This window comes from Phyllostomus discolor, chromosome 14 (assembly GCF_004126475.2).
Source record: "Phyllostomus discolor isolate MPI-MPIP mPhyDis1 chromosome 14, mPhyDis1.pri.v3, whole genome shotgun sequence".
Classification (NCBI taxonomy): domain Eukaryota; kingdom Metazoa; phylum Chordata; class Mammalia; order Chiroptera; family Phyllostomidae; genus Phyllostomus; species Phyllostomus discolor.
Genome location: NC_040916.2, coordinates 2,043,220 through 2,158,474, shown reverse-complemented (window position 1 = coordinate 2,158,474; position 115,255 = coordinate 2,043,220). Strand labels below are relative to the sequence as shown.

Sequence of the window (115,255 nt, the reverse complement as noted above, 5' to 3'; positions counted from 1 at the left end):
GAAAAACCTTGGTTTCCTCATTTATAAAACATGGTGGAGTGGTGAGAATACATTTGTTGTATGAATTGTCCCACTGGAGGCATAGTACACAGTTACTAAACACATTTACTTTGTTTTTGGTGACAGTCTATGACTTCCCCCCAACTTTCCTTAGCATTTCTCTCTTGTTCAGTATGCTTTAGGGCACAGATAATCCTTTCCTCCAAAAGAAGCCTGAAAATGAACTGACCCACAGGCCAAAGTGGACCAACTCACAAAGCAGAGCCAGTGAATGGGTGAAGAGGAAGGAAGAGCCAGGCAGGAGAGAAAGGCTCCCTGGAGACTCCTCGCTTACCAGAAAGACAGCAAAGTTTGTGGCCCCAGGCTCAGAGACCAGGATTTTAGGAATGTCCATCACTCTTTGTGGAGCCAGGAGAATGAGGGGGCAGGGTGCTTGGCCTACAGTAAAGTCTATAGGGATCCAGAAACTGTTGTTTCAGCCTCTATTTCAAGACAACAGCAGAGAAAATGAGGTGGAGGAGAGGGATTACCAATGTCTTCCTCAGAGGACGGATGGAAGCCCCACATTCACCATTCACCATGTGACCCTGCTCAAGTCATTTAACCTCCCTGGACCTCAGGTTCTTCATTGATGAAGTAAGGTCTCTTCTAGCACTAAAACTCTGGTTCTATAAGCTGATATAAGAAAGTGAAGTGGGAGCTAGTTGAATCCACCTGCCAGTACTGAATGTGTGTGCTGTGGTCACCTCGTAAGGTGTGGCTCTGCTATTCTTTTCTCCCCCTCTCCCATTTCTCTGATTCCAGCTGGACTTGTCTTTGCTTTCCTTTGGGTTGGGGAGTTACTTTAACATTGGGATTGTCCTCAAGGGATGATGATGCTTGATTCTGATCTGCTCCCAGCCTCAACTGGGTCCCTGACTTTTCCTATCCAGCTGCCATGAAGATCTAGAATAAGCATCACAGAAATCTCCCTTCTCCCAAAAATCAGATGCAACATATCCAGCCAGATGAGAGATGTTTGAACATTTACTCTCTAATCTGGCTACTGATTCAATAGGACAAGGCCCCTCTTGGCTAGGCTCCAATCAGACACAAACAGGACTTCATTACCCTCACTCAATTCACTCTAATTCCTACCCATGGTGCCCCTCAATCCAGACCCAGGATTGTCTGTCTCTTTTATCCAAGGTGATTCATCCCAGCATCTCTCTGTCCCAACTCAGATGTTGTGCCAAACTCATAATCCCTAATCCCCCCCTGCAGGCTCTCAGGACACTCCCATGTCATGTGAAGCTCTTCCTCTGCTGAGTTTAATAGTAGGTCTCACTTTCCAGCCAGCCTGTGGAAAAGAAGACACCAGAGTGAATTTGGGAAGGCAATGGGGAAGCAGAAAGGAGAGAGGAGCAGAAAGGTAAGTAAAGACCAGGTGAAAGGCCTGAGAGTGGAACTCGGGACAGAGGATTGGAAAGAGCAAGATGGGGGAATCAAGGACTGAAGAACCAGGGTCTATGCACAGCCCAGGCAGTAAAGGGGAAAGAGGGCAATTGTACTGGAGGAACAAGGTGGGATGGGATAGCTAGTTAGGAGGATGGAGACCACTCAGTCAGAGTGGGGTGCAGGGAGCCTCACCGCCAGGATGACGCCGAATGGTGAATTTTCTTATTTCATCATAGATAAAGATAAGAAGGCTGTAGGGAGTGGCACAGAGCCACCAAAATATCCTGTAGAAAGCAAGAGTTGTTTATGTGGCAGGAGACAGAGGCGTCAGAGAAAGGCAGATGCAGAGAACAGAGTACAAACATTGAGTATAGGGTCTGAGGAGGTCAGAGTCTGGTGATGAGGGAGAAGAGGTTAAATGCCACATCAGCAGTACAGATAGTGTTCATGGAGATTATCTACCAACTTTATAGAGTTGCTAAGGGAGGCCCCCTTCACTTACTAGGTACTCAAGGACATGTACCCATCAAGGGGAGGTTATCCAAGCAGAAGAGGTCTATCTGAGACTAGACATGTGGGTATGTTTTTCCAGGGAATATACAATTCCATGTTGCAACGATGGAGAAATTTTTCTTTCTGAACCTCTTTTATAATTAGAGACCAGGAAGATGGACTGTGAAGAAGGGTTGAAGCAGGACCACATTTGTTCTCTTGGTTGACAGAGGTGGCCTAGACCAGTGCTGTCTGAATGAAATGTGTTATGGGACACATATGAAATTTAATATTCTTTAGTAGCCACATTAAAATAAGTAAAAAGAAGCAATTAATTTTAATAATATATTTTTACTTAACTGAATGTATCCAAAATATTATCATTTCAAATGTAATTAATATCAATTATTAATAAGATATTTTATTCTCCTTTTAATCCTAAATCTTCAAAATCTAGTTGAGTCTTTTATACTCACAGTACTTCGCAAATCAGACACTAAATTTTCAATGGTTAAAGGAAAATGTAGTCCAACCAAAACAGTAAAGTTTTTTTTTTAAAGATTTTATTTATTTTATTTTTAGAGAGGGAAGGGAGGGAGAGAGAGAGAGAGAGAGAGAGAGAGAGAGAAACATCAATGTGCGGTTGCTGGTGGTTCTGGCCTGCAACCCAGGAATGTACCCTGGCTGGGAATCGAACCTGGGACACTTTGGTTCCCAGCCCACGCTCAATCCACTGAGCTATGCCAGCCAGGGCCCAAAATAGTAAAGTTTTATGTAATAGGAAATATTTGATACTGCTTTAGTTTTTAACTTTAAATTTACTAAAACTAAATAAAATTATGAATTCAGGGCCTTGGCTGGTGTAGCTCAGTGGATTGAGCACAGTCTCTGAACCAAGGGGTAGCTGGTTGGATTCTCAGTCAGGGCACATGCCTGGGTTGCAGGCCAGGTCCCCAGTAGGGGGCGTGATAGAGGGACCACACATTAATGTTTCTCTCCCTCTTTCTCTTTCCCTCCCCCTCTCTCTAAAAATAAGTAAATAACATCTTTTTAAAAAATTACAAATTTCATTTCTCCATCTCACTAGCCATGTTTCAAGAGTTCAATAGTCTTATAAGAATAGTTGCTACTGTATTGGACAGCACAGGCCTGGGTCAAGTTTCCTCCCTCACACACACATAAACGCATACACACAAATACAGTTATACACATACCCATTCATTCAACAATAATTGTCACATTTCTATTTTGTGTTCATATTAGGTCCTGGGGAAATGAAAAGTATGACATAATGGTCTTTGATCTCAAGGAGTTCAACAATTAAGCAAAAGAGGATAGAGAAGCACACAATAAAAATCTCAATAAGTTTTATGGTCAAGGTATATACAGAGTGTTTGGGAGCACAGGTAATGCTCAACTGCACTTATTATTACTTATATATTAGCATTAATAGCAACAATAACAGAGTTACTTTTAACAAAGCACCCACCATGACCTAAGCCCCAGGCTTGGTGCATTATATGCATTTCTACATGTTAATTCTCACAACAGTCTGCATGGTTTGTATTACTGATACTTTGCAGATGAAGCTTGGGCTCATAAGGGTTAAGAAGTTGTCCACAGTCCCCAGAATAAAACACCATAGAGTTGAAATTCAAACCTGGATAACTATGTACAGTGACAGATGACTACTAGACTGACTATAATAATTGCTTTGTAAGGTATATAAATGTTGAATCACTATGTTGTACACCTAAACTAATAATATGATATGCCAACTTTAATTAGAAAATTTTAAAAAAAGAGATTCAAACCCAGGATTGTCAGTATTAAAGGCAATGACAATCTCTTTTATTAAATATTAATTGAGCAACTACAGTATACAAAGCATTGTGTATAACACTGCAAGGGACAGAAAAGTGAGCAAACTATGTAAATGCATAAAAATAAGTTGTAAAATATACACTAATAATTAACAGAGGTTACCTGTGCAAGTGGGGAGGTGAGTGCGAGTGGAGTGGAATGGGAGTTTTGCTTTTTTATCTCTGTAAGCATTTTAAATAGAATTTTTTTTCACAAGCATATGCTAATGTGAAAAACAAAACACGGGACTCGAAGGAACAAAACAAGCTAACAATCAATTAGACTTTTAGTATATCCATTCATGTAGATGTACATTAAAACATATTTGCATAAGTATAACAGAATTAGCCCCACATATTGGGCTAATTTTATAATTACCTCAGCTCTGAGCATATGTATCCTTGGACAGCCAACCACACATCATCATAAAAAGAAAAAGATGCAACTCTGGAAATCATGGTAAATATGTGAATTTGCATGTCTAGTGGGTTATGATCACTTGGCATAGTCTCTAATCCCTCCCTAAATAAGAAGCATTTGTCTGAGCACAGACAGTTCTCATACCACTGAGTATACCTTGCTTATGGAGGTGACCCTCAGCTGGACCTTCCCTGTTCAAGCACATATTCCCCGGCTCCTGAGTTTCCCCTACTTGCACCCCTCCCTTACTCACTTGAGTGGGTACATTCGCAGGGCCACGTCCATGCCTGGAGTGTAGGACAGAAAAGCAGCCAGTAATGTCTCTTCCAGGAGGCCAAATATTAGGATTTTGTTTCTAGGAAAAAAGTGTTTATGTTTCAGAGTGTGTTGGAGACAGGGAGGGAGAGGTAGGCACCATGGTGCAGCCCTTTACTGCAGGTTTGGGAGAGGACTAGGGCTCTTTGGGGGGGCTCACTTCATGCCCTGCTGGAAGACTGAGTTGCGGCGGGTCTTGCAGATAATGAGGTCAGACCACTGCACGACCACGATGCTGACAAAGAAGGCCGTTTGGCAGGTGAACTCTACCACCTTCCGTTGCTCAAAAGTCTGCGGAGAAGACTGACAGTGTCAGAAGGGATTCAGACACATGTCTCTTGCCTTCCCAGACTCTAAGGCTGAGTTAGGTCTTTTGACTCCCACTGCACTTTGCTTGTATCTCTCTTAGCACTTTTCATGTCACATTATTATGAGTTGTTTATATGTTTTCCTTACCTGACTGAATTAGTTATAAGACATGTCTTATCTTTGTGTCCCCCTCCCATGCTCAGTTTGGTGAATGGCACATAGTTTGACTCATTAATTACTAAGTTAGTAAGAAGGGTGGTTTAAGAGAAGAAGGTGAACTTCAAGAGAAAAGCAGAATCAGAGGAAATAGTTCAGAAAGGAATGTTGGGCCAGAGGAGAATCTGAATGCAGAGGAGAGAGGAATGCCTGAAGAGTTGTACCAAATAGGAGACAGCATTCTTCCATTCATTCATTCTTTTTAAAAAAATCCTCACCCAAGGCCCTGGCTGGTGTGGTTCCGTGGATTGAGTGCCGGCCTGCGAACCAAAGGGTCACCAGTTTGATTCCCAGTCAGGACACATGCCTGGGTTCTAGGCCAGGCCCCAGGTAGGGGCATGTAAGAGGCAACCACACACTGATGTTTCTCTCCTTCTCTTTCTCTTTCCCTCTCTCTCAAAAAAAGGAATAAAACCTATGGTCATTGATATCTGGAGAAAGAGGAAGGGAGAAAGAGGAAGGGAAAAAGGGAGGGAGGAAGGGGAGAGAGGGAGAGAGTGAGTGAGTGAGTAACATCAGGGAGAAACATTGATAGGTTGCTTTCTTATGTGTCCCAACCCAGGATGGAACCCACAGCCTAAGTATGTTCCCTGACCTGGAATTGACCTGCAACCTTTTGGTGTATGGTACAATACTCCAACCAACTGAGCCACCCAGCCAGGGTTCATTCATTCTTTTTTATTCACACTCTACATGTAAGAAACTTAGGGTCTAGTGGGAAAGATAAATATGTTATGTGAGAAAATAGGTAGGTTGTAAGAGAGAAATCACAGAGAGTTGTGGGAACACAAAAGAGGTGCATCTAAATTAGACTGGAGAAAAAGCCTGTGTTTTAAAAAAATAAAACATGTTTATAAATAACTTTTACATTAAAGAATTTGAAAATACATAGGGCTAGGACTGAATAATAATTAGATACTACATATCATGGAATGTGGTCAGTTATACATGGAGGAAAATATAGAAACTTAAATAAATTAGAAAACAAAGGCTGAAAATCAATGAGCCAACTATTGAACTAAGAAAGACCAATCAGCTCCTTAGTGTGTATTAGATCTTATCACCATTGTCCTTCACTGCATTCAGCTACTGACACCCGAGTCACTCCCTTCATCACTTGATTTTAGCTACTGACTCACTGTCACTCAACAATGCTACTGTCCTCCTTTTCAGAGATTTAAATATCTATGTTGATGATCCTTCCAATACGCAGTTCTCATGGTTCCTTGGTTTCCTTTTCATCTAGCGGTGTTGCTGTCCTTCACTTCCCATCTGGACTGCCTGCTCCCATGGTTAAACTCCAGATAGTGTCTTTCCAATATCTTTGTAATTTCAATTTCAATCATTCCTTTTTCTCTGACCATTATTTTTACCTTCCCATCACACTGACTCTCAGATCTCAATTCCAACACCACCTGACCCAATATATTCTATATTTGGTTATTATCTGTTTCCCCCTCCTACCACCCGTCTTTAACTAGAATTTGAACTCCACAAGAGCAGTAATTTGGGCATTTTTGTTCACTACTATATCCCCATAGCCAAAATAGTTCCTGGTACACAGAATATGCTCAAGAAATACTTGCTAAATGAGTGAATAAGTGGTGATCAATGGAATTATTGGTGAGAAATATTTAGAAGGTAAGGATCTATCTTTGCTGCTAATAGTATGTAGAGTCCTTCCAGGGTGGGTAGCTCTATACTCAGTTATCTGAATGTCACAGCTGTGGAAGAGACACAGACCCTGCCTTTCTGGAGTTTATGATCAGAACAATTATTCTGAACCTGTTTTGCAATACCTCATGATATCTTTGATGTAATTTGATATTACTTCAAATTAATTTTAATTACCTTTAATTCATTATAAATGAATATATGTCAAACTGCATCTTGGCAGCAGGGAGATGGTATCAAGATATAAAACTAACAAGGCCACCCTTGCCAGTGGCTCAGTTGGTTGGAACAGTGTCCTGTATACCTAAAGGTTGTGGATTCAATTCCTGGTTAGGGCACATCTCTTGGTTGTGGGTTTGATCCCTAGTTGGGGTGTGTATGGGAGGCAACAAATCAATGTTTCTCTTACATCAATACTTTCCTCTCTCCTTTCTTCTCTATAAAATCAATAAACATATCCTTGGGTGGGGATTGAAAAAAAACCACTAACAAGAGAGAGTATTGAGGTGATATGGACAATGAGGTCTCAGGGTGTCACTGGACCCTGGAGCAGTGTTGGCAGCTGGGAACATTGACATCTGATGGCCTCATGAGGCCCAGCTAGAAGTCAAATGTGTATGAGGAGCATCTTTCCAACACTCTAGATTTTAACATGCTTTTGAGAAACCTTTAATTCACTTGGTTGGAAGCACTATGGTGAAGTGGTGAAGTGCTGGGCATGAATCAGCCCAAAATTCTAGTCTAGTTCTTCTAGGATTCACAGTGGAACTTTGAGCAAGTCACTAAATCTTTCCAGACTTACTTTCCTCATTTACAGAATGATGACAGTAGCCTTTGTGTTCTTTATGGTATTAAGATTCTAGCAATAACTTGTGTTACATCTCTCACTGTCTTAGAACTTGGGATAGGTATTCACAGACACAAAAAAAGCATACTTACTAAAATTCTTTTTTTTATTTTTTAAGATTTTATTTATTTATTTTTAAAGAGAGGGGAGGGAGGGGGGAAGAGAGAGAGAGAAACATCAACTGGTTACCTCTTGCATGTCCACAACTGGAGACCTGGCCTGCAACCCAGGCATGTGCCCTGACAGAGAATTGAGCCAGAAAACTTCTGGTTCATAGGCTGATGCTCAATCCACTGAGTCACATCAACTAGGACTACTTACTAAAATTCTTAAATACACAATGTTGGCTAGAGGCCTCCGGTTTGGTTATCATTCTTCTTGAGTGTTAGAAAAGACTACTACAGAGAAGCATCCTATAGGTTTAAAAAGTTCAGAATGATCCATGGCCAGGTAGCTCAGTTGGTTAGAGTGCCATCCCAATACATCAAGGTTGTGGGTTAAATCCCTAGGTGGAGCACATACCAATGTCAACTAATGAATGCATAAATGAGGGGAACAACAAATCCATGTCTCTCTCTTTAAAATTAAAAAAAAAAACTTTTGGAAAAGCAAGGAAGGAATATACAAAGAAAATAGGTTTTGGGATTTAAAATATTATTTGAACTCCCATTGAGGGAGAGAGCATAACAGGAGAGAGGGGACCCAGCACCCATTTCTAGGCAATGATGGTAGAAAAACAGAAATCAGACCCCAGAAGTTGACATGACAAAGAAGACTTCCAGGTTCAAGGAAGCCAAAAGATACAGAAAGGTAAGGACAGATAACAGACAGTAGGAATGAAAACAAAGGAAATCATTGTATACAAAGAGAAGAAAAATTGCTGACATGATTGGAGATTGAGGTGAAATGTTAGAATGCTCATATAGGACCGGAGATAAGGCATCAACTCTGTCTGCTTCCTCTTTTCTCCCACTCCTCAAAAATTTGCTGAACCCACTCTTCCTTGTCACTTCTTTACTAGGCACTGTCTACTACCCTACCCTTTATACTCACCCACTGCTGTCCATAGCTGTCCTCCAGATCATTGAGGTACCTGTTTTCCCAGTTGAGGCGGATGCCCAGCAGATCAAGAGGCTTAAAACCATTTTCAGCAAGGATTACAAAGTAGGTAAAGAATCCAGCCAAAGCTTGAATCACCCCTATGAGTGGTAGAGTCACAGAACAGAGGAACATGGTTCAGAGAAAGACTTCAAAAGACAGATCTTGGAAGAGGCGGTCATTGGCGCCTGCTTCTAGCTGGGTTGGTGTATTTTTGGCTGTAATGCTGAAAACTCTTTTAGCAATGATCTGATCCCATCATTTCTGTAGTACTGGCCTCCAAGTTCTGATGTTTATTCCTAAGCTCTAACTCAGAGTCATCTTTCAATTATGTTATCTTAACATCTGAAAAGACCTAAGAGGGAATTTCTTCCTTCTCCCCAGTGAGTGAGTACTGGACTCTGTTTCCATTTCTTCTGACAGAAGGATACTCATCAAGTCCTCTCCTCTCCTTACCTCTTTTCCATCTGACTCTTGCCTCTCCCTCAGTCAAAACCTCTGTTTCCCAAGCTTGCTCCACAGCAATAGCCTACTAACTACAGAGCTGTGCATTGTGTAGATACCCACGGACATTTGTACTCATGACAAGTCTAAACTATGTTATTCACATCTGGTAAGTGGGAAAACTGAAGCACATAAAAAAGATTTCGTCATTGTCCAGGGTCATGCAGGTAGTAAGCGGTGAAATTGGGATTCAGACAAAGGCCTGCTCCTAAATATGTGCTTTTCCTATGTATTTCCTCCTCTGGATATTGGGATAGTTTCCCCTGTCCTCAATCTCACCCCTGTCCATCCTTCATTCTATTCCCTCAAACACCCTAACTACACCTGGCAACTCAAGAACAAAGATATCTAATGACTCTCAAATGTATTTAAAAAATGGCCCAGTTGTCTATAGCCTTATTTTCCACTATTTCTTTATGAAGATTAAACTGGTTTACTCACTCTTCAACAACCAGACCATGTGAATTTCTCCTCTCTTCTTGGCCCCTACAGTTAACCATACATTGGATAGTCTAAGCCCTATCTTTCAATATCAGGTTTAAGTCCTGTTTCCTCCACAAGGGCTTCTGAAAATCCTCATGATTGGTGAGCCTGCCTGCTTTTGTACTCCTATCTATACTCATTATTTAGCATTTGGAAAGATGTTATCATTTTATGTATGTTTGTTCCTTCCTGACTGGACTTTATGTCAAGGGCACATCACAGATCAATGGTTCATTATGTTCCCAGGGCCTAACACAGTTTGTTGTTAATGAAATATCTCCCTGACTTCCAATCCAAGGTTGCTCCAATGACTAGACAGGTGCAACCACTCCCCACTCCCTTCACCAGCCCCCGCATTCCTCTGACCGCACCAATTTGTCCATAGGCCATGCCAATGAGACGGTGGTTCACAAGATTATCAGTCTTTGGATTTCGTGGAGCCCTCTTCATTATGTCACTTTCAGCTGACTCATAAGCCAAGGAGATAGCGGGTACCTGAAGAATAGAGGGAGAACTCAAAGTAACTCAAGCTCTGTCTCTGTTCTTAGACACAGATCCTTCTTACTACTCAGTCCATCTCACAGGAGTAACACGAGCTGGGTCCCAGTTTGGCCCTTACCATATCAGTGCCCAGGTCAATGCAGAGGATGGTTATGGTGCCTAGAGGCAGGGGGATGCTGAGGATGATGAAGAGCAGGAAGGGGGTAATCTCTGGGATGTTACTGGTCAGGGTGTATGCAATAGATTTCTTCAGGTTGTCAAAGATGAGGCGGCCTGGGAAGAATGGTTAAACTTCCGTGAGAAGCATAGAGAGGATGCAACTCCCACAAACCAGCTCCCAGACAGAGACAACACTAACAAGGCAGTATCATGATCCGTGAAATGGTCTGGAGGTCCTAGGCCTCTGGGGTCCCAGTGTTGTGTCTAAATTGTGTGACTCTTAATTAGAGCCAGGATTTATTAGCATGCCATATCTGTTCTTATATTCAACATGGCTAATGTCATCTGATCTCTGAAAATTAAATAGGGTTGGGCCCAGTTAATACTTAGAGATGTTTATAAATGCCAACAAAGAAGCCAAGATTAAGGCTAAAATGGAAGGAACTTGGGCTTGGATTCTAATCCCATTTTCAGCCATAACTGGCTGTGATCTTCATTCTTCCTGCCTTGCATGATGGCTCGATTCCTTCCCTGATGACTCTTTCAGGAAATGTAATCTCTCCCTGCACTCCCTGCTTTATTTTTTCCATTGCACTTATCCTCTTCTAAATATCCTATGCAATTTACTTTATTGGCTGTCTTGTTCCACTAGCAATTAAACAACATGTTGTTTTATTTCCCACTCTTGCATCCCCAACATATAGAATAGTACCTGGTACATAGTTGGTGCTCAAAAAATGCATTGAATTGAGTGGATACAAAATACTGAGCAGTGTCTGGATCATATGAGGTCACAATGAGATGATATACTATTACTATTATGTGAATTGTATAGGTTTTAATAAAATAGCTATAGGCAGAAAGCAGGGAGCTTGGGATGCAGAATTCAGGAATTCTCCTGTTTACCAATGGGTGTTGTATTCAGAATTCTCTGCAAAAGGGTGTAATAATTTTGGCTCATTCATGCAATCAATTTATAAATCAGGCTCTAGCTGATCTTGATATGTCAACATCATTTTCAGGGAACAAATTCCTGGGGGGCCCTTCTTAGATTATGGAGTATGAAGTAGCACCAGGGGTAATGTTATGTCTTAGAACTTACTGCAGACCTGCTTGAATTTCCATGAGAGAAGAAAAAAGATACAATTTAGGGAGTCCCAGTTACCCCAAATAATCTGGACTTTAATCTATTAAAAAAGTGCTCCGGATAGTGATGTTCTAAGTACCAGCTGAATCTCAATTTGCAAATTTTTGTCTTACAGTGATTTCCCCCAGTCTTCACGGGATCATCAAGGCATGAGAGTACTGCACACCATTTCCCACCTGAGTCTGGGATTCAAGTCCCAGCTCTGCTTCCTCACCCTCTTCCACGCCTGTGACAATAGAGGCAAAGTTGTCATCCAGCAGGATCATGTCAGCTGCCTCCTTAGAGACATCAGAACCAGCAATGCCCATGGCAATGCCGATGTCCGCCTTCTTCAGTGCTGGGGAGTCATTCACGCCATCACCTGTCACTGCCACGATGGCTCCCTAGGAGAAGCACAGAGGGACTGAAATAATTACCGTTAGATTCAAGACCAGTCCCAAAAGTAAGTTTGATTTCATCATCCCTTGTTTTTTGGCCTACTTAGGCCTATTTGCCCTTCCTTCTTCTGCTCCTCCTGAGATATTAAAACTCTCAGAGATCCTCCAAACTGGTACCCATCTCTGGGGCTCATGATGAGATGCTCTCTGGAGTCTTCTCTAGCCCAGCATACATTCCTCTGCTTGGTTTAGGCCAGGGCTACACTGTGATTTCTGACAGATTTTCCAAGGCTCTTTGATCTCCCTTACCAGCCTCTGACATCCTTCTACAATGATGAGCTTCTGCTGAGGGGAGGTCCGAGCAAATACAATCTCTCTGTGGCTTTGAAGGATATTATCCAGCTGTTCTGAGCTTAGATCCTTCAGTTCTGAGCCATGCACTACAATGGCTTTGACTTCCCTGAGTAAAAGGAATTTGAAAAGGTTAGTTCAGTGTGTTGAGAATTCACCAGGTGCCCCCTAACCAACCATTACTATAAGCTCCCTGTTTTTCCTTTCAACCCAATTTCTTCACTTGTCCCCAATCATTCACAGTCCCCAGACTGACACATTCCATCCCTTCCTCGACTTTTCCAATGACTCCTCCCTTTTCTCTGCCTTTCTTTGTTCCATGTCTCTGAAAACCTACTTGGCCATTTTCCTATTACATTTTATTTTATGCTATGTAAACCTTGCACATCTTAACTATCAAAGGATGCTTCAAGAACTTTAGTAAGTGGAATCTGAGTGTGGCAGGCTGATGATAGAGGAAAAATGGCAGACCTGAGTTCTTTTTGGGTCTCACCTGTTATTGATCTGGCTGTTAGGGACTTTGAGCTGGGCAGTAATGTCCTCTTCTATCTTAGCACCTTCTGAGATGATGCCCACACCCCTGGCAATGGCCTTGGCTGTAATAGGATGATCCCCTGTTACCATAATCACCTAGGTCGGGAAGGGAGGGCAGAGGAGTAGAATTTTCTTCAGAGAGTTCTTGAGTCACATACTTTTCTCTCTGAGAACTATTGGATTATTGCTTTCATTGAACAGAGCTTTTAGTAGCTCATTCCCAAGACCTTGTACTTCAACCCTTGGAGGTGGGTCAGGGCCATCAGAATGTAAAACAGGGCAATCTGGGTTCTAAGTTTTCCAGGAACAAATCTGAGATTTAGGTTTATTGTTATATTCAGAATTTCATTTAATTGTTTTAGAAGTTATTCTGCTTCTTTAAGCTTAAAGATAAAAACACCAACATATGGTGTTTTTATGAACAAGTGGCAATAAAGGAATGTCTGGAACAATCTATCTGCTGAGCAAAATTTCACCTAGGTCCAGGTCCATTTTGATCCTTGCTTTTCCCCTCTTTTTCCCCACTGCTTCCTCATACCCCTAAATCCCAACCCATTTTTGCATACATGTTACCAGCCCTAGTCCCATTCCTTTCCAAAGATCAGGTGTCCATGCTGTGTTCTTCCACAGCATTCTCTACTTTCTGTATTATGATTGCTTATACTTCTTTCTTTCCCACTGGTGAGAGCTCTGTGAGAGTGGGGCCACATCTATGACTTCTGGTTAAGTTTACTGCCTTAGAACAATGCCTAACATATAGTAATCCATCAACAAACAAATGTGAAATAAAGGAATGATGGAATGATTGCTTCCTGGGAACCACTGCCCATGGTTCCCAAGTACCCAATTTTTCAGGGAATTGGGTACTGAAGGGAATGAGAAGGAAACTATCAGACTGCTGAAACTATCCAACTGCTTTTGGGAACAGAGATCCTGGAAAGGTTAGTCTATTTACTTTCAGAGCATAGAATAAGCCTTGGAGGAGTTTTTGTATGAGCCTTCATCATTCCGGAGTGACACCCCTGGCTGGCTGGGAGAAGATAGCAAAGTGTGACTATGCTGAGATTCCAGAGACTGAGGAAGTTGCACTACAAGCTGTTACCCACACCGCTGATTTCAAGTACTCTGGTTCATTTGTGGAGCATGCTTGGCCTGTGGGATGTGAGGTAACTGCTGAGGATCTGGGAGGGAACTACACAGAAGATTAGGAGATTCCAGATGTGGGTCAGACTGAGCCCTCAGTGATGCCTTTCAGGCTTACAGCACCCTGAGCTTCCCAGTAGCTCATCAATAGTAATCTGGGACCTATAGGACAAACATGGTATTGTCTGGTTACATCCCTAGTACCTAGCCCAGTTTGACCACTCAAATGGATTGTTCTTTAGTAGTTCCTGGCAGTACCACCTCCATGCCAGGCTGGAAAAATAGAAACACAAAATTAGTCACCCCAAGAGTGAGTTCCTAGGACACAGTTTCACAGAGGGTTGAGAGGCACTCAGACAATAGGAGCACAGTTCTACAGAGAATGGCTCCCTTTGAGGTAAAGGGCATCTAGCAGTTTCTGGAATTTGTTGAGTACTAAAGGAATTTCATTTCTAACTTCTTTGTGCTGACTATACCTCTGATGTTCCCACACAGTCCTGTAAGCTGCCTTCTTGTTCCTTTGTACCCTCTTCCCCAAGACTGGATCTACCTGAATCATTCCAGTGTTGACAATGTGACTATAAGCCCTCACTGCTTGACTGCAGTTCTTAGAGGAGGCCAAGTTCATAGCACGAGTCAAGTAGTTTCATACTACTGAGAGGCTCAGGTAATGGCAAATACAACGAGAAAATATTAGTTTAGTTTTTTAAAAACCACATTTATTCCAAAGACCTGAGCACATGGCTTGAGAAACACCAGTACCACAATCATTTCTTGTAAAAACTTTGCTGCCATGCAGATGTTATCAGCCCTCTTCCAGCAGCCTTGTCATGTTCATCAGTTGTGCATCCACAAACACATCATGAAGTGCACCCTGACATGGACCCTCCAAACATAGTATGGAGTGAGCCTTGTGACTCGTGGGACAACCTCCATGTGTCCATTACATTTTGTCATGGTAAGTCTTTCACTTCCCGATCAGGAAAAGAATGATTCAAAGTTCCTCACCAAGTCTGCCAAATTTCAGTCAGCTTAGGGTCCAGAAGAAATAATAAATTATGCCCAGATTAAGGACAGGTCCAGAAAGCAGGAGACTTTCTGCTTTGGCTGCCAACTGGAGGCTTCCCTGCAGCTCTCCTCAGACTATTACAGGCTCCTTCTATCTCAGGCTGTGATGACATCCAGGCTAAAATCATCCCTTCACCTCCTGTTTGGGCCTCCCTACTAGTGCGTACAGTTGTTACTTCTTATTCCTTGCAAAAGAAATCCACAAATTCGCAGAGGAGATCAATTTTAGACCACATCCATAATATTATTCCTCATTCTAAACACCCACTTCAAAGCTTGAAAATTCAAATTAAGTCCTTCCCTTCTCCACTTATTTGATTATGATATGCTAGCTTATAGAACCATAGGAGAATATCAGGATAACTTAGTTGTCCTTTAGATGTGTTATTGTAGATGTGTTATTATAATGCCATCTTTGCAAAGAGCTAAAATCACCCCAAACATCTTGTAGTAATTACAGAATCCACTCAAAATAATTCCCTACATCCATTCCTTGGTTCCCACTCTGGTGACCAATTATTGAGCTTAACATGGCCCAGGCTGCCCGCAGACAAACTGCCAACAGTTAAAGATCTAAGATAAAGCCAGCTCTAGCAAATAGCATCTAGCTCTCCTTAAATACCTCTAATGCCCTCCCCCCATTATAACCTGCCTTCCCCCAAATCTAGGATCCAGCATAGCAGGTAGGAGCAGAGAAGGTGTCAATATCACATGCACATTAGTTTGAGAGGCACTGCCCTAGGACACTGGTTCTCAAACTTCTCTGCACATTGGAACCTCTAGAAAAGTTTGCAGATGCCTGTGTCTCATCCTGAGAGTTTCTAATGTAATAGATCTGGGATGTGGCTCAGGCAGAAGATTTTTAAAGTTCCCTTGATAATTCTAATGTGACAGGAGTTTGACTATAGAGGACACTTACTATTAGTCTCTTAGGACTAAAAACAGAAAATGATGGGGGCAACTCAAGAGTTAAACATTTTTATTTTTAAGTTATAGTTAATAGGCTTGGTGATGTAGGTAAATAAGCTTTGTTTCCTCACAAAACCAGAAGGACAACCAACTGAAAATAAAAACAACTGGAACTGCCAGAAGATTGAGCTGCATGGAAGTCTGACAACCAAGGAGTTAAAGAAGAAACATTCATCCAGACTGGTAGCAGGGGCAGAGATAAGCAGCTGGGGCAGAGAAGATGCTTGGCAAGGTGGTGGCTGGTGAACCAGGTAGGCGAGGTAGCAGGTGGTGGACCAGGCAGTCCCATATTCATGTGCATATATAGGGGGAGGAACAACTTGGGAGTGAGACAGATCATGTAAACCATGGTTCCAGCACGGGAAAATAAAGTCTCAAAACCTCTGGCTATAAAAACCTGTAGGGGTTGCAGTGGTGGGAGAAACTCCTTTCCACAGGAGAGTCCATTGGAGGGACCCATGGGGTCCTAGAACATATGCAAACCCACGTAAGAATCACCACTAGAAGGGCCCAGTTTGCTTGTGGGTTGTGGGGGAAGTGACTTGAAAGCTGAGTGAGAGCTGAGAAAGCATCATTGTTATCTCTCGGTCCCCTCCCCCACATGCGCCAAAACATTGTGAAATGGGTTGTCCCACCCTGGAGAATGCCTAAGGCTCTGCCCTTTACAACACAACAGGTGCCCCACAAGTGTGCCAAGACAAAGAAAGGTCCAAATGAAAGAACAGATGAGAACTCCAGAAAAAGAACCAAGTAACAAGGAGGTAGCCAACCTATCAGTTGCAGAATTCAAAACACTGGTAATCAGGATGCTCACAGAAATGGTTGAGAATGGCTGCAAAACAGAGGAAAAAGTGAAAGCTGTACAACATGAAATAAAGAAAAATATACAGGGAACCAACAATGAAGGGAAGGAAACTAGGACTGAAATCAATGATTTAGAACAGAAGGAAGAAATAAACATTCAACCAGGACAGAATGAAGAAACAAGAATTCAAAAAAAATAGGAGAGGATTAGGAACCCCTGGGACAACTTTAAATGTTCCAAAATCCAAAATCATAGGAATGCCAGAAGGAGAAGAGGAAGAGCAAGAAATTGAAAACTTATTTGAAAAAATAATGAAGGAGAACTTCCCCAATCTGGTGAAGGATATAGACTTCCAGAAAGTCCAGGAAGCTCAGAGAAGTTGGACCCAAGGAAGCACACACCAAGGCACATCATAATTCTATTACCTAAGATTAAGGATAAGGAGAAAATCTTAAAAGCAGCAAGAGAAAAGGAGACAGTTACCTACAAAGGAGTTCCCATAAGATTATCAGCTGATTTCTCAAAAGAAACCTTGCAAACAAGAAGGGGCTGGAAAGAAGTATTCAAAGTCATGAAAGGCGAGGACCTACATCCAAGATTACTCTATCCAGCAAAGCTATCATTTAGAATGGAAGGGCAGATAAAATTCTTTCCAGATAAAGTCAAGTTAATGGAATTCATCATCACCAAGCCCTTATTATATGAAATGTTAAAAGGACTTACCTAAGAAAAAGAAAAAGATCAAAACTATGAGCAGTAAAATGATAACAAATTCACAACTATCAACAACTGAACTAAAAGACAAAAAAGCAAACTAAGCAAAGGCCTAGAAGAGGAACAAAATCACAGAAATGGAGATCACATGGAGGGCTATAACTGGGGAAGAGGAGGAGGGAGAATGGGGGAAAAGTTATGGGGAATAAGAAGCATAATTGGTAGGTACAAAATAGATGAGGGGAGGTTAAAAAAGTATAGGAAACAGAAAAGTAAAAAACTTATATGTATGACCCATGGACATGTACTGAGTGGAGGGAATGCTGGAGGGATGGGGGTGCAGGGTAGAGGGGGATAAAGGGGAAAATATAATGGGAAAACTATAATAGCATAATCAATAAAATATACTTTTAAAAAAAGGCTTGGTGATTAATGCATTTAGAAAGCTATTAATCCAGGAACTGGAATTATGACCCGACCTACTCTGACTCCAGAAGACCCACAGGCAATTTGGTCTTTGTGCCCCAGGAGAATGCAAGCAATTAAGATGGTATCTGAGCCATTGTGCTTCAGGGAAAGAATGTCCACCAACCAGGATGCAGATTAAGAGTCTCCAGCCATCAGGTGAAGGCATGCTAGGGAAATATCCAGACTGCAGCTTTTATCTGATTAATTTTTTCCCTGAATTCCAAACCCTTTACCTATCCCTTCTTATAAAAAAGGTCAGCTTGAGATGTAAGATGATCCTTCAAGATACAGAACCTGCCATCTTTCTCAGATTGCTGGTCTTCTGAATAAGGCGCTATAAACATTCAATCCTTGTCTCTACTTATTGGTTCTGGTAGTCACAGGCCGCACAAACACTGACCATTCAGCAGTTTCAAAATCAATTAAACCAAGATTATTAAGAACTAACTGTACACAAGGTTTTCTATTGTTCCAATTTGTGACAGGTGGGGCTTCTGGGGTGGTGAAGGATTTACCTTAATCCCTGCATTGCGACACTTGCCCACAGCATCAGGCACTGCAGCTCGGGGAGGGTCAATCATGGATATGAGCCCCACAAAACAAAGGTTATTCATAGGGAAATTGATTTTATCTGTATTAAACTTGAATCCCTTGGAGAAAGTTTTAGGAAGATTCAAGAAACAGAACCCTGGAGAGAGACAGAACAGAAGGGACCAATAGTCACTTCATTATCTATATCCCTATCCCACTCACCCCAACATCCTAGATTTTTCACCCCATAAATCAGAACCACTTTGATGTCATTCTTGCAAAGGCTTCTCCAGCAGCTCCCTTACCTAGCACGCGTTCCCCCAGACCTCCCAGCTCTAAGTAGGCATTTTGGAAGGCTTCTTTCATTTCGTCATCAATTGGGTATTCATGCCCATTCAGCATGTAACTAGAGCAAAACTCCAAGATCCTCTCAGGAGCCCCCTTCATCATCAGCACGTGGTCCTGCGAGCTGTCTTCCCGAAGGTGGATGGACATCTAGGGAGAAGAAAGAAAGCACTAGTGGAACAAGAGAGAGAGTAGGGTCAGGGTAAAAAAGCAAGGGAAAGGTTTTTGAGGATAAAACAGACAGGCAATCTGTTTCATACCCCTCCATTTCCTTTGTGCCAGAACCCCAAGGCAGCCCCCTCCCTCCAGTCAAATTGGACTCATGGTCAGTCCCCTTTCTTTTCCAAGAGCCTCAGGCTGGCACTATTTGCACATAAATCCCCATCTTCTCAGCCCCACTAGAAGCTGAGGGCAGAAGCAGGTGCACTCACTTTTTCTGCTTTCTCTCTGCCTGGATGGCTATAGAGCAGAAAGGGTGAGGCTGATAAACCTTGCAGAGTGGGCAGGAGAGAAAGCTTAGAACCCAAAGACCTGTGTCTAGAGACAGCTGGAATGCTTCATGGCCTCAGGTCAATCCATTTGACTTCTCAGAACCTTAGTGCCTTTGATGAAATGTAAAAGGATATGCATTGCCTACTTCATTGAGTTTTTATGATAGTTAATATTTGAAAAAAAAAGTTAAAAACTCCAAAGTACATTTCAGAAATTGGTTAGCCTTTCTAGCCCCCTCTCTACTCTCTCCTAAATTCATGAGAAGTCCCTTGTTTCAGAGAGTCTGGATGGCGCAGGTAGGGGGTCTGGGTTGAATGTGAGTCAGGGCTAACTGGTGGCCCGGGTGAGAGGGAAGGGCATTTTCATAAAGGAAACCTGAGGAGACAACACACGAGGAGGAAAGAGAAATAAGGTCAACTTAGGTTTTGCATTTTTCTTTGATCTCTGATCTGTGAAGAGGAACTATCTGTGGAGCTCCTTTTATGATCCACAGGAAATTTCTGCTGCATGGCCTGTTGGGTAACAAAATTAGCACATTGAAAGGAAATGAGCTGGATTGTTGGGGGTGGGGAGTGGAGAGTGGATAGAGGCAGAAAAGGATATGGTGGGGATAAATGGTAATGGAAAAAATACAACAAAAATAATGTATAATAAATTTTTTTAATAAAAATAAATAAAGAAAGGAAATAAGCTGGTACAGTAAAGCCCAGACCACACTGCTTGAAGGATAAGCAAGATGGGCAACCTGTGTGTGTAAAGTGGTCAAAACCATTTCATTAGAAACTTTCAAAAAGTGTTCAGTTATATTCAGAATATGCTTAAGCAGTTAAGAAGAAAAACCTTAACTTTTTAAAGCAGAAGCTTGTAAAGTTTTGTAAAGCTTAATTTCTGAGTGCCTAATACGTATTTGTAGACAATTGATTGGAGATTGTTAGAGATGAGAGAAAGGCGTACATAAACTATTAACTTGGTCACAGAAAAATCACATCTTGATAGAAAATTACAGGAAAAAAATGGGAAAAATCTGGAAATACCAGAAGAGAGAAACTTCTTTCTTTCATTTTCATCTCAGAGGGGAAAAAGGACCAAATTTTGCAAAAGACCAGAAGGCTAAGAGATCTCTTGCAGACTAGAGCTTCTAACTACCCTAAGAGCAAGCTGGCAAGAGGGGTTTTCTGGAGCCTCCTCTAAGCAAGCCCAAGCAAGGGTAGCTGAGCACACTGGAGGCACCACAGAAGAGGATCTTGCTGTTTGAACTTAATATTCCATAGTTCAGAAAAAGTAATAACTTTTAAAGTAATAACAACTTTGGGTAAATTTGCTATTTTGTTGGACATCCCAACAAATGTAATAACTATACTTTGCTCTTATTTTTAATCATTTAGAGGGAGAGGTACCTAATTCTTTCTGGTCAAAGGCTTTAATTGGGCCCTGTCTAGCACAAAATTCCTGTCTGGTTAGTGAGACCACTAAATATCAGAAAAAAGTAGAAATACCTTTGTGGTTTGGGCCTAGGTGACCTATCTTATTACACAAACTAAAAGCCAATTGAAACAAAAAAATCTATGGATCTATTTCTTTAACTCTTACTTATTCAGTGTTCAATGTGAAAATATAGGTGATTGGGCTTTTAAAAATCTATAAAGCTTTTGTTATTTTATTATTTTCAGTTACAAATTTTTTAGTGATGAAAACTCTTAAGCAACTTTCAAACATAAAAATATGGAACAATTATGCATGTTATCCAGGGGCCATGCTATCTTCTCCATATTGTTCTAATTTTAGTATATGTGCTGTGGACATGAGCACTATGTGTTTTTTTTTTTCAGGAAATTTTTATTTTATTTAAGTTTGCACACATATTGTCATAAAATTATTCTAAATATTTTCTTATGATTAAAAATGTTCATACACTAATTTCTGCTCTTATTTTTACCATTTTAAAAATGTTATTTTCTTTTTTTTAAACAACTTAATTTTTTTTTAAGATTTTATTTATTTATTTTTAGAGAGGGAAGGGAAGGAGATAGAGAGAGAGAAACATCAATGTGCAGTTGCTGGGGGTTATAGCCTGCAACCCAGGCATGTACCCTGGCTGGGAATCAAACCTGCGATACTTTGGTTCACAGCCCGCACTCAATCCACTGAGCTACGCCAGCCAGGGCTAAAAATGTTATTTTCTATTAGTTTCAGGTGTACATCATAGTAGTTAGACAATTATATACTTTACAAAGCGTTATCCCCAATGTTTCCAGTACCCACTTGGCACCATACACAGTTATTTCAATATTATTGACTATATTCCTTATGCTTTGACTGCTTTGTAACTACCAACTTGTACTTCTAAATCCTTTCACCTTTTTACCCAGCCCCTTAAGCCCCCTCCTTTCCGGCAACCATACGTCTTTTTTCTGTACCTATGAGTCCTGTTTTAATTTTGTTTGTTTATTTTATTTTTTAGACTCCACATATAAGTGAAATTACATAGTGTTTGTCTTTCTCTGACTGATTTATTTTATTTAGCATAATACCCTCTAAGTCCATCCATGCTGTCACAAGTGGTAAGATTTCATTCTCTCTCTCTCTCTCTTTTTTTGCCAAGTAATACTCCATTGTATATATGTACCACAACTTTATTTTGTACCACAACTTTTTTATACAGTTTTCTATTGATAGGCAACTTGGGTTGCTACTGACTACTATGTGTTTTTTAAGATAAAAAACAAAACTGGCTTTTGGGAGTCTCATTTCTTCTTTGTTACTGCATCTGAGTGTCTGACCTTTACAAGTAGTGCATGCACTCAGAGAAGCCCATTCCCCTGAGCAAATCACAATTGTCCCATAGAACTTGAACCTTAGTTGGTAGAGTTGAGGTCACGTCAATGCTACCACTCCCAACTTTCCACCATAACTGTCTCTTCAAATTGTGCTAGGATTCTCATGTGGGAGAAAAATATTGTGCTTCCTGTTCACAAACACTCTGGAGACCCCTGATCTCCTGCTTGATGGCAGCTGCTAGAATTGCAGGCATGGAATCAAAAGGAAAATTGATGACTAAGAAATGAGGAGCATCTAGGAAATGTCATGTAAATCTAGCCTTATTCTGCAGTGGCTAGTTTTGCAGTAATGACAAAGATGCCTCCTAACAGCTACAGGGACTATAATGTAACTTTCACCAACCAGCCATAAAAGAGCCTTTTATGACTTGCTCTCTTCACAAGTGGTGTAGTCTTGAGCTCTCTCTAGGACCAAATGCCTCTCCTTTTATCACCTGCTCCCCCCTGTACCTATTTGTCACCTTCTCTTGAGGTGAGCTTTCTTCCTAGTTGGGATGCTGGTTATCCACTGTCTCTATCCTTCTGCTTAGAGGTGAAGTTGGCCACAAAGCTCCCATTTTACCAAAAGATGACCCCCCCAACAACCATTCTCCTACCTTTGTTGGTTTTGTACCTGGTACTTGTTGGTAGAATTAAAGGGGATCTCTGCCACCTTGGGGTTCTTCTCTCTCATCTCCTTCACAGAGCTGTAGTACTGCTCGATGAACTTGAGAAGGGCTGACTCAGAAGCATCCCCTGCTGTTGCCCGCTGGCAGAATGGGGTTTTGTATATAAGCCCATGGAACAAGGAGAGGGGCAGAGTGGGAGAGGGTGCCTGGAGAAATCACTGAGCACCAGGAAAGATAGTTTTTTGGGAGAGAGTTAGTTATGCCCTGGACAGTGAGGTACCCTCTACCCCCTTAGGCCTGACACCTTAGCTATGGGAAGGGTCTCCTGAGCAGCCTTAAATTCAGCCCGGTTGCAGAGGCCAGCGATTCCAGCCAGGATAAACCAAGTATCAGAGCTCTTGGCAAATGTTTTCCCTAGGGAGAAAGAATAAACCATGAGCAGGGGAGAAGAGAGTTTAAAGCAGGGAGTTTCATCCTGTTCTGTACCTCAAAACTTCACAGAGACATCTTTCCTACACACCTTCCATCTCTCCCTCACTTTCCAGGTGTCTTTTCTTTGGACTCACCATTCCCTCTCAGCTCACTCATCACATTTCCCCACATCCTTTCACTCTTGGCCCACCAATGCCACTAGTCACCAATCTGTTCTTCACTCGTGTCAGCCTTATAGATGGTCTTATCGAACCATAAGTGGGCAACAGTCATGCGGTTCTGGGTGAGGGTGCCTGTCTTGTCAGAGCAGATGGTAGAGGTGGAGCCCAGGGTCTCCACTGCCTCCAGGTTTTTTACCAGACAGTTCTTCCTTGCCATGCGCTTGGCTGTCAGCGTCAGACACACCTATGGTCACAAAGAAGTGAAAGAATAAATGGAAAGAAGATACTGGCTACTCACACTACTTTGTGTTTTAGAAACCTGATTTTTTTTCTATTTTAATTTTTTGTACTAATTTCCTTTATGTTCCTACCTAGTCTTTAAAAACTTCATCTGTGGCTACAGTAAAATAAATTAGCAAAGTGACTTAGTTTGTGCTTTAAGATTGAGTTTTAAAACCAGGGTGTATTATTTACAAGGGTGTCATAGAGAATGATTTCCTTATTTTCCATGACATATTCCACTCCCTTATAATCCTTACATCTTTTCTCTTCAGCAGCCCCTTTTTCATTCAAGTTCAGGCCATACCCTTTTCTCAGGTCCAGTCTTTCCAAGGACTACATTAATGGCAAATCTTTTATTGTGGTATAAGATTCTATGTAGGGAATGGGGGTTGTACCAAAAGTTTTTTAAAAACAATGGAGAGAATGATGAAATTGAGAATAAATATTGTAGCACTAAAAATGAGTTGAAGAGTCACTTAAATCAGAAAATTTTTGTTGACTTATAAATTATGTTGACCGTACATTCAAGAAAAGTCAGGTGTGTGGAAGGTTGTTTTAAAAGCTAATGAGTTTTTAGGATGTGGTTATGTAAGTGCAGAATTCCAATCATGGGGTTATGTTTTATTTATGTAATATCACTATTGCTGATGTTTTTGTGCTAGTTCAACCATACCTTGAGTATTATTCTTATTTTTATTTTAGTAAACTAGAGCATACCCCAAATAGGTGATCAGCAAGACAAGGGTCCTGAAGACCATGCTACATGGCTAAGGGAAAGGGATTGTTATTTCACCTCCTACCTGGAGAGTTTCAGGGGACATAATGGCTACTGTCAAAAATCTAAAGGGTGGTTTATAGAAGAGAGAGAATTGACTTATTTTGTGTTTCTTCAAATGGGAAAACCGGGACTAAACAAAAAGTTATATTTCTGCTCAACACAATACAATCAGACCAGAGCAACCCAACAATGAAATGAGCTGAGGCAAAAAGGGGTGGGCTTCTCATGACTAGAAACAATCATTATCTCTCACAGACTTTGTACAGGATAATCAGCATTGGTTGGAGAGTTGAATTTATGTGGGTTTGGGTGTCCTTTCCAGTAAATTCTATGATTCTAAGTTAGTCTTCCTCTATAAACTGATGAATAAATTGAGGCTTGGAGGTAAGTGATTTGGACAAGTTCACCAGCCAGGACAAGAATTCACTCCCCAAGACTTAAAATCTAATGTTTTCTGTATTGTAACTCACTTCCTTTCTCAGTGAGAGGAAAAGAAGGCACCAGAAAATATGAGTAGAGGAAGTAAATGTAATTTGGAAGCTAAATGTTCTGACATCTATATACACATTAGGAATACTCTGCACTTGAGAAGTTTGGCAATGAAACACACACTAGCGATTTCATATTCCTGGAGTGGTTTGTCTGCCCGGGGGCCACCCTCTACCCTGGCTACTCACAGTGACAGTGGCCAGCAGCCCCTCAGGGACATTGGCCACGATGATGCCAATAAGGAAAATGACAGCTTCCAGCCAGCCATAGCCCAATATAATGGAGATCCCAAAGAAAACAACACCAAGAAAGATGGCCACTGAGGTGATCAGATGGATAAAGTGTTCAATCTCTCTAGCAATGGGGGTCTTGCCAGCTGCCAGGCCTGATGTCAGGGTGGCAATACGGCCCATCATTGTGGAGTCTCCTGTAGCAATCACGATGCCCCGGGCTGTTCCTGTGGATGAAGGGGGAAGTATGAGTTGGGAGGAATGTTAGGTATGGTTTCTGCAAAAACTGTCAGCAGTTAAAAACAAGGTGGAAACTCAAGAACCTCTGAGTGGTCATTATATTCTAGTCTCCTCATATTTAGTTTATACAAATAAGGGTCTCCTAGTCTAAAAAATCTCTGAAGATATTTCACAGTTCTCCATATATACCCAGTTTTATTGCCCAAGTGTCTTTACTGTGAAGGTCTTCATTATATTTAATCTAAATGTCTTCTACTGTGTATATATTTCTTATTTTGCCCTCAGTAGCTGGAAGTTTCTAGATCTCTGGTAGTTACCGATCTGCTGGAGTCCTATGTTCTGGTATCTTCTTGTCCTCTAGTCCAATGGTTCTCAAATGGGGGCAAATTGGAGACATTTGGCAATGTCTGGAGACAGTTTTGGTTGCCACAGCTGGGTGGGAAGGGGTTGCTACTAGCAGCTAGTATGTAGAGCGCAGGGATGCCTCTAACCATCTGCCATCCCCAGGAAAGCCCTCCTCTCCCCATACGTGGACTTATTTTGCCTCAATGTCAATAGTGTTGACGTGAGAAACACTGCTCTACCTGAGCCCCCTGCCTGCTTTGCTGGCTAGAGCCAGTCTGCCCCTGCTGGGTATGACAGGCCATTACAGTTAGGCTACTGTGCTCTTCCCTCCACCAGCACTGCTCCAACTCAGAAGGGGAGCTGAGACATCATGTTCGTTCAGCTTTACACACACCTGATGCAGATCACTCACCTACAAGGCTTGGAATGAGAGACTCAGCAAGATTCTTTACTCAAAATAATTCTTCCTGCTTTACCATAATGGCTGAAATTCCTACCATTAAAGTCACAGCCAGAATTGCCCCCTAAAACAACATATTATACAAATAGTACTTATTTTGGAATGAGAAAAACTCAGGGCTGGAAATTCAGCTTTCAAATGTTCCAGCTGTTTGCCTGGGAGAAAGTTACTTAAATTCTCTGAGACATAGGTTTCCTGTTCTTTAAAATGAGATGAAAACACTTACAAAACTATGAGGAATAAAAGTTTTTAAAAGAGCCTAGAAGAGGGTTGGGTATATAGTAGCACTCAAATATTAGTTTATTTATTTATTTTATTTAGATGAATTGAGGGTCTCCAGAAGGGCAGATGTAAAATCACATGTGTAATTTGGAGGGCCTGTTCTAATCTGGCAGCTCCAATCTGGCAGCTCCCACAACATCTAACGTATATTTCCAAAGTCACCTTCAGCTAGATGAGTCTCAGAAGAGGGTCCTGCTCAGACAGAAGGCAGGCAGGGTCAATGTTAGGTGGAGGTTCTGGAAAGTGTCACAGTCTGAGGTACTCTGTAGCTGAGTTTCAGACTGGTTGCCAGAGGCATTTATTGAGCCTTGTGAAAAGAAGATGCTAAAGTAACTGAGAGGTGTTGAAAGGGCTTTTATATTTTGGGAGGGAGTAGAGTATGGAGTCACCTATATCCATTTTACCTGTATCTATAAAGAATTCCGCCCTGGCTGGCGTAGCTCAGTGGATGGAGCGCGGGCTGGGAACCAAAGTGTCCCAGGTTTGATTCCCAGCCAGGGTACATGCCTGGGTTGCAGGCCATAACCCCCAGCAACTGCACATTGATGTTTCTCTCTCTCTCTCTCTCTCTCTCTCTCTCTCTCTCTCTCTCTCTCTCTCCCTTCCCTCTCTAAAAATAAATAAAATCTTTAAAAAAAAAGAATTCCATAATTTAGTCTACCTCTTCATTTTCATTCCTCCATGCTTGGAGAAAGGGATTTAATAACTAATCCCAATGTGTTTAGAGACAGGGTGGGTTGATGTCAATCTTGGGGAAGGTTAAGAAGGCCAAGCCTCCTATAGCCCATTATAACCTTTTATATAATGCCAGAGAAATAGCTTGAGTCCCCCGTGAAGATGCTTAAGAACTCAAAGAGAGATGTTAGTACAATACCATCAGCTTTGTCAGAGTCCACAGCAGGGAGGCAAAGCTTTAGGATAAAGGTTAAAGTTATGCTACTAGTTTTCAGATTGCACAGAAATTCCTGAATTTAATAGTCAAGAGTTCCTTCAACCTAGCTCCACCACTCTGGCCATGTCTTGGATCCCTCTAATCTCTCACAGAAGCCTCCTCCGTTCTAGCCAGATCCTTGTTTCTCAAATGGAATGCTATCACCCACTTTCCCCCTTATCTGAAGCATATACTTTGCTGATGAAAAATTTTTTTTGGAAGAGGAAATTTGAGCAAATTTCTTTCAAAAATTTAATAATGGAAATCTAGTGATTTTGGAGGAAGCTTGCTAACTTGCAAGCTTGCAACTGTCTATCACATTTTTTAAAAAATTATTTTAAATTATATTTTATTTTCTGGTTGGATTCTTCTTCAGTCTTAAGATTACTCTCAATGTTACCCTTATCCTTTAAGGTAATTCCAAATAAACTAATTTTATTACCAGAGAGGTCACTAGAAAGCTTTATTCCAGAGGAGAGTCTGTGAAAAGAGCATGCACTTTTGTAGACAAACCTGCATTAGAATCCTTGATCCTCCTCTTTTCTGTTGAGTGTTGCTCTTGGATACTACACTTAATTTCTTTAAACCTTAGTCTTTCACGTGTAAAATAAAAGTAGTATCTATTATATAGTGTTATGAGAATCAGTTATCTGTAACACTTTACACATACTAGGCATTCAATTAAAAAAAGCAATGCCTTAGATATTTAAACATTTATTCTTAAGTATGAATAATGATTTTAATGTGTGTTCCAGAGAGTTATGCAGACCTCCTTTAGGGGAAAAGATGTAGAAGAAGGAGCAAAGCCAAAGTGTGAATGGCACCTCTGGGAAGTTAAATTTCAATGTCCCTATCCTCTTTTGGAATAGTGAGAAGATAGGGTTTACCTCAGGGGAAGAAAGACCAAGCAGAGTTGAATAATTTTCCTCCCCTCTGTGTTATATTCAGCTCATAAAGCATAGTCCATTTGCTAACTAGAATAATAATAGGGCAATTACAATGTGTTAGGCCTTGTGCTAACCATTTTATGTGCATTATTCCTTTAATCCACACAAAAAATCTATAAGGTAGCAATTTTTAGTGTCACTATTGTGCAAATGATGGTTTTGACCTTTTATGAAATGTCATACAACTCATGAATGATGGAGAGCCTAGGCTACTTCTTACCAGCTGTTACCCAACCTACTATATTTAGAAGATAGAGACTTCCTGAAATCTTTCAACCTCTCCTTTTGAATCTAGGATATTTATGATGTGATATTCACCTTGCACACAGTTGGTGGAGAAGAAGCAGATGTTTTGGGTCTCCAGAGGGTTCTCATGGGTGAAATCAGGGGAACGGGTTTGGGGCTCTGACTCTCCTGTCAAGGATGAGTTGTCCACCTAAGATGGGAGGGAGGATGAGTCGTAAAGTGAGCACTGGGTAAAAAAAATTCTTTTGTAAAGATGACACAGCTTTATCTGCTACCAACATCATCATTATTGACATGCAGAGAGAAACATAAACTTACAAACCTGCACCTTATTGTCTCTAACCTCAAATCTACACTTGTAACTTCTAAAGGCTCTAAGTAATAATATCATACTTTCACTGATCCAAGGTCAACACAGTGCCTCAAAGCCATGCTTGGCTCCCTCTCCTAGCTTTCCACATCCCCTCACCTTACATCCTTCTGCAGAGATTAGCCGAATGTCAGCGGGGATTCGGTCTCCACCCTTCACTTCTACCAGGTCTCCTACCACCACATTTTGTGCATTGATCTGCATCTTCTCTCCATCTCGAATTACCAGAGCTTTCTGTGGGAAGATAGTACAGGGTCATTTCCAAAGCTTTCTGCTCTCCGCATTCTGCTCCTGTTCCTGGTCTCCTTTTCTGACTCTCTTTCCTTACATTGTCACTTACCATATCATTTTTTAAAAAGTTGTTAAATGTATTGGGGTTACACTGGTTAATAGCATGATATAATTGTTAGGTGTACAAAAATATAATTCTTGAAAGGCAGATTGCAAATTCTTACCATTGCTGTTTGCAGGGCTCTTTGCATTGTGACTTTGATGCTTCTCCTACTAAGAGATGGGGTCTATCTCTCCAACCCTACACTTAAGCTTGACTATAGATAGCTTGCTTTGGCCCACAGGACATTAGCAATTGTAATGCAAGCAGAGGCTTAAAAGTGCTTGCACATTGGGGCTTGCCCTGTTGTCATTGGGAACCACTCTGCCAACAAGCCCATGTTAAGCCTCCTGGAGGAAGATAGATCATCAAGAGAAAAGCCCTAGTTGGCCCCAGTAATCTCAGCTGAGGCCCCTGACATGTGAATGAGGTCATTTTAGACATTCCAGCATCAACTAAATTCAACTCAGATCAGAAGAACAGCCCAGCCATAGAATTGTGAGAAATAATGTTTGTTGTTTTGAGCCACTGAGTCGGGGGGTGGTTTGTTAGAAAGCAAAAGCTGTTAGTTTCCAAACTTCTAGTTCATTCTACCCAAAACATTTCCTCAGAACTCTTGCTCAAGGGAGATGATGATCCCGGGTTATAATGCTAGAGCATCATCAAGTGGTTGAAATTTTGGAACTTGTTCCTTTCCAAGTTTCTAGACCTGTGCCTAGAAACCTCTTTCTACTGTCATATTATTTCTGGGTTCTCAAAAACACCTTTTTATCTGAAAATTATCTAAACTTTTAGAAAGGTTCAAGAATAAAAATTGTACCTAAGACACCAGTATAACCTTTACCTAGCTCACCTATTAAAATCTGATCATATTTGCTTTATCATTTGTCCTTTGTCTCTATGGGTATATGTGAATAATTTCTTTCTTGAACCATTTGAGGGTAAATTACACACATCATGATCTTTTATTCTACATATTTCAGTGTTCATTTTCCAACAAGTAGGATATCAAATAACCATAATACAGTTATCAATTTCAGTAAATTTTACATTGACACAATATTTTAATCTGTATGCATTTCTGTTTTGTCAGTTGACCCAATATATCTTTTACTCTTATATCTTTTACAGTATATTTTTTCTCTTCCAGTGCAGAAGTCTAAGGCCACGCATTACATTTAGTTGTCTTGTCTGTTCACCCTCTTTTAACCTGGAACATTTACACATTTGTACTTTTTCTTTAAGGTCGTCAACATTTGAACAACTAGCCTCTCCAACCTCTTTTGCCATTTTTTAAAAAATAGAACATTCTCATTTGGGGCTTCATATTATACTCCTTATATTCAAATTATGCATTCTGTAGCAGACCACTTCATGGGTGATGCTCTGCCTTTCTCAGGGTACATGTTTTTGTTTGTTTTGAATTTTCCAAAATTTTATTTCCACTTAAAACTCCAATTTTAAAAGTATATTTTATTGATTATGCTGTTAACAATTGTCCCAATTTTTTCCCTTTGCCACCCTTTTACTTGGTACCCCCCTTCCCTCCAGCAGTACCCCCACCTTAGTTCATGTGCATGGGTTGTACATATGAGTTCTTTGGCTTCTCCCTTTCTTATACTATTCTTAACACCCTCCTGTCTGTTTTCTTCTTACCAATTATTCTACTTGATCCTCAGGGTACTTTTAAAGCCAGATAAAGAAAAAAATGAAGTGAGCCTCAGTGTCATAACCAGTCTCACTCAGCTCACTCATTGTAGGATATAATTTTCTTGGGACTTCATAATTGTGCATTTTGCTGCATTCTATACTTCCACTCACTAGATTCTCCCACACTAATCCTACCTGAGGCACCATACTCTTAAAAGACTCCATGATTCTGGAACTCTTGGCCTCCTGATAATAGGAGAAGCAGCCAGTGGTGACGACCACAACAGCAAGTACAATGCCCAGGTACAGCTAGGGGTAGGGAAAGAAAGAGCTGATCAGTAGATCCTTTTCTTCCTCTTCATCCTCAGAAAACTGCAAGGAGAATAGCTATTTCTCCAGGTGCAATAAACCATTGGACTCAGCTGGAGAGTACAGGTCAGTGCAATCTGAGACAGGGCTGGCTTACACGGCTGACTGGGTGAAGCAACTCCTGAGCTATAGTGAGTGGCCAGCAAAATCCCAGGTCCGCTCCAAGAAGGCTATTTGTGGGGTGCACAGAGGCAGATAGTAAGGGAGATGGGGAGGAAAGAGGTGAAGAGATTAAAATTCTAGAAAAGAGAAAGAGACTGCAAAGTGCTATGATGGTCATTTGGGAAGATAATCAAAGGAGAGCAAGTTTCTGGGGGCTGAATCAGTAACTTCCCAGAGAAAAGACCAGGGAAACCAGGACGCACTGAGGGTTCCCTTAGAAAGTCCTGGGAGTACTAGAGATTGGGTTAGAGCACTTCAGGAATGCTAGGCTGGTGTGCAGGAGAGTGTCAGGGGCTGAGCAGAGACCGCGCTGGACAGTAGTAGTTGAATAGACTCACATTATCTCTGGTAGCGTGCTCACTGAAATACATCTGAATGCCATAGGCCATAAAACAGAGGATGGCACCAATCCACAGGAGGATGGAGAAGCCACCAAACAGTTGTTTACAGAATTTGACCCATTCTGGAGTGGTAGGGGGTGGGGTAAGAGTATTGGGTCCTTCTCGAGTCAGGATTTCTTGTGCCTCTTTAGGGCTAAGGCCCTGTGTGAAGAAGAGATAAGAATGGGTAGAAAATCATGAAAAAACAAATAGCTATAGCAAAGGAAAACCTGGCTTCAAAACTCAGAGTTGCCATTATAGCCCCAAGAAGGGTCTAGAGATCGATAAAGTTCTCTTAGGGTCAGACTAGAAGTTTTTCCTGGATAAGTGAGATTTTAAAATTTGTGTCATAGAAGGGATATTACTGAGCATGCTTACACAGGATGAATTTTGAATTTATAGATTGGTTCACGAACACCCATTTTGGGCCTGGTACTTTGGTAGGGATACCAAAATCAATAAGAATGGTCCTTTATGCTTATGGAGCTCTAACTCTAGTGGGAATAATTTGTAATATAGAAATAAAGTGCGAGGCTAATGTAATAATGGGACACATTACAGAATGTCAATAGCATATGGACTGTTCACACTTTGACTCTTGCTTAGAAATAGGAAAAGATCAGCTAAATACACAAATGCATAGATTCTCACTTTAGCCTTGTGCAAGCTTGTGTATTTTTCTTCTTAAAGAAAATGATATTAGAACCTACTAAAGTATTATAAAATAAACTCTCTTTAATCCCTCTTGGCCACTTCTCAACTTCCCACGGAAAAATACACAATTTTAATAAAAAACAAGATAAGTGCCTTATACTCCTCCTTGGTTACCAGAGGAATCCCCTCCAGCAAAGAAATTCTAAATCTAAGAGGAGATTAGATTTTGAAGGCTTGTATTCAAGGTTTTGTCTGTGGTCATTGTAATAGTGGCTATAGTAGCAGCAGCATAGTGATAGTATAGTAATTACTATTACTATAGTAATAGTAATAGTAGTAATGTATGATTTTATTGTTATGCCAGTGGTTTTCAGTGTGGTCTGGGGACATATGGAGTCCCAAGACCCTTTCATGAGGGGTCCACATGTTCAAACAATTTTCATAATAATACTAAATTGTTGTTTGTCTTTTTCAGTCTCATTCTCTTGATTGTGTAATGGGATTTACCAAAGGCTGCATGATACATGATATCACAACAGATTTAATACCAAAAATATATGAGAATCCAGCTGTCTTCTGTTAATAAGCTAGACATTAAAGAGGCTTGTAAAAATCTAAAATGCAGGCCCTGGCTGGCATAGCTCAGTGAATTGAGTGCAGGCTTCAAACCAAAGCATCACAGGTTCGATTCCCAGTCCGGGCACATACCTGGGTTACAGGCCATGGCCCCCAGCAACCACATATTGATGTTTCTCTCTCTCTCTCTTTCTCCCTCCCTTCCCTCTCTAAAAATAAATAGATAAATATTTTTTTAAAATCTAAAATTCCACTAATTTTTTTTGTTTTGAAAAGCAGTTGTCATAAAATTATTTATTCTAATATAAAATGAGTTCACTCTTGTTTTAAAATGAATTCAGAAATAATTTTAAATTTCTCAATTTTAATTTCTAATATGATAATTATGGATGATGTAACCCATATAAGTCAAGCTCTTTGGGTTCCTTGATAATTAATGAGTGTAAGAGTCCGAGGGACAAAAGTATGAGTAGCTCTGCTTTAAATCATGGTTTTATTCTCTAATCTAATTCTGAGCTCCCTTTGGAACAGTTAACATTATCACCTTTGGCCATGTGCGTGTGGCCTGTGAAACCTGTTTGGGCGGAGGTTAAGGGTAAGAGGTCTGGTGGCTTCCCTCAGGGAGTTCCTTCACTCACCTTTGTCAGGTCCACAGAATACTTGGTGCTCAGCTGTTCCAAGGTTAATTTGTGATCATTCTGAGGGGATAGAAGAGTCATTGAGGGAGAGGTGATGACCCTGGTTATTTCCAGGGGAGAGGGAGAAACACTTGGGGGAAGATGTTAAAAGGCTGGGGTTAAGAAATGTTTTCAGAGGGCAACTACTCATCATCCATTTTGGGTTTTCTCACCATGACCACTTCCTTCTTCAGGCCTTCCATATCTATCTTCTTTTTTTTCCTCTTCACTTTTGTTTTACCCTTTCGTGGCCTCCTTCTATGTCTTGGGCTGCGATACTTCTTATGAGGAGTTACTGTTCCCTTTCCCTCAACGAGTTCCATTGTTATCCCTGGGTATAGCTAACACAGCTCAACTGCTGGGAAGAAAGCAGAGATGGGGAGAGAGCAAGCAGAGAGGAAGAAGGGATGAGAAGATGAGAGTGACAGAAATGATGGTGTAAGGGAGAAAAGAAGGGAGGAGACAGAACAGTGAGAAGAACAAAATGGTGGGGAGAAATGAAGCAGAGAGAAAGTGGAATGGAGAAGTTAGGCAGTGAGGAAGTGAAGGCAAAGGGGAGAGAGGAGGAGGGGAGTAAGGGAGAAAACTAAGAGAAGAATACAAAGGCCAGAGGAGGGAGATGCCAAGGAAAGAGAGTGAGACGATTGAAGGGTGAAGAAGTCAGAGGTGGAAGGAGGAAGTTTTAGAAACAAGGAGAGAAGGGTGAGAAGAGCCTGGGGCCCCAGAGAGTAACCGTGAGGCAAAAGGATGAGGGGATGGAGTTGAGGAAATGAAGGTGAGTACCTGGGAGAAGAATAGGTAGATGAGCCTAAGTGATAAAGATGCCACAGGGCACTGAGGAGGTGGAAGTGAGGGGCCAGCTGGGCTTCAAGGCATGCTGGGAGTCCCCAGCCCCAGGGCCTGTGGGCACCATGGCAACAGTCCAACTCTGCCATCACAATGGCTTCCTGAAAATTCTAACTGAGAACCCAGAAGTCTCAGTCTCTGGGTGTGAGGGTGATTGAAGTAGGCTCTGCCACAGAAAATTTCTATCTGAGGGTAGAACTAGAATAAAGCCCTAGTTTGGTACTTAGAGGTACCTTAGAAAGGTGACTCAAAAAGTAAAGCAGGTACTCTGTGTGTGAGCACACTTTTACTGAAGTGTACTTCTCCACAAACATTGACTTTACACTTTTAGTTTTAGGAGATCAGATAGAATATGTCATATCTTTCTTGGGCTTTTTTTTAACTTAATTTTTTTTGTTGTTGACACTATTAGAAATGTCTCCATTTCCATATGTCCCCATCTTTGTCCACCTTTACCCAGCCCCAACTTCCCTTCCCTCAAGACATCACCATACTGTTGCCCATGTATATGGGTTATGCATATATGTTCTTTGGCTAATCTCTTCACTTTTTTTTATCTGGTCCCCCTCCCCATCCCTGAGAGCTGTCATTCTGTTCTATGTATTCATGCCTTTGCTTCTGTTTTGTTCATTGGTTTATTTTGTTCATTAGATTCCACATATAAGTGAGACCATGAGGTATTTTTCTTTTATTGACTTATTTTACTTTCACTGGCTTACTTCACTTAGCATAACAATCTCCAGTTCCATCCACGCTGTCCCAAAAGGTAAGAGTTCATTACTTTTTACTGCTGTGTAGTATTCCATTGTGTAAATGTACCACAGTTTTTCTAACCAATCATCTACTGATGGGAACTTGGGCTGTTTGCAGATCTTGGCTATTGTAAATAATGTTGCTATGAACATAGGGATGCATATATTCTTTTTAATCAGTGCTCCAGGATTCTTAGGATATATTCCCAGAATAGGGATCACTGGGTCAAAAGGCAGTTTAATTCCATAAAACAGTCAGTTGGAGTGCCAGGGAGTGTCTCCCATTGGCCAAGATGGTGGCATAGGGAAGTTCTTACACTGAGCACATGAAAAGCTAGCCAGATAATTGAATAAAAAAAAGCCTTACCTGCTCCAGGACTAGATTGGGGGTGGGACCAGGGGAAGGCAGGCACATGCATCATGGACATCAAAATGATGCAGTGGGAGGTGCAGATCAAAGAAGTCTGTCAGTCTAGCATGGGGAAAGAAGGGAGGTGGACCCACATGAAGCATGCAAAAGTTTGGGAAGTGAATTGGTTATTTTGAGAAAGCACCTGGTCCACCCCACATGTAAGCTAATATAATCCCAGGGAAACAAAGAGGTGCTCTTGTTTGTGACCTGCACTCATACCATGCACTTGCCTGTTCTCTCCATGGGCCACATTGGCCTTATCAGCCATGCAACCCATAGCCTCCAGAAGGAAGCCTCCTGCTATCTCCCTTGCCCACCTGGTGATGCATTCACTGGTGCATTTGCACTCTCTCTTAGGTGTATGTGACCCGGTGGCCCCTAGCAGCTGCATGGCCTATGGCCATGTGGGCTCCACATGCAGGCTCCAGGAGGAGCCTGAAGGCAGAAGCTGGGAACAAGCTAAGCTACCTGGATGGGGACCAAGACCACTTAGCAGCTGTTTGTGAATTCCAAAGCACTGTACTTTCAAATAGATCTGGAACTCTGGACACTGCTTTTGTCTTGGTCTTGCTGAGGATGGTTGGATTGTTTCCATGGTAGGAAAAGAAGATGGGCTTTGAGACAGGAGTCTTCCATTCTCCAAGATTGCACAGCAACCTGAATAAAACCTCTTTTTCTTTTGTACCAATATCTGCCTCACAAATTTGGCTTCTGTGGTGACAGGTAGCTGAACCTCCGTTTTTGCTCTGCTACAGTTTCATTTCTAATTTTTTAAGGAAACTCCATTCTGTTTTCCACAATGGCCACACCAGTCTACATTCCCACCAACAGTGCACTAGGGTTCCCTTTTCTCCACATCTTTACCAGCACTTGCTTGTTGATTTATGGACAGTATTGCTTGGGTTTTTTAATCAGTTCTGAGTCTGAATCCTGGCTCCTCTTTTTACCAGTTATATGGCTTTGGGCAAGTTACTTAACCTCTGTATGCCTCTCTTTCCTGATCTGAGATGGGTACACCATCTATGTCTCATGACGTCAAGGGCAAGGATTAAACTGAGGTGCTCTATGTAAAGTACAATGTCTGACATACATAGTATGTACTCAATAAGAAGCTTGAATTAAATATTATTAGTTTTATTTGTGGCTTAATGTGCAGCTCTTTTCAGTGAGAGTAAAAATATGCATTTACATGTGATAACATTGTATTTTCTCTTTTTAATATGCCATGGTTATCTCTTCTGTTCACCTTCTTTGGCATTTAGGTAAGTGGTATGATTGTATTAACTTCATGCCTGTTTTTTAAGTTATACTTTCCCTTCTTCCAAAGAGATCTGAAACATATATATTTCTATAATTTATACATTTTTTCAGTTATGCATCACATATATTCTCTCTTTCTATGGTTTATTTAATTACATTTTGGTTTGGTATGCATTGAAAAAATATGAACATATAAGACAATATCTATATTGGTGCTGATGCAATCCTTCATCAATATTCAGAAATAGAAATGTTGCTTTCCCAATTGGACAAGTAATAGTCTGCTTCCTAATGGATTGGATTTTTCTCCTCTACTAAAAATGTACAAAATAAAAACTGAAAGTTCCACTTTCTCTCTCTTTAAACATAGGTTCCTTACCGTTGACATTATTGCTGTTGACAGTGTGTGCTGCATGGTCTTCCAATCTTTTTTCTATGTTTACACAAATAGACATGACAAGGGAGATTCATTTCATTTTATTTTATTTTTAAGTATATTTTATTGATTATGCTATTACAGTTGCCCCAATTTTCTTTCCCCTTTGGTCCTCTCCACTCAGTATTCCCCTTCCCTCCAGCAATCCCCCTCCCCTTCGTTCATGTCCAAGGGTCATGCACATAAATTCTTTGGCTTCTCCATTTCCTATATTATTCTTAACTTCCCCCCATCTATTTTGTACCTATCAAGTATGCCTCTTAATCCCCTGTACCTTTTTCATCCTAACTCCCTATTCCCCACCCCTGCTGATAACTCTCCGTAGTATCTCCACATCTATAATTCTGTTCCTGTTCTAGTTGTTTGTTTTTGTTTTTGTTTTTCTTGATTTAGTTGTTGATAGTTCAGAGTCTGTTGTCACTTTATGGTTCATAGTTTTGATCTTTCCTTAAATAAGTCCCTTTAACATTTCATATAATAAGGGCTTGGTGATAATGAACTCCTTTAGCTTTACCTTGTCTAGGAAGCAATTTATCTGCCCTTTCATTCCAAATGATAGCTTTGCTAGATAGAGTAATCTTGGTTGTAGGTACTTGCTTTTCATGACTTTGAATACTTCTTGCCAGTCTCTTCTTGTCTGCAAAATTTCTTTTGAGAAATCAGCTGATAGTATTATGAGAACTCCTTTGTAGGTAACTCTCTGATTTTCTCTTGCTGCTCTTATGATTCTCTCTTTATTTTTAACCTTTGCCATTTTAATTATGATGTTTTATGGTGTGTCCTCTTTGGGTTCAACTTCTTTGAGATTCTCTGTGTTGTATGTTTATTTCCTTCACCAAATTAGGGAAGTTTTCTTTCATTATTTTTTCAAATAAGTTTTCATTTCTTGCTCTTCCTCTTCTCCTTCTGGCATCCTTATGATGTAAATGTTGGCATATTTGGAGATATCCCAGAATCTTCTTATTCTCTCCTTGTTTTTTTGAATTCTTGTTTTTTCATTCTGTACTAGTTGACTGTTTATTTCTTCCTTATGCTCCAAATCATTGATTTGAACGCTGGCTTCCTTCCCTTCACTGTTGGTTCCCTGTAGATTTTTCTTTATTTCATTTAGTGTAACCTTCATTTCTTCCCTTATGCAATTGTCGTACTCATTGAGTACTCTGAGCACCATTTTCACCAGTGTTTTGAACTCTGCATCTGATGGCTTGGCTATCTACGTTTTGCTTAGTATTTTTTCTGGAGTTTTGACCTGTTCTTTCATTTGGGCCATATTTCCTTGTCTCCTTAATTTGACAGCCTCCCTGTGTTGTTTCTGTTTATTAAGTACAGCTGCTTTGACTTCCTGTCTTGGAACACCTGTTACATTGTAAGGGGTGGAGTCTTAGGTGTTTGCCAGGGTAGGGCAGCCCACTTCACTGCTTTGTGGTGCTGCATGGGGGGAGGGGTTGGAGAGGGAACAATGCTGCTTACTCAGCACTTGTCCCATTTCCAGTCACTTCACCCACTTCTCGTAAGCAACTGGTACTGTTCTAGCTGTTGCCCTGGTGGAGTTTCCCAGAGTGGGTGGGTTTGTGTACATTCTAGGACTATGGGGGCCCTTTAATAGACTCTCTTGATACACAGGCAGTTTCTTCTGCCACCCAACATCCATTGTTTTTTATAGCCAGAGGTTGTGACACTTTATTTCCAAAGTGCTGGAACCCTGGGTTCCATGGTCTGGCCTGGGGACTTGGATCACTAGATCCCCAGGTGTCCCTCCTGGTTTTTGGGAGGAATATTTTGGCTGCAGAGGTCCCCCCCGAGGATCAAGGTGTCCAAGCCCAACACACCAGACCTCCTCATCCCAAGGTTTCAGTACCAGGAAAAGAAGTCCCCATAACTTCCAACTGTAAAAACCAGAGGGGATTGAGGCTGAAGGAGGAGGGCCTGCACATGGACTTACTCACATTCACTCCCTCTGAGCTCCAGCACTGGGACAGCAGTTTTAAAAGCACCAGAGACATATGTGGGACTGAATTATCCAGCATCAAGGCAAGAGCTGGGGAACAGCTTTCTTTCAGACAGAAGTGCTGGCTGAGACCATTGTTCCTTTGATGATCCCTCATTCCCTAGTGCCAGCAGGTGGGAGCCATAGCTGAGGTGCCATCAACCTGGCTCACACTGTTTGCCTCACCCTAGTGATTCCTTAAAGCCCTGCCCCACCCAACTTTTAGGTCCACCCAAGCTGTTTCCAGTGGCTTTTCCATGTAAATGGCCTGTCTTGGCTTATGCTTCAAAATTTTCCTGAAATATCTCAAACAAGCAGCATCTGGCCTCAGTGTGCCCCATACCTCTCTAGATAAGTGGCACTAGTGGTCAACAGCCTTGGTTCACAGCTTTGCCTCTCCTGGGCACTTCCAAGTCCAGTACAAGTAGTAGCCATCTGCAGATCACTCTGTAACTCATATCTGGTGCCCCTGGGCAGAACACAGGTGGTGGCTGACCTTGGCTGGCACCTCTCAGGAGGCCTTGGAGCGAGTGTACCTAGTGGACAGCTTTAGACCACATCAAAGCATCACCACCCACCAAATCTTCAAATAAGACACTCAAGGGGCAGACTCACCAGCACTCAAACACTGCTAAAGTAAGTCTTGCTCTGTGGGGTTTGCCCCTGCACAGCTGACCTTTCACCATGGTCAGAAATCAATGGTCAGTGGAGTGGTTACAGCCAGCCCTTGCAGTTGATCAGCCAGGGGGTAAATCTCTGCCATTGATGTGTCAACAGCAATCAAATTTCAACTACAAGAGGAGAGTACACATAACCTACATGGGGGTGCACCTTAAATGACCAGCTTGGGCAACTGGGGATGCTGTACCACTGGACCCTACAGAACACCTACTTCCTTAAGCCACTCTATCAAGCCTGGGAGATGTAGCAGCTCTACATAATACATAGAAACAAATGCAGGGAGGTTTACAAAATAAGGAGACAAAGAAACATGCTCCAAATGAAAGAACAGAACACAACTCTAAAAAAAGAACTAAACAAAATCTACTAGATTCAGAGGTCAAAAACACTGGTTATAAGGATATTCAATGAACTTAGTGAGAACCTCAACAGCATAAAAGAGGACCAGTAAGAAATGAAGGGTAAACTAACTGAAATAAAGAATAATTTATAGGGAATCAACAATAGAGTAGGGCCCTGGCCTGGTAGCTCAGTTGGTTAGAGCATTATCCCAATATGCCAAGGTTGTGGGTTTGATCCCTGATCAGGGAACATACAAGAATCAACAAATGATTGCATAAATAATTGGAACAATAAATCCGTGTTAAGAAAGCAAAAAAGAGCCAGTTGGAACAGCAAAAAAAAATTTTTTTAAATGAGGACAGTGTAAGGAGCCCTTGGTACAGCTTTAAGCATATCAACATATGCAACAGGGGGTGATAAAAGGAAAAGAGGGAGAACAAGAAATTGAAAACCTATTTGAAAAAATAATGACAGAAATCTTCCCTAACTTGGTGAAAGAAGTAGGCATGTAAGTTCAGGAAGTACAGAGAGTCCCAAACAAGATTCAAAGAGACCCACACCAAGACACATTATAATTAAAATGCAAAAGGTTGAACACAAAAAGGGAATCTTAAAAGCAGCAAAAGAAAAGCAGTTACTTAACTACAAGGGAGCTCCCATAAGGCTGTCAGCTGATTTCTCAAAAGAAACTTTGCAGGCAAGAAGGGATTGGCAAGAAATATTCAAAGTCACAAAAACTAAGCACCTACAAACCAAGATTATTCTACCCAGCAAAACCTTCATTTAGAATTGAAGGACAGATAAACAGTTTATCAGCAAAAAAAATCTAAAGCAGTTCATCACCACCAAACTATTAGTATAAAAAATATTAAAGGGTTTCCATTAATAAAAAGAAGGAGGAGGAAGAGGAAGAAAAGGAGAAGAGGCAGAAATATCAGAAATATGAACAATGAAATGGTTATAAATACATATCTATCAACAATTGAATGTAAATAACAAAATGAACAAGCAGAACAGAAACAGACTCATAGATACAGAGAACATTTGACAATTGTTAGATGGGAAAGGTGCAGAAGGTGAAGGGATTAAGAAATACAAACTGATTTTTATAGAACAGTCATGAGGATGTAAAGTACAGCATAGGGAATATAGTCAATAATATTCTTTTTTTTAATTTTAATCATTGTTCATATACAGTTTTCTCCTTTTTACTCCCAATCCAGTCTGTATTCTAATAACTATGGTATCAATGGATACGAGATTTATTGGGATGATCACTTAATAAGTAAGTAATGTTAATTACTGGACTGAACTAATATAATAATATACATCAACTGTAATTGAAAAATAAAAATGATTTTAAATGAAAAAAAATGCAGTGCCATCCTTATTGAGAGCTACCTTTAGGCCTTCAAGCTTCAACATCTGGAGAATCAATTCCTTTTTCTGAATCATAGGGTACTCTCATTTAAAAATTTGATTCTATTAGATTTCTCTTCAAAAGAGCTCTTGTCATCTACATCACAGGGAGAAGGTACTCCCCAGAATGTCCACTCCTCACATCTTTAGTTACAGGTTCATCTTGTTTGGGACTCTCTGCATTTCTTGGACCCATAGATCTATTTCTTTGCCAGGTTAGGGAAGTCTTCAGTTATTATTTCTTCAAATAGGTTTTCAATCCCTTGTTTTCTCTCTTCTGCTGTCATGCTTATGATGTGAATATTGTTGCATTCAATGTTGTTCCAGAGGTCTCTAAAACTATCTTTATTTTTTGGATTTAAAAAATTTTTGCTGTTTCAATTGGGTGTTTTCTGATTCCTTACTTTTCAAATCTCTGATTTAATCCTCTGCTTCATCTAAACTGCTGTTGATTGCTTCTCGGCCTTCTGGCTAAGATCAAGTGTAGTACCTGTTCTTATCAGTTTAAACTGCTGTTGATTCCATCTAATATATTCTTCATTTAAGTAATTGTATTCTTCTTTTCTGTCTGTTTTATTTGGTTTTCTATTTCCCTTTTATCTTTCTTATCTCTTTATTGAAGTTCTCACTGAGATCATCTGTTCTTCCCTAAGTTTATTGAGCATGCTTATAACCACTATTTTGAACTCTGCATCTGATAGATTGCTTGCCTCCATTTTGTTTAGTTCTGGAGTCTTGTTCTGTTCTTTCATTTAGGACATATTTCTTTGTCTCCTCATTTTGGCAGCCTTTCAGTGTTTGTTTCTATGTTTCAGGTAGATATGTTTTATCTCCTGATCCTAGCAGAGTGGTCTTATGTAGTAGGTGTGTAGGTGTCCTATGAATGTGACAGTGGGAAATTGTTACAGTGGGGAATTGTAACCCACCTTACCATTCTTTTAACATTGTCTCTGTAAGTGCTAACTGACTAATATGAAGCTTGTAGATAAACAGCATCTTTGTGTAAGAATCCTAGGAACAAACTTTTAACAGATACAGACTGTGCCCTTCAGGCATCCCAGCTCTAGGAAATTTGCTGACCTTCAACCATAAAACCAGAATGATGTAAAACCAGGATGACAGTGAGACAGGAAAATAGGAAGCTAGGAAAATTCTTTGGCAAGCAAGTACAATAGGCAAACTGAGACAGGTAGCTGAACAAAATGGCTTAGCAATTTATAGCCAGGTGCAGATGGTTACCATGATGGGAAGGAAGGTCCTGAGTGCTTGGCAGGGGGAAAAACTGGGAAAACAAGGACCCCACCCCCAGGGTAACCTTTCCTCCCCTGGCCTTACCTTTCTGGAGATAACATCAGGCCTCAGTTATATTTTAGCTCTAGGTCCAGAAAAGCAGCAAAACCAAGTGGGCATGTCAGGACCAGCTGCAATGATTAAAGAACTTCTGCCCCGTCATTGACCATTCAGTGGAGACCAAGATCCTGAAAGGGCACAACTGTAGAACTGATGGATATTCTACTGAAGCCTAAGCCCTGAGACCTCCTCTAAGAGTACTGCCTGCAAGAGAGAGATAAAAGCCTCAAGACAAAGGACCCAGCACGCACACTCTCCTTCTGGGGAGCAACCTGCCCTTTCCCTTCCACTTCTTTCTCACAGGCACCCTTCTCCTAAACTCTAAGGCAATGGGCAATTGGCAACTTGTCCCAGGCTGATCCCCTGAACCCGTCCCTACAGCCCCCTTATCTCTGACTTCCCAGTGAGCCAAGGCAGCCCACCCTAGGCTTTCCGGTTGCTTCTTTTTTATTTTTCCCTGTTGCTTCTTCTATGCAAAGCCCTTTCTTGTTTATGTGTCCCAAGCTTTAATAAATGTATCCCCATAATTGTCTGGATTCATGTTGTGAAATCTTTCCTACATGAAGTCAAGAACTCACATACTACAGGTGCCCTAGGCAGACCCACTCAGTGCCAGGCCCCTGTCTAGTAACAACATGAAGCTATGATGACTAAAGCAGGATGACCACACGAGCCCATCACTTGCCTTATTGGAATGAACTGTGCCCGTCTGCAGTAGAGAGCATTTTAACCCCTGCCCCCCTTCCTTGATCTCTTTGCTCTGCTTCCCCTCTCCTTCCTTATAAAAAGCCTTTGCCTGCACTGAGATGTGGAGATGGACTTTGAGACATGAGTTTCCTATCTTCCAGGTTGCTGGAACCTGAAATAAAACCCCTTTCTACCAGCACTGATGTCTCAAGTATTGGCTTTCAAAGCAGCAGGCAGCTGGACCTGTGTTCAGTTACATGAGGCTCACTCTCCTTGGTCACCTGGGCCAGGTGTCCTTTGTGTGGGTTGTTTGTGCCCTCCTGTTGTACTTGAAGACTGGTTATTGTTGGCATGTCAGTAGATGCTTTAGGCTGACCAGCTGTGAGGACTTGCTGTGACCATAGAGGACAAGCTGCTATGTGTGGGCTGACCTCATATCAGGGTTTGATTTAGTGGAGCTCTGGTGCCTGCTGAGTCTACCCTTTGGGTGTATCATTTGTGGAACTAATTGAGTGGTACTCTGGTGTGGTCTGAAGTCAGCCATTGTGTGTGCTGATTCTGGGGTCTCTTGGGAGAAGCTTCAGTGTGTCCATCATCGGGTCACCATGTAGGAGCTTCAAAGTGAGCTGTGGTTGGTAGCTGCTGGGTTTGGAGGCACCTGGGAGTGTTTACGTTTTGAACTGAGGCTGGCTGCCACTAGCACCTGGCTTAGGATGGTTTAGCCAGAGTTACAAGACATGCCAAAACTGACTGACTGTTTGGATTTTGTGGACCTTTCAGGGATGTTAGGAAAGTCTGCAGCATGCACCAAAGCTAGCCATTTGAGTGGAATAGCTCTGAATTGGGTAGGGAAGGGCCTTACAGAATCACCAGAGTGGGGCTAGCACTGTTAGATATCTGTATAAATTCATATTTGACACTCAACTGTGCCTGAAGGCTATGTGTGGGGAGGGCTCAAAAAAGGAACAATGGTTCTTGCTGGCACTTTAGTCCTGGAGAGAGCTGTCCTTTCATCAGTTGCCCTGAAACCAGACAATTCAGCTTCACCCCATATATCCATGGCACATTCAAGCTGCTGGCTCTTCTCTGAAGCTTAGGGCAAATGTGAGTGATTCTAAGATGACATCTGGGTCTACAGCAGGTCTCCCTCTTACCTGCAGATTGGATTGACTCTTTTTTAAAAAATATACTTTATGAATTATGCTATTAGAGTTGTCCCATTTTTTTCTTCCTTTTATTCCCCTTTGCCCTGTACGCCCCACCCCACCAGCATTCCCTCACTTAGTTCATGTTCATGGGTCATACATATAAGTTCTTTGGCTTCTCCATTTCCCATACTATTCTTAACCTCCCCCTATCTATTCTATATGTACCATTTATGCTTCTTATTCCCTTTAACTTTTTCCCCATTCTCCCCACTCCACATCCCTGATGATAACCCTCCATGTGATCTTCATTTCTGTGAATGTGTTCCTGTTCTAGTTGTTTGCTTAGTTCATTTTTGTTTTGTTTTTTAGGTTCAGTTGTTGATTATTGTGAATTTGTTGTCATTTTACCACTCGTAGTTTTGATCTTCTTTTTCTTAGATAAGTCCCTTTAACATTTCATATAATAAGGGCTTGGTGATGATAAACTCCTTTAACTTGACCTTATCTGAGAAGCACTTTGTCTGCTCTTCCATTCTAAATGGTAGCTTTGCTGGATAGAGCAATCTTGGATGTAGGTCCTTGCTTTTCATGACTTTGAATACTTCTTTCCAGCCCCTTCTTGCCTGCAAGGTTTCTTTTGAGAAATCAGCTGATAGTCTTATGGGAACTCCTTTTAGGTAACTGTCTCCTGTTCTCTTGCTGCGTTTAAGATTCCTCATCTTTCATCTCGGCAAATGTAATTATGATGTGCCTTGGTGTGTGCTTCCTTGGGTCCAAGTTCTTGGGGACTCTCTGAGCTTCCTGGACTTCCTGGAAGTCTATTTCCTTCACTAGATTGGGGAAGTTTTCCTTCATTATTTTTTCAAATAAGTTTTCAATTTCTTGCTCTTCCTCTTTTCCTTCTGGCACCGCTATGATTTTGGATGTTGGAATGTTTAAAGTTGTCCCAGAGGTTCCTAAGCCTCTCCTAATTTTTTTTTTTGAATTCTCGTTTCTTTACCCTGTTCTGGTTTATGTTTATGTCCTCTTTCTGCTCCAGACCATTGATTTGAACCCTGGTTTCCTTTCCATCACTGTTGGTTCCCTGTACATTTTCCTTTATTTCACTTTTCATAGTCTTCACTTTTTCCTCTATTTTGCAGCCATTCTCAACCATTTCTGTGAGCATCCTGATTACCAGTGTTTTGAACTCTGCATCTGATAGGTTGGCTATCTCTTTATCACTTTGTTGTATTTTTTCTGGAGCTTTGGTCTGTTCTTTCTTTAGGGACATATTTTATTTGTCTTGGCAAGCCTGTTATGTAGTAAGGTGCAGAGTCTTATATATTCACCAGGGCAGGGCAACCCAGGTTGCTGTGTTGTGGCACTATATGTTGGGGAGGGGTCCATGAGGAACAATGACACTTGCTTGGCTCTTAGCTGGCTTTCACTCACTTCCCCTGTACCCACAAGCAAATTGGGCCCTTCTGGTTCTGATTCCTGAGTGGGTTGTTTTGTGTACATTGTAGGACCCTGTACTCTCCTGTGAGGCTGGTAGTTTCTCCTGCCACCTCAACCCCCATAGATTCTTTCAGTCAGAGGTTTTGAGGCTTTAGTTTCCTCCGCTGGAACCCTGGGTTGCACAGTCTGTCTCGATCTCCAGTTGTTCCTCCTGATTCATCCACACACAAATGTTGGACTGCCTGCTCTGCCAGCCGCTGCCTTGCAGTGAGTCCTCTCCACCCTGGCTGTTTGTCTCCGCCCCTCCTAGCAGTCTGGATGAATGTTCATTCTTTAACTCCTTGGTTGTCAGACTTCCATACAGTTTAATTTTCTGGCAGTTCTGGTCACTTTTTGTTTTTAAATTTGTTATTGTCCTTCTTTTGGTTGTATGAGGAGGCAAAGTATATCTACCTACACCTCCATTTTGGCTGGAAGTCCCTCTCTGGACTGACTCTTTCTAGTAACTTATTATTATCTTTACTACACTCTATATTCCCAAGCAGTAGTTGAATTTAGCTCTCCATTTATTCATGTTTTTATGATTCTCATTGCACTTTTAAATTTTCTTTAATAAATACTATGTGTCACACATGCTAAATCTGGAATGTAATTTGTTTTGGTACTGTTCTAAATAGAATCGCCTTGTACTATATCTTCTATCTCACTAATATTTAGGGATTTTAAAAAATTTTTTAAAATTTTTATTTCTAAGACATTATCTCATATATATATTTAAAGATTTTATTTATTTATTTTTAGAGAGAGGGGAAGGGAGGGAGAAGAGAGGGAGAGAAACATCAATATATAGCTGCTTCTCACGTGGCCCCCACTGGGGATCTGGCCCACAACCCAGGCATGTGCCCTGACTGGGAATCGAACCAGCGATCCTTTGGTTTGCAGCCTGTGTTCAATCCACTGATCTACACCAGCCAGGCTGATTTTTTAAAAATTGATATTTTGTACCTTGTAACTTTGAACTCTTTGCTTCTAGGACTTTTTGTTGTTGCTGCTGTTGTTTTGCTTTGGTTGACTTCCTTGGATAATTTAGGTGTTTAATCATGTAGTTTACCAAAAAAGTTTTTATTTTTTCTAGTTTATTTCTTTATTTCATGCTTTTGTTATACTTTGCTATTGTTGGTTCTCTAGACTTAACACATCCTTTCCTCTCTTCTCTGAACATGATTACATTTTTCTATGTGCTTTTTCCTCTAACATTTAAATCAGAGATAGATGTTGAATTTTACTGATAACCTTCTCATCATTTTTTGAAATAATTATTTAATCATTTTTCTAGTGAATGTTCGTTGTCAGTTTTCTATATAACATTCTTGCATTCCACTATTTGGTTGTAGTCAAGTTACACATATTTTAAATTAAATCCTATCAAAATCATATTTATTTCATAAAATAAGCTGGGTAATATATTATTTTCTATATTCTAATACAGTTGAAATAATATAAAAATATTCTTTGAGGAATTTGGAAAAAAAATTCTCCACTGAATTCACTGAAGCCAAGGATGTCTTTGAAAAATTCATTTTGTATTAAATGTCTTCCTTTGATATTGACCTAATCATTTTTCATAATTTTCACTTCATTCTTAGCATTATGGATATTTAGCTTCTCGTCTATCTCTGATGAATCATTGCATTTCTTATTCATTAGACAGAAGGAAAATACCATGGAAAGCAGTTCTGCCTGGGTCAAAAGTTGATCTGAGCTTTTAACACTATATCTAGCAGTAAGATTCTCTCACCTTTTCATTAAAATCCTCTAGCAGACTGTTGAATGTCTTTGTATCTTTTTTAAAAAAAGATTTTATTTATTTTTAGAGAGAGGGGAAAGGGAGGGAGGAAGAGAAAAACAGAGAGAAATGTCTGTATGAGAGAAACATCAATCAGTTGCCTCTCCTACACATCCAACTGGCAATGGGACCTGCACCCCAAGCATGTGCCCTGAACAAGAATCGAACTGATGACCCTTCACTTTTTGGTAAGATGTCCAACCAATTGAGCCATACCAGGCAAGGCTGTGTCTTTTTGCTTCCTTTCTTTTTTAAAAAAATTTAGTTACTTATTTTTAGAGGGGGGAACAGGAGAAACATCAATGTGTGGTTGCCTCTCAAGTGCCCCCTCCTGGGAACCTGGCCTGCAACCCAGGCATGTTCCCTAACTGGGAATCGAACCTGTGACCCTTTGGTTCACAGGCCAGCACTCAATCCACTGAGCCACAGCAGCCAGGGCATGTGTCTTTTTTCTTAACTCCTTACTGTGTCTTTAAGTTTATACCCTCTACCTTTCTCCAGTTCTAATCACAAGGTCTACCCAGCTCCTACTGCTCAAAAGTTCATTGTCCACAAATTTCTGGCTCCCTTTGCAGCCTTTCCAGTTCACTGAAACATGGGGCTGGTTGGGCTTCTTTCGTGCCCACAGGTATCCTGTTACTGCAGCTGCAGACGAAGGTGACATGGTGGTTAGAGGACTGGCCCTGGAGGTTTGAATCCTTATTTGGATGCTTCCCACTTCTGAAACTTTGAATACATAATTTAATCTTTCTGAGCTGCAGTTTTCTCATCTATAAATTAAGGATAACAATAGTCTCCATCTTAATGCATTATGAGGATTCTTTCAGTCATCCTCCCAATATTTATTGTATAATTAATATTTGTCAGGCATTGTTTTAGGTGCTAAAGATAAAGACAGTGAACAAAATAAAAAAAAATCCCTGTGTGCATGAAACTTATTTAGGAGAAGGAGTCAAGCAAATAAACCAAAAAAATATAAACCAACAAACTAACAATTATATGATATTTGAATTATATGTATATGTTTTTATATATTATGTATGTGCCCATCTATCTATCTGTTTATCATCACTCTATCCCTCTATCTACCTAAATTTGAGGTAGTAAGTATGAATAAAAACAGAGAATGGGGCAAGAAGTGCCAGGGTGTTATATTATTTGGGGTGGTCTTTGAGGGCCTTTCTGAGGAGACCATGTTTAAGGAGCAGCCCTCATGGAATGAGGAAGCCAGGCCTGTGAATAAGTAGGGAAACATGGTCCTGGCTGAGGGATGATCAAGATAGAAGGCCCTGAGGTGGGATTAAATGAGACTATACAGATAAAGGTTTGGCATAGTTATGGCACAAAGTGAGCTGCCACTAATACTCCCACAACTATTGCTATAATAACCATCACCACCGCTCTTGTAATACAGATGTAATAAAGGGGTCAAGAACTGACTTCTGACTGCTTATTCAAGGTCCTGGAGTAGGACTGCAATAAGTGTTGGTGTCTTCCTCTCTCCCATTCCCGTAACCCAGAAGGAATGCACACCTCCCACCTACCTATCCTTCTCCAGCACAAAAGCACCCCTCCTTTCTGTCCATCACACCCTATCTGTGAAGGTTTCTGAAATGTGCTACATGGCGAGTCTCAAGGATTATATCTACTTTTCCCTCCAGCCCCAAAACATAACACCCAAAACTGGGCTCTGCACACAGTATAGACTGTTAATTGGTGCTGACAGTCGGGGCCCCTCGGCCCAGTATCTCCTTCTCCCATCCCCTCACATTGAGAGTGGCTTGATTTAGGTCTGAAACAAAAGCAGAAATGGCAAGGGTCTGGGCCCAATAGATTCATAGGCCCTTTTCCGTCCTGTACAACATTTTGTGGTGCTTGGAGTGGGTTCATCTATAAGGAAGGAGGCCCTACTATATTTTCTTCTATAGTTCATTTTCAACCCAACCTCTTCTTCCCCTTTAGCTTTCTCCACTGATATCATCTGCTCCCAGATTATTTCCCTCCTATCCCTGTCTCTTGTTATTGCTTTCTCTACAAGCTATCTTATCTCAGCACATATTTCAATATCACAGTTTGGAACAGCAGCAAGTATTAAGTATAAAAATCTGAATTATGGAAGGGATTTCTTTTTTCATAAAGAAATGCAACTTTATTATTTTCAAGTACATATGTAGTGCCTCAAACTAATGTCTTATGAAAGGTCACCAAGTAAAGGTCTTGCAGATGTTTTTAACAAATACATAAAAATTGATGATAATTAGCCCATATACTCACTACTTCTAAATGGAGATTCCTAAAGTGCTTGAAAAAGATTGTTTTAGGAAGACTAATATCTCACCCTTAACACTATTGTTTATGCTCTTAATTTACTGAACAGATGCCTTTTGTATTGTGTAAAGATAAACTTTTGTCCACAGTCAATAAATCTCAAATTAATTAGACCCAAAATATTGTGATTTTCCACTTAGTTTTCCAAACCCAAGGCAATGATTCACTTATTTCAAGGTGCTTCTGATAAAGTACAATTTCACTGTAATGAAGTAACAGACCTTGGGAGGTGGCCATTGGGCCTGACCTAAAGTTTGCTTTTTGTGCTTCCTTCCTTTTACTTTAGATCTTTCATTTTCCTTAGGTGTCTCTCACTTGCTTTGTTCATCTAGGTCTCTCAAGGGGATATTCCCAATGCCTTCTAAGCCAGCCTTAAAGAGTGGGCAGAACTGCCTGCAGAGCAGAAGTGCTAGGTGGATAGGGAGTAAAGGAAGGAAAAATATCTCCCATAGGAACTGGAAACCAATTGCTCATCTTAGGGAAAGTGGGTACAATGAACATCAGCATAAAGGGTATTTGACTGGGAGGAATAGCACTGCTGACTGAGAAGTCAAAGGCAGGTCCCCTAATGCTTTCCCTCTGGTCCACAAGTCTGACCATGTTCATGACCTAAGCTGATTCTGCACATCCCTGGAAGACAGGGAGGTTCTGGAAATCCCTCTACCCTGATTCCAGCTGTTGGCCAGGGAACTTCTGGCTTGTCAGTGCCTAGAATGATGCAGGTTCATCAGCATGGGCATGAAGGGGAAGAGTGGCAGCTATCCCTTTCAGAACATGAAACTTCTGAGTTCTTAACATTCTAAAGGGCAGGTGTTACCAAGTGCATGTGATTGAGAGAGCTGGAACATCTGTGATACCTGGACCTCATGGACCAAATAGACCACGAAGCAAGGGTCAGTGGGAACTCTGTGACACATGGGTGTAGGATCTCAGTGAAGGTCCCAGGACTGCATTCTGGTCCTGTCTCTGCTGCTACTCTGACAACATTTGAATTTGGTCTGCTGCCAGGACACTCTAAAAGAGCAGGACACAAAGCTGGAGCCCAGATGTCTATCTGGAGATTCCAGGCATCAAATGCCCTGTCATTGATCTATCTTTCCTTTCCTGTCTCTCTCCCATTGTTGTCTGCCTCCTCCACCATACGCTAACCTCTCACCTGTCTGTGTCTGCCCAGCTCTCCTCTAGAGGTTCTTAACTAGCCTTGCCTGGGATACAGGCTGTCTTCTCCAACTAGCTTCCCTTTCTGGACTCAATAGGAGGAGCCATTTGTGATTTGTTGGTTGGAGGGGGAAGCAGGGGACAGAGTTGGGCAGGAAGCAAATGAGGGGTGAAGGTGGGAAGTGGGGTGAGGCTGGAGAGATAAAGAGATATTGGTGACCTGAGAAGTTTTCCTTCCTCCTGGTTAGACATGTCCTTGCCTTTGGATGTTGATCTGTTCTAGTGGAAGATGGGGGAGAAGGGATAGGGAATGTGGAGGGCTGGAGTAACCTTCAGTCCCTCATAAAAATAGACAACATGGTAGAGTGGGGTGGAGCAGGATCTGGGGGGAGTGTCTAATGTGACTGATCAGAGTTGGGTCTCTGGGAGCTTATTCACCCACTCTCCCCAAATTGGTGGGCTGAATTGCCTCATTCTCTCTTGCCAAATCTTCACCTAAAAACTACCCCAGTTTTTCCATCCCTACCCATCACCATCCCAGCAACTCCTCCAGGGCACCCCATCTTTCCTGTGCCTGGTTCTTCTTTCCAGTGTTCTCAGTAGTAGGTCTCCTTTTCCACCCAGCCTGTTAGAGAGATTAAGGACAGGGTTTGCAAGGTGAGTATACAAGGAGGCATAGGGACTTATGTGGTTGAGGCCAGGTCTATAGGAACCTGGGGAAGGGAGTTGAGGTAAATATCTGTAGGCAGGTGAAAACGAAGTGGGGAGAAAACACAGTGAGCTGGGGCCATAGATTAGGAGAAAGGAGAGAATTGTATTTCTCACAGTAGTGAGTGGGCATAGAGTAGTTGGGAATGAAAATGCAAATGCCTGTAGTGGCTATTCAGGTAACAAATAGGTTTCTAAAGGGGCAGCCACTTATTGAGGCTGAGAAGAAATATGGTCATGGGGTTGGCAGCTCTTGTAATTTTTCAGAAGAAGTCAGAAATTCAGATTTTATGTGAAAGCCTCCAAGTTTTAAATATTAGACATTAAAAAAACCACACCTGCACAATGTAGGCCAGGCCAAACCAAACACTACCCATGGACTATATTTGTTTAAGCTCCAGTAAATGATCAAAATGCTTGTTGGAAAGAAATACTTGATTGATGCCTGGGAATCAGGAGGCCTTGGTTCTACTGTCATTTGTACTGCTTCTTGTTTTATGACCCTGAACAAATAAATTCACCCCTGCACCCCTCTTTGTCTGTAAAATGTGTAGATGGAATAAATGACCTTAAGGGCCTTTCTAATTCTGATGTTCTGTGATTCCAGGTGGAAGGTGCAGGGACTCAGAGACTAACTGTGGGTTAGGGTAGACCAGAATCTGAGAGAAAAAGGGTGAGGAATTCAACAGAGTCAGGGCTCCTAGGACCTGGGACCCCAGAACCTGAGGGCACTGAGAAAAGGAGCAGGGCTCTGTAGTTGGAATGGAGTTTGGGTTAGGATCACTGGAGGGGTAAGCAGTAGTGGGGGTTGCATTTGCTGGGGGTTATGGTGAGGTATGGAGATGCTTACCACCAGGATATCGCCTCAGGATGAGCTTTCGGACCTCATCATAGATGAAAATGAGGAGACTGTAGGGGAAGGCACAGAACCACCAGGTAACCCTGAAAGAAGCAGAGGAGAGTGTTTGGAACTTTAGAGGCTGATCATAAAAAGGAGGATTTGAATGGACAGAACTTGGATTCTAGAAGGTGCCCATTTAAAGAAACACTCACTTGAGCGGGTACATACGGAGGGCCACACCCATGCCTGGGCAGTAGGATAGAAAGGCAGCCAGTGCTGTCTCTTCCAGGAGCCCAAAAATCAAAATCTTGTTCCTGGAAAAGCAAAGAAAGGAGGGTCTGTAATATGTAAAGGGAAGAAAAGGAGGGAGATTCAGGGAGACACCTGGTGGTAGAGGGAAAAGAGGCAAGAAGAAATGTGAGGGAAGGGTCATTTATGACCTCTCCCTGTGCCCTCTGTAGACACCTTCTCATGCTGTGTGTAACCCAAGAAAGATTTTCTTTAATTTTTATGCTTATTGATTTTACCCCCTAATGTTACCTATAACACATATTCATTCAATAAATAAATAATTTTTATGTGTTGGGTGATGTGCTCTGTTCTGGAGATATGCCATGTGCAACATGAGCTTCCTTCTGGAGATATGGGACCTGCACTCATGCAGCTTACAATTTTGTTATTTCTCTAGGAAAGTGGCCTGTGAAAGTATTATCTCCCCAGGAAGATGCCACAACAGCTCCTTCAGTACAGGGCCCACCTGTGTCTTCTACATCCTCAGTGTCTCCTACAGTCCCTGTTAGCTCTTGGTTATAGATATTCAATAAAGAAGCAAACATTAACAGAGGGAGTTCACTGGAGAATAAGTGCTCAATGTATTGTATGTTTACTGTGTCAGAAACTGACACATCTTTCCCATCTAGTCCCAGCACTGCCACTTACTAGCTTTTGGTTATAAGCAATGTTCTGTGAGCCTTGTGTTCTTTCTCTGTAAGATGGAGGTATCACCTTTACATCATAGTATTGCTGGGAAAATTATGGGAGATAAAGTGTGAGAAGCTCTCAAATGTGGACAGTGCTAGGTCATATTATTACTCAACCTTTTATAACCTTGTGCACATCACCTCTTTATGGCTGAAGCCAGTGGTTTCCAAACTTTCCACTCACTAAGGACCCCTCCTATTTTCTTCCAAAAAGGCCACATTTTAATTGATTTTTTCCTTGCAAGTTGCATTTGTCAATTAAGTAGTGACTATACTTCCCCATTTAAAATTAATCAGACATATATGAAGCTTCCAACCAGAGCTACATATTAGTATATGTTCACTATACTTTATACCTAAGCTTCTGCCTAAGAATGGCACTTGGGTGGGCCTAGGAGCCTTATCACAGAAAAGTGCTTGATTTCCATAAAGCTTTTTGAATGATGGAAATACTATCTCAGAAGACCCCTGAGATCCAGGAGCCCCAGGTGAGACCTGAGGTGCTGAGGCTACCTTTGGCCAGGTAATTTGCTGGTATTAGTACTCCCCTGTACCCAGCTTGACTTTTGTTTCTTTTCCATTTGCCTCTAAGTTTGGCAGGATTTAGCCAGTTATGTTCTCACCTTCCGGTGTCCCTCATGCACTGCACAATAAGTCCCAGCCCAGAACTGTACCAAATTTCTTGGACTCTCTGCTCCTTGTTCTCTTTTCACTGTATTTTCCCCATCAGTATCTTTTTTAGCTTACTGGAATTGCCTACCTTTATTTATCTAACAGACTTTTCATTTTTTTCTCCTTTGGATCTTAAATGCTATTAACTTCACCAGGGTTTGGCATCTTTTTTTTTTTCCCAAACTCAGAAATTATGACAAGACTCATTTGGATAATTGTGTTCATCATTTCCAGTCAAAGAAAATAAAAAGAACAGGATGATACCTTCAGCACTTGCTGCCATCCATGCTACAATCACAGAGTAGTTATTGAGTTCCTCACAGGTGCCAGTCTGTGACAGGTGAACCACCCCATGCAGTGGCCAAGAGCTTTGGCTTTACAAGCTGACCTGTGTTAACCCTTATCAGCTGGGTGACCTCAGGCACATCATGTAACATTTTGGGGGTTTTATCCATAAATTGTGAGGTTAAACAATATTTTTGAATCACTTACTTCTGTGACTGATACATATTAACTCACACTATAAGATCACATTGAACCTGACCCTGAGAAGCTCATAGAGACCACAAGGATAACACCATTACCACAGGGCAAGTTCTGTAAACTAGACCTACTTATGAGTGTAAGGGAGCATGGGAGAACCTGTATTTAGGGATGGGCAAAGAATAGAGATAAATATCACTAGAATATAAGATGGAGGAAGGAAGGAAGTAAAGAAGGAAGAAAATAAGGAAAGAAAGAAATAAGGAAGGATAGAAGGAAATAAGAAAGTAAAGAATGAAGGAAGGAAAGAAGAAGGCATGGAGAGAAGACGAAAAGGAAAGAAGGTAGAAGAAGACCTTGACAAAGTACATTTTAGGAACAAAATAAAAGTCATCAGAAATAGTCATATCACTCTTCTCTTATTTTTAAAACATGCCCCTGGATCTACAGCTAGGTAACTAAAACCTTAGGTTTCCCTAGCAGAACTGGGCCCAGAGGGTAGAGGTGAGCCTGTGAGAGCCTTCTGCTTGGGTAGGCAAGTGCCTGGCTGGGTGGGTGCTCACTTCATGCCCTGCTGGAAGACTGAGTTGCGGCGGGTCTTGCAGATGATGAGGTCAGCCCACTGCACCACCACGATGCTGGCAAAAAACGCTGTGTGGCAGGTAAACTCCACCACCTTCCGCTGCTCATAGGTCTGGGGGAGAGTGGGCAGAGAGGCAACATTGTGAGAAGAAAAGTCAGGGCCAGAGTGTAGCACAGTTTGGTGCCATTGTTAAACAATGGGCACTGGATCCATGCTTAGCCTCCAATCCCAGTTGGCCAATACTGACCACCTCTGCTGGGCATTTAGACCCCTGTCTCATACACATATGTCTGCATGTACCCAGCCCCACTCACCCACTCCTGTCCATAGCTGTCCTCCAGGTCATTTGTGGACCGGTCATCCCAGTCGAGGCGGATTCCCAACAACCGTGATGGCAGAAAACCATTCTCTGCCAGGATCACGAAGTAGGTGAAGAAGCCTCCTAGAGCCTGGATCATTCCTGTGGGTCATGGGCAAAATGTAGGGCCTGGGGTCAAGGGAATCTGGAGGGCACCAGAACTAACAGGTCAGAGATACATGTCCCTGACCCTGGGGAAGCTGGCCTCTGTTGTGGACTCCAAAAGCTAGGAAAAGAATTCTCTGAGGTTCCCTCCTGAGCCCCAGGGCCCCACCGCACCGATCTGTCCATAAGCCATGCTGATCAGCCTCTCGTTCACCAGCTTGTCTGTCTGAGAGTTTCTTGGCTGCCGCTTCATGATGTCACTCTCAGCTGCCTCATAGGCCAAGGAGATGGCGGGGACCTGTGTGAGATGGGGAGTAGGGGAGAGAAGGGCTTTGGAAAAGAGCCGTGTGCTTGTCTTATCTTCAGCCAGCACAGTCTGGTCAGCTGCTTTTTGTTCCTCTCTCTCTTCCTGCTACCCATCCCTGCTCACTGTGCCCATAAGATTGCCTTGCCTATATCCTACACCAGCCCTTGTCCTTACCATGTCAGTGCCCAGGTCAATGCAGAGGATGGTCACAGTGCCCAGTGGCAGGGGGATGTTGGCAATAATGAAGAGCAGGAAGGGGGTGATCTCAGGGATGTTGCTGGTCAGGGTGTACGCAATGGATTTTTTCAGGTTGTCAAAGATGAGGCGGCCTGTGGAGAGTTCCAAAGGGCATCAGGGGGATCAGAAGCACCCTTCCCCACCCCAGCCATGGTGGTGTGGCTGCCCAATTTCTTGAGAGAGGAAGATTTTGTGTGTGAGGGAAGCTAATGCTGGCAGTGGACACCTGGAATCTTGAGTTGACTCTGGGGTAAAAGGCACTAGAAGTAGGTGTGCGGGCATCAATCATCCTGGATGCCACTTCACCAGTAATCTCCTTACCCTCCTCCACGCCTGTGACAATAGAGGCAAAGTTGTCATCCAGCAGAATCATGTCGGCTGCCTGCTTAGAGACATCGGAGCCTGAGATACCCATGGCAATGCCAATGTCCGCCTTCTTAAGTGCTGGAGAGTCATTCACGCCATCACCTGTCACTGCCACGATGGCTCCCTGGGAGAAGGGACAGCCAAGCTGGAGGGTAAAGGCCCTGCACAGGCCCATCCCCACCTTCTGCCACCTTGCTCACCTGCCTCTGACAGCCCTCTACAATGATAAGCTTCTGCTGTGGAGATGTCCGTGCAAAAACAATCTCTGTGTGGTTCTTGAGGATCTCATCCAGCTGCTCCGACGTCATGTCCTTTAGGTCAGAGCCATGCACCACACATGCCTTGGCCTCTCTGGAGGGCAGGGGCAGAGGCAGAGGCACTGATTCATGACCCAACCAGGTCATGAGGATTCCTGCCTGGAGGCAGCCTCCAGTTTCCCCCAGGGCCTCCTCCTCCTCTCCCTTGAAGCTCAGTGACCTGTTTTTCCCATTTCTCTGAGGAAATGATGCTAGATCTTTGCCATGTGTATAATCACAGTCAGTACAGTTTGCTAGGTGTGTGTTCATTCTCTTATATGTATTTCATTGCTGTAGCCACTCTGCAGTGTAAATAGGATCTTAATTTTGTAGTTGAGAACACGTAGGCTCATGAAGGTAAGGTGACATCTCCGAGGTTACACAAGTAAACAATGTACAGTTGGACACGTTCAGGACTGAGGAACCAAAGGAAAAGCCTATGAAGTTCCCAGAGGTGCTATCCAGATACCCCAGGGAAGATTCAGGTACCCTGTAGGAGAGGATGGGTTGACTGAAAACAGGGAATTCTGCAAAAGCGTCACCTGGGGTTGACTTGACTGACAGGGATGTTGAGCCGGGCTGCAATGTCCTCCACAGTTTCATTGCCCTCTGATATAATGCCCACACCTTTGGCAATAGCCTTGGCTGTGATTGGGTGGTCCCCAGTCACCATGATCACCTGGCAAAAAGGAGAAAGGAGAAAAGAGTAAAGGACAGCTATATTAAGTGACCCTTCCATTTTACCCCAGCCTATTCATTTCCCAAAGTCAGGAAAAAGCAGGTGGTGGGGCTCACAGATCCCAGCCAAAATAATGGAAGTGTGTGTGGAGGGGGTGTGGGTTGGGGGAGAGACAATGACAAGTTGTGTTCAGGGATCAGAGATAGTTTGCTTAGATGGAGGAAAGCTGCCATGACAGAATGACATGTTAATGAGGGTCCCTTGGGTGAGAAACCTCCAAGATTGTTTAGATGTTTGGATTTCATGGGATATGAAGCTGTCAGAGCTAGGAGGCCCCTTAACAGCTTCCTCCTGTCACCTATAAGAAAACAAAGGCTTAGAAAGGGCTGTGATATGCTCAAGGTCACAGGGAGCCAGAACTAGGACATGGTTCTCGTGTCCAATATGACTGCTGCAGGCCATCTAACTGGTCAGATCAGAATAAGGACAGGGAGATAACCCTCCTACACTCCGTGCCCTGACATTTTTCCATGATGTGGGAAGAAGGTGATTCTTACCCTTATGATAATGTTCATTGTGTTTCAGAATGGATGGAATTGGGTAGGGAGGGTAGTTGGCATCTGAGAGGTCGGTTAAGAGGCTATTGTAAGCATAAAGTGATCAGAGTTGGATTAGGATATAGCATTTGTGTGTGGCAGTTCATGGGGCAAATTGCATACATACTAATAAGGAAGCCTCTCCAGACCTCACTGCCTTCTCTTACCCCCGTGACACTCCACTGAAACTGCCCCCCAAACGCTATATGAGCCTCCCAATTGAAAAACAATGGCAACTTTACAATCCTCATTCTTCTTGACTTCTCTGAGGTATTTGGCACCACCCCTTGAAACCTTTTCCTCCCTTTGCTTCCATGGATTCTTTATACCTGCTTCCTCTCCATCTTCTTCACATACTTCCCCGCCCTTCTCAGGGAGACAGCTGACAAGAGTGGAAGAAGTGGCTTAGGAATCAGAAGACCATGTAAATGTAAATGCTGACTTACCCCAACTCTAGGACCTTAGACAAATGCCTTCACTGCATCTCAGCACATGGAAAAGATGAGTCCTACATTTCATGGTTGTCGTGAAGAGCATGTGGCATTTGGTGGACGCTCAATAAATGTTAGCTGTGTCTTACCACCCTCTTTCCTTGGTCACTGGTTCTTGCTCCTCTACTTGCCCCTAAATGTTGATGTGGCCCAGGGTTTCATGTCCCTCATCTTTCTAGACCCATGTTCTTTTCCTGGGAATAGTAAGCACTACAATTTGTAATCACTGAGAGTTTAACTGAGCTACTTCATGCTATTGCTGCTTTGGCATCTATTTTGTTTGGTGAAGTGGCTTGCTCCTTTGTAATATAATAAAACATACTAGTATGTCTTTACTTTGCATTCATGGGCTAAAGAGAGTCAAATCTCCAGTCTTGATCCTTTTTCTTGAGCTCTAAATCACATTTCAACCTTCTCTAGAACAGCTCTCCCTGGATGTCTTACAGATTCTTTGAATGGAAGGTCAAACTGAACTCATTATTTCTACCTCTACCACCTCCACCATGCCTACTTCTCTACTCCCTACCTTAGAAACTATCCTGTATCCATTCAGGCCTTTTGTCTCCTATATCTTCCTCACCTCCTATATCCAGTTTAGTCACCAAGTTCTCAAAGTGGTTCTCAAATATAAAGACTTCCTTTTGTTAATGCCCTTGTTCAGGTCATCATCCCTTGCCTAAACTATTGTAATGGCTTCTTGACTGTCTTCCTGACTCCAGTTCTTTTCCAAATCTAGGCCCTCCTCCAACTAAAGGTTAAATCTGTCCTGTGACACCTGTGGCTATCTGTAGACAGGATAGAACCCAAGGCTGGCATTTCAGCAAAGTTCTTCCAGCTGGCTCTGGCCAAACATTTCAGTCTCAATTCAATTCCCAGTGCTCCTCTGCCACCTCTTCCTATAACCCACGCACACACCCAATACAGTGTAACCACACAGGGTACACACTGTTCCCTGCTCTTGACATGCCTTTCTCCTCCCTCACTGCTTTACAAAATACTTGTCAACCTTCAAGGCTCAGATCAAATATCATGCCCTCTATAAAACATTGCCCAATTTCCTGAGGCAGAATTAACTGTTCCTTACTCTGACTTCCCATGAAGGGACTTTCCCCAGGCCTCCATGATAGTTCTGATCATGGCAAGAGGCAGTCTAATGAAGAGCAGAGCATGTGCCTTCCTCAGAAACAGGCTATACTTGATATAGCCAGTCCACTTCTTACCAGCAGATTTATTTTGGGAAAACTACTCACCCACTCTGAGTCTCAGCTTCTTTTATTTTTAAAGAAGTAGTGAAGCCTACCTTAGAGACAGAGTGGTATGGGGTTTAGAAATCACATATACACAGATGTATATACACACACACATACATATCCCCAAGAATGATGGTTGAGAAATAGCAGACTGTCTTGTTTAAAATCCTGGCCCTACCATTGTGTGGTTTGGGGCATGGTACTTTGTGCCTCAGTCCCTCTGTATAAAAAAGGGAAAATACTAGTGTTTACTCATAGGTTATATGAAGATTAAATGAGATTATGCAGGTTTAGTGCTAAGAGTAGTACCTGAGTCACATAAGGCTCACAAACAACCCAGCTGTTTTTATTATTAGAGTATCTGATCTATAGTAAGTGCTCAACTACCCTAGCTATTATGATTGTTCTGTGATTAACTGTAAAGGCATTTGTTTCCCCTAACAGATGATGAATTCCAGAGGCTAGGCTGTGTCTTGTTCATCTGGAATTCCCAGTGCCTAGTGCAGTACCTGACACCTCAGTAGACAGGTAGAGTTGAACTAATATGGTAAGAGATGATATGTTGAAAAAAAGAGGAGCAAGTAATGGTACCATCCCTGGTTAGTTGCTAGGTTAAGGGGGAATGGTATAGAGCTGTATCTTTGGAACAGAAAAGTAAGCTCCAAGATGGAAGGGAATTATGTTCATTGTTTGTTGAACTCCAACACCTTAAACAGTGTCTGGTACATAGTTGGTAAACAATAAATATTTGTTAATGAAGAAAAATTGTAGCACCAAGGAGGGTGTGGCCATTGAGAAGCGGTTGTGGACAAGAGTAGCAGTAGACAAGAAACCTGGAGAGGGGTCCAAGGTGGGAGGAGTGTGGAGAAATGATACAGGGTCTTGGGGCAGTGAGTGAGTGAAGACAGGAACCTGCTAATCCCATCCCAAGTGGCTAGAGAGAGTGGGCAGTAGTAGGGAGGGGTAGGTCACCATATCTCCAAGATAGGGCTGCCAGATCGGCTTGACATCAGAATGAAATGAGCCATGCCAGGGAGGGAGAGGATGGGCATGGGAGGCTGGGTACTCTGAGCACAAGGGAGAAGAGTGAGCTCTCCAAGGCAGTGGCCAACATTTCCTTGCAAATGACAGCCTTCTCCTTTCAGTCTGTGGAAGGAGATCACCAGTGGCCTAGAGTCTCCAGACCAGTAGCCCCTGCAGTTCTTAACCTTTGGAGTGTGGAAGGAGAGGGTAAAGGGGAAGAAGTGAAGCCAGTACCTTGATGCCTGCACTCCGACACTTGCCACAGCGTCTGGCACAGCAGCCCGGGGGGGGTCGATCATGGACATGAGCCCTACGAAGCAGAGCTTCTCCTTGGGAAAGTTAAGTTCATCTGTGTCAATCTGAAGCCACGGGGGAAACTTTCCAGAGGGCAGATTCAGCTGACAGAACCCTGAAAGGGTGCAGAAGGAGAGAGTGAGAGCAGGAAGGTGGCTGCCTGAATACCCCTGAAACCTCTCACCCTAGGGAAGGCCCTGAGATTGGGATCCCTTTCTTATCCCTGCTCCTTGTTTCTGGACCCTTACCCAGCACGCGTTCCCCTAGTCCTCCCAGCTCCATGTAGGCATTCTGAAAGGCGTCTTGCATCTCCTTGTCCAGGGGGATCTCTTGCCCTGCACCAAGATGGAGGAGCACCGGTCCAGGATGCGCTCTGGGGCCCCCTTCATCACCAGCACATGGCTCTGGGACTGTCTTCTCGCTCGGGAATGGACAGCTAGAGAGAGGGATGACTGGTTACAAAAGGGGCCATACTTGTCTTATTAGCTCCAGAGCCCAGCATGGAGCCTGGGACAGAGCAGAGGTTGGTAAGAAACCCTCCTTTAATATAATCACTGCTGAATCATCACCCTTGTCAGCTTAGGACAGTCATATGTGGAGCAGGTTTTTGATCTCACAGTACCAACCCTATAACCTGGAAGTCACCTTCCATAAGACATTCATTGACTCAACAAATATTTATTAAGATCAATTAAGACAGGCACTGCTCAGGGACTAGATGGCTTTCTTGTCAGCATTCCCCACCATCATACTGGTCTCAGTGGGGCTTTACCTCTATGGCCTACACAGGACATAGCTGAGACTGTATTCTTGGCATTTAATAGAGGCCTACTGTCTGAGGAATACCCTAAGGAAATTTCAGAAGTATGTTTTGACTGAGTGGGATAAAAGGTTGAGAGACTGGGGACAGAAGACAGGGAGTTCTGGGAAAATCCAAGAGGGTTGAAGCAAGGAATGAAAGCTTGGGACCTAAGGGGTAATGGCCAACCAGATGTACAGTCACCCATATTAACCTGGGTAATACGTTAGGGGTGAGAGGGCATGATGTCAGATGCACCCCTCTCATGTTGTTGATCCTCTCTTGACTTTGTGCACCCTCCATTTTTGTCCCTCCCTTTCCCCTGCCCCAATGATCCATCCAGACCTGGTATTTGTTGGTGGAGTTGAAAGGAATCTCTGCCACCTTGGGGTTTCCTGTCCCTCTCTTCCTCACGGAGCCACAGGACAACTCAATACACTTGAGCAGAGCTGACTCAGAGGCATCACCAGCTGTGTCACGCTGCCAGAAGAGAATTCAGTATTATAATGAGGCGGAGAAGGGTGGAGGACCAAGGTGAGAGGGCACTGAAGCCTTGAAGGCTGCCAGAGGGTGCGAGAGGGGAAGCTGGGCATCAGCAAAGTGAACAGGATATGGCAATGCCCTGTTTTACTACCTTAGACACAGAGATGTTCTCCTGCCCTGCTTTGAAGACAGCACGGTTGCAGAGTCCAGCAATCCGAGACAGGGCCGTCCATGTGGGAGATCGTTTGTCAAAAGTGGCCCCTGGGAGAAAATGAGGGAGCTTGGTTCCCCTTTAGAACTCTTATCCTCTCCCCACCACTCTGCCACCCAGTGTCCTGGACATCCTCAAGAAAGAACCCTTCACCCTTCTGGGGTGCACAATCACCAGGACTGGTCTTCAGTGGTGTCAGCCTCATGGATCTGGTTGTCAAACCACATGTGGGCGACGGTCATGCGATTCTGGGTAAGGGTGCCAGTCTTGTCAGAGCAGATGGTGGAGGTGGAGCCCAGGGTCTCCACTGCCTCTAGGTTCTTCACCAGACAGTTCTTCCTTGCCATGCGCTTGGCTGTCAGGGTCAAACATACCTGGTAGAGAGAGGAGAATAAATAAGGGCCAAGCCTGAGCCAGAGGTATCTATGACTTTACCCCAGAGTATGATTTTATCCCTTCTCCCTTGGTTCTACTCCATAAACATTAGTGGGACCTAGGTGTGAGCAGTTGAACAGAGATCATAGGTATATATTTAGGTGAAATGTCCAGTCTGGCAATCAGAAATTTGTCTAGAGCTCCAGAGAGGGCCAGAGTAGAGCTGGGCATAAGGATGTGAGAGTAACCCATACAGAATGGTACTGAAAACTGGCTCACTTAAGTGTGTAAGGAGGAAAGCAGAGAGCTGAGGCCTGAAAACCAGTATTGAGAAGAGAAGACTCTGCCAGGGACAGAGGAGAGGAGAACCAGGATAGTGACACATCCAGTGATCGGTGAAAGAAGATTGTAGGCAGGTGGATGGCAGGTGGTCAGCAGTATTTATTCAGCAGCTGTGTTAAGGATGGAGCTGAGAAAAGGTCACTGGATTTGGTAGGTAGTCAGTGGTGACCTCTGAGAAAGCCTTTACAAAGGGCCAGATGATCTCCAGACGACATGGGCAGATGAATAGTACATAGTGGTGAGAACAGGAGACTCGGACCAAGCTCTAGGAGAGAGACTGCATGCCAAAATATAGCCCCACCTGAGATTTTTCAGACTCAACCTCTGAGCCATGTATAAATGATCATTTTCAGACTCACACTGTAAGCTATGTATTAAATGAGAATTTGTTATGTGATTTTTAGGGGTTGGCAGTGAAAAAAATTGCTGAGAAGCAACAAGCTTCTATCACTTCTGAGGAAAGGGGTACAAGGCCCCCCCCTGGTGGCACCTCAGTCTGACTACTCACAGTGGACAGTAGCCAGCAGACCTCAGGCACGTTGGCCACAATGATGCCGATGAGGAAGATGACTGCCTCCAGCCAGCTGTAGCCCGGATGAGGGACAGCACGAAGAAGGAGACACCCAGAAACACAGCCCCCTGTGATCAGCTGATGGAAGTGTTCAATCTCCATGGCTATAGGGGTCCGCCCAACTTCCAGGCCTGAGGCTAGAGTGGCTATGCGGCCATCACTGTCCGTCCCCTGTGGCATCACGATACCCCGTGGCAGTGCCTCGCAACACAGGAAGGGACACCAGGCTGGTTGCCTTTGTCTGAGGAACTGAAGTCCTGCCCTACTTCCTGAGAAAGGAAACCATTCCAGAGTAAATGAACCGAAGACCGGATCCTGGAGTTTCAGTAGATTGTATCTAAATCTCCAATCCCAGACTGAGTACAATAGCAAATTATTTTATCTTACACTTGGGCCTGCAGAAAGGGCTTTCAAATAAACTCAAAGTTAAAAATGAGTGATTTAATAAGTGCAAAAATATTGCCTGCATACTTTAGTAAAATCAACCAATCTCCTACTTATTATCAAAAGTATTATTATGAACACAAAAGAAGGCGCTTAGGATTGTTTCCATGTAGTCTTAAGGATTTTCTTTCTTTTTTAAAAAAATTATTTATTTACTTTTAGAAAGAAAGAAAAGGAGGGAGAAAGAGAGAGAGAAATGTCAATGTGCAAGAGATACATTGATCAGTTGCTTTTCACATGTCCCCAACTAGGGCACCTGGCCTGCAACCTAGGCATGTGACCTGACTGGGAATTGAACCAGTGACCTTTTCGTTCATAGACTGTCATTCAGTTTCAGTGGGCCACACCAGCAAATGCAAGATTGTCTTTCTTAACATTAGGCATGAATCTCCATAGAAGAAATAAAGCAATTACTGACCTTTATGTAGATACTACAGGGCCTTTGGGAGAAGAACGGCAGGACAGTGAGGACAGTGAGAAGAGCATGCTAGTTAGAATCAGCCAAATTGGAGTTTGAATCCTTGTTTGAGTGCCTACCAAGGGGTTGTTTTAATAATTAAATAAGATAGTGCTGTATACACATAGACCAGTGTCTCGCATATAGTAGGTACTCAACAAATGTTAGTTCCATTCATTCCTGTACTGTCTTCAAAGCCAATTTCAGAGCAAGCAGTGGAAATATTTTACTAGGCATTTTTAACATTGTAGGAAAGCAGAGCAAACTTTAGAATCTCAGCACATTAAAAATTTAGGAATTTAATGTGTGGTGATTTTCATTGTAATTCAAAGTTGCTGAAAGAGGAGAAAAGCCCAGAGAAACATAATCCGCTGAAGAGAAACAACAAATATGAAGGGAAAGGTGTGGAGGTGGGGTACAAGGTCTTCTTTGACATACTTTCTGAAGCCCATGACCTTTTCAGGCCTCTTTCTTCCTCTAGCGCTTGCCTCATACTCCCTCTCTGAATCAGTTCTGACTCGATTCACTGGAATGATCACAGAAGGCACAGGCTACAGTTGTACTTGGACCCTAACCACTAATTAGTGGCAGCTTTGGGAGTTCTCTCTGGCCTTTGGTCATCTCTAGAACCCAGAACAGGGATGGGGCAAACTGGGCAGCCTAAGCATGACAATTTCTCTTGGTGAAGCACAGTCCTAGATATAGCCTAAAGAAGGGCCTAAATGTCCATCTGGCATGGAAGTCTTCCTTCCCCTTCCCTAGGCTTGGGCTCTAGTGAAAGCAAGGACCAGAGAAGGAGGCAACTAGTCCCAGACCAAAAAGAAACAGAAGGCATCAGTCAAGCCAAAGACATTCAGAAGTCAAGGCTGGCTTGGGACATGTGTAAATGTGAGTGTATGATGTGTGTGTATGTGTGTGAACATGTATGCATGTGAGTGGGTGATGTGTGTGATTTGTGTATATATGAGTATGTGATATATGTGAGTATGTGTGTCGTATGTGTGAGTATGAGAGTGTGTATGAGTGTGGGGGGACTTTGGCCAAATACCTAGGGTATTTGGAGTTCACTCAGTGTTGGGCTGGACAGAACAGAGATCTGCCTGTAGGGAGGTCACTTTTCCACAGAGTCATGCCATCCCAGCCAATACCCTGCTCTCTGGATGGTGCTATTTCTGTAATATTTAGGAATCCCCACCCTCAAACCCTCAATCCCCTCCTCTCTAGCAGGGTTTTTTGACAAGTAACTACAGCCACAGCCCCCAATCCTGATTGGGAGTTCAAGATTCAGACTCCTCCCTCAGTGGGTGCTTGGATGGGGAGCCCCCAACCAGGGTAGCCTCTCACCTTCCACACAGTTGGTAGAAAAGAAACAGATATTGCGAGTCTCCAGGGGGTTCTCATGGGTAAACTCAGGGGAGCGGGTCTGGGGTTCTGACTCGCCAGTTAGGGATGAGTTGTCCACCTAGGAAGAAAGAAGGAAAGGTATAGTCATCAGACTGGCAGACACACTTGTGCACATACAGTTGTCTCCTGACTCCAACTGTACTCAATCTCCATGACATGAGGAACAAAATTACACTTGTCCTCATCACACATTTATAGCATTACTCAGCTATTGTCCCTGTACTGGTTTGGAATTTCAGCTCTTACTAAATTCTTACGTGACCCTGGGCTAATTACTTAACCAAAACAGCCTCCATTCATTCATCTGTAAAATGTGGAATGTATTCAGAATCTATGCATTGCACAACTGCAGGGGGTACCACCAACATTGTAGTTTATGAAAATGGCACTGCCTAGTGTGGTCACATGCAACAGCTATGCATGATCAGGCTATTCTTACAGAGTTGAATCACATGACACATGTGAATGTACATAAAGCATCTGACAATAATTGGTACTCAATACAAGAAGGCTATAAAATGGATATCAAAGAAATACCTAGGGCACAGAGCATTCATCACACACAGATACAAAGAGACAATGCATAAACACTATTTATGAGACAAGGTGCAGCTGGCAGGTATGTGGGCAGGAGTTGGTATTTGAACCTGGGTCTCCCAATCTTCTGACCTCTAACTGAGTCCCTTTCAGGTCCATACAGCCTTCATAGGCCCAGCCAGTTGCTCTGGCATGATCTCCTCACCTTACAGCCATGAGAAGAGATGATCCGGAGGTCAGCAGGCACGCGGTCTCCACCCTTCACCTCCACCAGGTCTCCCACTACCACTTCCTCCGCATTGATCTGCATCTTCTCACCCTCCCGCACCACGAGGGCTTGCTGTAGGGAGGCCACAGGCATCTAATGAAGTGCTTGTCTCTACCGCTACCTCCTTCTCTTACTGGTCTCCCAATTTTCCTTCAACCCCACTAAGGAGAAGAAGAAGCCTGGCACCCTTAGCAATAAAACTAGGTCATGATGTGGAGAGCTAGAGGGACTTTTTGGCCCAAGGCTTTCATTTCAGAGCACAAGAAGTTGAGAAGGGATGATCTAGACCTTCCTAGAAACATTATGCCCCAGTCCAGAGCCCAGCCTGGCCAGCTACCTGTGGAACCATATTTTTGAAGGAATCCATGATCTTGGAGCTCTTGGCTTCTTGGTAGTAGGAGAAGCAGCCAGTGACGATGACTACAGCTGCCAGCACCACACCTAGATATAGCTGGTGAAGGGAAAGTGTTTGAGAGACATGCCCATCTCCCATCCCTAAAGGGGTAGCTGCCAAGTGGGACAAGAATTAAATGCAATCTTTGTGAATGGAAGTGAAAATGGTAGAGGAAAGTTCTCTCTAATCTCCTCCTCAATCTTCTAGTCTTCATCCTACTAAGCCTGGAGGAGGCAATGAAGAGTCTTACGGGGTTCCCAGAACTAGGATATCACTAGCAAGTAAAGACCAAGGAATGGTGGACAAGCCCACTTAAGTGTGAAGGAACAGAGATAGAATTTCTCATTCATGAATGATTGTGTATGTGTGTGTTGTGGTATTTATAGATATGTATAGAAGCCTCACCCCGTTTCAGCCTACAGAGCACTACGACGTGAGGGTCTTGTTCCCTGCCTCCCAGCTATTCTGGAGATTTGGGGTTGGAGGACAAAGTCATGGGCTGGTCCAGGGATCAGGCATTCCAGCTCACATTGTCGTTGGATGGTTCATCTTCCATGGCAGCCTGTATGCCATAGGCCAGGAAGCAGAGGATGGCCCCAATCCACAAAAGGATGGAGAAGCCCCCAAAAAGCTGGCGACAGAACTTGACCCACTCAGGTGTTGTCGGAGGTGGAGTGAGGGCATTGGGCCCATCTCGAGCCAGGATGTCCTGGGCCCGCTGGTTGGTGAGGCCCTGCAGGAGGCAAGAGGGAGTGCAGGAGTTTGTATCCAGAACCAATCCAGCCCCTTACCACTTCTTACCAACACTTTGGAAGAGAATAATATTCAAGCGGAGAGGAAAATCCCACGTGGTTGGAAGGGGTAAGGGACCATCAGGAGAGGCCGCATAAAAGAGGTGGTCTTGGCAATGGGTGTCAGAGGCCTTGAAAGCTGAGGAGAACTTTGAGTGTGGCCCCTTTTCTGGTCATCATTGGATTGAGACACATTTTGGGCCACAATAATCTCCTCTGGAGGCAGCTTGGCTGAGGCTTCCTGGAAAGACATCTCAATTGGTCCCTCCCCCTACCTCTCTTCTTTCAGGTTCCCCACTTCACCAAGGATTTAAGAAGAGTCCTACATTATTGACCATCAATGTCATCCAGCTTCAGCAATCGCCCATCACTTTCCCCAGAAAGCATTGCCTGGCCCAGATCCCCTAGCTTCAGGCTGATTCAGATACCCCTCTCCACATCATGTTGTATCCTAGGCAGTACCACATGGTACTAGAATTCTATGTTTGCATTCCCTTTTGCTACTAGACTTTGAGATCCTTAAAGGCAGAGGCCACTTTTTATTCATCTTTCTATTTATGCACTCACTTATTTAATAAATGTGTATTGAGTGCCAGGCTCTATTATTAGCTCTGGGGACCCAGAGATAGATAAGACCCACTAAGTTCCTGCCTTGTGGAGCTTATGATCTAGGGAGGTGACATACAATCAGTAAATATTACTGCCAAAGAGTAGAGTGTTACCAAGGGAAATAAAGTAAAGTAAAGGAATGGAGGCATAGAATTTTCAAAAGGGCAACCAGGGAAGGCCTACAGGAGGTTATACTATTACATTTTTGATTAATAATTTTTTTTTTGAAGTTATGGGCTTGGCAATTTGACTGTGCTGCTTATTACAGTTGTGACCTTAGGAAACTGCTCTCCTCCTCTAAGTCTCCTTACTCTAAGAAAGAGGACCACAGCACCTATCTCTGAAGGCTGTTGTAAAGATTGGAAAAATGCATGTAAAGCATTTATCACATACTTCATACATAGCAGATCCCCAACATACCACTGTGTTGAATAGTGATGGGTCATACCACAATTTCATGTATATCAGTACCATGAGAGGTTGTGCATCACTGAAGCTATTTGAAGTAGAGGGACAGCCCTGACTGGAGGACCCTCTGGAGTCTGGGTTCTAAGTAGTCCTAGCTTTCAGGTACACAGGAAAAGAGCTATAGGCTAGGAAGCAGGGAATCTGGGTTCTAGTTCTGGTTCTGCCATCAACTACTCACTGGGCCTCAGTTTCCCCATCTGTAAAGAGAGATTACAGTTTTAATGTCCCTTGCACTCTGCTGCTGCATGGTTCTCTCACCTCTTTGGTGTCCTCCCCAGAGCCCTCCACTCACCTTGGATAGGTCCACTTGGTATTTGCGGCCCAGCTCATCCAAGGATAGCTTGTGGTCATCCTGGAGAAGGGAAACCAAATTACTCTGGGGAGCGAGGTTTTGCATGTGTGAGAGCATGCACACGTGTGTGTGCACGTGTGTGTTTGTGTGTGTCTAGAATGCATGTGAGGTCAATGAGGGACAGAGAGGTGAAGGAAGGTGCGGGGTAAGCCAGGGGCATGAGCTTCTTCGAGTGCACCAGGCTGTGGGGCACCTCTCCTAACATGGGACCCCTTTCCACAGCCCAGCTTGGCAGGCCGTGGGCCTCACCATGGCCACTTCCTTTTTCAGCTCATCCAGCTCCTTCTCTTTCTGTTTCTTCTTGCCTCCTCCATTCTCTGCAGTAGTGGCTGCAGGTGAGTATTCACGTCCAGCCTGCAGAAAAAGGGAGATTCCAGAGAGTCAAGGAAGACACAGCCTATAGCCTCTATTCACACCTGACAGCAGGGAGCCCAGACATTGGGAGTGGAGGCAGTGGATTCAAAGCAGTGATATCCTAGTAGGGGCAAGGGGTGTTGAGGATACCCTAAGCACTGAGCTTGAAAACTATTGGCAGAGTCATGGGGCTCTATGTTTGAATTTCACAAAAGACTGAGAGGCTCAGGACTCAGAAGCCCACTTTTTTCTTTAATTGTTTTATTGTTGTTCAAGTACCAGTTGTCTGCATTTACTCCTCACCACTCCTGGCCCTACCCCAGTCATCCCCATCTCCCTCCCCTGATTCCACTCTCCCTTGGTTTTGTCCATGAGTCCTTTATAGTTATTCCTGAAAACCTTTCCCCCCTTTCCTCTCATTATTCCCTCCCACCTCCCTTTGGTTATTGTCAAATTGTTCTTAATTTCAATGTCTCTGGTTATATTTTGCTTGCTTGTTTGTTTTGTTGATGAGGTTCCACTTAAAGGTGAGATCATATGGTATTTGTTTTTCACAGCCCGGCTTATTTCACTTAGCAAAATGCAGAAGCCCACTCTTAATTGTTTAATAGTTGGGCTTCTGCTAAGGTTTTGTTTGTTGAAAGAATCTTACTGCTAAATACAAAAACAAAATAAACCAAAACTTTAAAACCATGACCATATACCATTTAAAATGCTGGAAGGAGGTAGGCAGGATTGGGTGGGTGGTAGGGGGAAGAAGCACCCTGCAGGGATGTCTTTGTCCCAGCATCATGGTTACTTTATTAAGAGAGGAGTAGACAGTTAGGAATCTGGGGGAGTAAGAGTCTTTGGGGAGGCAGGGGTCAGGACATGGAAGTGTCTAGAGGAAGATGAGGAGCCAATAGGGCTTGGTGGTAGAAAGTGGACATAGAATGAGCAGGGCTCATGGACTCAGAGAAGTCAGTAGTTGGAGGGTCAGAGTGTGTCCAGAAAATGAGAACCCTTGGAGAGGGCAGGCCTTCTGCAGAGGGGATTTGGGCAAGAGGCAATTTGTAGGACTTTGAGGGTAAATAGACAACCAGGCCCCATTTGTCCAAAAGTTTTAAAAAATGTCTTGGAGGGTCAATCTAAAACTAAAATGCATGTCGCTCTCAGGTCTAGGCATCCCTGGGACCTCTGGTGAAATCAGGTAAACATTTTAGCAGGAGCCTCATGAGGTCAACATTTTCCCTTTCCTCTTCAGCACCTGAGGTGTCCTTACCAAAACCAGGCTTCCAGGGGCTCACGGGGAACTTCTGGGGAAGAGGGTGAGAAATTCCTCTTCTCAAGGGAAGGCTGTCTTGAGGAGATGAGACAGGAGGGGGCTAGGAAGGTTTAAGGTGGCCATGACAAGTATCTTTTCACTCCCTTTCTCTCCAAGTCCTTGTCCTACCCTTCCCTCAAGATATCGTGTCCTTATCACAGGGGCTGCTCAGTTTCTGCCTCCATGCTGGTTGTTCCAGGATGAGATTTTCTATATTAGGTATATTTTTTTTTCATAAGAAAGGGATACCTAGATGGAATTTATGGCTAAGATGTTTGCCCTTTTATGAAGTACAATGCATTTTTTAAAAGTACATTTTTCTTTTAGAGCAGTTTTAGGTTCACAGCAAAATTGAGCAGAAAGTACGGGAATTTTTCCCCTATATCCCTGTTCCCATATGTGTAGTTTCTCCCATGATCAACGTCTCCCACCAGAGTGGCACACTTGTTTCATTCTATGAACCTACACTGACACAACGTTATCACTCAAAGTCCAGAGTTTACCCTAGGGTTCACTCTTGGTGTTATACATTCTATAGGTCTAGACAAATGTATAATGACATGCATCTACCATTACAGTATCATACAGAATAGTTCCACTGCTTCAAAAACCCTTGGTGCTCCAGTATGCCTTTGTTTCCAATCAGATTCAGGAACAATTCCAAGAATGCAGCAGCTGTCCTGATCATAGACACAGAATCCAGCCCTTATAGAGGGAGGAGTCTGACCAGTGACATCAAGATCAAAGGAAGTGTGCAGAGGGAGTGGACACCATGTTCCCCTAGACACTACAGTTTGCATTTATCTCCATATAAAGTGTCCATGAGACTGAATCAGCCCTTCAGAGAAGTGGGGAGGGCTTGCAAAGAGTGCTGCCTTTCCCTTCCCCAAGTGACTTAAGATTGTTCATTGAATAGATCAAAATGCTTTGGATTCACTAATTCTGTCCTTGGTGGGACAGGACTAAGAAATGATGAAAAGCAAATGATCAGGCTGGATGAGATTTATTGTTGTCCTTGGGGCTTTAGTGAGGCTGTCTGGATTTAAAGGGGCAGGGAGGAGGTGGAGGCTTCCATCCCTTCTCCCCACCATACAGTACACAGAGGAGGGGTGCAGCTGGGGCAAAGGAACCAGAATGCCTGAGAATTTCTGTACATTCATATGTAAAATGAAGTTCATGTGGCTTAGGATCAAATGCCTGGTTTTTAAAAAAATTGCCAGCTCATGCACTTTGGGTATATTGGATGGTGGCTGAGCTAGTGGCCTCATGAGCACCCCCTTCCCTCAGTTCCCACCCATTCTCCTGGCACATAGTTTAGGACACACAGCCCCTTTCCCCTCCCCCTGCCCTGGCAAGGATCTCAGCCTCTCTCGCCAGCAGCCTGTGGAGATTTGGGGCCAGCAGGCTGCCCAAGCAAGAAAGAAAGAGAGGAAGCAAGGACTCCCCCCACCTCCAAAGACTGTTCCTCCCTCCCCCAACCAACAAGTTCCAGTCTGGGGCTTGAATGCTAAAGGAGAACAGAGAGTTCTTTCTGAGAAAGCCAGAGGCAGGGACAGAGTGGGGGAAGCTGGAATTTAGCCACTACCCCCACCCCCAGCCTCTTGGTGGCAGCTGGAGCTGGCGGGTTCTCTCCCACCAGTGTTGCTCCTTCCCCCAACTCCAACACTGCCCTTTATGGGCACAGGGTGATGGGGCGACAGTTAGTCCTTGATCTGGAGGGAAGATGCAGGGGAAAAGGGATAGAGGCAGAGTGAATCCCGATGTGGGGATGCAGATGGAGGGGTGCTTTTTGTCCTAAGGGGTCTTCTGGTAGGCTGAACTCCAAGTTCCAGCCCTAAGTCCTCCGGCTTTACCCATCCTTTCAGTCCAAGCAGAACTGGATCTGCTCCCTGACCTGCTGCTAGGGGTGGCAGGGAAGGGGACTTTATGAACGCTGGGAGAGAATCACGGACTCCAAGCAGCTGTGGTACCCTAAAGAAGTCAAGATCAAATGGCTTAGGGTCTACCCTGTTCTAAGGTGGAACAGTGGAGAGGGTTTGTGGTGGGGGAATAGAGGGTCACCTGGTTTCTCCTAAGAGGCCCTACAACTTAGCTGGGACTCCCTTTTCCTCAGGAGTTTCCTTCCTTCCTCTCCCTCCACACCCCACCCCACCTCACACCAAGGTGCAGCTGAAGGTCCCAAGAGAGAATATCTTCCCATGGTTGTCACTTCTTCCATGAAGCCCTCCCTCAGAGACAGCTCCTCACAGACCCTTACAAAACCCCCACTTCCAACATACACACTGTCATTGATGTCCACTCATGCTAGGAGTTTTGTACATTCTCAGATTTACCCACTGAGACAAAAACAAGTGCTCATCCATGAATATCTGTATCAACTTCAGCATATGAGGAGCACATGGGTTGCAGGCAAGCACACTTGAGTGCATACACACACAGGTTCTATTTATAGTTTCCATCCTAGCTCAGGAACCCTGGTGTCCAAGCTTAGAGTTTTCCCAGCTGCTAAACTCAGTGCAATAACAAGTCCTTGCCTGACCCCTGCTGAGCCCAGAAACACCCCACAATCCCATAGGCCCCCTCTTTCCTCAGCAACCCCCATGGTTCCCTGTGCCCTTTCCCTCTGTGCCCAGCATTGCAAAAAGGGAAAGTAGTAGGAGCAGTGTGTAAAAGGATTGAGCCACTTTTCTCCATATAGAAATTTCATTTCCAAGTATCCAAGGCCTGGTGCCTGTCCCTCCCCCCGAGTCACAGTTGTTAACCTTCTCCTTGACATACCCAGTGCTGCAGAGTATCACTGGCAGTGTTGGACAGGGGTGGGAGGCAGGGGGCTGGCAGCTCTCACCAGCCTCTGGGAAAGTCCTCAAAGCCCGTGGCCCAGACAATGCTGCTAGGAGATTTTGGAGGAGTGCTGGGCTGGAGCCTGGGGGCACATCATTTTTAATCACCACACCCTTCCCAGCTGTCCTTGGAACTCAGGGCCCCTGGAGCTGGCTTCCAGAGCTGCTTGGTGACTGGGGAGCAGTTGCTCTCCTGTCCTTCTTCGATCTCAGATTGGACCTTCATCCTCTCACGCTGGGACTCCCAGAGAAATGATTATTTTCAGGAGTGGTGAAGGCAGGAGGATCAACAGTGCCAGTATCCCTTCAGCTGGAAGGCCAGGAGATGTGGTGAGAGAGGAGGGGCTGTGCCAGATACCGGACAGAGATTCAGAGGCGCTGGAGTGAAAGCTGGAGGGGATGTGATGCTGATCATAGGGTGCCGAAGAGAAGAACACTTGGGCATGTGAGCAGTGGATCTGTGTGTGTGTTTGTAGCTAAGAGACAGTGAGTTTCAGGTTCAAATCACCCCAGCGGGTCAGCTTCTCTCTGGCCCTCCCTCCACATCCCATCCCACCTCATGCTTTCCCTCTAGCCTCCAGACAGCCCTTCTGTTTCCCACAGAGCCACCCCAGCTCTTTGGGGATACTCACCCCACGGCCCATCTTGGGGCGAGTGGCTGAGGGGATCTAGACTGGAGAGATTAGCAGGAGGATTCACAAGCCCAAACTGCAGTCTGGGAAGGCCAGAGACCCAGGCAACCAGACAGATGGCCAGCAACAGGGTAGCTTTAAATAGGCCCCTCTCCCCCTCGCCTCCGCCTTCCCCTCTTCTGGAAAGAAACGTTTGTTGAAACAGGATCCCTGAGGACTCCTCCCCTCCCGCCTCTTAAGCAACTGGCAGTGGCAGTCAGTTTGTCCTGCTGTGTGCTCCCCCTCAACCCCCTCCCGGTGCTCTGGGAGAAGCGGGAGAGTGGGAATGTATGCCCCTTAGGGACAAGTGGAGGGGAGTAGTGCTCCCAGAATCCTAGGACACCAGAGGACATATGGTCCACCTTTTCTTTTTTTTTTTCCCAATGGGGAAACTGAGGCCCAGAGAGATTAAACAATATGAGTTGATAGAACCAGAAGCCAGGTCTCCTGATCCTACTACATCCAACCCCCTCAAAGAAACAAACAGATTGTTCCCTACTGTAGAGATTATAGGGACACTGAAGCTGGAAAAAGTAGCTAGTGCAGAACTCAAGCCTAACCCTTGTATATGAGGTACCTTGGAAGAGCCCTGGTGATAGCCAAAGGAGGCTGCAAAGGCAGAAAAATGTCTGGAGAAGGCAGCAAGAGGGCATTGTCTTCACTGAAAGGGGTGGGAAGGGGTGTCCATAACCTTGTGCCAGTTAGTACAGGGGTAGAAGAGATGAACCAGGGTGGGACCAGCTGATCTGGAGGTGTTGTTGCTGCCCATTTGATAAGAGCCAAAGAATGAAGTGCAAAGGGAGGAAAGGAGAATAAAAAGGGGCAGAGAGAGAAGAAAAACCCACCCCTGCCTTCTCCCTGGAGTATTCAGAGGAAGGATTCTCCTGGAGGGTCCCCATTTCTTGGGCACATGGAGGGAGTGGAGGGAAGCCAGTGGATTGGGGGCAGGTCTGAACACCCTGAGCCCAAAGGAAGCTAGGATGAGAGGAGGGAGAGAATGGGACCTTTGGTTCAGAGGCTTCAGGTGCCACTGGCTGGGCTGTGTCCATCCCTGGCCCCAGAGGAGACTCCTTCCAGAGGGATTATAGACCTGTCCTCCCACAAATCCACTCTGAGGACACAGGGCTCAAGTCTGAATTCCCCAAGTTACAGGCCTCCTCCCAGATTTTCCATTACAGGGATTTGGAAGGTTACACCCCACTTCTACCCCTCTTCTCCTCCTGGGTTACAAGTAGAAGGGTGGATTGGATGGGGCAGACACCATCACTCCATGGGCCCCTTAACTAACCTTGAATTTGAGCCTGAGGGAGAACAGACAGCAGGAGGAAACAGAGAGGAAAATGACCTAGTTCAAGCCCCTGTGTGGACAAAAGAGTGAGAGACATAGCTGAAGATGTAGCAAGAAGTCTTATGGTTAGACATCAGGAAAGACTGGTAGGGAAGTCACTACAAGTCACTAGCCACAGGTGGCCAGGTCACTCAACACTGGGGCTGCTGAAGGGCAACTTTGCCCTGGGGTCAGAGTGGATGAGAGGATGACTTGGGATTTAGGAAGCACCTGTTCCTTAGTTTTGGCATCCTGCTTTGGCATCCTGGGTTATCTTTTGCCCAGCCCTCTTCAGGACACAAGGTAGATAGATTAAAAAAAAAAAACAGCCTCCAAACCAAAAGGTGTATAGATAACAGGTGCTGGGCTGACACAGTTTTTACTCTTGCACCCTCACCCTGCTGGTACCTCCCAGAACTGCCCAGTCCTTCCAAGGCCCTGGCTCTTGTCCCTGTGGCCAGGCCCAGAACCAGAAAGGACTGTGCCCTTCCTGTGCCCATACAGCTTGGCGAAGCTCCTTGCCATGCTCTGTACTGGGGCCAGTGCGCAGTCCCAAGGGCACTGATGCTCCCATATTTGGGGCTCAGATGAAAGAAAGAGTGGGCAGGATATCCAGGACCCATTTCTCACCCATGTGTCCCTGAACACCCTCCCTGCTCAGGTAAGTGTGGAGGCCCTGGGAGTCTCCCTCCTGCTCCTCTACTGTGGACCTCAGTCAGACTCCAGGACATAAATGGAGTCTGGTCCTTTTGATCTGGGTGCCTGGGTTGGGCTACTTCTTTCTTTGAACACAGCCAGTGGTATCAGTTTAGATCAAGGCCCTTGGAATGAGAGGAACAAAACAGAGAGTAAAAAAGACTTGAAAGTAAGACATGAGAAAGTCAGGATGCAGTCATCCTGCACTGGGTCTGGGGAGTGGGTTTGAAAGTCATAGGGCAGAGAGGCAATTGACAAAGGGCAGGATGGAGGATGCTAAATCCAATGCGTGCTTGGTGTGGGCAAACCCAGGAAGTAGGAGATAGAGGGAAAATGAGAGAGTGAGACAGAAGATAGTACATTGCGCACATCTGTACATGTATCTGTGTACGTGTGGACATGATTACGTGAGATCTGTGTGGGGGGAAAAGACCATGTGAATGTACCAAATGGTAATTTCAGTGTAGAAACTCCTTAAGACAGCAGAAAGCAACACTCACTTGGATGTGGGGTCAGTCTGTTAAAAATCAGTTGTTTGTGTAGTGATGTGTGAGAGTGTGTGTGTGTGCATGTGGCCAGCCAGGGAGTGTGTGTGGGTGTACGTGAGAGTTCATGGGAGAACTCATGGGAGTGCATGTGTATGTACATGAATGGGGGGGTGGGGATGCAGCTCAGCTGCAGTTGGGTTTTCAAGGTCTCCAAGGAACTGCCTTGTTTCCTAAGTGACTGGCCTCCTGGGGCCTCCAGCCCAGACTTGAAGGTTGTTTCAAGATCAAGAAAGAGAGAGAGGGAGGGAGAGTGGGAGAGAAGGAGCACTGGGAGTTTCTATCACCCACACTGTCCTTCCTCCCGCCCCCTCACCCCACTTCTCTGCCCCAGTCCTGATTTGGGCCAAGCTTACCAGTCCTGCTTGCTCTCTTTCTCCTCCCTATGTCCAGCCCTCTCTGGGCAGTCATGCTTTTCCCTCCAGCCCTGCTCCATTCTCTCCAACTCTCTCTTTTTCTTCAGGGCTTGTGGTCTTGTCACCAAGGCCAGGCTTCTGGGACCTTTTGGGGGTATGTGCGAAATTTTTTTCTTCCAAGGGGAAGCTGCCTTGGGATGATAGGATGGACAAGGGAGTCTGGGAAGGCCTTGGGGGGGGGAGGGCGGGGGCGGCGAGAGAATGACAAGTTTCCAACAAAGGTGTCTTTTATTTCCCCTGTCTCTCCAAGCCTCTTCCCTCCCACTTCCTGAAGAATGTAGTGACCTTGTGGTGGAAAGGTTTAGCTCAAAGCCACAGAGTGGCTGTTCAAGTCCTGCTGCTTCCTCAGTTTCCCCACTGGATTACAGGGATGGTACTGGGTTTTTGCTTTGTCTATCCCTTAATATCTGTTCCTCTGCTTTCTTTCTGGTCTTTCTTTTCAGTCTACTCAAAATGGATTCTGAAATCCTCTTCCTCCGACTCCTTTTGCTTCTCTTACCTTTAATCTTTTCCCCAGATTATTTTTATAATTTTTTATTGTTAAAGCCATTTTAGAAAGAATTTAGAAAATGTAAAAGAGAAAAGAACACCAGAAGAATTTCCCTTAGCCTCTCTGCCCCTGCTCCGATCCTACTTCTTTTGTCTTCTTACTGTTCTCTGGGTTAGAGATCTTCATGTGTGTGTCCCACCTAGTCACACAGGTAGAAGTCTAAAGGAAAAGCAGAAAAGGATAAATGGTGTTATTCAGGGCCCATGTCAACTCACCTCCCTGAGCATGATAGTCCAGGGCTCTTCTGGGCCTCCGTCTTCCCACTTCCACTACCTATGGCCCCCACAATGCTCTAATATGAAGGGTTCATGTCTATAAGTTGGTCATAGTGTTGCCAGTAACCAGCTGTGTGATGTTGAACAAGAGGCACCCCTACTCTGGCCTTGCATCTTCATCTGAACAACAAAGAATAGAGTTAGAAAATCTCAGCAGTTCCTTTGTAGCTCTGATAATTCACAAATTCCCAAATTCTGGTTATTTCCACCTCAGCTCATGGATCAGCTCAGGTGAACAGGAGAAGTTTCCTGTAGTTGTATCTATTCGAGAACTACCTGTTGGATACCTGGATTAAGAAGATCAAGAGGGCAGGTACTCCTCTTTTGTCTATTAGTATAACCCACAAAAATGAGTCTGATCCCTTTAACTCTTGGCATAAAAGCAAGGAAAGGCTCAGGGTTTGGGCAGAGTCCACCCTGGTTTCTTACAGAGAGCTCTTGTGATAGACAACAGGGTTTAGATACATTTGGAGGAGAAGGTAGGGCTGGGGATGAGGCCCTGTCCCTCTGAAAGAACCTGATATTTCTTGGCTGGCACTTGATCAGCAAATGTTGGATGCATCTGTTTCCAGAGATTCTTTGGGCTGGGAAAATTATGTCAGAGGTGATGGAGAGGCTGGGGTTAATGGTTCTTGCTGAGTGTTGGGGCAAAGGTCACAGCTGGGCCCTCTGTGGTTCCTATTTTCCTTTGATTCCATCTGGGCAGGGAGGGAGCTGCCCCCCAGCCTCCTGAGGCAGGTTTGCTTTGGCTGCAGATCTGACCCAGCCACTGGCCCAGAACACCCCGCCTCCCCATTCTCCCTATCAAAAGGCAGCCTGGCTTGGACCCCTGCTTTCTTCTTCCTACTTCTTTCTTCCCTTACCAGGCCCCCTCTAGTTGACCCAGGGTACAACTCTGTTAGTTTGTCCTTTGGTGTTCCAGATGCCCAGCTAGGACAGAATGCTCTGCAAACATTGGGATGCAGGGCCATAGCCTTGCTCCCACATAACCAGCTTTCCTTGGGACTCCAGAGAGCTCAGTCTCCTCTGTGCCTCAGTTTCTCTGCAAGTCTGGAATCCCTTCACTCTTATGCTCCTGTCTGGATGTTCTCAGCATTGCCTCTTGGAGATGTGAGTGCTCCTGGCAAACCAGTCACAGTGCATGCTCATTTTTATGCTGTGGTGTCATCCAGACATTCTCCCAGCATTTGTTAACCACTTAGCTGTGTGCCTGTGCAAGGTACTGGAGAGACTATTACAATCAAGGTAAGAAAGGTTCCCGTGTCATGGTTCTTTTGTCAGAATCTCATGCCATTTAGTATCGAAATCCCTCTGCCCCACCCCTTAACCTAGTCTGCCCAAGGCTTCTTGTAGCCCTCAAGGACTCTTCTTCATTTCCTTAAGCTACTCCCATTTCTTTACCTTAATTTCTGCTGAGTGACACTGGGTGGGCCTAGGCTTTGCCTCTCATCTATTCCAAAGATGAGGAGCAAAAGCTGAGCCATGAAGTACTGAAAATTGCCCTGGGCTGGACTGGAGGGAGGGCAGCAGCTTGCCATACAAGACTTGCTCTACCATTATTTAGCTGTGTGAACTTGAATAAGTCCTTTACTTCTCATCAATAAAGTGAAGGAATTGGACTGGGTAGAGGTTTTCACCCCCGCATTTAAAGTTTCATGCCTGGCCTCACCCCAAGGGATCATGTTTTAATTAGTCTGAGATAGGACCCAGACATCAGTATCTTTTAAAAGACCTCCCAATGATTCAACATGCAGGCAGGGTTAAGAATGAACTGAGCTAGATTGTCCCTCAGATCTTGAACTCCTCACAGCTAACAGGTGATGATGCACCATGCTAAGGATTTTAGCTCTTTTAATGCACTACCTAGTCTAGTCCTCATAACAGGTCTAATTTATAGATGAGGAAATGGAGAAACAAAGATCCTGGGAAGCTTCCCCAAGTAGAGGATGCAGACTACAGACCTGGCAAATTCAGTTCCGCTCAAGGTTGTGCTGTCTGGTTCTGGAATTCTAGCTCCAAAATTTTTGACTTAGTTGGGAACACTGAAGCTCTGTTTCATATGCCTAAACTCCTCATTGGTAACCTGCCTCATCCCCTAAGTTTTAGGTTTGTTCTGTCCAATCTTCTATCCCCAGGGATATCTAGTTCAGGAGCTGGCTTCCTCCATGCCAGTGCTTGGTGCCTCAGTGCCCACCTGGAGTGAGCAGTCCTGCTCACCTGGATTCCCTATCACCCTGTTCTGCCAGCTGGCTGGACCTGCACCTTTTTATTCCACCAGACCACAGGACCTTCTCAGGATGATGGTTTATCCTCTACAGAGGCAGCATGGAAACATGGTCCTGACTGCTGTGAGGTCAGAATACCTGGATAAGAAATCTAGTCTACCACTCACTAGACAAAATTTTAGTTTCTCTGAACTTTGGTTTTCTTAACAACTCTAACTCATCAGATTGTTTTGGGAACTCAGATGCTCCATGTGTGTTACCTATTATTTTCTGCCCTTTGTTTTCAATGTCCTGGCCTTGGTGATGCAGTTTCTGTTCTAGCTGAATCTGATCTCCAGCACCCTCCCCTCCCCTAGATTGTTTCCTGAGGGATGAAATGTTCTGGCTCTGACACAGGAGAAGTTTTCTGTGAGCTGTGGATCAAAATGACCAGTGTGAGACAACTCCAGAGGCAGCAACAGTGCCCACCACAGAGGCAATCTGGCTATCAGAAAGAACCCAGTTTTCCTCTCTTACTCACCATCTTGCTCACTTCCTTGCTTAAGTACTTGGCAGATGTCTATGGAGCTTCTACTCCTTGCCAGGCGCTGTGCTAGGCCTGAGGGTGGAGCCAAAAAAGAGCTAACAGTGGTCTTGAGGCACTCACTGCCAAGATGGAGATGCAGATATAAACAAGCCCTAAAATGATGACAATGCAAAGTGAGGAAATACCATCAAAGGGCTGAGGATAGAGTGCTGTGGGAGCCAGGGTCATAGCAGCATCAGAACTCTGGGCCCACTCTCTCCCATAGCAAGTTCCTTCACCCCCACTATCCCATCTGTTTCTTTGTTTTTGTAGTCTTTATTTCTGGCTTTGTTTTCCCTTTGCTTTCCCAATAGAGAGCCTTTGGAAAAATTCCACCCTTGTTTCAGTTGGACTAGGGAAAAGAGGGAATTGTCCACTGTTCAGCCAGGACAGCCAAGGGGTGCCAGGTTTCTGCAGAGTCCAGGTGTGGACAGTTGTGTTTTCAAGGCTATTGGGGCTTTTCAAAGCTCAAGGGCCATTGGGAGGGAGACCTGGGAAGACTGTGAGACACAGCAGGGAATGGTGACAAGCAGGACCCGAGCTGGGCTGAAATGGCTGTGTGCTCCCATACCCTCCCCCCAGATTTCCCCTCAAGTTTTCTTGTCATCTGTTCTCATTGCAGGAGAGAGTTAAGACCCTCTTCCACCTCAGGGAACCCTGTGAACCACATTTCTCATTCCCTTCCTAGGTGCTATGACAGGCTGGGAACCCAGAGTTAGAAGTGAGCATGTTTGTGAAATCCCCCTTGTCCCGTTCTGCCCCCATAACCACCTGCACACAGCTCTCTCACTGATTACTCTTTTGCTGGACCTCCAGAATTGCATTCATTCATTCAACAAATGAACTCCTACTATGTGCTAGGAGAAATACACCAGTATTGGAAAAAGACAGTTATTTCAAAAGGTTGCATAGGCACCATTGTGTGTGTGTGTGTGTGTGTGTGAGAGAGAGAGAGAGAGAGAGATCACACATGTGCATATACAAATAAGTGTGTGCAGGTAAGGGAAGCAGGAGAAAGAAGAATGTTAGTAGTTTAAGTTTGGGAGTTAAGCAGCTTGTGTTTGTATGTGGGAGCTACCATTAGCTAGTCAGGTGAACTTGGATAAGTGGGATCATCTCTCTGGGCCTCCTCTCCCATCTGCAAAACAGGTGACAGTCTTGCTCCCCTGTGGGTTGTTGTGAGAACTGTGAGCAGGTGCATGCTGAATACTCACAGCAGAGCCCAGCACAGAGCAAGTATTCAGTATTAGTGAGTATTGGTGTCTCCTCACCTTGCTCAGAGCTGGGCGTGGACAAACTGGTAAATGACCTATTCTTTAAATCTGTCTCTTGCTCAACCTCAGTGACACAGAGGCCGCCACCTGGTGCTAATCACCTCCTGCCCAAGAACATCTGTTTAGTCAAACCATTGTCATCTTCTGCCCTTGATGAATCTTCATCCCACCTCAGGCTGCCAGATTGTAGAAGACATGATATCACACAGTGGGGAAGGTCCCATGCCACCCTCCAGACATATCTGTGCCATCAGCTCCCTCTTAGCTGGCTGGAAATGGAAGAGAGGGATAGGGTGGAGCCCAGACGCCCAGCCCTATAAAACTGGGGAACAAGGGGCTTATCAGTGGAGGGAGGATGAGGGGATTCCACTTCACAGGGATCCCTCCATGGCATTCTGAAGTGGGTGGCATCTGGCATTAATCTTGGGCATAGAAATGACAGGGCCTCCTCTGAAATCATGACCAGGTTGTGCCAAGGCCAGCAGTGGCACTGTTGCTCTTCTATTTTTTTTTAAATTTATTTATTTTTAAAGAGGGAAGGGAGGGGGAGGAGGGAGAGAGAGAAAGAGAGAGAGAGAGAGAGAGAGAGAAGAGAGAAACATCAATGTGCGGTTGCTGGGGGCCGTGGCCTGCAACCCAGGCATGTGCCCTGGCTGGGAATCGAACCTGTGATGCTTTGGTTCGCAGCCCGCGCTCAACCCACTGAGCTACGCCAGCCAGGGCTCCTCTATTCTTTAACAGATGTACCATACCCTAGACACAATGTTTGAGAATTTGGGAAGGAGTGTGGGCTTAGCCAGGGCGAGAGGAGGGTTCAGGGAATATACACATGCATAGAGGCTGCCATGAGGGTACAGGTGCCTGGCTAGAAAGAAAGTAGGGAGAGGGTCCAATGTGCATATGTGTGTGGGAGATGGCTCTGTAGTTCGCTGAGTGTGCTTGGGCACCCATGACCTCTGTGTGTTTATCTTAGTGTATGCCTGGGTGCCCAAGTGTGCAGCTGTTTCGATGTATCACTGCATGAGTTAGTTGTCAAGGTGAAGACAGGTTTTTGTTCTACCTCTGCCTTATCTCTTCACTTGATCCTCTCAACAAGTTAGCAGAGAGAATGTTCCCTTTGGGGATGGTGGGAAAATATAGCTCATCATGGCAGTATGGGTCAAGGCTTTATGAACACAAATAAATCACAGGATATTCTTGCATGTGTGATCCTTAGCTCCCACCAAGCTGGGATTTATCCATGTTTAAAAGAGGGAGAGCTGCTCCGGCTGGGTGGCTCATTTGCTTGCAACATCATCCTGTACACCAAAAGGTTGCAGGCTTGATTGCCGGTCAGGCCATATACCTAGGTTGTGGGTCTAATCCCCAGTTGGAGCACATACAGGAGGCAAACAATTGATGATTCTCTTTCACATTGATGTCCCTCCCTCTCTCTCTTCCTTCATCTCTCTCTAAAATCAATGAGCATACCCTTAGGGGAGGATTAAAAAATAAATAAAAGAAAGAGAGCTGTTTGTGATATTTCTATGTCTAATGTCAGGTGGGTATGTGTGCTTATTTCTTCTTTTTTAAAAAGCTTGGGCTAGTACTTCTTTTTTACTGATTTTAGAGAGAAAGGGAGGGGGGAAAGAGAGAAACATCCACTTGCTGTTCCACTTATTTATGCATTCACTGGTTGCTTACTGTATTGATCAATTATTTGATAGCATGATTGTAGATTGTTTTTTCCCCCTGATATCCTTTTTTTTTTTTTTTTTACCTTACGTGTGCTTGCTTCTTTGATGTATTTGTCACCCTGTAAGGTGCTGTCTGTCAATAGCTGGTGTGTATTTATGTGTGCTGGGTCCATGTCTACCTTCAAGTGGCCATGTAACGTGGTAGAAACACAGGCTTCTCCACATTCAGACCATCCCAGGTTCACAAATTCCTAAACTTCTGTACACCTGTTTCCTCCCATGGATAATAATAGCACTGACCTCAGGGGATTCTGGTGAAGATTAAACGAGATCATGTTAATCCCCTGGCACAGGTCAGAATATGTTGATGGGTCTATCTTTGGATGTGCCTCTCTGAGAATCATATCTCATGGTTGTGACATCTCAGCTAGATGATAAACTCCTTTAGAGCAGAGTGTGGGTCTTAATTATCTTTAAAGATACTCAGGACACTTCAGTGCCAACTTGGTACTTTGGACATATGTCATCTAGAGGGGATATTATTACATAATCATGTGAAGCACTAGCCTGGAGTCTGATGTATGCCCATACCTGGTGGTATGTGAAGAGCCAGTAGAAAGTGGGTGATGACAGTGACGATAGGCTCCATGGTCACTATACACTTCTCACATGCCTCTGCAATAGCAGGCTTCCTCCCTTCCTTATGTCTCAGGCTGGCCTGAGGCTCATGTAAAGTCTGCCTTCCTCTTTTCTTTGCCCATGCCACCACAGGTATCAGCCAAGGTGCTGGGTAAGCCTGTGTGGTTTTCTTAATGGGCCAGACAGGGAGGATTCAGGAGTAGTCTACAGTCTACACCACATCTCCGTCCTTGGCAGCATGTGTGTGTGTTGTGTGTGTCTGTGCATTGCTCTGTGTCTGCAACATTTTTCTGTATGAAGCTCCTTTGTGTTATCACCAGTACAAGTGTCTGTGTGTGTGTGACAAGCCTCGTGCCTGGTTCTAGCTCTCCTCCCCCAGTTTTCCAAGTTATATAAGCATCTGAGGTGTGTCAGGCCTGAGCCATGGGCTCCCCCTGCTGGTGGCCTCTGAAACTCAGTCTGGAGAGGAAAATGCTGTGTTTTGGCGTGGGTGTGTGGCTTCATCCCCACTGGAGACAGTAGTCCTGCCTCCTGTATCTACTTGCCCCAGCTTCTTGAGACTGCCAGAAGTCTTCTCTTCTAACACCCATACTGGGGGTTGGTTATTACTTACCAGTGGTTGGTCTTCTTGGTACAACTACATGTTCCTTGAGCAGGGACCACTCTGGACTTGTTTACTACAGATTTCCAGGGGCCTGCATGAAGACTGGCCTGGTCAGTAATTGTTGAGTGAATGAGTTTATAGGGTGGAGAGGCTTGGAAAGAGAGACAATAGGGTGTGGGAAAATTTGGGGCCTTGGTAATATACCTTGGCCACTTAAAAGCTGTGTGGTCTTGAGCAGAATGCTTAATCCCTATGAACCTCAGGCTTCTTATCTGTTAAATTACACCACATGTGTGACAGAAAATAAGGGGACACATACTAAACCTGATAAGCTCAGGGAAAGTCAGCATGGCTGGCCTTACAAAAGCAGGGACCACATAGGATGGTCTGAACATAAAAATTCTTCTAGCTGAAAGTGGGTCATAGTGTGTAGTCCCTTCCTAGGCCGCAGTTTCCTTGACAAAGGTCAATCTTTACTTCAAGAGAGCCTGTCTATTGTTGTTTTGTATTTAAGATAACATACTTTTGAAATGTCAGAGTATTCCTTTTTTCTAGACTCCTTAAGACACAACCCCCAGGGCCAGAGCAGCAGATCACAGAATCCTCATTGGTTTCTTTTCTTTTTTTAAAATTGATTTTAGAGAGAGAAAATGGGAAATGGAGAAACATCGATCTGTTTTTCCACTTATGCATTTATTGGTTGAGTCTTATATATGCCCTGACTTGGGATTGACCCTGCAACCTCAGGGTAATCTGGAAGATAGTCTAACCAACTGAGCTGTCCAGCCAGGGCCCTCCTCATTGTTACCTTGTTCCCTGTATACTATCTCTGTGTGCTATAAATATTAATTATTAATATTCTGTGCCCACCAATGTAAAAAAAGTATGCATTTCTCTAATTTGCCTTTTTATTAATTTCCAGAGATTTTCTGGGTTTGCCTTCTTCTGCCTCCTTAATTCTCCACAAAAGGATTTCATGTAACCCTGCTTATGTCTCCTCCATTTATTCTAATGTATACACAAGCTACAAAATTGCCATTCACTGGAGTATTTTCTCAATCCACTGAGATTTTGCTTTCTGGCAATTGTCGTCAGCTTGGCTCCAATAAACTTATAAAAATTTTGTGCAAGTTTGGGTATGTCTTACATAAACATATCCAAAAGGGCCTTATAGTGTAGGGCTCCCATAAATGGCATCTGTGATGTTACAGAACAGAAGGAGTTTGTCTACCTGGTGCTAGCAAGGCCAAACACTAAACACAGAGAATTGCAGTGGAGAAATATTGGCTATTTTTATTATGAATGGTGCCACCCAGGAGAACTGGAAGCAAATGTTCAAAAGCCCAAACTTCCTGATTGTATGTAGGTTTCAGATTATATATGGCAAAATCACAAGCCACCACTATTTAGGGGTTCTGGGTTGTGCTGGGAGTTGATTGGTTGGAGGTAAAGTAAAGGTAATAAATCATTTCTTCAGGTTTTAAGAACACTTCTGAGGTCTGTCCCAGTGTCCCTGTGTCTGGTTTCATGGGAAAGTATCCAGGGGTCCACCTCAGGATCAGAAACATAACATAGGTCAAGATGTTATCTTTAGCCTGCCAGAGATCCGGAGCTTGTGACCATTAGTCAGTTCCTTATAATTATTGGTCAGGTCTGGAGGTCCTGCTGTCTTGGGTTTGCTGATTTTCCTGGAAAAAGCTAGCTCTCTTGTTATAAAACGACAAGGGGGGGCCAAGGCAATGTACTATTACCCGAAAGGACCCCCCCCCAGGTTTGTTATGTCCACTGCCAGAGGAACGAGGTCTCTCAATGCCAGAGATTTGTGAAAGGGAAAGGAAATGTTTATTTAATGCTGTACAGACTTAAAGTAGTGACCTAATTTCTTCATCAAAATCCCAAAGTCCCTTAAAACACCCATAAACACACATAGTCCTTCCCTCGCCCCTTTGCCCAGTTGGGGTTACCGTATCTCAGGAAAAGAAAAAGAAGTCCGTGGCTCAGGCAGCCCCCAGTTCTTCCCGGTAATCCGTCTTGGTTGGTAGGCCTCCCTCGGTTCCCCAGCACTATGAGGTGTGTCGCCAGGATCTCTGCTTAAGCCGGGTGGTGGTTCCCCCTTCTAAATATGCAGGGGTCCCTACTCTGGCAAAGCTGCGAGGTTCTCTCTCCACTGCCCCAGCTGTGTGGTCCTTTCCGCACAATGGCCTTGGGAGTCCCCACTCTGCCACTACCGCATGGTTCTCCCCTCAATGGCTGTCATGTCTGGGCTTAAATCCCTGCACCAATCTTCCTCTGCAGCCATTTCCGACTCCTCCCACAATCGGCTACACATGCCAGCACTCTCGTATCCTTCCAGCTTCACTGGGCTGCCATCGTTTGTCTGGGCAGGTGTGGCCCCGTATCCTGGAGCCAATCTTCTCCAAGCTCCTACGCAGGCGCTTGGGGGACCTGCCTCCCAGTTACATCTTGGTGGGGAAGTTACTTCCATTCCCCTGGCTCAGAGCATGGCCACAGCTATTTAACATATCTATGTAACCAGTTAAAGGTTATAGATATGTTAAATGACCACACCAGAGGTTAGCTGCAAAGCTGTTGCTATGCAAAACAGCTCTCAATGGCCCTGCTCCATTTGTCCCTTCCCCCAACCCACACCTTAAGGGGGGTGGGGGGTGAGTACATCCTAATATTTCCTGGACACCTTGAGTTCTGGACCTCATTCCAAATCCCTATTTGGGGCCCCCCCCTCTTGGCTGCACCCTGTTACACTCTGAGATGATTATATATAATATCATATATATATAATATCTCCATCCTATTTTGTGTTATGATGTACCAAGTACCTTATGTACATTATTTCAATTAATCGTCACAAATGCAGTTTGGGGTGGATGTCAACTTGCCAACAAGAAAACTGGAGCAGAAGGAGTTTAAGCAACCAGACCAAGGGTCACTAGGAATTGGAGGCGCCCAGCGGACCCACACTCCTATTGTGCTTCCTCTGGTTCTGCACCGAGGGGTTGGCAAACCAGTCTCTAGCGCTCTGCAGCCCAGATTCTTTGTGTCAGGAACTCCGGAGTCCTGCCCATGCCCATTTCAGCGGCGTTTGCTGCAAGGCCTAGCAGCCCAGAGCAAATAGCCCAATTTTAAGTGCGTGGCCACACTTGCCAAATCCAGGGCCCCTACACCCAACTCTCAGCTAAAAGGTTGGCGAAGTGGGAGTGCACAGTGAGGCGGTGAGTGCGGATTTGGCTGAGCCGGGTGTCGCCGGCACGCACCAACTAGAATCAGGATGAAGCTCCAGCCCAGATTCCCCGCGCAGCTGGGAGGGGCGGAGGCAAGGCTGAAGTGGGCGGGTCTTGGCCGGGGTCAGGGAGGAGTCGGGCCCCAGTGCTGGACCGGGTTAGGGGCGGAGCCTGGTCGGCCCGGATTAAAGTGGGCGGGACTAGGGTCCAGGTCACGGTGAAGCCAGGGCATAGGTTCACGACACAAGCCTCCACCCAGCCCTGCACAAGGGCGGAGTCGCAGCTGGGGCTGTGGTCCGCTGGAAGCCCGAAACGTGGCCGAGGTGCAAAATTGGGGATTCGGGCGGGGCCAGGGTCCGGAAGGGTCGAGGCGGTTGGCCGATCTGGCCAGACGTGGGCGGAGCCTACAGCCAACGGTGTTGGCGGTCAGCCTAGGGCTGAGGCGAGGGCGGAGCCCGGGCAGGGCAGGGCGGGAATGATTTCCCTAGTTTCAGAAGGGCGGGGGCGGGGGAAGCAGTGGGAGGAGGGAAGAGGAAGAAGCGGGGAAGGAGGGGACTTGGCAGCTCCCTCTCCGCAGAGCACCTCTCCGAGCACCCCACGCTTCGCGGTTCCGCTCTGCGCCCCCTACCTGGGCATGCGCCCCCCGGAGCCTCTGGTCACCCAGAGCTCGCGCTACCCCTGGAGTCTCCCCAGAGCCAGCTGCGCAGGATGGGCGGCCTCGGACCCACGCCGCCGCTGCCGCTGCTGCTGCTGCTAATGTTGGGTAAGCCCAGTCCCTGTCTTTGGCCCCCACCCCGCTCCGCTCCGCAGGTGCCTGCCACCTGGAGCCCAGCCCAGCCAGCCTTCCCAGCATTTCGGAGCCCCTCTCATCCCACTTTTCGTCAGAGGCGCCATGAGACCACCCGGGCAGTCTAGGGTGGGGTGAAGGATCCCTAGCGGTAGGCCCCAGGCTGGAGCGCAATGAGGACCCACTGAGGTGCTGCCCCAGGGACCGCCAGGTCTCAGGAGGCCAGGTCCTGTTTCTCAGTCGGCATGCTCAGATCCTGGGTTCGCTGTTCCCAAATGTTCTCTGCCTCACTTTCTGCTTCAGGCCCAGCTTGCGTGGGCAGTGCCTGCCGGTCTTCATAATTGTCCCAAGTTGGCTGCAGGCCCAGGGGCCGGTTCTGCCCACGATCTTTGAAGTAAGTCTCCCCTAATTGCCTCCACCTCCAAGCGCACACACACTTTATCCTCTGAGGTTGCACACTTCATCGTTTGAGGTTGGGCGCAGTTCCTTCTCTCACCCCCATCTCCGACCTGGCCAGGGTCCCTCTTTGCCCCACTTCCCCACACCCAGATGGCGCTTGGTTCTCTAGTCTCCCACTGCTGGGTGACACTCACTCAGTCCTAGCTTTCCTGCCTGGGGAGAAACCAGGCTCTATGGAGACTGATGCTGGGATCTCCAAGCACCCTGTTTCTGTCGTGGTAGGTATTCATGGTGGGGTGTTCTGGGCCACTGCTGCATGGATGCAGCATGGATGCATAAGGGCAGTGACATTGGAATTGTTTTTGGCATGAACTGAAGGGTTCCCTGAAGATGATCTGGAGAGGAGTATGGCATCAAAACAGTGAGACTGCCTGTACAGAGATGTTTGGGAGACTGAAGCCCTTGACATAAGAGCACGGTGTGGGGTGGGGTGGGGGGGGTAAGATGAGGGTATAGCCTTGCTGCCAGGATTCAGAGCTGCCATAGTCCAGGCACAGACTAACTTAGCCCCAGCCGCCTTTTCTGGACCAGGGCTCCACGGAGGGATCAAGCAGTCTCCCTATGCTACATAGTTCTCTGGGCCCTGTGGGAGTAGAATGAACCCTTTCCTTGGGGCCCTGGGTGGGAGGCAGGAGGATGTCAGCGAGCCCTGTTGCCTAGCACTTAGCCCATTTTCCCCAGTGGGTAGTGTAGAGTAGTGAGGAGCCTAGGGGAGGTGGGGAAGTGTGAAGCACAGAGATGAAACAGCCTGCCTGCACTTGCAGTCGTTTTGAAGATGTGAAAAATGGAATAACATGACCAGAGAACACATCTAGTGAGTGCTGGGTCTATGATTTGAACCCATATCTATCTTACTGCAAAGCAAATCTCTTTGCTCTCCCTTCCCTCACTACTAATACAGAGGATGGGACCTCACTGGTGAGAGTTGTCTGCCAAGCTGGTTTCCTAAGGCGGGGTGGGGAGGTCATTAGGGGGTTCGGGGGTGACTTTCCCATGGGGATCTCCAAACAGTTGTGAAGCCAGGAAGGTGGGAGGAGGCCCTTCTGAGCAGACTGTGCCTGGAGGCCTGGGGAGGTAGAGACCAGGGAAGGTGTCAGCTCACCCACCTTTGTCAGCACTCTGATTATAAAGTGACCTCAGGCAGGGTCCTTCTGAGTCACACTGTCAGAGGAGAACCTGTTAGCTCTCCTTAGTGTGGAAATTGAGGCCTGGGAGGTTAAGGGACAGAAGTCTAGGCCATATAGCTGGGGATGGAAATGGGGCTGAGTCCCAGTCTGCACTCTAACTGGGCTACCACAAGTTCTCCAGGTGTCTCAGCCATAGGAAGAAGAGCAAGGAGCCTGCTCAGGTAGGAGAATCAAGGGGGAGTACTTTTGGAGGAGCTGGAGGACAGTGACCACAGACTCAGTGTTTCCATTTTCCTTCAGCCACTGTGGACAGGCCTCGGGGATGCCCCTGGGAGTGACATTCTGGTTGGTGAGGTTTTCCCCTTAGGCCTTGCTTGCCTTGGAGCTCCCCATCTTCCTCTGCAGGGATGTGTGGGAGCTCTTCAAGGGCAGTTGGATCTTCTGCCTCACCTTTCTCATCTGTAAAATGAAGGCAGGGGTCTGCCCTAACTCTCCTTACATCCCGAGGTTCCATGATCTTATCTAGTGGGGTAGAATGGAAGGAGAAAGCTGAGCCCTCCAAGCCCCCAGGAGTATCAGCTAGGGCAGTGTGGGGCCTGGGTTGGGGGTAGGGTGAAGAAGAGTTATGAGAAAGGTGAGAAGGGGCATCTGGGGATTTCCTGTCTCCCTATGGAAAGGGAACCATATATAAAAGAATGCATGTCATATGCAAATTAAGGCTTTTGTTAGGGAGTTAGGGGTGGGGGACATTGTGCCTCAGCTGGGCCAGTCTGGAAGATTGACAGGCACTTGGTGGGGTAGGGAGGGATATTCTGTCCCCAGAGGCCAGGGCAGAGGCTGACTTTTGCCCCATAAGGCTCAGCTGTTGCTGAAGCCCTGTGGAGTTGAAGCAGTGAGCTCATGGCACAGCTGGAGTGGGGGAGGGTATTGTATGGTGAGAAATGACTGGGTCTGTGCCCTGTCCAGCTTGGGCAACTGCTCCATTGTCTGGAGTCCCCTGGCCCAGGTGACACAGCTGAGCCAACCAGCCCTTTTGAACAAGAATTTGCCAGCTCCTTTCAAACAAAGGAGAAGAATACATGGCCTCAGAATCTCTTAGCTAGAAGACTCTGCTGTCCAGGCCAGAGCAGGAACCACAGACATGAGACTAGGGGGTTGGGGGAGGGAATCATGTACAGCTGGAATCAGGAAATGGTTAAAAAAGAAAGCAGATGTTCTCCTTTCTGCCCATAGGCACTCCACTTCTGGTCTGCCAGAAATGGGATATTTCTGCGTTCTGAGGCAAACCTGGCTCTATATCAGCTCCTGAGTCCCAGGTGTCTAACCTCCCAGCATTTTTTCCCTATTTTTAGAACATGGCCCAAGTGGCTTACCAACTTCCCCCAGGTTTCCTTTCCTTTTAGGGGGAAGGGTCAAGAATCGTGCTGGTAATGGGAGGATGCAATGGGGATCCAGGCACTCCCAACTTTTCTTCTTCTTGTCTACAGGAGTTCGGTGCTGTGCCCGGGAGGTACTGGTCCCTGAGGGGCCACTGTACCGTGTGGCTGGCACAGCCATCTCTATCTCCTGCAATGTTACTGGCTACGAGGGCCCTGCCCAGCAGGACTTTGAGTGGTTCCTGTACAGGCCTGAGGCCCCAGAGGCTGCACTCGGCATTGTTAGTACCAGGGATACCCGGTTCTCCTATGCTGTCTTTGGGCCCCGTGTGGCAGCTGGTGAGGTACAGGTGCAACGTCTGCGTGGTGATGCTGTGATGCTCAAGATCGCCCGCCTGCAGGCCCAGGATGCTGGCGTTTATGAGTGCTACACACCCTCCACTGATGCCCGCTACCTGGGCAGCTACAGCAGCAAGGTGGAACTGAGAGGTACTGGGCCCCAGGAAGGGGTGGGGCCAGCTCCCCAAAAAGGGCAGAAAGTCAGGTCTTGCAGGACCTATCTAACAGTTAGGCTTTGCAGATGAGGAACCTGAGATCCAAAGATGTTAAGTGACTTGCACAAAGTCACCCAACAAAATTAGTGGCTTGTCTGGGACTTTCACTCCTTCTAGTCCTATACTCTTCTTATGTCATTGAATTACTTCCTGGGAAAGGGGAAGCGTCCTTAAACTGTCTGATCCCTTCTTCATTCCCTGACAGAATCAATGGTGAATCAACTCCATTACTGGAGATTCTAGGATCCAGGTCTGGGTGAGGAGAGGAGAAAGCAGAGGTTGGGTAGGAGGAGTGAGACCATGTGACAGTCTTGTTCTCTTAAGTTTCTTTGTCTTCTGAGAAGGAAGACAGAGCCACTTTTCTGATTCTTTCAAACAGGGGTCAGTGCCAAACATAAGGGTGAGTAGGCAATGGGCTGGTTCTGATATTCAGCAAGTATTTACTGAATGCTTGTTTTGTACTCAGCACTGTGCTTGGCACCACTGGGTTACAGAAAAAAATAATATACCATGAAATCTTCGCCCTATAGGAACTCACAGTCTATTCAGGGAAGTAGATTGTATATAGGAAACAATAATGAGGGCTGCCAGGTCCCAGCCCTTCTTCACTCCAGTTGTTCTCTTCAGTTCTTCCAGATGTACTGCAGGTATCTGCAACCTCTCCAGGGCCCCGAGGCCGCCAGGCCCAGACTTCTCCCTCTCGCCTGATGGTGAATGAGGGGCAGGAGCTGGCACTGGGCTGCCTGGCTCGGACAAGCACACAGAAGCACACACATCTGGCTGTGTCCTTTGGACGAGCTGTTCCTGAGGCACCTGTGGGACAAGTGACTCTACAGGAAGTGGTGGGACTCCGGCCTGACCTGGCTGTGGAGGCTGGTGCTTCCTATGCTGAGCGGCTAGCTGCAGGGGAGCTACGACTTGGCAAGGAGGGGGCTGAGAGGTACCGCATGGTGGTGGGGGGCGTCCAGGCGGAGGATGCTGGAACCTACCACTGTACTGCTGCTGAATGGATTCAGGATCCTGATGGCACCTGGTCCCAAATAGCGGAGAAGAGGGCTGTCCTGGCCCATGTGGATGTGCAGACCCTGTGTGAGTGCAGGTGCAGGGAGCCAATATCTCAGAGGGCACCATGGACACAGATGGTCATTGACTAGATGGTCATTGTCTGACTAGGGAGCTCACCTCGAGAGTAAGCAGTCCTGTGAACATCACTGCTCTCTGTACCCATGAGGGGTTTTCTCTGCTTAGAGTTGGCTGTGGAGATAGGAGGGCCATAATGGAAGGTGTGAATCAGGCCTCTGGGTAAGGGAGAAGGTCATACCCTGTGAGGGTCAGATGATTGGCCTTGAAATTACTGCCATCAAAGGAACTACAGATGGGGAGTCAGGCACTCTGTGCCTCCTCCTGCCTTCGTGACACTCCTTTCCCTTCCTACATTTCAGCCAGCCAGCTAGCAGTGGCAGTGGGACCTGGTGAACGTCGGATTGGCCCAGGGGAACCCTTGGAGCTGCTGTGCAATGTGTCAGGGACACTGCCCCCACCAGGCCATCATGCTGCGTACTCTGTGGGCTGGGAGATGGCACCTGCAGGGGCACCTGGGCCTGGCCGCCTGGTAGCCCAGTTGGACACAGAGGGTGTGGGCAGCCTGGGCCCTGGCTACGAGGGCCGACACATTGCCATGGAGAAGGTGGCATCCAGAACCTACCGGCTACGGCTGGAGGCTGCCCAGCCTGGTGACATGGGCACATACCGCTGCCTTGCCAAGGCTTATGTCCGAGGGTCTGGGGCCCGGCTTCGTGAAGCAGCCAGTGCCCGCTCCCGGCCCCTCCCCGTGCATGTGCGGGAGGAAGGTAAGAGAGGTGGGTTAGGCTTGTAGAACCCTTTTGTCATTATGCCTCTTTCTCTACATCAGTTGCCTCCATGCTTTAGTCTCACATTCCTAAGGGGACACCTTGAATTTCCTGGGGTATTGCTTGGACAGTGGTCCTGACCAGATGCTCCCTACCCCTGACCCTTTGTCCTCTGATCCCATGGCCTTTGTTGTACAGGTGTGGTGCTGGAGGCTCTGGCATGGCTGGCAGGAGGCACAGTATACCGTGGGGAGACCGCCTCCCTGCTCTGCAACATTTCTGTGCAGGGTGGCCCCCCAGGGCTGCGGCTAGCCACCAACTGGTGGGTAGAGCGACCTGAGGATGGGGAGCTGAGCTCCTCCTCTGCCCGGCTCGTCGGTGGCATGGATCAGGATGGTGTGGCAAAACTGGGGGTCAGGCCGGGAGGAGGCCCTGTCAGCGTGGAGTTGGTGGGGCCCCGAAGCCATCGGCTGAGACTACACAACTTGGGGCCCAAGGACGAAGGTGTATACCACTGTGCCCCCAGTGCCTGGGTACAGCACACTGACTACAGCTGGTACCAGGTGGGCAGTGCCCGTTCAGGGCCTGTCACAGTCTACCCCTACATGCATGGTGAGTGACCCCCACTCTCCCCTCCTCACTCACCACCTTCCTCTAGCACCACACTCTTGTTCTCCCATTCTAATCCTTCTTCTACTGTCTCCTGTTTCTCTCCACATCTCTTCACATGAAGCGTCTTATAAATACAGCTCTCAGCCCCCCAGTGCCCATCTTCTCCAGGGTCCTTGGTGGAGATTTACTTGAATGCAGAGAGGGCAGGGAATGGGCTAGGAGGGCTGTCTGTGACTGAGGAGGTGGGCACAGACAATTCGATAGAGAAGGTGGTGGGACTTCAGTGGAACAGTATGTGAAGGGCAATGGCACCCAAGGCTGAACACAGCCATTCTCTCTCACCCAGCCCTGGACACTCTGTTCGTGCCCCTGCTGGTGGGTGCAGGGGTTGCCCTAGTCACAGGCGCCACCATCCTTAGCACCATCACTTGCTGCTTCATGAAGAGGCTGCGAAAACAGTGATCCCTTCCCCACTCCAGGTAAGAGAAAAGAACCCCTAGCCTTGCCTTTCTCAAGACCTGAGATGAACTGCTTACTCCCTGGCCCCACCTGGAGGAGGAGCCAAGTCATAGTTCTCTGCAAGACCCTATTTACTGGGTGAGAGCTGAGAGGGAGCCCTACCTGGGGCTCTCCTTAGCCCACTCCATGCTTGCTTTCCATTTCTCGCAGGTGTTGACTATCTTCCAGACCAGCTCCAAGCCCAACTCTGGTTGTGTGGATACCCTCTCCCTCTGTCTGCCCTTCCTTTAATTTATTTGATCTATCCCCACATAGCGGGGGGTATGGCCTCCATTCCTCACTCTTTCCTTCCTGACTCCTTCCTCTGGCTTTATGATCTCCATCTCATACCCAGCCTGTAGGGAGGCCTTCCGTCTCCTAGAATTAGTTTTTCTAAAATGTGAATAAACTTGTTTTATAAAACCCAGGGTGGCTGTGATTTCCCTGCCATCAGGCTGTATGAGGCTTGGGGGTGTGGTAGGGAGTTTTGCGGGGGGAGGGGGGTTGATAACCCACTCTGGATGACCCAGGCCTCTCTTCCCACCACAAACACCATCTGGCCTCTGTGGGCCGTACCACCCACCCAGGAAGGGACACCTGGGTCCCATCTGCTGTCTTACCTATCAGTTCCAAGCCAATTCTTGTTGGAACTCCTGTTCAGGAGGGGTGCCCTCTCCCAGCTGCTCCCAGGTTGCAGGGCACAGGCTTTCTGGGGCCAGTGCCCATTCTGAGTTCCTGGCACCACTCTGCCTTCTCATTCTGCTGGGCCCACTGGTCTTGGACATGACTCCTCCCACTGGCCCTGGAGCCTCAGGCTTTTTCCTCCCCATCTTCATTATTTTGTCTGACAGCAGCACAATAGAAACCCCAGAACACAGCCCTATCTGGGTGGTGGGTACAAGAGCAGTCAAGGGGGGGCCTGTGTGTCCAGAGTCCCTGCATACACCTGCCCCCCATTGGTACCATCCAGGCCTTACCTCACCCCTCTGCCTAAGGATTCTTTAATCTTAGAATTTTTATTCCACTGTACCTTAAAAGGTACCCAGGCTACCTCATTCAATTCAGTTATTTAAACATTTATTGAACATTACTAGTTTGCTAAGTGTTATTTTTACAGATCAGGAAACTGAGTCCCATAGAAGTGATGTGATTTACCCAGAGTAATAGAGCTAATTAGCGGTGGTGTCTGGACTAGAATCTAGGTCTAATGACTCCTTGCACTGTACCCAGTGGTGCCCTGAGAGGCAAGGGAAGGTATGGTGAGGTCTCAGCAACTTCCAGCCTCAGTGTCTCTTCCCATCCAATTGCACTAGAGTGTGTAGTGCGTGTGTATGTGTATAAATATATATAGAGACAGCTTACTCTCTCCTGTTGAGACTCCAGCCTTTTCACTGAGTTAAATGAGTCCCCATCCTGCATCCCAACGTTTGTTCTTCAGGTGACACCAGGTTTCTGGGATGTCATCTTCGATAATGACTCACATGACCCTGTGACTTGAGACAAAGATGTCCTCTGAGTGAAGCCAAACTGGCATGGGCTCCCCCTGGAATCCCCATTTCTCCTTTTGGGAGGTACAGGTCCCACTGGACCCCAGCTTCCCAACCTTGAATGGAGCAGAGTAGGGTATTTTCTCTCAAGGGGCCCAGATTTTTATTAAAGGACAGGAGTGGGGTATAGCCAGTGTCAGAGGGTATGCCTGCTTGGGCACACACTTTTCTCCCAGGAGGCCAGCCTCAGGTCCCCTTTAACTCTGCTTCTTGCCGTTGCTCTCCAATCACCATCCTGGGTGGCTGTCTTTGGTGACTGGGATGACACAAGAAGGGGGTGGATGTGGGATGGGAATAGCATCTGCAGGGGCTTTCTGTCCTAGCTTGGGCAGACCATAGGCCACAGATACAGCCAGATGTTGGATTCCTCGTCTCCCTCACATTCTCTACCATATTTAATCCTGCCTCTGAAGTGCTACAAGAGTGCCTCCAGTATGTTCATTGTAGCATCTTTGCTGCAGATATCTTTGCTGCAAGCATTTTTGCCCCAAACTTTTTCACTGCATAATAACTGACCATAAGACAGTTCTGCTGTGGGAGAGATAAATAACTGACTGACAGTTTTTTGGGAGGTGGGGGGTATTGTGTTTGTTTGGTTTCATTTCTCCATTGACAAATCAGTCACCTTCAGCGGATTTAATGTATTTAATCTAGTTGTCATTTTGATTTCATTTCTCCATTCATAAAAGTTCTTGCAGTACTCCCATTTTTACATTATATATAAATCTTAGTCTTCATTATGTGGCATACAGTGGCAAGTAGATGTGGTGCTGGTCTTAAAATAGTTAGCATTTCTTCCAGATGATGAAGATTTGCCTCAAGAGTTGATTATGAAAGACATTACACTGGGGGAAGAGAGGCTGAGGTCTCTCTTTGAAGGTGCAGAGTTAAACCCACATTTCCCATAGAACTAAGATAAGTACTTAGGTGCAACCACAAAGTAAAATCAGTGACTTGTGCAGTACTGCCATGAGTCTACACACTTTAAAATGCGTTTGAATACTCTGTATTTCACAATAAGCCTTTAATTTGTATGTCCTCTTAAATGTCCTTCCTTTTTATGGCGAAATTGCCTTATAGCCAATTAATTATGTGGTAAAAATGTTTGCAGCAAGGATGATACTGTGAAAGTAACAGCCTACACAGGATTCTTTCTTTTGCCATTTCCTGCTGCAGATCCCCACCACCTCCCCAGGAATCCCCTCAAGGCCTCCTGTCTGCCTTCTCCTATCTGAACTTCCCCAAAACTATCTCCAGTTGTCACTGCCCTATTTCCACCGATGGTTGAGTTCCTGGGCCCAGAGTTAAACTCTTCAGCCTGGCTTTCAGGGTCTCTTTTCATCACGCACAAGACTCCACCTTTATATTCAGTCTACATCCCAAGATTCCTCAGCTCTCAGCTACTCCTCAGCTTGTAAGCTCCACCTCCTGATATGACCTCCAGGTTTTCTATTACAGCAGAGGTTCTCCTCTCTGTAATCCCCATTCCAGCAGTGTCAGCATGACCTGGGAACTCATTAGAAATGCAAATATTTGGTCTCTACGTCAGACCTATTGGGTCAGAAACTCTGGGAGTGAAGCCAGAGTCTATTTCTACAAGCCCTTCAGGTGACTCTGATATACTACTACTCTCAAGTGTTATAGCTGCTGGTTTAGCTCGTTCTCTGTGCCTTGCTCAATCCCTAGCTTCTGATTACCAAACCTTTCTACCCCTGCTCAGAGAGACTGCTCAGGTTCTCAGTTTGAAACAGTTGCCATAGGCATATTTCTATTTTTCCCATGTACACTGTATTTCGAATAGGAAATGGGTCACTGACTGTTCATCTCCTATGTGCCTGGTCAGTGTTTTATACTCAATGAACACCCAATGAACGATATGAACAATCCCCTCTCATTGTACCCCAAGTCTAATTCTGCTTTCCAAGGGCCCCTGTGTCCCAGCTCTAGTGACCTCACAGTCAATCTCTCCCTGCCTTCCTCCTCAGAACCCTCCCCTCCTACATCTGCAAGGTACTTAAGAATATTACTACACTCTCAGAAGAGAGGTCTCCTTCACTAAAGTCCCAGGTCTGGCAGCTCCCCACTTTCTGTTTCCCTATGCAGTAGATGAGGTCATTTACATCCTCCTGAGCTATCCCTACAGCCTTTCATCTGCTGCCCAGACTGTCAGAATGGTGAGAGTGGAGCTGGGAAGGCACCTCCTTATCTCTGCCCACCTCCATCCAGCGTTCTCTCTGGGTCAGCTAGGGCTACTGTGTGGAGACAGGTGTGGCCATACAGAGGGAGGTTGGCTGAGAAGGTGAGTGGGGATTAGAATCCAGCCCATGCTCTGCTCCCCAAGCCACTCCCCCCCTGGTTTGGGGTGGTGGAAAAGGGTGGAGGAAAGTCTGGAGGAAAAGGGTGCCTTTTTAGAATTTGCACAAAGATGCGCTATGGGTTAGCAGCAGCCCTGAGTGCACCACCTGTCTGTTGGTCCACTTACCTATCTACCAGCTGTCTCTCTTATCTGCTTCCATCTACCCATACACTCTACATAAGTCCACCTTCTGTCTATCCATCCACCCATGAACGGATGTGGTCAAACACAGACAAGCTGGTAAGGTTCATTTTCCCCACCCTCCATTCTCCTGAAATCAGAATCCCTCCCCTGGCCACATTGGATCCTGGACTTGAGATTCCAAGGGGACCTCTCAGCCTTAGCACATTCCCAGGGACCTCACCTACCTCCTTCTCCACCTCCATATCCAGCTCCATAGGTACCTGTGTCTGGTCCTGCCAGAGGAGTCTGGAAGAAACTTGTCACACCTTAGACTCACTCTCTGGGGGTGGCAGGCAGCCATTCTGCTCCTTGTCAGCCCCAGCCTCTCCCCCTGCCCCTTCCCCTGCACCCTCCTCCTCCACCTTCTCATCCAGCTGGCTGGGAATAGACCAGTAGAGATGGGCATCCAGGCGGGCTGCTGCCTCAGCCAGCTCACGGGCGCTGCATGAGGGTGTGGGCACCTCAAAAGTCTGGTGGAAGCTGGCATAGTCCACCTCGTAGAAGCCGTCCTCCAGAGTCAGCACTGATGTGAAGCGGTGGCCCCACAGCACCTCATCCACCAGGTAGGAGCTCCGAGCTTGGCATGTCATTCCTGGGGGAAAGGGCAAGGGTCAGGTGGATCCTAGCATTAGGTTTCCCTCTCCTGCCTCTCACTCCACCACCCTATTCCCAGCACTCTTCCTTATAGTCCTTTCCAAGTGTCCCACCCCCTTTTGGTCCAGCTCACTTTCTTTCCCTTTCCAACTCTTGTACATGCTCAGGTCTCAGCTCTCATCTCTTCTCCATTTGTCCAACTGTTTTTCATCACCAACCTGCTCTCTCCCTTCCTCTCCACTGGAGTTGCCAAGCAGAGAAGCTTAACCTTAATATTTAACTTGAGGACTACCTAATCCAACTTCCCTCTTCATACAGCTCCCCCACCCCACTGTAGCATTCCCAATTGTGGGCATCTGGTTTGTACTTGATTAGCTCCCAGAACTGAGAGCTCACCACCTCACAAGGTGCCCACTCCTTTGCATGATGGCTCTAATAGTTGAGCTGTTCTTTACACAGAGCTAAAATCTGTCTCCCGGGATCTCCACCTTTATGTGTCATTCCCCTGCCATATGACACCCCTTCAAGTATCTGAAAACAGGAGCCTGAAGTTCCAACATGTCTTCTCTTCTTCAGGCTGAACATCCCTGTCACCTTCCACCATTCCTCATGGGACCTGGCTTTGCAAAATTCTACTTTCTTCACTGTTAACCAGAATGGCCAAGGAGAATCCTTTAAAAACTTTGTGAAAAGCACTCCAATCGAGGCCTGATCCTTGCATAAGTGAGGGCATACCACCTCTCTTTTCTGGCCATGATGCTTTAGCAAATAGAGCCCAAGATTACATTACAGAAACATTTTGGAAGCTGTATCCTATCACTATGACATTAAGCTTGTGGCCAACTAAAACCCCCAGTTCTTTTTCACCAGAGCTCTTCCATGCTGTGCTTACATAAGTGATTTTTTTTAAAGCCTAAATGTAGACTTTTATATTTACTCCTTTTAAATGTCATCTTGTTGGATTTTGGCTCATTATACTTGCTTTTCAAAAGCGTTTTGGATCCTGATTCTCACACCCAAAATAATACCATCCCTTCCAGCTTTGCCACTCTAGAAAAATCAGACAAGCTCTCCACCCCACCCTCCTTGCCCTGGACCTGAGTCCTGTCCTCCCTGTTGGGTGGGCACACCCCTATGGCAAGTGGTTCTCCTCCTACCCCCGAAGTCTCTCCCAGCCACCTCAGTCCATGTTCACCTCAGAACAAGGGGGAACAGAAGAGTGAACATCAGCTAACCAGAGACTGGCTCTCACCATGGCAAGCCCCACACTGAGGCATCTTGGGACTACTGGCTGTATCCTTCCAGCCTTTGATAAAGGCTGGAATGAAAAGAATCCAGTTGGGGAGGAGGAGAAGAGGCAGAAGTGACCCTGGGGAAAGAGGGGCTGAGAAGAAGAGAGAGAGGGCTTGGGTACAAAGGGAGAAGAGGGCTGCACAGGGACATCTTTATAAGGAGACAGGTTTCTTCAGATAAGGGCAAAACAGTGAGAGCTAGAGGGATAAAGAGAAAAGGGAGTGGGGTGAGTGGGGGAGGAAAAAGCTAGGGGGAACCTGGGGATGGTTAAGAAGGGAAAGGTAACATTGAGGCAGAGGGTGGTATGTAGAGGATCAGCTTGAAGGCCCAGGAAGAGGTTTGAGGGGGAGGCTTGTGAGAGAAGCCAGCAGAGTGCAAAAGCTCTAACAGCAAAGTAGCAGGACCTGTGTGGGCCCTTGGTTGTCTACCTGCAGTTTTGTAATCCTCTCCCCACTCCTAGATCTCGAGTCCTGAAGGACCTCATTAGCTTCCCTGGCACTGGCCTTTTACTACCTGCTTCCAAGCCCTTCCCGTGTATGCCCGAGTTGGAGATACTGACATCACAGGTGCATTGCCAGTTGCTTCTAAGAAGTGGCTAGGAATGCTGAGAGCATCCCTTTCTTTTGTCAGTAGAAGTTGAGAATCTTTTGATGGATGGGGAAACTGAGACGGAAGTGAGAGCAGGTATCAACCTCTCATTAAAGTCCAGCCTAGGAATCACTCAGGTCATGGAAAACCCTCACCACCAAATACCAGGGACCTAGAATTCTCAGAATAACAAAAAAGGAACCTAACTCCCACTTCCAGCACAGTACCACTAAACATTAAAGCCAGACTACCTGTGTCCTCTCCAGGCATGACCACTTACTAGTGTATGGCTGTGGACACCTTACTCAACCTTTCATTGGGGCAATCTCCTCTCTGAAAAACGAGCACAATAACAAGAAGTTACTTTTGAGGGGTTCTCGTTAAGATTAAATAAACTCAGAGATATAAGGTGCTTTTGAGATGTGAAAGAGAAGTGCTGGGTAAGTGAGTGGTAGCTATTATTAGTCCTCTTCTTTATTCCCAAGGACACAGACCTCTCAGCCCAGGGCCCCAAGCCAAGGCCACTTTGGGGAGTCTCTCCTAGCTTTCTCTGGCCTCTCTATGAGGCCACTCTGCTCACATGTCCACCCAACAAGGTCTGCTATCTCACCTCATTCTCTCACCCCCTACCAATCTTTTGGTCTAAACTCTCCCCTGTCCCTGGCCCCTCCTATTGCCCCTGCCCCCCTCAGTCCCACCCAGGCCTGCCACCCGGCTCTCCTTCTTCCTCCCGCACCCGTGGCTTCCACCATGCCCTCGAGGATGACCACAATCTCGAAGTCATCTCTCTCTAGAGCACGGCGCGATGCCTCCCAGAAGGGACTGGCAGAGTCGATCTCATGGCTGATGACCAGCGGTGAGACAAGGAAGAGGCGGTCATCTCCTGTGTCGAAGCCCACGCTGAGGTCGGTCTGGTGCAGCGGGATGAACTCGCCCTCCAGCGTCTGGCGTGAGCGGATGAGCTTGGCACGAATGGAGGCCTCAACAATGTGCGAGGAGCGCAGGTCGCCCACACGGAACATGAGGCAGAGGCGGCCGTCGCGCAGCGACACCACAGCGTGCGAGGAAAAGACGAGTGTGGCAGCTCGCTTGTTGGGCTGCGAGATCTTGACGAACATGCAGCCCACCATGAAGGCGTTCACCATAGAGCCCAGGATGGCCTGCAGCAGCAGCAGCACGATGCCCTCCGGGCACTGGTCTGTGATGACGCGGTGCCCGTAGCCGATGGTGGTCTCCGTCTCGATGGAGAAGAGGAAAGCAGCCACAAAACCGTTGAGGTTGTTGACGCATGGTGTCCAGGCCGCGTCCTCCAGATGCTCCAGGTCACCACGGCCGTAGGCAATGAGCCACCAGATGGCGCCGAAGAAAAGCCAGGTGAGCGCGTAGGCCAGCACAAAGAAGAGCAGGCTGAGGCGCCACTGCAGGTCTACCAGAGTGGTGAACAGGTCTGTCAGGTAACGGTAGGTCTCACGCACATTGCCCTGTTGCACGTTGCACCGGCCGTCCTTCTCCACGTAGCGCTGGCGGCCACGGCGACGGGGTGGCTCCTCAGGGCCCTGATCGAAGGCGGCATTCTCCGGAGCCATGGCTGTGGCGGAGGGTGGGGTCACCGTCAGGGTTGGAGTCAGCGCCCCCAAGTGCTCTTGGGTCCGCACCGCCGCCTCCTGCCTGCCCTCGGTGGTGTTGAGGCTCCTGCAGAGACTTAAAAATCGACCCAATGAACCGACCCATGGGAGAGGCACAGACAACTAGGCCAGCACTGAGGGGCTGGGTGGCCCTGAACAAGGCCCTTCGCGTGTCTTTGCCTCAGTGCCTGCCTGCATCAGTAGAATGAGAATAATACATACAACCCTCACTGCTCCCCCACCTCACAAGTCATGAGAATCAAATGGGAAAACGTATCTGAACTGGATAGCACTGCTCAAATTTGACAATTATTTTCATGGGAGGTGGTACCAGAGACCTTGGCCTTACCACCTCTAATTAAGGTGTGCTGAATTCTACTGGCATCCCAGGACAAAAGGCCCAGGCATGGGGGCAATTTCCTGAAATCATTAGACTGTAGGCTCAGAGGCAGGCAGTTACTATACCTCTACTGCGGCGATTTTCAATCTTTTCCATCTCATTGCATACATAAACTAATTATTAAAATTCTGCAGCACACCAAAAATATGCATTTTTTGCTGATCTTACCAAAAAAAGAGGTATAATTTTTGACTTATTCACACCAGATGGCTGTTGTTGTGTTGGCTGTTGTCACTTTTTTATTTGACAGACTAAGGGAAAAGAGGTCAGTGCCCCTGACTAAATAGTCAGGTGTTGCGTATTTTAAAAATTCATAGGCCACACTGGCTGAAAATCATTGCTCTGCTGCCCCCTTCACCCCCAGCTATTGTCAGGGCAGCCCCTTAATCTGTGTTCTCCACAATTCAACTTGTGTTCTGAAACTCACATCAAGACTGACACACAGAAAGTCCCAGATCCTGCCTTCATGGACCTCGCTTACTCTCTCCCCACCCATATCTTCCTCCTCTCAACAAGCTTACAAAGGACAAATGGAAGTGGTGGAGAGGAAGCAAAAAATCTCCAGTGAGCAAGAGCTGAAAATTCCTACACTAGGAAAGTCCCACTGGAAACCCTCCCTGAGCACTAACCATGCTCATTGCTGCTGTAGAATCACCCAGTTTCCCTTGGGTTTTTTCCACAGTGGAGACAGCATAAAAATGGGCCAGAGGGCTGGAGGATAAGCCATCAGTCTAGATGCCCAGGGTAAAGGAAGCACAAAGTTCATCGGGAGTTAGGCTTGCATCTCTCTGCTATCCTATTCTTCATGAGATGTAATAAATCAGGTCCAGTGAAGCACTAAGCACCCACATTTACCTCCCCCTTCCCTGCAGTTCTTTCTCCCCAATATCCTATCTCCCACTGACTTTCCTAACAGCCCCACTCCCAAATGCCCCAAAACTTACATTCCAAGAGAAACCCACCTGATTTTGCCTCAAATTCTTGCTCTGGAAGGAGCTCTCTGAGCTACAGTCTGCCTTGAGAGAGATCCAGGGCCCTTACCCAAGCACCCAGGGGTCCCTTGGAGATGTGGATCATAAAAGGAAAGGTTTAGAATAAGGATTCAAGACTTTTCAACCTTTCTTTCTTCCTTGGAATCATCCTCTACACACTCCCTTTCAAGGAAACCTGAGTTGTCTAGAGTGGGGTTTGGAGGGGAAGAGTGTGACATGAGGATCACAGATGGCCTGGATGTTGACCAGGTCTAGAGGATATGTAATCCCAAACAGAGCACTTCAGATTTAAAGGTCTGGAGTGAGATACTCTGCAGTTAGACCTTGGAGGTAGTGTGTGTGGTGTGTGTGTGGGTGTTGCGCGCGCGCGTGCGTGCGTGCATGCGAGAGCAAATGCACCACATTGGGGACAGGAGGAGAAACCAATGCAAAGGTGTCCTTAGAGTTTAGGGGCAGCCCAAATTTATTTTCCAGAGGTGTCAGGTGACATAGGGTCTAGGAAACCCTAATTCAATTGCAGATTGTGCCTTCCCCTGCCCAACAGTGGGCTTTCCCTTTCCTGTCCTGCAGCCCAGAATGTCCTCAAGAAGTGTGTCCGAGCCCTGGCTGGCCTTTTACAGGCCTCCAAGCCATGCAAGCAAAGTACATCAGTTTTCACTTATCCTAGCTTCATGTGGACCTTCCAGATGTTTTTCTCAAGGGTATTAGGTAATGTGACCCCCAATTGGCCAGCTGAGACAGGACATCTTCCCCAGGGTGGGGAATGAACACAGAGGTCTGATCACCACCAGAACTCTCTTGCTCTCCATTGTCCCAGGGATCTAGGTGAACCTTACTTTGACTGTGCCTTCCTCAGTGGTGGATGCATTTTTCTCAGGAAAGGTGTGGAATTGTTACTACCTCTATTCCAGGATCAAAGACTCATTTTCTGCACCTTGCCTCCAAAGAGTCTTGTTCCTTCAGCCTATTCCTTGTTATTTTTTGTGCATACTGTGACTCCTTTCCAAAAGACCCCAGTGCCACATTTTCTTGGATCTCCTTTTCTCTGCCTAAAAAGTGCTTGCCAACAAGGTAGCTCATTTTTTTGGAAAGGGATCTGGTGAAAACTCCCTTAACCCAGCTCTTCCCAAACCCCACTTGCCTCAGAAATAGGGGCCCAAACCCAAGTCCCCCACAACTCAACTCACAGTGTGTGGAGAGGAGAGCAGCCGGCAGCAGCAAAGACCCTGGGCAGAAGCATCCATGGCTTCGGACAACTGTCCCCACAACCCCAGTCCCCTTGGAGGATGAGAACTGCAGACGCTGCTGTTGCTCCTAAATGTAGCGGCAGCTCTGACTAGGACTTGCTATCTGTGTCATCCCCACTTCCCAGGCTCCCCTGCTCCTCTCCTGTTTCCATAGCAACCAGTCTAGCGACAGTTCTAGAGCAATCCCCCTCCCGTCCCCAGTTCTGGGTACCACTAGAGGCGGATCCACACGCCATTGTTATTTTAGCAAAGTCCCTCCTCTTGGACAACTCAGAGCTTATCTCCTCAACCCTCAGGAAGAGAAAGAAAGAAGAAAAAAGCTGGCATGGTTGCCCTTTCCTAGGAAGCTCCTTGCTCTGGGAAAACACAAGCCCTGATGTATTTGGGAATAAGATGTTCAGTTTCTTGGGGACTCAAAGGACCATCTGGGAGCTAGCAGCTTATCACTTCCAAGAGGGGTCTCTGGGCGAGGGTGCTGGCCAGGCCTACTTTTGCAGTCTTCATTTTTGGAGATGCCACCCTGATCCAGAAGGAGATAGAGGGAAAAGAGACCTACCCAAAGAAGGGAAGCATGGTAAAGTGTTCTAATATTTATTGCTAATTAGTGATATGACCCATAGGAATCATTTCACTTCCCTTAGCCACAGTGTTTCCATCTACCACATGTGCAAATATCCCCTTCCACCTACTTCACAGGTGTGGCAGATCAAATGAGGTAATATATAAATATAAGGTCTTTGAAGTTAATTTTGTTGATAGCAAAACTCTAGAAACAGTCCAAATGCCCAACAGAGAGAAAAGGTCAGGTTTGAGCTTACTAACTATTCATTCAGCAAATGAATGACTACCAACTGGGTGACTTTGAGCAAGTCCAAGTGTCAAGCAATGTGCTAGGTGGGGAGTGGTGACAGAAATGAATAAGCGTCTGCCCAAAAGAGCTCATGGTCCAAGTGGGGAGAAAGGCACCTAAACCCATGATACTAACACTACTGCTAATTTTTTGTTGAGCATCAGCTATGCGGTAGACACATACCTCATTTAAAAACCCTGTGAGATACCCAATGAGATAGGTATATTCTTCATTTACAGATGAGAAAACTAAAACAGAGAAAGGTTGAATGATTTACCAAATGTCATAGAGTATGGATAACGGCAGAGATAATAGTCAAACTTACACATCTGTGTCACCCCCATGCTATTTTCACAAAGTTACATGGCCTCAATAATGTAATATCTGTGGCATACCAATACAATCAGTTACTATGGTCATATACATAAATGTGCATGTAGGTACAGTTATGTGAAAAAAAGCATATTCCATTTAAAAAAAGATTTTATTTATCTATTTCCAGACAGATGAGAAGGGAAGGAGAAAGAGAGGGAGAGAAACATCAGTGTGTGGTTGCCTTGCATGGCCCTCACTGGGGACCTGGCCCACAACCCAGGGATGTGCCCTAACCAGGAACCAAACTGGCAACTATTGGGTTTGCAGGCTGGTGCTCAATCCACTGAGCCACACCAGCCAGGGCAAAAAAAAAAGCATAAAATATTCTTATAAATTGATCATAACTGTATCGTAATAACTATAGGAACACTGAAGGGGAAAATTTTGGAGAAATGTAAATATTTCAATGTCCATTTTCTCCAGGGAAATAATGAAAAGCAGAGAGTGGTATACAAACATCAGATGTTGTTATTATCATTATTATTATTGATCTGTTTTACTCCAGATTTCTTAAAGTTGGAATAAGAAGATATGATTTAGAAGAACAGGAAGAGATAGAAACGGACACTGGAGGTTTAAAAGTTCCTGAAATGAACTGGCAAGATGGAAATATGGTACTGAATAATATAATTTCTGGAGGCAGTGACTGGGGTTCAAATCCCAATTCTGTCTACTACCAACAGGGTGACTTTGAGCAAGCTACTTAATCTCTCTAAGCAGTTTCTTCACCCAAGAAATGAAAATAACCATATTACCCATCTCCTGGGGTCGTTATGAGGATTACCGTATTTTGCTGTGTTAATGCAAACTTTTTGCCCAAATTTTTGAGGGAAAAAGAAGGATGCGCATTATACGTGGCTATGATGATTACATACCATGGGTATAATAATCTCATGTGTAATGTGCACAAAATGTGCTTGTGCACTATACATGGCAAAATACAGTAACATGAGGCAATGCTTGGCACACTTTAAATATTCAGTAAATGAAGCAAACAAAATATAACCAGAGTCACTGAAATTAAGAACAGTATAACAATAGAGAGGAGGGGGCAGTGGGGAGAAGGGTTTTCAGGAACTATTATAAAGGACACATGGACAAAACCAAGGGGGAGGGTGGAAGCAAGGGAGGGAGGTGGGTTTGGAGGGGGTGGGGGGCAGGGGTAGGGAGAAAATACAGACAACTGTAACTGAACAACAATAAAATAATTTTTAAAATATTCAGTAAATGCTCACTAAATCCTCCTCTTCCTCCTGGTCGTGATCCTCATCCCAGACATCTCCTGAGATCTCCACCCAGCTTGTGCTTCCTTCCTCTGTTCTGGTGCCACCCAGTGAGACCTGCAGGGGGCACTCCTGGTACATGACCTTCCTCTACCCAGCTCCCTGCTGGTGTTTCTTGTTCAAAGTGGAAATATCAGGTTTTCAGCAGAGATTGGCATCAGGAGGGCTGTTAAAGCCGCAGTCAACATCCCCATCTCCTGGGTCTGGCCCTGTCACCTGAGCTTTGGAACTGCTAGCCTGCCCCTCTCTGTCCTGCCAAGCGACTGCTCATGTTGATTCCACTGTGCCAGGAGCTCTGAGAGAAGAAACTAAACTCCTGGGCAAGAACGTATTTGCATAGAATTGGCCTCATTTCCTGGAGGGGGACATCACGGGGCTGGCAGGGCCTTCAGGAAGGAGGATCAACCAGCCCCTTGCTTCAGTCCCCGCTGCCCTGAGTCTAGCCTCACTAACATCCCTTCCTTTGATTTACTGATCCTGTAGGTCCTGGACTTTACCTGATATTTAACCTCAATTCCTGTTTATCATTGAGCTTGAACAGAGTGAGGGGGAAATTTTATTTCTTAGGTACCAGGATACAGAAAAATGGGCAAGACCCCAGCTTTCAGATATTGTGAGATTTAAAAACAACAACAACAACAACAACTTTACAAGGAATCAATAAAATATGCCAGTACAGTTGTGATGATGGGAAATAGGTTTTGGAACTGGAGAATACTGAGGGCAGCAGGGGCACAGTTGGGGCCATACTGATGATCTACAAAGAACTTTGGTACAAACCTCTCTAGGCAGATAAATTCCTTATGTATGGCATGCAGCTTGGAGAGCAGGTGGTACTAATTATGAGGGGGATCCCTCCAGTAGACACAGTTCTGAGCCATGGTGCCAGAATTGGTAAGCTAAATGCAGTGCAGTTCTCAACCTGCCCCCTCAGCAGGTGCCTTTGTGCAGTCCACAAACCATACAACTGTATGTGACAGTCTTGGGATCAACCAATCTGGGAAAGTTTCTTTGAGCAAGATCATGAGACTGAGCTTGGGTAAAAGCTCAGAGGTGGGGGAGAAAGCATGATGGGGAAAACAGGAAATGGTTGAGGATATGAGTTGAATGGAGCAGGGAGGCTGATGTGGTAGATTATAAAAATATCTATAAGTTCACAGATGAGACCCTAGAAAACTCTGAGCAGAGGGAGGATATGGTTGAAATACTGAATGTGGCTGGGTTTAGCACAGGACAACCCCAGGATAGGTAGAGAGAGCCCCACTGGGCTCCTGAGGCTGAGGTGCTTGCCGACTTTTTGGCTGTTTTCAGCAGAACTAGAGGATAAGAAGACTTCTCATACATAAGACTATCTTGCTTTGTACGATTAGGTGGAGGTAGATCAGGATTTAAAAGTCATGGCATTGGGGGGGTTCTAAAATTGTTCTCACTTTGCAGGTGAGGGATGGGTTCTAGGAGAACAGACAGGACTCAGACTCAAGCCTCTCAGGTCCTATTCCTTCATTTCTTCATTTCTTGTTGCCTTCTTCCTACCTTGGTGCATTGGGTAATGCACCAATGGGTGCAAAATGGAATTTTATATATTGGACTTAATTGGAAAGTTACTAGAGGAACCACATAGTTGAAGAAATTATGGAAAGAATCCTTTAGTAATATGATTAAGTATGCCTTAATTTATCTTATAAATGTGAATTTGTAGAGATTGCATTTATTGAAAGAAGGTGGTATACTGAAATAATGATCTTTAGTGACTATGGGAATATAGCTCAGGCCCTCTTGAATTTCTCCTCAGTGGTCTGAATCATCCAGCTATGAGGTGCCCCACTACCCATGGGAATTGTTCAGCTTTGCGGGGCCTGAACACTAAAATGTCTCTTGGAATTCTGTAGTGAACATTGTCACTCTTTTCAGCCAACTCCTCTGTGAACTATTGCCTATTCTGAGCCTCATCATACCTCCTGATCCAAAGCTTTCATCATCCCTTCTGTCCATACCTGCTTTTCCCAGAAGAAGTCCTTTATACTGCTGCCCACTCATAGATTCTCCTTCTAGAACAGATTACTTACCCCTATCCCATCATGAATAAAGTGAAAGAATAGATAAAGCCAAAGTTGGAAGGAGTAAATCTGATAGGAGCAATCAAAAATAAGAAAGGCACAACTTGCTAAACTGAAAGAAGCGAGGTCCTCAAAGAAAGGTGGTTCCCTAACTGTCATTTTGTATGGTGGACACCGGACATCACAATCCTGGTAAATTTTTCATACCAACATGTACTCATGTTTAGAATAAAGGTTATATTTAAAACATGTAGATTCACTCTATATTACCAAGACAAACACACGTGGATTCAAGTTCCAAATTTCACACTTTCTAGCTATGTTACCATAGACAAGCCAGTTACGCTTCTGAACCTCAGTTTTCCTATCTCAAGTAATATATCTATCTTACATAATAAACACAAATACAAATTTTCTAAACTCTTTATCATTGATTTTCTATTGGGATCCTAGTGACTATTCTTTGATTTCTCTTATAGAAAGAGAAAGTTAATAACTATTAAAAGTTTATAACTATCATTGGATATGTACAAAGGAGTATATATGATAGATATATGTACACATGTTAACATAATTTAAGAACAAAAACTATATTTTTAAAAAGATTTTATTTATTAATTTTTAGAAAGTGGGGAAGGGAAGGGAGAAAAAGAGGGAGAGAAACATCAATGTGTGGTTGCCTTTTGCATGCCTCTCACTGAGGACCTGGCTTGCAACCCAGGCATGTGCCCTATACAGGGAATTGAACTGGAGATCCCCTGGTTTTCAGGCTGGCACTCAATCCACTGAGCCACATCAGCCAGGGGCAAAAACTCAATTTATATCACTCTTTCTAAATTAGAAAATCATGGAACCATTCAAGCTTATCTGTGTACTTTTATGCTATCTCGAACCCCTTCTGTTGTAGAATATCTAAACTCTTTTAAAAATATATTTTATTTATTAATTTTTAGAGAGGGGGGGGAGTGGGAGAAACACTGATTGATTGCTTCTCATACATGCCCTGCCTGGGGACCAAATCCGAAATGTAGGCACCCTAGGCATGTGCCTTGACTGGGAACTGAACATGCAACCTTTTGCTTTGCAGGACAATCCTCAATTAACTAAGCCACACCAGTCAGGACCACCTAAACTCTTCCTAATTGCCTGGTCCCATCCTAACCCTGAGTTTTAGCAAATTACATTTCTGCCCTACAGAAAAAGTAAAGGCATTTGAAATTAATTTCTCCAGAGAATTCTCCTTCACCTCAGATTATCTTTTTCTGGAAGACAAACAACCCAATTAAAAAATGGGCAAAGGACCTGAACAGACACTTCTCCAAGGAGGATGTACAGAGGGCCCAGAGACATATGAAAGGATGCCCAGCATCTCTAGTCATCAGAAAGATGCAAATTAAAACCACCGTGAGACACTACTTTACACCTATCAGAATGGCCATCATAAACAAAGCAACAAACAACAAGTGCTGGAAAGGTTGTGGAGAAAAGGGAACCCTAGTACACTGTTGGTGGGAATGCAGACTGGGGCAACCACTGTGGAAAACAGTATGGAATTTCCTCAAAAAACTAAAAAATGGATCTGTCTTTTGACCCAGCAATTCCACTGCTGGGATTATACCCTAAGAATCCTGAAACACTAATTCAAAAGAATCTATGCACCTCAATGTTCATAGCAACACAATTTATAATAGCCAAGTGCTGGAAGCAGCCTAGGTGCCATCGGTAAATGAATGGATTAAAAAACTATGGTACATTTACACAATGGAATACTGCACAGCAGAAAGAAAGGAGCCCCTACCCTTTTCAGCAACATGGATGGAACTGGAGAGCATTATGCTAACTAAGTGAAGTAAGCCAGGCAGTAAGGGACAAATACCACATGGTCTGACCTAGTCAACAAAACAAACAGATAAGCAAAATATAACCAGGAACATTGAAATTAAAAACAAACTGACAGTAATCAGTGCAGAGGGGAGGGAACGGGAGAAAGAAGGGAAGGGTCATAAAAAAAACATGTATAAAGGACCCATGGACAAACCATGGGGGGTAGGATTGAGGGTAGGAGGTGGAAGTGGGTGGAGTGGGGGAAAGTGGTGGTGGGAAAATGGAGACAACTGTATTTGAACATTAATTTAAAAATGATAAGAAATTATCTCTTTCTGCTCCTTCTCTTTGATTCTTTCTTCCCTCCCCTCTCAGAGGAGTACCCTATGTCAAGCTAAGGAATTTGCAAAGCAAGGGGCATTTGGGGTTTTGATACAAAGGTACAGGGACTGACATGGTGAATACAGGTTGCCTCTTCTTCTGAGACTTCCTTTGTGAAGGGTGGGTCAGGGTCATGGGCTACCAGTGATCTTCCAGATGCTGGTAGTAATCTTGGTGAGAAGTGATGGTGTCCTGGACCACAGCCATGATGATAGATAGAAGGGGGTAGGACTTAGGTGTTTTAGAAAGTACATGTGTTGATTACAGAAGGTAAATAAGGTGAGGAAGAATGGAGAATCTAGGATTGCTGCCATGTTTCCCCCTGATTCAAATGATTTTGTTTGCCTCCTGACTAATTTTTCTATAATTCATCTATGGCTTCCCCAACTCTACCACCCCTACCAACACCCTGCAATTGCTCTCTATTGTTTTCAGAAGCTCAGAGTTGACCATGAACTGGCACAGCTTTATATTTACCTCGGGTCTTTCTCCAACACATTCTGCCTACATTGCCTGACCTGTAGCCCAGTACCCGCCCCCCTCCAGCCTTAGGTTCTATTTGAAATGCACATTTATCCATCATATGACTTTTAGAGGTTGCACTAAGCTAAAATTTGAAGTTTCTTTTTTCAA

At 45.0% G+C, this 115,255-nt stretch overlaps 4 protein-coding genes and 2 pseudogenes across 6 annotated transcripts; 2 read left to right on the top strand and 4 right to left on the bottom strand.

The window, feature by feature from the left end:
• Window positions 1-761: 761 nt before the first annotated feature.
• On the bottom strand, window positions 762-33,917 carry LOC114511839 (sodium/potassium-transporting ATPase subunit alpha-4). The gene is made up of 22 exons (XM_028530613.2): window positions 33,873-33,917; window positions 33,661-33,720; window positions 31,751-31,954; window positions 31,077-31,190; window positions 29,000-29,134; window positions 28,603-28,720; window positions 25,038-25,306; window positions 23,346-23,544; window positions 23,012-23,121; window positions 22,713-22,847; window positions 18,731-18,920; window positions 18,410-18,582; window positions 12,687-12,823; window positions 12,152-12,302; window positions 11,680-11,848; window positions 10,278-10,432; window positions 10,030-10,153; window positions 8,627-8,772; window positions 4,688-4,818; window positions 4,466-4,567; window positions 1,630-1,721; window positions 762-1,339 (listed from the first exon to the last, which is right to left on the bottom strand). The coding sequence occupies exons 1-22, from the start codon at window positions 33,900-33,902 to the stop codon at window positions 1,311-1,313; spliced, it is 2,973 nt and encodes a 990-aa protein (XP_028386414.2). The 5' UTR covers window positions 33,903-33,917; the 3' UTR covers window positions 762-1,310.
• LOC114512198 lies at window positions 20,979-21,071 on the bottom strand (annotated as a pseudogene).
• An 8,368-nt stretch (window positions 33,918-42,285) lies between the features above and the next one.
• LOC114512215 lies at window positions 42,286-42,394 on the top strand (annotated as a pseudogene).
• An 8,044-nt stretch (window positions 42,395-50,438) lies between these two features.
• On the bottom strand, window positions 50,439-75,846 carry ATP1A2 (ATPase Na+/K+ transporting subunit alpha 2). The gene is given in 29 exon segments (XM_028530582.2): window positions 50,439-52,416; window positions 53,350-53,441; window positions 53,553-53,654; window positions 56,039-56,169; window positions 56,373-56,518; window positions 56,696-56,819; window positions 57,003-57,157; window positions 57,387-57,555; window positions 57,632-57,782; window positions 58,270-58,406; window positions 62,001-62,029; window positions 62,032-62,175; window positions 62,309-62,392; window positions 62,395-62,466; window positions 62,469-62,496; window positions 63,205-63,339; window positions 63,494-63,606; window positions 63,732-63,927; window positions 64,779-64,864; window positions 64,867-64,907; window positions 64,909-65,007; window positions 65,009-65,042; window positions 67,087-67,204; window positions 67,889-68,023; window positions 68,289-68,402; window positions 68,875-69,078; window positions 70,506-70,565; window positions 70,815-70,919; window positions 75,695-75,846. Coding segments are annotated over 29 exon segments (3,045 nt in total). The 5' UTR covers window positions 75,707-75,846; the 3' UTR covers window positions 50,439-52,387.
• A 14,415-nt stretch (window positions 75,847-90,261) lies between these two features.
• Window positions 90,262-97,455, top strand: IGSF8 (immunoglobulin superfamily member 8). Of its 3 annotated transcripts, XM_028530655.2 has the most exons (8): window positions 90,262-90,527; window positions 90,855-90,945; window positions 93,625-94,002; window positions 94,695-95,156; window positions 95,510-95,917; window positions 96,116-96,529; window positions 96,876-97,008; window positions 97,199-97,455. In XM_028530655.2, the coding sequence occupies exons 3-7, from the start codon at window positions 93,891-93,893 to the stop codon at window positions 96,989-96,991; spliced, it is 1,512 nt and encodes a 503-aa protein (XP_028386456.1). In that variant the 5' UTR covers window positions 90,262-90,527; window positions 90,855-90,945; window positions 93,625-93,890; the 3' UTR covers window positions 96,992-97,008; window positions 97,199-97,455. The 3 variants fall into 3 exon arrangements, with proteins under 3 accessions (XP_028386456.1, XP_035871658.1, XP_035871657.1); XM_036015765.1 differs by lacking the exon at window positions 90,855-90,945; XM_036015764.1 differs by lacking the exons at window positions 90,855-90,945; window positions 96,876-97,008 and having other exon boundaries at window positions 90,276-90,527.
• A 632-nt stretch (window positions 97,456-98,087) lies between these two features.
• Window positions 98,088-108,685, bottom strand: KCNJ9 (potassium inwardly rectifying channel subfamily J member 9). Its single transcript, XM_028531070.2, has 3 exons — window positions 107,793-108,685; window positions 104,325-105,289; window positions 98,088-101,705 (listed from the first exon to the last, which is right to left on the bottom strand). Exons 1-3 carry the CDS (start codon window positions 107,843-107,845, stop codon window positions 101,374-101,376), a joined length of 1,350 nt encoding a protein of 449 aa, XP_028386871.1. The 5' UTR covers window positions 107,846-108,685; the 3' UTR covers window positions 98,088-101,373.
• Between the last annotated feature and the right edge of the window lie 6,570 nt (window positions 108,686-115,255).

Bases quoted from the DNA above. Each gene is read 5' to 3' on its own strand.
- LOC114511839 (XM_028530613.2), bottom strand. From the start codon at position 33,902: ATGGAAGGCCTGAAGAAGGAAGTGGTCATG. The intron at 23,122-23,345 runs GTGACTAGTGGC...CTTTCTCCCTAG, and splicing joins CACGAGTGAAGAACAGATTG to GGAAAACATTTGCCAAGAGC. The intron at 18,583-18,730 runs GTAAGGGAGCTG...GTCTCTCTCCAG, and splicing joins TCTGGGGGAACGCGTGCTAG to GGTTCTGTTTCTTGAATCTT.
- IGSF8 (XM_036015764.1), top strand. From the start codon at position 90,473: ATGGGCGGCCTCGGACCCACGCCGCCGCTGCCGCTGCTGCTGCTGCTA. The intron at 90,528-93,624 runs GTAAGCCCAGTC...TCTTGTCTACAG, and splicing joins GCTGCTGCTGCTAATGTTGG to GAGTTCGGTGCTGTGCCCGG. The intron at 96,530-97,198 runs GTGAGTGACCCC...CATTTCTCGCAG, and splicing joins AGTCTACCCCTACATGCATG to GTGTTGACTATCTTCCAGAC.
- KCNJ9 (XM_028531070.2), bottom strand. From the start codon at position 107,845: ATGCTTCTGCCCAGGGTCTTTGCTGCTGCCGGCTGCTCTCCTCTCCAC. The intron at 105,290-107,792 runs GTGAGTTGAGTT...TCGATTTTTAAG, and splicing joins TGCTCTCCTCTCCACACACT to TCTCTGCAGGAGCCTCAACA. The intron at 101,706-104,324 runs GTGCGGGAGGAA...CCTTTCCCCCAG, and splicing joins GGGCATGGTGGAAGCCACGG to GAATGACATGCCAAGCTCGG.